The sequence below is a fragment of the Peromyscus eremicus genome, chromosome 5 (genome assembly GCF_949786415.1).
Source record: "Peromyscus eremicus chromosome 5, PerEre_H2_v1, whole genome shotgun sequence".
In the NCBI taxonomy this organism is placed as follows: Eukaryota; Metazoa; Chordata; class Mammalia; order Rodentia; family Cricetidae; genus Peromyscus; species Peromyscus eremicus.
In genome coordinates, this window is record NC_081420.1 from 134,481,589 (window position 1) to 134,625,767 (window position 144,179).

General features: G+C 42.3%; 3 protein-coding genes and 1 pseudogene across 6 annotated transcripts; 1 reads left to right on the forward strand and 3 right to left on the reverse strand.

The window, feature by feature from the left end:
• Window positions 1–539: 539 nt before the first annotated feature.
• Window positions 540–37,311, reverse strand: LOC131910810 (liver carboxylesterase 1-like). 2 transcript variants are annotated; one of them, XM_059262688.1, is made up of 14 exons: window positions 37,260–37,311; window positions 33,702–33,906; window positions 29,334–29,478; window positions 24,350–24,480; window positions 22,436–22,589; window positions 21,771–21,875; window positions 21,002–21,106; window positions 18,376–18,414; window positions 16,516–16,656; window positions 14,874–14,954; window positions 14,206–14,353; window positions 4,807–4,938; window positions 3,703–3,775; window positions 540–808 (listed from the first exon to the last, which is right to left on the reverse strand). In XM_059262688.1, exons 1-14 carry the CDS (start codon window positions 37,309–37,311, stop codon window positions 625–627), a joined length of 1,695 nt encoding a protein of 564 aa, XP_059118671.1. In that variant the 3' UTR covers window positions 540–624. The 2 variants fall into 2 exon arrangements, with proteins under 2 accessions (XP_059118671.1, XP_059118672.1); XM_059262689.1 differs by lacking the exon at window positions 18,376–18,414 and having other exon boundaries at window positions 20,996–21,102; window positions 21,767–21,875.
• A 5,203-nt stretch (window positions 37,312–42,514) lies between these two features.
• LOC131912050 (liver carboxylesterase 1-like) lies at window positions 42,515–70,786 on the reverse strand. The gene is made up of 14 exons (XM_059264555.1): window positions 70,589–70,786; window positions 67,781–67,988; window positions 66,014–66,158; window positions 63,666–63,799; window positions 62,859–63,012; window positions 61,375–61,479; window positions 60,574–60,678; window positions 57,905–57,943; window positions 54,075–54,215; window positions 52,601–52,681; window positions 51,513–51,660; window positions 46,562–46,693; window positions 45,483–45,555; window positions 42,515–43,136 (listed from the first exon to the last, which is right to left on the reverse strand). Exons 1-14 carry the CDS (start codon window positions 70,641–70,643, stop codon window positions 42,953–42,955), a joined length of 1,704 nt encoding a protein of 567 aa, XP_059120538.1. The 5' UTR covers window positions 70,644–70,786; the 3' UTR covers window positions 42,515–42,952.
• A 4,655-nt stretch (window positions 70,787–75,441) lies between these two features.
• LOC131910811 (carboxylesterase 1E-like) lies at window positions 75,442–107,974 on the reverse strand. Of its 3 annotated transcripts, none has more exons than XM_059262692.1 (14): window positions 107,923–107,974; window positions 104,316–104,520; window positions 99,681–99,825; window positions 97,425–97,558; window positions 93,649–93,802; window positions 91,821–91,925; window positions 91,084–91,188; window positions 89,832–89,870; window positions 87,175–87,315; window positions 85,877–85,957; window positions 85,081–85,228; window positions 80,118–80,249; window positions 76,039–76,111; window positions 75,442–75,794 (listed from the first exon to the last, which is right to left on the reverse strand). In XM_059262692.1, exons 1-14 carry the CDS (start codon window positions 107,972–107,974, stop codon window positions 75,623–75,625), a joined length of 1,686 nt encoding a protein of 561 aa, XP_059118675.1. In that variant the 3' UTR covers window positions 75,442–75,622. The 3 variants fall into 3 exon arrangements, with proteins under 3 accessions (XP_059118675.1, XP_059118676.1, XP_059118673.1); XM_059262693.1 differs by having other exon boundaries at window positions 91,084–91,184; window positions 91,817–91,925; XM_059262690.1 differs by having other exon boundaries at window positions 104,316–104,523.
• LOC131910812 (transcription factor BTF3-like) lies at window positions 94,138–94,808 on the forward strand (annotated as a pseudogene).
• Window positions 107,975–144,179: the final 36,205 nt, after the last annotated feature.

Genomic DNA, 144,179 nt, shown 5'->3' on the forward strand with positions numbered 1-144,179 from the left:
GTGTGTACCCAGGAAAAGTGGCACAACAAAAATCTCATCCATCCCACAGTGTTCTTGTTTCATTTAGACAGCAGGACAATCTTCCATCCACCCCCTGTGGAGATGGCATCTCATGAAGTTGGATCTCTCTCCATACTTCCCTCTCTAAAGCACATAGAGTCATCTTGAGCCAAAGACACAGACTCTAATTTGATTTTCCAGGAGAATAGTTTTGTGATGTTAAAATTTGAGAGTACAAAATCAAATGTTTCAGGCTGGAAAGATGGCTCAGGGGTTAAGAACACTGGCTGTTTTTCCAGAGGTCCTGAGTTCAATTCCTAGCAACCACATGGTGGCTCACAACCATCTGTAATGACATCTGGTGCCCTCTTCTGGCCTGCAGGGACACATGCAGACAGAACACTGTATATGTAATAAATAAATACATCTTTAAAAAAAAATCAAATGTTTCTCCTTGTTGTGTTTATAAAGTATGTGACACAATTCTGTCTTTCCTTATTGTGCTTATACAGTATGCCACACGATTCTATGTCCTCAACAATAAGATGCTTTATTTTGGAAACATCTTTTGTGGAATATCCATTCTCTTGGCTCCAGCCTCTCAAACCTAACTGGGCCTCCTCATCAGAGCTCAACATGTTCCCTCTGGGTTGGCCTCTTTGCTGCCTCCTTGGTCCTGAGCTCAGTCCAAAAGGCTACTTCCTTGTCTTTCAGCCTATGAGCTGCCTGTGTTGGGACTCCAATCTGCAGGTATCCTTCCTTCTGGTCATATTCTGGCCAATGGGGCAGCCCTTCTCCATTGGGGTTCCTGTGAACAGAATAAAAAGAGAAAGTCACCACATCAGCTGTGCTGTCCCCATGGTGCTCAGAGATGTGCAAGGATGCCTGGCTTATCTCTGCCGAGAAACCAGTAATCTACAGATGGACAGATCTCTATCTCCTGGGATAGTTCTCTCTCTCTCTCTCTCTCTCTCTCTCTCTCTCTCTCTCTCTCTCTCTCTCACTCAAATCGTGTTATGATTTAAATCTTACATTTTCTGCAAATCCTCATGTGGTATAGGCTGGTACTAATCTGAGAGTTAGTGGAATCGAGGGGGAGCACAGTTGGAGAAAGCAGATCACCAGAGGCCTTGAACAGTATAGAGGTTCCACTCTTCACATCAAGACTTTTTGACTGATAAGAGACCAGAAGCCATTTCCTCCCGAGTGCTCCTACCATGATGCTCTGCCTCATTACAAATGAAAAATCCAAGTGAAACTCAGAGCTCAATAAAGCTTTCATTCTTTAAGTTGATGGACGTTGGGCACTTTGCCTAAGTATTTGAGAGCTAACACCTAAAACCGTGAGCCACTGAGGAGTGGCTCACTCTGTGACTAAGTGGGTATTGTGGTTCACAATACTTTTAAATTGGTTTGTGAAGGAATTTGGAAGTTTGAATGAAGAGTGTGCTCTATAAAACTCAAAACAGAGTTAGCAATGGATTCTAGTAGGTTCTTAAAGGAAAAAAGGGCAATGAAGCCAAGCTTTTAATATTTCAAAGGGAATGAGGCATCTGTGAGAAACTTGACTGGAGATAACTAGTGTTCATTCTGCATACATTTGTCCATGCCCCAAGTTTTCTTGATAGGCTGCTTTCAAAGATGGGTGGACCATGTAACTGGATGGGCTTGTTCAAAAGTATCACAGCTTCCGGGGCAATGTTAGGGTATTTTTCTTGATTTTGACTAGATTTACAGGGAGAGTAAAGGAAAAAAAATCACAGCATCAAGATTTGAAAGATTCAGCTTTTCATAATAAACATCAGTGCCATATAAAGATGCAAGTTTTGTAAACATAAAAAGAGGAAGTTATCCTGAGGACATCTCAGGAATCGGGAGGATGGCCCATCACAAAGTTATCACTTGCTTCAAAGACATTGCTTGAGATATTAGCATTAAGTATCTCTTCATCTACTGTGTGGTATAAAAAGTTGATTCTGTTGGGCTTGTTTCCTTGTGCTCATATGCTCAGAGGCTTTACAGCCAATGGTCTATGGAGCCTAACTACATCTCAAGATACAGTTATCTGTTGGTGTCATCATGTGGCACTGGTTTTGCAGGCATGCAAAATGCAAGGCTTATGGGGTCATCAAGGTTGCTACCTGGATTTCAAATGAAAGCATGTGAAGCCATCAAGTGCATGATTTGATATCCCAGGTAGCAACCCTAAAAGCACGATGCATGTAAAGTAAAAGCAAAAAGGAAAGTGACATTTTGATGGAGACCTAGTAAGTTAGAGATGCCATGACTTAGAACAGCTGCCCAGGAAACATCCAGGCTCTGAGTAGAACAAGTCTGTCTGAGTCATCGTTCTATTGCTGTGAAGAGACACCATGGCCAAGGCAACACTTAAAAAATAAAGCATTTAATTGGGGCCTTGCTTACAGTTTCAGAGGTTTAGTCCCTTATCATTGTGGCAGTAGCATGACAGCATGCATAACACCAGAGTGGTAGCTGAAAGCCACATCCTGATCCACAGACAGAGAGAGAGACTGGGTCTGACATGGGCTTTTGAAACCACAAAGACCTTGCTGGAGGAGTAACACACTTCCTCCAACAAGGCCACACCTCCAAATCTTCTAATCCAAGCAAAGAGTTCCATTCCTTGGTGACTAAGCATCCAACTATAGGAACCTATGGACTCCATTTTATACCCATATATTAATGTGGGTATTATTTTATTCGTTTATACACAAAGCCCAAGAAAGGCCACAGAGGCTACAGGCAGCAAGACCTTAGGAGAATGCATTTTCAAGCTTTTCAGAGCCCATGTCTGTCAACAGATTCCTGGATGTTCCAAAGGAGATTTAGGATTTAAATTCTTCTCTCTTGGATTCTGGACTTGCTTTGGTTTGATTTCTCAGTGCTCTTTTCCTGTGCCTCCCTCTAGAATAGGAATGTTTGGTCACTGTCCTTGCATCTTGGAAATCTGTTACTTTTTTGTTTGAGTGGGTTCTCATAGCAAAGGTTTACCTGAGTTTTTTGGACTTGGATATCAAAGCGATATTGAAAGTGATAAGAAGTTAGGAATTTGTGGGGATGAGTTTTTTGTGATGGACATGAGCTTCTGGGGGTCATGGGTAGGCTATAATTTAGAACTTAATACGACCCCAAAAGCTCATGGATTGAAGCCTCGATTCCCACCTGACAGTGCCACTGGGACATGGCAGAAAAATAATAAAGAAGGACTTGTTGGAGGAGGATGATCACGGGAGACTCACCTCTGAGGATTGTTAGGATCCTGGTCCTTTTCTCCCCTTCACAAGCAACAGGAGGTAAGGAGCTTTGACTACCATATCCTCCCCACATGATGCTCTGTTCTGACACAACAGCTAATAGGCAAAATGATCAAGACTTGAAACCTCTCAGTCTGAGCTAAAATTCACAATCTCTCCTCATGTTTAAGAATCACCTAAATCTCATTACAACTACATGCCAGATTAACCTAGCTCTCATTGTTGGAATGCTATGATCACAAGGACAGAAGGATGATCACTCAGACATTAGAAAACTACTGCTTTCTAGTAGGTATGACCCATAGTAACAGATTTCCAAGATGCAAGGACAGTGGCCAAACATTCCTATTCTAGAGGAATATGGGTATGGGTCATACCTACTAGAGCACCACACCTTTGGGACTGGCATCTTTGCCCCCAGCCTCACCCACTCCGAGCAAAGTTGGCCCAGAATTTCATCACCATCTTGCTGAGGTTGGTCTCCTCTTCTGAAGCACCATCTGTGTTAAAAAAGAATAAAAATTTATCCACTTAACTTAAGATGTGGTTAATGAACAGCCACAGCACAATCTGAGCACCTTTAATAAATGTGGTCTTGTTTACTAACACATCAGGCTGAACGGGTCCAATCTACCCTGATCTCTGAATATAAATGAGGTCAGGCCTGGTTAATATTTGAGGGGAGAAATGCACTCTTGGCCTTTATTACATACTCACTGAGCCCAAAACCTGCCTTTTAAGAAGATCTCAGTGAGTGTGCCTTCGATTTAAAGTCAAGAGGAATATTTCAGATGCTCTATGCCTTTCTCTCTCATGCTGACCTACCTGGCATCCCTCTCAGGGTCCAGTAGCAACAAGACTCAGTTTCCTCAGCTTTAACACCAGGGTTGCTGGCCCTTAGGTCTGTTCTCAACCTCCTATACATACACCTCTGCATAGACTCTGGAAACAATCAGAACTGGGAGGTGACCAGAGACACTGATGTGCCACGAGGCACACACTATTAGAAGGTGTGGCCTTGTTGGAGGAAATGTGTCACTGTGGGGGTGGGCTTCGAGGTTTCTTTTGCTCAAGCTTCCCTCAGTGTGACAGTCCGTCGACTTCCTATTACCTGCAAGATGTAGCACTCTCAGCTCCAGCACCACATCTGCCTGCATGCCGCCATGCTCCCTGTAATGATGATAAGGGACTGAACCTCTGAACTGTAAGTGAGCCACCCCAATTAAATGTTTTCTTTTTAAGAGTTATGGTCATGGTGTCTCTTCACAGCAACTAAGACAGTGACCTTCCAGTTCTCTTATTGGTGTCACAGGTCAGGATTCTGAGAATGACTATGGCTGGGGACACATTAACACAATCCCATCGTGTGTTTTAAAGGAGAAAGTCTGGAGACTGTCCTATAGCTGAGTCCTGTTACAGAGCATGACAAAAGCCATCTTAAAAGGAGAAACTTGCTCAAGACGGTCAAGCCAAAACCTAAACCCAGGCCTCATATCACCAAGGAAGGCCACAGCCAGCAAACAGACATTACCTTTTAAAAATGGGGCTCCCCATACAGAGAAGAGATCATCACCGTGGTCTCCTATCACTGTCTTGGGTCTCTTGTCTGATACAAAGCTTGGCTGATACTGAAACTCATACATGTAGGTGGGGGCTCCAGCATCTGAGGAGACATGGATTCATTCATAGTTCACATTTACATACACACACCTGGATGGGGTCGAGGCCTTAGGCCCTGCAGGTGAAACCACTCCTCAGCTTCATAGGAAATAGTTTCAGGAAGGCCCAGTGACTCGCTTAGGGCTGCACAGCTGGCCGATGTGGAACTAGGATTTGAAGAAGATTCTGCTTACTAACTGAACGAGAATGGATCCACACGTGCGGTGATGGCACGGGATGAGTGTCAGTCATCACATCCGTGTATCGATTCCAGAAAGATCTAGAACCTCCCAGTTGTCTTTCATCCAGCCTAGCTCTGGACATTCCCAGCGTTTTTCTCAGCTCTTCAGAGAAGAGTAAAGGAGATGATGGCACACAAACAGGATTCTATGCTGAAATAGAATGATTGGTCTCTTGCATTTCATGACACCATAAAACTGAAGGTTCTTATTTCATCTCCAACTTGTTAGCTTGTTACCCCAAGTGTAAGGCCTTTTTTTAAGATTTTTTTTTCAGACAATATATTCTGATCACAGTTTCCCCTCCTCCAACTCCTCCTGGATCCTCCCCACCAAGCTGAGTCCACAACATCTCTATCTCTCTCTCATTAGAAGACAAACAAATGGACAAACAAACCAGAATAGGACAGAACAAACACATGAGCAGGAAAAAGAAGAGCCAAAGAGAAAGCACAGGAAACACATACGGGCACATACAGGCAGAGACACACTCACACACACAGAAATTCCATAAAACACACAAAATTGGAAACAATAATACATAAGCAAAATTGCCCAGACAAAGCATTATGAGAAAAGGAAAAAACCCTCTAAAAACACCACTCAGTTAGTTTGTGTTTGTCGTCTACAGCTGGGCATGGGGCCTGTCCTTAAGAGTGAGACTCTGTCAGAGAAAACTCATTTTCCTGTGTGAGTGGCTGTGAACTGGAGATAGCTTCTGGGCTAGAGAAGCGTGATTGTGTCCACATCTTCTCTCGGCACTGGAACTCCATCTGGCTTAGCCCTGTGCAGACCCTGTGCTGCCACAGACTCCGTGAGTTCACATGGGCAGCCCATCTGCTGTGTCTAGAAGGTCTTGTGTCCTTGGTGTCCTTCGTCACTCTGGCTCTTAGGATCTTTCTGCCTTCTCTTGAACAGTTTTCTTTCTCTGATGCCTGAGAGGAGGGATTCAATGGAGATGTCCCATTTAGGGCTCTATGTTCCAAGGGCTCTCACTCTGCACATTGTGTAACTGTGGTCTCTGTATTTGTTCCCATCTGCTGTAGGAGGAAGCTTCTCTGATGATGGCTAGGCAAGACACTTATCTATGAGTACAGCAGAATGTCATTAACAGTCATTTTACTGCTGTGTAGCATTTGGTTTTCCCCCATATTTATGGCCTATAAATGGTGAAATCAAAGTGCCAGGGCAAGGTAAACTTGTGTCTCCTCCAACCTCTCTCCTCCTCTCCATTGACTCTTCTCTCACCCACAAAGATGACCTGTTAAGTGTCAAGATATCACTATTTTGCTTATAGGGTCAAGGGAGGTACCAATCTTTGCTCCTTATGTACTAGTCCATAAAACTCCAGTCTAGGACCCTCAAAACAATGGTCATAACAATGGAATAGATATCCACATATAAGATATAGTAGGAAAATGATTCAAAATGCTGAAAATGTGTAATTTTACCAGAAAAGCTTCCTACTCTATGTACATTTATATATTCTTATTTTTATAAATACATATACACCTTTATCCACTTGTAATTCTGTTTTATCATCCATATACTTCATACATGTATTTGAGGTAATTCTGTGTCTATTATATTAAATACACCATCATTACTTTATACCATGAGCTATCCATCCACAGAAGTGGATGAGGACAACACATGTCATCACAATACAGGATAAGGACTAATTTAATTAACTCACAATTCTATCACCACAGCTTTAGGCAATCCTGTGACTCTGCAATCCACCTATGAAACAGTGCTGCAAAGTCAGGGAGAACTTCCTGGAAAGACAGTTTCACCTTGTTTTTCTTGCACAGTCATTTTAGAAAGAGAACCCAGACTGGAACTCTGCAGAGAACTTTGTGGATGAGAACACGTTTTAGAAGGCATACAGCAGAAGATATGTTTGTAACTTTTTTGTTCAAAACAAATGCTTTTGTCTTTATATTTATTAATTCTCCCCCCCCAAAAAAATTTGTGCAATGTATTTTGATCATATTCACTTCCTTGTCTAAGTCCTCCCATACCCACCCTTCCTATCCACCCAACTTCCTCATTTTTTTTAAACCAGTCAAATTCAATCTGTGCTTCCTTCCCAAATATCCTTGGATATGTGGCCTTCCCATGGAGCATGGCTGACTGCCAGTGTGCTAAAGGAAATGAACTGCCAGCCCAGAGCTCTGCATCTGGGAAAGGAGCCTTTAAAATGAAGGGAGAAATAACAACTTTCCATGACTAGCAAAAGCTATGGGCCTTGTCATCCCTGGTCCTGCCTTACACAAATGGCTAAGGAGAGTTCTTTAAATTGAAGCTTCAAGACAGCAGGCATATCACAAGACATATGAAAGTCAGTGCTGTAAAATGAGCCAGATAGTGATGATATGGACACAGTTTTATCCTATGTAGTACAAGGAGTCAACAGAAAATTATGCTAATGATTATAGCTGAGACAACTCCTCAAGTAGAGTTAAAATAGACTGTCATCCAATCATACAAATTTTACATAAAAGACAGAAAGTGTGTGTTCATTAAAGGGTAGAGTCATAAAGTAATCATGTTATCAGAGGAGATAGGAAGCTCAGGATCATACAGCCATAAACCATTGTATGTTATCAAAGTTACACTTTTACCAGCTCACTATAGGCTGTCAGAATTACACTAGGGGTCAGTGAGATAGCGCAGGCTGAAGCCCTGAGTTCAATTCCTAGAGTTCCTATGACAGAACAGGAGAACTGACTCCCACTCTGACCTTCACCATGACATGATGGCGTGGGTACACGGCAGACACACAAGCACACTGAAACAAAATATCTATAAAAGCACAGTGGTAGATGTAGGACTTATGGTAGACACAAAGCAAAAGTCTTCAGTAGAACTATAACCCAAAATTAGAAAAAACTTAAAGGCATACTCCTTCAGAACAGCAGAAAAACCACAAAGAAAGGCACCAAAAGAGGAAGAAAAAATTATAAAATCATAATGGAACCACCAAAGTATCAGTAGTAAGTCTTTGAGGATCAAAATTATCTTTAATGTAAATTCTGAAATAAAGGAAATGAATTGAATGGATTTTTAAACATGCCGTACCCACAGGCTTACCTTAATGGAAGTGAAGGTTGGAAGAGAAAGCATGGGAATGGATATATTTTCAAAGGAAAACTAACAAGAGGAATGATAGCAACTGTTCTATTAGATCATAGGGTCTGAGTTTAAAAACATAATGAGCTGGACCTGGCGGCTCACACCTTTACTCATAGAACTCTGGAAGCTGAGAGAGAATTACTATGAATTTGAGACCTGTCAGATACACAGCGATTTCTAGGCCACTCCGAACTGCAGTGTGAGACCTTATCTCAGAAGAAACAAATAAAGACATCATGTTAAGGACAGGGTCAAATCAACCATAGCACACAACAATGGCAAATACAGACCCAACATCAGGGCTCCCAGAAATATAGAACAAATAGTGGAGGTTATGAAGAGAAAGACAGGACTCAATGAATACCACAGCAATAAGGAGTCTACAATACACACATTTACAATAAGAAACAGATCATTCAGGAAGAAAATTTACAAGCAATATTAGACTTGATAATGTATTGGGACAAAGAGACTAAGCAGAAATATGCAGAATTGTGCAGGCTAAGATTATGTTCGCTTGACACCAACTGTAGTTACTTGGGCTGGTGGTCCTGGGCTATGTGAGAAAGAGAGCTGAACAAGCTATTGAGAGCAACCCAGTAAGCAGTACTCCTCCATGGTCCCTGCTTCAGTTTCTGCTTGTGCTCCCACCCTGATTTCCCTTAATAATGAACTATGATGTGGAAATGAAAGATGAAATAAACCCTTCCCTTCCAAGGGCTTTTGGTTGTGGTATTTATCATGGCAATAGAAAGCAAACCATGGCAAGAATACTCTATCCAATGTTGACAGACACCCACCGAACATTTTCTAGTATAGACTGAGTGTGTCACACACACACACACACACACACACACACACACAAATCAACAAAAAAGTCACTTAATTTGAGAAGACTAAAATTGTACCAAATACCTACTTTTACAACACTAAAAATAAATTTTAAAAAATCAACTACAAGAATCATTTTGGAAAATTCAAATTCAAGGGCTAAGAAACATGATCCTGAGCAACAGATATCCCAAAGAAGAAATTAAAATTGAGAATACGTTTGAAACAAATGAGAATAAAGTACCTTTTCCTCTAGGGTTCAGGGAACGTAGTATAAGAGGTGGTAGAAAGAATTCAAGAGCCAGAATACAGGGAGAACGGCCGTGAAGCCCTGTCTTCTGGGCATGACACAACCACTGTAGTCGTGAATTCACAGCAGCTGTACTGCCTGTCCTAGGATTTTGAAGCATTGGTCCTATCAGTAGCCAATCTTGGAAGTGAAGGGTTTCTTTCATGAGGTCTTACTCCTCGCTGATGGACCACTGGCTACTGATGAATTATTGGGGAAAAGGAGATACTATCCATCTGATGTTTACCCTCAGGTGAGCCCACCAGGCTCCACCGATAGTTCCATACCCACAGCCACACAGGTGGCCCCCCCACCCCCCGTTAAACTCAGTGGCTCACAAAGAAAAGCAAAAAGAAATGAATATAGCAAAGAGGGAGTGACGGGGGGCAGAGGGAGTAAAAGGTCAGGGACTGAGAGTGATCAGAAGGCATTATCTACATGCATGAAATTGTCTTTGCACAATTTAACTAGGAAAACAGTGCAGCATGCCAGCACATGTGGGTGATAGTGAGGGATTAGGGATAGTGCTGCAAGGGAATCTTCTAGTAATAAACACCGACATTAAGAGAGGAAAAGTTTCAAACAACCCGAGATTACACACCAAAATTCAAAGAAGGAACAAAATCATAAAGTCAGAAGCTTGAGAGTTTAAAAAATAAGAAAGATGAACAAAACTGAGATTTTTTTTCAGAAAGAAAGAAAAAACACCCTAAATTGATAAATCTACTAACCACAAAAGAAGAGGGAAGATCTAAATCCATTTAAAGACTTACAACCAGAAATGAAAGAGGAAACCCCACAACAGGGAACCCAGAGGCAGAGCCTGACATAAGAAACTACTACAAACAAGGACATGCACAAGAACAGGATAACCCAGAAGGAACAGAGACAGTTAAGGGGACCCAGTACTCCCTGGACCACTGGGCAAGTGATAGTTAAAATCCTTAAGACACTGCTCCTGCTAAGGATACATTCTGTTTAGTTCTTTTGTGCTCATTATTCCCGATGTTAATTTTCTGTAACTTAGCAAAAAATGAGGACCATTTTACCTCATCATTAGTGGCTGTTGGACTTTCTCTTACTGCTCTGGCTGCCTTGACCCGAAGGACTGTCAGTCAGCCAGCTGGACTACCTCTATGCCAGCAACAGACATCTTGAACACTCCACAGAAGCCTTTGGAAACCTACACAATGATGGCAGTCGGAATATAAAACTAAATTTAATCCAGATGGTACTACTGCTGAATGCTGCAAACTACGGCCCATAGGTTAAAGAAAATGAACACACAAATGAATACAAAGACATCTCCTGATCGTGGAGTGTAAGGATCCATTTTAAAATGTCCATGGTACTCACAGTGGTCTATCGGTTTAATAAAATATCTGCTCCAATTCCAATGCCATTTGTCCTCATAGAAAGAGAAAAAAAATCTAAAGATTTTGCTGCCAAGAGGATCATGATTAGTAAGAACAAAACTGGAACTATCCCACTGCCTTATTTTAAACTCTATTCTGTATCTACAGTTACTGAACAGTATGGTAGTTGCTTTACCCATGTGTATACACTGAACCATGGGATATAACAAAGATCAGAACACAGGCAGGGACTGACTGCTATTTTACAAAGGTGCCAAGAATCTAAGATAAGATAAAACAGCCAATGTTGTTGAGAAAACCAGATTTCCACATTCATAAATGAAACTATACTGGAGAGAAGACAAATTTAAGCTCAGACACCCTCAATCACAAGTAGAATCATAAAGGAAAAACAGTAATTCTGGAAATTCACGGAAAACAATTACTTAGATTTAACACCAACACCATGAACAAGAAGTGAAAAGTTCTTATTATCTTATCATTGGATATATGTAAATATCTAAATTAAAATGGTAATGAAAGTTTTCTCTCATGATCCAAATAGATTTTTATTGAGAAGTGAAAATAGAAAGTGGGGGTAGTGAAGGGCGAGGGTCGAGGGAAAGAGAGCTTGGGGGAGCGGGAGATCCCAGCTGGATCAACAACAGAGAGGGAGAACAAGGAATAGGAGACCATGGTAAATGAAGACCACATGAGAATAGGAAGAAGCAAAGTGCTAGAGAGGCCCACAGAAATCCACAAAGATACCCACACAACAGACTGCTGGCAATGGTCGAGAGACAGCCCGAACTGACCTACTCTGGTGATGGGATGGCCAAACACCCTAATTGTCGTGCTAGAAACCTCATCCAACTACTGAGAGATCTGGATGCAGAGATCCATGACTAGGCCCCGGGTGGATCTCTGGGAGTCCAATTAGTGAGAATGAGGAGGGTTTATATGAGCGAGAATTGTTGAGATCAAGGTTGGATAAAGCACAGGGACAAATAGCCAAACGAACGGAAACACATGAAATATGAACCAATGGCTGAGGGGTCACCAACTGGATCAGGCCCTCTGAATGGGTGAGACAGTTGATTGGCCTGATCTGTTTGGGAGGCATCTAGGCAGTGAGACCGGGTCCTGTGCTCATTGCATGAGTTGGCTGTTTGAAACCTGGGGCCTATGCAGGGTTGCTTGGCTCGGCCTGGGAGGAGGGGACTGGACCTACCTGGACTGAGTCTACCAGGTTGATCTCAGTCTACGGGGAGGGCTTTGCCCTGGAGGAGATGGGAATGGGGGGCGGGCTGGGGGGAAAGTGAGGGGGGCGGGAACGGGGAGAACAAGGGAATCCGTGGCTGAAATGTAGAACTGAATTGTATTGCAAAATAAAAATTTAAAAAAAAAAAGAAAATTGTAGTAAATATGTATAGAAAAGGCAATCCTCTAAATACTGTTGAAGTGAATGAACAGTGATGTGGGGTTCCTCAGAGATGGAGAGCAGAGCCACAAATGGCCCAGCAGTGTCACTACTGGGTGTTTACTTCAAATATTTGGGAAGAGTTTTCTGAGATGTCTGCATCCTACATTCACTGCAGCAGAACATACTACAATCAAGCTACAGAATCAATTGTGTCCATCAGCATTAGAGGAGAAGGAAAACGCAGATGTGTAAACAGCGGAGTTCTCTTTAGCCTCAAGAAGGAAACGGTGACTTTTACAATGTGGGGTGAATCCGAGAGCATGTTAAATAGTTGAGCATAGAAAGATAAATGTCACTTGTTGCTACTCATTGTGGAATCTAGATTTACTCACAAGCATACAGATAAAACTTGGGGTTAAGAAATTGGAGGTCAAGGAATGAGGAAGATGAAGGAAAAGAGGAATAAAAATATCCAGCAGGAAGGAATTCTTTCTCTTTTTAATCATCCAACCCACAGTATAGTATATATTAATGATGAAATTACTGAGAGGAAGCTGGGTGGTGGTGGTGCACGCCTTTAATCCCAGCATTTGGGAGGCAGAGGCAGAAGCATCTCTGTGAGTTCAAGGCCAGCCTGGTCTACAAAGTGAGTCCCAGGACAGGACAGTCAGAACTGTTACACAGAGAAACCCTGTCTCCAACCCTGAACCCCACCCCACCCCGAAAAAAAATACCTGAGAGGAAATTTCAAGTCTTCTCACTGTAGAAAATGTTAATTATTTGAAGAAATGTGTATGTTAATCAGCTGATATAATTAGTAGGCATTGTATAATCAAGCAAAAAATGTGTACACCATAAGTTGGCAAGCATAACTTATCAATTTGCAATTTAAGAAATGATAGAAAGTTTCTCTCTTTCAAAATATTTCATTGTGCTGTATTCTCCATTCTTTCTTCACTACTGTAGTTTTTCACAGGTAACTGCGAAAGTAATGCTAGAAAATCATCTTAACCTCACAGAAGGAGCAGTTTTGGCAGATGCAATTGGTACCTTTGATGGTAAGTCATAGTGACTTGGTTACATTAAGAATGCTTAAAAAAAACTAGTAAATTGTACTTTTGTGTTTATGGGAGTGTTTCCAGAGACAATTAGATCGTTATGACTAATATTTTATCTGTTGATGCATTCAAAGTTCTAACATATTATTGAGTGGAAGTCGAACTGGGGAAGGTGTGGCCTTGTTTATAAAAAGTAGGTCATTGGGTCATACTCATATGACCCAGTCAGGACCATGTCTGTTGTTGCTCCACACAGCTTCAATACTTACTTGTACTCATGATGTTAGCTGCTCAAACTCCCCAAATCACAGGCTGAAAATTCTGAGCTGAAGTAAAGCCTCCTTCCCTTAAGTTTTGACATGTCATATTTTTGTTATGGAGTGGGAGAAGGAACAATTACACCTTCTTACTAACTGCCCATGTTTCTGGGCAGGCCAGCCTGATGTTCACAAAAAACATCAACAGGACTTGCCTGAGCCTTTTCCTGGTCATTAGAAACAACTGTGCTCATGTTTGCAACAGATAAAGACGTCATAAACCTAACAATCCATGTGGAAGAGCTCTTAGCCAATGAGAGGTGAGTATAGACAGCTCTTTTGCTGCAGAGAGAGAAAAGCCCTAAGAAAAACCCTAAGTTGAAACTATCTAAGGTGGACACATGCTAGGAAGCTCACTAGTTTGGCCTCAATCTTTTCTAAGTGTTACTTCACTCTTCCATAGTGTTTGGTGGTACTATCTCCTAGAGTAAATTGCTTTTGAACACTTTTCTCATAGACTCCTACTGGCAGAAGTGAAACAAAAGATTGCAGGCCATAGGGAACCAGCTTTTGAGGCCTGACCCTCAGCAGATTTCCTGTCTAATTCAAGAGGTGGGTGTGTCATAGGCCTAGCTGGTGAGTCTATATCTTTCTCCCATGCAACACCTCCCATGCACTCACCTCTGTGGCCACGAGACACAATCACAGACGGAGCACCAAACATCACATCTCCCATTAAGTCCAGGAGAAGGTCTTTCTTTCTGGCAGGGTCATCTGTCCCTGATAAATACTTCTCAATGGCAGCTGGAATCAGACTCTCAGAGATGTTCTAAAATGGGTCAGAAAGTGATCATAAAAAGTATTTCTAGGAAAAGCGATGAGAAAGACATGGTTCATGAGATTTGCTTATCAATAGCTTTCTTTAGCTTATCAGAGCCCAGAACATCCAGTGACCTACAGACAGTAGCAGCCCATGTGTCAGAAGTTCAAAGCCCTCAAAATTTGTAAATATTGTGGTGCCCACCTGTCTTCTTTGCCTCCCAACAATTACCTACAGATGTCTTGGGTCTCCAACCCCTAGATATGCTGGTCTTTGCTGATGATAGCCTCCATCTTATGCTAGCTTTCCAAAATAATCTTTTTTTTTTCCAATAATATGTCCTGGAAATACTGGAATTTTTAAGCAACAAGTGACAAATGTTTTTTTTACATTGTACTAAAGCATACAAGCCAGAACACGGGCTGAGACACAGACATAAGTACTTTTAGCTACTGCATTGTGTGTTTGGAGGCAAGCACCCATACTTCTTCGTTTCTTAGCTGAGTCCCATGATTCTCTAAATTCTTACAAGGATTGGGTAAGACTGCCAAAGAAGGGAAGTGGTCCTCTTCTGGTCTAGTTTGTCTTCAGAAAGTGGGAAGCCTATCATCTGTTAAACACAATGATTGTCATTTGTGAATCATGTGGAATTAACAGGAAGAACCAAAAATGTCAAACAACCAAACCAATACAGAAGGAAACTCCTTTACCAGGCCTTGTTAGATGTGAAATTTCATGTTTGAAGAAATAACCTATGAGAAAATGAGATTGTATCTAGAAATATATGTAGTATAAGAGGATACACATATCACATATATGACATATATTAGATATTATATAAAAAGCACATCTATACTATATATAATTCATATAACACAAACACACACTAATTCTTCAGAGAAGGAGTGGTATTAAGTCTAGGATAGTGTTGAGTGTACAGGGAGGACACAAGCCCTGACCTATATCTTAGGTGTCTGTGGAAGCCAGAGTCAAGTCAACCCAATGGCTGAGTTTCATTGATGACCTCTGCAATTCCTTTGCAGGCAGAGCTGGGGAACCTTCTGCGTGTCTAGACCCTATCCAAATGTCTGTACTGAGAAACTTGACCCTATTCCAGTACAGCCTCCGGGAGCTAAAGGCCAGCCCAGAGCCCTAGCATGACACTGGTCTCTCTTCAGTGCCTGGGAAAGCTCAAGAAACTCAACTGGACTTACTCTGTCTCTGGCCTGAACTTAGTGATAGATGGATTGGCCCCTGAGCCTTCTCTTGTGATCACCAATCCTTTCTCTGTCCTTTGAGATACAGTTTCCTCAGCAACATTATTTTCTCAAGGGCTTGAGGAAAAAATTGCTTGCGACTCTTTAATCTTTTGAAAATGTGACCATTTGGGGAGGTAACTCCTGATCTCCTTTTGGGTCACCATGGAGAATGAAGACTTCACTTTGCTGAGGCCCATACTTAACTTGCATCTTTGCGTCCTATTGTAATGAAAAGGGAATTTGTTCCTGGTAAGTGAGCATAAATTAAATTCAGTAACTAGAGACACTGACTCCCTGCTTACCACAACATCTCTTGGAGCTTATCTAAGCCTGGAAATCTCCATACACATTAGGACTCTGAACTCACTGCAAAATTCTATGAAATAAGACACATCTTACTGGTTTAGACAGTGTCTGAATTTATCTTTGATGGAGGAAAGACCTCTATACTCCTTACCTTCCAGAAGCAATTTTAATTCATTCTGAAGTGATTTTATGGATCTCAACAATGAAGTGCCGAGAACACTCATGGAAATCTATATGACCCAATAGTTCAGGTCCAAGGTGGAAGCTACTGTGCTACAGCCTGCTTCTCCTGAACTCCAGTTCCTTCTGTTCTCAAGATGTCCCTTATTACTCCATCTGCATCACCATCTTCTCTACAGACCCTCCCAGCCTGGGAATTTTAGGATTCCTTAAGGAAAGATAGTGTCTATGGAGAGGGTTTTCTAGGTCTGTAGTTCCCAGAGGACAGTTGCACCATTCTGGAGAATGTTTCCATGGAAGTATGGCAGTGTTGACAGTTTCTCTGGGCTGGTTGGAGACTGTGACTAGAAAGAACACATAGGAACAAAGGTGTGTTGTATGAGTTGAGGCTGTATGGGTACTGCTAAGAGGTCTGTGTGTTCTCACCATTGGCATGCTCCAGCCAAACTCTTTTTTGGTGATGCCCACCATGTAGGGCACAGTGTTGAAGCTCTTCTCAGCCAGGATCTCTTCTGGTGTCTTTGGCAGGAACACTCCATCAAGCACAGTGGGAAGGAAAGGGTAGCTCTAGGGAAGAGAAAAATGCCATGTCTGTAATTACTCTTCCCCATGTAACATCAGACTCCACTTTCTACCTGTCTCAAAGCTTGGCCAGCACACAGACTCACGTGGCTCCCAGATGGGGCTAATGAATTGCTAAAACAGAAATGTGCCCGGGGAACCAGAAACAATACTGGCAGAGAATGGGTATTGATCTTAAGCAAAGTATACAATATATACAACATATGTATATTATATATATGTGTGTATGTAACAAATTATATGCAATTTTACATATATACTTAAAATTGTACATGATTTTTAACTATAAATATATTATAATTTATAAATGATGCACAATTTTGTGTGTGTATGTGTGTGGTTTAAGTGTTCCCTGTTGGAACACTTTGTCCCCAGTTGGTGGCACTGTTTAGGAAGCTTTAAAAGGTGTGGCCTTGCTGAAGGGAGTTATGTCAGTCACTGGGAGATGTGAAAGCTTAAAGCTCATCACTTCTGGTTGGCACTGTCTACTTCATGCTTGCAGTTCAAGGTGTGAACTCTCCGCTTCAGGATCCTGCTGCCACACCTATTGCTTGATGCTTCCACCCCGCCATGACTTGGCATAGACACCAGAATCTCTTGCCTATGCTGTAGTTATACAGTGGCCACTACCAGGTCTCTGCCCCTCCCCTGCCCTTCCTCTGTTACCTATTTCCACATTGCAGTCAAAGAAATGTTTGTAAGCTCAACACATCTCACTGCTCCATTCGGACCCTTCTGGATACCCGCCCCACCTCAACCCTCGTCATGCTGAATCACAACCCAAGTTTCTCAATAGCCAACCCCGTCTCACTCCTCTTCCACCTCCCCAGACTCAAGTCTGTTTCTGTCCTGACCGCCTCTACTTCACACACACTATCCTGCAGCAGACCTTTGCAGCTACAGGGGAATGTTTCTAGCTTCAGATAGCTGACCTCATTTCCCCTCAGCATGGCTTAACTCTTCAAGCCATAACCCAAATCTGCCCTTCACACAAACTTCTCGCCAACTCTCTCTCCTCTTCCACTTCCAAATACATAACACAATTTATCAATTTATTTTCCCCACTAGAAGAGAAGTTTCTAAGAGAGTAGAAAATCTTGTCTTTTTCACTGTCCTATCCCAGCTCCTAAACCTTCCTCCTACATAGTAAGAACAAGGATTCCCCTGGGGGGGGGGACAGAAAGGCCAAGACTGGAGATGCTACACACCTAATGTCACCAGATCCTGGTCAGTGCTAGGAAGTAGGACAGGGGGAGAGGAGAGGTACCATGGGTGTATTCTGGATGCTGGGAAGGGGCAGTATCCTTATCACTGAGATTTTGGTCAGTCTCCCCTCTCATACACCAGCCTTTTGTCGTCCCATGAGACTTGTGCTCCTCGGTGAGGGCTCCTGGACTCTTACTGAGTCATCTCAGCTCTTTGAAAGGTCTACTTCATCCTTTTCCTACAGATCATTTTAGAAGCAGAAAACGTCCACTGGAAGGGAACAGGTGACTCTAGGGGATCCAGTTGCTGAGTAGAAGCACTGAACCTGGAATCAGGCTACCTGGCTGCCAGGACTGTATTACCAAACAAGTGACTTTCCCTCTCTGGACCTGAGCAGAATACACATAAGAAACAGAAGAACTCTACAAAGGAGAGTTCTTTTCTTTCCTTTAATGGGTAGGACTCAACACTTGTAATACAGAAAGCAAAAGCCCTTACCTCTCTGGGGTCTCCAAGAAAATCAAGAACACCAAACTTCTGTGGAGAGAACGTCAGAGAAAGAGGGTGAAGAACTTCCCTTAGACATAAATGGATCCTTTGAGTTTCACCCTAAGATATTAAGTTCTTTCTCCTGATTCTTCCTTGGCAGGACTCAGAATTAGAAGACCCTATGCTGGAACCTCAGGGTCTGGGCATATGGTGAAACAGGATGGGGGCAGTCGCAGTAAAAAGACAGGACCTGGGGCCCACTCAGGCTCTCCAGAGCATAGAGAGGATGTCTGGGGCCTCTGCCTGTGCTCGCCATCTCTTCGCCTCTCTCCTTCATCTGTTTTCTCCAGCACGACACCCTGATGTCTCCCGTGAAGAGTAGAGTTATTAGGTCAAGGCAGTGGTAGGGGGCACACAGTGCCTATAACGAAGACAAGGCTGCAGCTGGGATGCACATCAGAGCAGCATTTCCCCTTCAACATCACCCCTACCTTTCTCCTTCCTCACCCCTGCCTCGGGAACGCAGGCAACTGTATATGACCCAGAACATTGTGTCTAGGAAATGCCTTGCCTGGATTAACGCAGTGGTGGAACTTCTCAGTTGGTTTTTCTGTCTCCTCTCTACACTCTGCCTCACAGAAATCAGAGATCTTGGTAAAAGATCAGGAAAACTGAGTATACCCTTAACATTACTGCTGAATTGTTTAGTACAGTTACCCCCCAAGCGTATAGAGTATTAGTCTAGAATTCTAAAACCTTTAACCTGCTAAGAAAGCAAACTAGTTTAGAGAGAACCTTCCCCATTTTCCCTCAAATAAGAATGGGGAGCTAAGGAATGGAGATAGGTACATCTCCAACAGTATACTCAGAGTGTCTGGATCCAGCCACATCCTAAGCCATTTGTTCCAGGACATTTTTATTATTTGAAAATTCTGTACAACATATTTCTTTTTCTGTTCAAGGAACCTTAAAGACTGTTCTCATCTGAGATGAGAAAACCCCAAATCCTGCATGCTCATTGCAATGCATTGCATCCTGGACATTTCTTTGTTGCGATCAGAAAAGCATTCAGTTTATATCCTCATTGTCTCCCTTTTAGCTCTTTTCTGTATGGACCAAAAATAGATGGAGACACAGACATCAGATGGATGTACAGATATAGCTGATCAATACAAGTACTGTTTCTTTAGGTGGATTCACTAAAAATACAGATGAAAAGTAATAGGTAGATATAGAACAGACCATTGTTTTGGAGGTCTGGGTGAAGGCATGTAGGTAGAGATTGACTGAATGATTCATGGATAATGAATAGATTGGAAAGGGATTAATTCAAAGTTTTCGATGGATCTCTACTAGATTGATGAAAAAAGTGATGAACAGGACTCGGTTATAAAGATGAATAGACTGTTGGCAGATGAATTGGTAGGTAGATTGATGGCAATCCTAGAACTTTAATTAAGTAAATATCTTGGAAAAATCTAGAAAACTGAGCTACCAGTATGCTGTGAGTTTATTTTCTACACCAATTGTGACACTTTCCTTTAAATGCCTTCTGTTGCATGTCTCATCCCCAAAACTCAGGTTGATAGTTATATGTGAATATAGGGAATGCTTTGTGTCTTAAAAAATCTGAAAATGATGATGTTAAGATAGTATAGTTTTTTATGAGTACGTATTTTAACGCATCACCAGACACAGCAATGTATACCAGAAGAACTATGATGGCATTAACAAGAAAACCACAGTGACAGTAAACATGATCTGCACCACTTGTAAGGTGTCCGCAGCAATCCGACTACCCAGAAATAAGTACACACCCCAACGGCCTCCACATACTACATGAAGGTTCTGTGAGCAGGAAGTTATGAAATGCACTGAGAGAATAAACATATCACACGCACGCAAGTTCTCCTCATTTTCCTCAGATCAAATTCTTGATCTATAACTACTTCAGGCCTAACACTTTACACAGGAAGATCCTAAACCAAACCATTGCAGGGTTTTCTAAGTGTAAAACCCACACACAAACAAATCATTATGGTGTTTTCCATTTAACTGCAGCAAATTCTCAGCTCTACCGACTTCCATTTATACTCGTGGTGAATGAGGATTATAAGGTGACAGGTGCTTCCAGCGTCTTCCTGTCTTACTTATGGGAGACTTGAAGACCACGTATAGAGCATAAGGAGTCAGTTATTCCCAGTGAAAAAGTGCTCTTGACTCAAGACAAGTCCCCATGGACAGCCTCATCATTTGACTACTGCCACCTTCCAGGACCCTGACAGACATCTCACTGGTTTCATTGTAAACTGCACCCCTCTCAGAACTCGGCTCCAGGGTCAGTCAGCTTGGGATTCCTCACTGCCGAGCTCCTCACACAGTATGCCGTTTCTCAAAATATTATGTTTTGATAAAGTGGGGGGGGTTGTCATGTAATTTCTCATCATGTTATTATCAGACCTTTTGATATTTGAAGTATTTCATAACAATAACGGAGTGAAAAAAATCTCAATTTAGATAGACAATTCTGAGAGGCAAGAAACTGTTTAAGGGGATATAAAGCCAGAGCATAGCTGAACAAATGAACCCTTGAGCTAGATATACAGGGTGGGGCTCCTAGGATGGAGACACCTACCATTTTCAGTGTGATTTCCAAGAGCTCATCCTCTGTTTTCTGCCGAAGGCAGTGAACCATGGCAGCTGAGGTGGTGGTTTTACAGCCAGCAAGAGCAGCCACTTTCTGTAAGAGATCAGGGGTCAAGAGCGAATCTTTTCCCTCCCTCCATGTAGACTGTGGCTTCTTCCATTTCCCAATTTCTAAGGCAACAGATGGCTGCTGACAGTATTCTAGACTAGCAAATACAGAAGTTGAGTCCCAGAGTGTAACTCCTGTTACTGAGCAGAACGGGAACAGGACCTCATTATACAATCTCTATGCCTCTGGTGCCTGATAAAATGGATACAATTTCTATTCCCAGAAACCCAAGGAGGACTTAATGTTCTCAAAGTCAAGTGTAGCTGCAGAGGATGTTTGAATTTCACTATTTGGTTTCAGATCCCACATCTGACACATTGTTGTCTTAGATAAGTCATTCAGCCTCTTCATGTCTTGCTTTCTCCACCTACAAATGAGGGTGTTCATATATGCACAGGAGATGACCATGTCTCCTATGTACTAAAATGTGGGCAGAATGGCTGGAGGCCTAGACAACACGTTACACATGAAGTGTAATGTTGTCTACACTATATATGTAGTGTGTCCCTTAAAGCAGTAGCCCTTCCTGCACAGCCATTCTCCTTAAGAGATCACTTGAGCACCTCAGCTGAATCCCACAGCAAGAAAGACTTTGAGGACCCAGGAGAACAGAGTAAGGGGCACAGGAGCTGTCCAAGGTGATACATACCTTAGCTACGGGTCTGGCATCTCTCCCAAACAGGCAAGGATTAAGGACCACACTGCTCTGGGAAATGGCCCTGTGGAAGAGGCTCTTGGCCAGGGGAGACAACACCTGGGAGGAAGAGAGTTTATGCTCACAGGGGAAGTCAGTAACTCACTTGCCCTTAGGGCTCTGTTCACGTGCTCTTTTTTTTTTTTTTAATTAACTTTTTTTTCATTTATTTACACACTGGCCACAGTTTCCCTTCCCTCCTCTCCTCCTGTTCACACCCTCCCAACTCCAATCCAACCCCTCCCTACCCTCTCCTCCTCCATCTCCATTCAGAAAGGGACAGGCCTCCCATGGACTTGACCACAAAGCATGGCACATCAAGTTGAGGTTAGGACCGAGCTCCTCACCCTGCTTCAGGGCTGGGTGAGGTAATTCAGCAGGGAACAGGTTCCCAAAAGTCATCTAAGCACCAGGGGACAGGTCATGATCTTACTGCTAGGAACCTTACAAGTAGACCAAGCTACACAACTGTCACACACATGCAGATGGCCTAGGTTGGTCCCATTGAGGCTCCCATGTGCTCAGGTCAGCTGTCTCTATGTGTTCCCCAATCACGTGCTTCTTTTAACCCAACCATTCACCTGGATTACCTGTTGTTCCATGGAGTTAGAAACACTTACAAGAGCAGAGACACTGAAACCTCCTGCTGACTCTCCAAAGATGGTCACAGAGCCTGGGTTGCCCCCAAAGCTGGCAATATTGTCCTGGATCCAGTGCAGTGCAGCCACCTGGTCCAAGTGACCCCAGTTCCCCCGGCTGTGTTCATCCCCTGTGCTGTAAGACAATGGTGAGTTGGAGCAGAGATTCCATGACTGTGCTCTAAACACCAGAGATAAACTAGGGCTTTTAGTAAGTTCTCTGAAATAATACTGGGCTCCCCATTACCTACATGAGCACTCACCTGCCACTCATCCCTACAACAATGCTCTGTGGTGGTCCCTACACTCATCATACAGGTACTTTATACTCAGGAGCCACCCACCATGCACACAACTTGGGTCTAAATGCTAGGGCTCATCTGAAAACAAACAGATGAAATCTCTAACTACAGTTGGCTCCTGCTGAATTCCATAGACCAACAGAAGAAATGAACATAGGAAAAGCTAGTGAAAAAAAAAATAAAATTAGATCTGAAGGGAAATGGGGTGGCAGGGTGGGACTGTAGCATGGTATTTCAGATTGCACAGCCAGAGAAGACCTCATTAGGCAGTGGCATTTAGTAGAGATCTGAATAAAATGAGCGTGCGGGTCTTGCAAGTATCGGAAGAGGGAGCTGCAGTAGGAGAAGCATAGTTACAAAGGCCCCAGGGCCACAGGAACAGAAGTGAGTGTAGCTGGTGTGAGATGCAGGTGGAACGGGCACTATGGGCATTGACAAAGACTTGTGTATCATTCTAAGTAACAGGAAAATGTGGTGATATTGTGTTCCCCAATATATTGTACACCCTAATAATTTTATCTGGGGTCATAGAACAGAACAGCTACTAGATAGACATAGAGGCCAGAAAATGTGGCACACACACCTTTAATCCTAGCCTTCTGGAGGCAGAGATCCATCTGGACCTCTGTGAGTTCAAAGCCACACTGGAAACAGCCAGGCATGGTGACTCATGCCTTTAATCCCAGGAAGTAATGGCAGAAAGCAGTACATAAGGCATGAAAACCAGGAACTAGAGCTGGTTAAGCTTTTAGGCTTTTGAGCATAGTTCAGCTGAGAGGCTTCCAGTCTGAGGAAACAGGATCAGCTGAGGAATTGGCATGGTGAGGTGGCTGTGGCTTGTTCTACTTCTCTGATCTTCCAGCATTCACCCCAATACCCAGCTCCAGGTTTGTTTTTATTAACAAGACCTTCTAAGATTCGTACTACAGGAAAACATTGTGTAGAGCAATGACAGGACTTAATATGTCTTACAGAGCATGCTGGGCCCTGTGCAGAACAGCTATAGTATTCAAATAGTAGATCTATAACAGTAAATGGTTATAACAATAACAGTCTAGACACATGGGACTTTGACTAGGGTTGGAGCAAGGACTTGTGTATTGGTCATTTGGGTTTGCAAATGGTTTGCCCACCAAAGGTTCAGTTCCCATGTCCTGGTCTATGTTGTGGCATTAGTAGGCAGTGAAGGGACCTATGGAAGTTGAGATTCAGTGAAAGGTTATTTGGTCACTGCAGATGCAGCCCTGGAAAGGAATTAATACAGTTCTCTTGTGACCCTGATTGTTCCCCAGAGAATGAGTTAATTTTTAAAGGAACCTCACTCCCCTCTTTGTGACACTTGTCCCACCATGTGCTCTGTGTGCATGCTTAGCTTCCATTGTTATTTATGTACCATGCTGTGACTCAGCCAAAGTCTCCCGACAATGGCTCATTTGTTGAAATCGCACAATCTTGGACTTTCAGCATCTCAGATTGAAAGCTAAGTGAATTAGAATTCTATGTAATCACACATCTCATGCTTTTATTTTTTTACAGTAACAGGAAAGAGACTGATATAGGGACTGATGTGTAAGTAAGAATGTCGGTAGCTCACCTGAAGAAGCCCCAGATGCCCAGGCGATACTGAATGGTCACTACAACCACATTTTCATGAGCTGAGAGGGGCAGTCCATCATAGGTGGATGCCCCATCCACCAGTCCACCTCCATGGATCCACACCATCACCTGGACAAGGAGAATATAACTACATAAGTCATGGGGAACAAAATGGGGAGGACCATAGAATTCATTCAGTGTTGATACTGATGGATGTTGAAGCTGTGACTGAGGAGGGCATCAACCAAACCACATCAGTACCCATCACACAGCCACAGGAACTTTTCTCTCCATTCTAGTTTAGGCCCAGTTCAACTCTTTGGCCTACAAAAGGCAGCTTGCCCCATCATTATACATACATAGTGAGGTGGGAGCAAGAAGTGGAAGAGGATCCCAGAGGATTTCAAGGGGTGAGTGGGTATGAATACAATCAAAATACATTGTATCATGCACGAAATTCCCAAACAATAAATCAATAGACATTTTAAAAGGGATCACATGAAAGGTGTTTTGAGACTTAAGAAAAATGCATGATCTGCATTACATTACACATCGTACAAAGAGCTCATGTTTCTGTATCAGAAAGCATGGGACTTTGTGATGTACACAGTTCCTTACGTTATACAAACTACAGGAAAGAAGCCTCATGACTCATGTTGTAGAAGTTACTCAAATATCTCTATGCATTTTATGCTTTAGCCAAAATTTTACTTTTTTCACCTGAATATCAACACTCCTTTTGAGTAAAAACATCTTAATTTTCTCACTCACACCATGCTGTGAAGAGAATCTTCACTATTAGACTGCTGTTTCTAGCTGTGCAATTATTTGGAACATACTATTTTTGTTTATAGGCTCATTTTATTCCAAAGTTTGTATATGTGTAAAGAGTGGTGTTGTGTGGGTAAGCATGGGTGCCTAGAGAGGGAATTAGAGGCCTTTGTGAGCCTCCTGACATGGGTGCTGGGCACTGGATTCATATCTTCTGGAAGAACAGTACATACTCTGAACTGCTCAGCCATCTCTCTTGCCTCAGTTGGGTGATTCTTACAAGGCAATGAAATAGCCTGGAATTTTTTTTGAGGCTTTCTTTTTTTTTTTTTTAATTTTGCAATACAATTCAGTTCTACATATCAGCCACAGATTCCCTTGTTCTTCCCCCTTTGCCCCCCCTCACCTTTCCCCCAACCCACCCCCTATTCCCACCTCCTCCAGGGCAAAGCCTCCCCCGAGGATTGAGATCAACCTAGTAGCCTCAGTCCAGGAAGGTCCAGTCCCCTCCTCCCAGGCCGAGCCAAACGATCCTGCATAGGCCCCAGATTTCAAACAGCCAACTCATGCAATGAGCACAGGACCCGGTCCTACTGCCTGGATGCCTCCCAAACAGATCAGGCCAATCAACTGTCTCACCCATTCAGAGGGCCTGATCCAGTTGGTGACCCCTCAGCCATTGGTTCATATTTCATGTGTTTCCGTTCGTTTGACTATTTGTCCCTGTGCTTTATCCAACCTTGGTCTCAACAATTCTTGCTCATATAAACCCTCCTCATTCTCGCTAATTGGACTCCCAGAGATACACCCGGGGCCTAGCCATGGATCTCTGCATCCAGAACCCTCAGTAGTTGGATGGGATTTCTAGCACGACAATTAGGGTGTTTGGCCATCCCATCACCAGAGTAGGTCAGTTCGGGCTGTCTCTCGACCATTGCCAGCAGTCTGTTGTGTGGGTATCTTTGTGGATTTCTGTGGGCCTCTCTAGCACTTTGCTTCTTCCTATTCTCATGTGGTCTTCATTTACCATGGTCTTCTATTCCTTGTTCTCCCTCTCTGTTGTTGATCCAGCTGGAATCTCCTGCTCCTCCAAGCTCTCTTTCCCTCGATCCTCGCCCTTCATTACCCCCACCCATGTCCAGGCTGTTCATGTAGATCTCTTCCATTTCTCCATCATTGGGCGATCCCCGTGTCTTTCTTGGGGTCCTGTTTTCCAGGTAGCCTCCCTGGTGATATGAGCAGCAGTCCAGTCATCCTTGTTCCACATCTACTATCCTTCTATGAGTGAGTACATACCATGTTTGTCTTTCTGAGTCTGGGTTACCTCACTCAGGATGATTTTTTCTAGATCCATCCATTTGTCTGCAAACCTCATGATGTTATTGTTTTTCTCTGCTGAGTAGTATTCCATTGTGTATATGTACCACATTTTGTTTATCCATTCTTCAGTTGAAGGGCATCTAGGTTGTTTCCAGGTTCTGGCTATTACAAACAATGCTGATATGAACATAGCTGAACAAGTGCTCTTGTGGTGTGGTTGAGCATTCCTTGGGTATATACCCAAGAGTGGTATAGCTGGATCTTGGGGGAGATGGATTCCCAATTTTCTAAGAAAGCGCCATATTGATTTCCAAAGTGGTTGTACAAGCTTGCATTCCCACCAGCAATGGAGGAGAGTTCCCCTAGCTCCACATCCTCTCCAGCATAAGGTGTCTTCAGTGTTTTTGATCTTAGCCATTCTCACAGGCGTAAGGTGGTATCTCAAGAGTTGTTTTGATTTGCATTTCCCTGATGATTAGGGATGTTGAGCAATTCCTTAAATGTCTTTCAGCCATTTGAGTTTCCTCTGTTGAGAATTCTCTGTTTAGTTCTATAGCCCATTTCTTAATTGGACTGTTGGGCATTTTGATGTCTAATTTCTTGAGTTCCTTATATATTCTGGATATCAGTCCTCAGTCAGATGTGGGGTTGGTGAAGATCTTTTCCCATTCTGTAGGCTGTCGCTTTGCCTTGTTGACCGTATCCTTTGCTCTACAAAAGCTTCTCAGTTTCAAGAGGTCCCATTGATTGATTGTTTCTCTCAGTGTCTGTGCTACTGGTGTTCTATTTAGGAAGTGGTCTCCTATGCCAATGCGTTCAAGACTACTTCCTACCTTCTCTTCTAGCAGGTTCAGAGTAGCTGGATTTATGTTGAGGTCCTTGATCCACTTGGACTTAAGTTTTGTGCACGGTGATAGATATGGATCTATTTGCAGCCTTCTACATGTTGATATCCAGTTTTGCCAGCACCATTTGTTGAAGATGCTTTCTTTTTTCCATTGTGCACTTTTGGCTTCTTTGTCAAAAATTATATGTTCATAGGTGTGCGGATTAATGTCAGGGTCTTCAATTTGATTTCATTGGTCCACATGTCGGTTTTTATGCCAGTACCAAGCTGTTTTTATTACTGTAGCTCTATAGTACAGCTTTAAGTCAGGGATTGTGATGCCTCCAGAGGTTGTGTTATTGTACAGGATTCTTTTATAGCCTGAAATTTTAGTCATGCACCATGAAGGAACAGGGAGCTAGAATATGACAGTTCATGGAAAGGAAAGTCTCACCTCAGATACACACTGTTGAAAGTCTGTGGTGCCACAGAAGTCTTAGTGAACTGTTCTTGCTTATTCATAGAATCCTATAGTTAAAAACTATTGAAGGTCACAGACATTGTCACCAGGTCATCAGTACCAGGAATGAAAGTTAGAGAGCTGAAAACAGCTTCCCCAAGGCTACCCAGCCAACTGGAGACAGAGGAAAATGAAATCACCCTCCAATCACAAACACCTATTACCTATTCAGTGTTTGTGTCTTTGTTCAGTTATCTAATGTAGTCTGTCCTTTCTTCAAACACCAGAATTTGATAGCAGGGTCTAAGGAGATTCAAATGTTAAATACAGTGACTGTTGGTCTTCCAATTATGAATAACAGAGAACAAAATTTCACCATGCATAGAGATCATGTGGAGAGCTTGTAAACTGCAGTTCCAATTTCAGGAGTTCTGGGGAAGAGTGGCACTCTTCATTTCTACAATGCCTCCAGGAATGGACACTGGTGTGACACATCTATAAATCTTCTGATTATCAAAGAACAATATGGTGTTTCTGGAACATCTCTAGACCAAGGGGTTGTGTGTTGTTGGCAAGACAGGACCAGATGGGATGGTCCAGCTTATCTTGGTATTCTCCAACAGGGGTATGTGTCTATATTCAAATGTATAGACATTGGAGTGTATGTCTATGTCAAATGTATACAATGGAGGTCAGTGGTCAGCCTTAGGCACCGTCTCTAGGCACCCTCTTCATCGTTGTTTGAAGCAGGGTCTCTTCAGTGGGACTTTGGACTTAGCACTTCTGCTGGGCTGATGACCTCTGGGATCTAGGGACCCTTCCATCTCCTTTCCCTGCCCAGACATTACAAGTATGCACAACCATGTCTTCTTTCTGCTGGGTGCTGGGAATCAAACTCAGGTCCTCAAGTACTTCTCGGACTGCACTAGCTTCCTGTCCCCTCAAATTCCAAAATATCTCATTCCCACAGTCCTCTTAGAAATCATTTGTGCATATTAAAATGCATGTTATTTTATAACCCAACTAAATAACCTTTCTTCTATGAAAACTACTTCAAAACTAATGAAAAAATTGCATTTTGTTTCTAATATAGCATTCATGTTAGTCTGACTGTCATTATGGTCATTATGAATCATTTCTTAATTGTCATATTTATCAAATTGCAAATTCTAGAAAATCAAAGAAATTTCTCTTGTTTGCATACTAGCAGTATCTACCGAAGTCCCCTGTGTATTGGGACTATACTGAATACATTAAATGAAATCTGTTTATATTTTTAAAAGGTATCATTCAATTTTCTCTTTACATTCAGCTTTGAGTCTCATGAAAATTAGTCTATACCTACTCTGGGGATCAAATTCTTACCATAATAATTCAGAGTAGTCATTTTACTAGTCATATTACTTTTAGTGTGAGAGAGCTTGGAAGATTAAGATAAGCATCTCAGATGCAAGGCAGCCTCCACCAAAGTCTGACATCCTTGGGCCTGCGACTCTGGCCTTGTCTGTGGTACTCCTGCCTGCATCTTCTCTCATCCCCTCCCAGTGTCACAGAAGAGCCCGATCCTGGAACCTGCAAGTCTGGACCAGTGGTCCCCACGCTTACCGGCAGCCTGCTGCTCTTTGTTAGATCAGCAGGAGTGTAAATATTCAGGTAGAGACAGTCTTCAGAAAACTGGAGAGGAATGCTCTCCTTTCTGTTGGTGAAGAGCTCTGAGAGCATCTGCCCCGCCACTGGGTCTTGGGAGCACCTGGGAAGGAGAGACAACACCCAAGTTATAGCAGATCGAAGCTGGATATGTTATCTGATGCCCAAAATTGCTTGCTTTGGGAATTTGAGCTTTCTAGTGGAGAATCAGTGCCTAAGACAGTCTCTGTGGCTCCTAAAGGTAACCCCATGGTTCTATAAATGCCTCCTAACTTTGAACAGGGAGAATGAGTTGGCACTTCTTCCTATCTCAGAGCTTGGAGATGTTCTGGACCCAGAAATGATGTGCTTATGTGCCTGACTTCCCTAAGAGAAGAGAGTTCCTGCAGCGTCTAGACAGAATTCTTCCCTTATCTAGGCTTTGTAGAATGACCTGCAGGGTGTCCATGCTCTTCAATCAGGTAAACACTCTCTAGGCTTTAATACACTTTCATCAAGCAGAAGAACAGGGTGACCCAGGTGTCCCCTGACACAGTGGGAAGAGTGTAGCCAGCACAGATAACTTCCACATCTCCATCCTGGGAAAGTTTCCCAAGACCACCAAGAACAATATTCATCAGAACAGAAAGAGAAATTCAGAGTTGAAAATGGGTACAGAGATCAACTTCACTGGTATTTAGAGACATGCAAAGTCACAATTTTTATTGTTGTGATTGTTACTGTGTTTGTTCAATAGACAAAAATCATTCTTTCAGAAAATTTAATATTTGATAATGGTCTACTGGATGGCTTTTTTCATATTTATATGGAAAGAAATACACACACACATATATGGGAATTTCTAGAAGTAAATGTAATGAAAATTACATAAATGTTATTTCTTAGAACTTGTCCTAGGACATTCATGATTGTGTGTAATGATTTATCTATTATATATATATAATAGATAAATATACACATATATATATATAGGTTTTTTGAAACAGGGTTTCTTTGTGTAGCTTTGTGCCTTTCCTGGATCTCCCTCTGTAGACCAGGCTGGCCTCGAACTCACAAAGATCCACCCGCCTCTGCCTCCCGAGTGCTAGGATTAAAGGCGTGCACCCCCACTGCTTGGCTTATCTATTATATTTTTATTACAGCACCCTTTATGATGTTGAGATTAAAAAAATAACTCAATGTCCCCAAATAAGACACTGGATCAGTAAGTTACAGTTATATGCCCAATTAAATACAACTATTAATAAACTTTAGGTTCATAGTCAATTGTATATATGATCCATTTTAAAGTGAAAGGTATGCAACAGATAAAAACTGGACATGAGTCAAAGTGAACAGCTAGTCTAACTATTTAAATGTACATGATTTCAATTTTTGCCTTTGTTTCCCTGGGCTTTTCTGAAATATGTACATATTTTTTACATTTGCAATAAGAATATAAAAAGAGCAAATATTTTAAAAAGAGAAGCAAGGGAAGGCAGGAAGACATCTAGAGATAGGATCCTAGCTCCTCGGAAGCATTGTTAAGGTGGCGATAGCTGAATTGACACTTGTAGGTACCTTGGGTGCCCTGAAGGTGGCTTTGGGACCATCTGCATCCTTTAGGCTTCTATGCTATACTGACTGGGCTGACAGGGTCAATCCAGACATTGCTCAGGTTGTGTCCTAGAAACTAGACACTTATTCGTTATACCCTTATGCACTCTACTCCCAAGCAATGCCATGGTTCAAGATGGGAGAATTAATAACATGAGGAAGTATTTCCCCTGCCTGATACAGTGGGCATTTATAAAATATTTAGCACACTTTATAATGATCTACAATTGTAGTGGGTAGCCATTCCAGCTTTGTTCTGGAAGTTCCAACCCCCATTGAGACTTCGGCAACTGTCACTCCTACAAGGCGGGGCCAAGGGAGGCGCCTGGGGACCCGAGATCGGGATCGGCGAACGCTCTCTTGGTTCCAGGACGCTGGATGGTGGAGGTGGACAGAGGAGAGCTCCAGAGAACACCGCTGGACTGTGATACACCTTCCCCAGACCCCGCGACCTACCTATCCCTTAATTTGTAAGTTACGCCATTAAATAAATCTCCTTTTAACTACGTGGAGTGGCCTAAATAATTTCACCAATATACAATTGTTTTGTTAATTTATATTCAATGCCCACTAAAGTAGGAATCTTTTTTTTTTAACCTGTAATGGGGTTTTAGAACCTAGACTATATCTCGCTCACTAAGAATCTGCCAAATAAAGGGATCTAGGAGACTGACAGCATCAGAAAGCTAAGCTTAGAGGTACTAGTGTTCTTAAGGATGCCATGAGAAAGTACAGCCAAAGAACCTCCAAAGAAGTTGAGTTCATATAGGAAACAAAGAACCTCCAAAGATGCCATTGATTGAGGTCTTATATACATACAGGTCCTGTAAGGTAAATAGATAGATAGATAGATAGATAGATAGATAGATAGATAGATAGATAGATAGATAGACAAATAAAGCTCTGACAAAACATTATGACACAGAGAACCTCCAAAGATGCCATTGAGTCCATTTGCTGTTGACCATCTACTCCTGGGCCTGGGGCCTACCCTTAAGACTGGTTTGTTTCCCCAATGAGACTCTTTTGGAGAAAACTAAATTTTCATTTGTAAATAGTTATTAATTGGAGATAATTTCTGGGTTAGGGATGGGGGTGTGTGTCCACCTCTCCTCTCAGCTCTAGGACCCCATCCGGTGCAGACCTGTGTGGGCCCTGTTCATGCTGCCACAATCTAGGTGACTTCATAGGTGTGTCAGTTGTTCTGTGGTGAAAGCCTTGTTTCCTTGGTGTCCTCCATCTCCTCTAGCTCTTACATTCTTTCCACCTTTCCTTCCGCAAATACCCTTAGCCCTGAGGGGAGGGTTTTTATGGAGACCTCCCATTTAGGGCTGAGTGTTCCATGGTCTCTCACTCTCTGAATGTCTGGCTGTGGGTCTCTATATTTGTTCTCATCTGCTGCAGTGGGAAGCTTCTCTGATGATGGCTGAGCAAGGCACTGAACTATGAATCTAGCAGAATGTCATTAGGAGTCATTTTGTTGCTACATTCCTTTCGCAGACCAGTAGTATTTGGTTTTATCCTAAATCCCTGGGATGTCTAGTCTTTGGTTCTTGGACACCCAAGCAGTGTAGGTTATGGGTTCCATCTTATGGAATGGGCCTTAAATCAAATCAGATCTGGTTAGCCACTCCCACAAGCTTCCTGCCACTTTAACACCAAAATGTCCTATAGGCCAATCACCACTGTAGATGGAAGGGTGTGTAGCTTGGTTGGTGTTTACTTTTCTCCTTTGAGAGTGTGCAAAGTATCTTCCAGTACCAGGAACATTAGTCAGAAGGGATGAGGGCTCTATGTAGGCACCAGCTCAACTTTTCCATGTCCTGTGAGTTATGTGGGCATTGTCTTCAGCAATAGCGCTGGGCTGTCCATTTGTGGAGAACAACAAATAGCCTGGGTTGCTTTGCAGTTCACATGGGACCCCTCTAGACAACAACTCACATAGATGTAACCTTCCTGGAACTGAAGTCTTCATTGGGTTATGAGAGATGTCTAGGTAGGGCTCTGTCTTCCCTGTTATTTGGCCTTTATATTTGTATCTATTTTAAGAAGCTTCTGCTCTATTATGCTTACATACTGCTCCTCAAATGGAGTCATATTATGGTTTCCAGTTTTGTTTTTGTGGATTTCCTGCATGTGTGAACATGTGTCTCTCTTTATCTAAAGGTGTTACTCAGACTTTTTCTTTGCTTTTTTTTCTTCTGTTTGTTTGTTTTATCCTGTTCCAGTTTGTTTCTATTTTATCTCGCTGTACTTTATTCCTTAGATGTCAGTTTGTTTTCTTTTTTTTTTTTTTTTCTTTTTTTTTGGTTTTTCGAGACAGGGTTTCTCTGTGTAGCTTTGCGCCTTTCCTGGAACTCACTTGGTAGCCCAGGCTGGCCTCAAACTCACAGAGATCCACCTGGCTCTGCCTCCCGAGTGCTGGGATTAAAAGCGTGTGCCACCACCGCCCAGCTCAGTTTGTTTTCTAACAAGAGACAGAAAGGGTATACAGCCAGTAGAAAGAGGAGATAAGGGGGAACTGGGAGGAATAGGGGAAATAAATAGAATAGGGGAAACCATAATCAGAATATAGTGTATAAAAATCTATTTTCAGTAATAGGAAAAATGATTAAATTAAAATTTAAAAAGAAAGTTTAGCCAATCAGAAGATCCCTTTGACTCATTCCTGTACCACACTGAGACAGACATCTTCACTTAAAGAGACCCAGGCCCACCCCAGCGGCTTACATAGGAGGGTAGAAGGTGGCATTCTTCACAAAGCTCCAGGGTTCTGCAGGCTGTGGAGGAGCAAACCTCAGGGATCCAAGAGGAGGCTTGGCAAAGGGGACTCCCAGGAAGACAGCCACAGGCTGTGTGGATCCTTCTAAGCTGACATACTTCCCCAGGACTTTGCCATGAACAGTGTCCACCACGGGTGGTGAGGATGGGTGCCCTGGTGTACATGGAGAAGAAAAAGAACACATCAGAGACACAAGACAAGACCTGCATTCCAGGTAAGCTTTGTCACTTTATAGGCATGTGACCTTAAGTTACTTCACTCCTATAAAATTCCACTTAACCTCATGTAAAATAAGGATACAGACAATTTTTTCCTAACAGGGAAAGGATAGTCAGGAGAGACTGGATTTGTTGTATAAAAGCATCCAGCCAAAATTCATTGGAAATACTGGAAATGAACTGGAACTTTGTTTTCTGTCTGAGAAACCTGTGGAAACATTCACTTATGAGGATCTCAGTGCTGAGCTGCTTGCTGGGTGAGAGGATGAATAGAGATTAGCCATCAGTTTTGGGGAGTGGGGAGGTCAGAGAGATAGGAACAACAGACATACTTCACCTAATTCTGGTAAAAAAAAAAAAAAAAAAAAAAAAAGGTTGTGACCTGGCACTCAGCTGCAGCTGTATTCAGATCAACCTTGGTGAGTGGCAGTCCATGTTGTTGAGCCCATGTATAACCCCCATCTCAGCCACCAGGGCCACTTTGATCATGAGCTCATTGGTCAGTGACAGGAATGGCCGAGGAAAGAAGCTGACTGTCCACAGAATGTGTCATCGAGTCTACTTGATTTCTGAACTCCACCTCAGCAGAAGTCACCTTTTGCTGAGTATTTACATGGGACACAAGTATCTTCACATCTTTTGCCCATTTGGAGAGATCTATCCACGTACTGGATACCCATTTTTGTACTGACAGCAGTTAATGGGACCTAGTGGAACTATTTTTTTAAAATCTTTTTCCCAGATGAGACTGGGAAGAAAAATGTTTAGGGTAATAGGAGAGAAATTGGAAGAGAAGGGATAGGAAATGGAGTCTACCTAAGTGCATTATATGCATGTATGAAATTCTCAATAAAATATAAGGGCCAGGAGGCCTCAACCCTACACAAAGAACTACAGAAAACTAAAGAATGTTAAGGGGGTGGGAATAGTTTTCCCAAGAGACAGGCACATCGATTGGTTATCAAATATCAAATGGTCAGCTCTAAAAACATACACACAAGTAATATTATACAGACTGATCCGGTTGTGCTTATATATGTAGGAGTGTGTGTATGTATGTGTGTAACAACAATTAACAAAAAAAGAGACTATGAATTTGAAAAAGAACAAGGACAGTTATATAGGTTATATAGTGTGGTTTCAGGGAGGAAAGGGAAGGGAGAAATTTTGTAATAATTATAATCTCAAGCAATACAAGAAATATTTTTAAATGAAAAAAAATGGAACATGTCCATGCCTTGGTTTACTAATAACAAACCTCATGCTTTTTCCCTTTGCTTTTAGGTCACCAGTCCTACTGAGATGTCTTTCCTGCCAAGTATGTGTGTTAAAATGTCTATAGGAAGTAGCATTACTATTTTGTGTGGATCCAAAACATCTATACTAGAATGCTATTGTATAATTAGGGGAAAGAATTATGAAGAAATCTGGAGGCATTTTAATACTGGAAGGTGGTCAGTGACAGGCATGTAGTTATTCATCTGAAAATGAGAGAACACATCATGAATGTATGTACACTAGGGGACCAGTGTGGAAAAAAGAGAGAGATTAAAAACAGGAAAAAGCTAATGTGAGATTGAGAACCATAGCAGGAGAAGAAAGGACACGGCATTAGAGAAGCCAGGGAGAAGGGGAGAGAGGGTGCCCAGAGTTCTGATAAGGAGGGTAAAGTCTGAGAGGAAATCACTAGGTGTGACCTATGTTAACTCAAGATCATTTGGCATGCAATTGAGGTGTGTAGAAACTAGATTGTCCCGAGTAGAAAAACAGACATATGAGACAGGAGGCATGAGCGGGGCTACAGAAGCTGCCAATTATGTAATGTGAGTATGTACGTATTGACCACCTAGTATATGACATATGCATTCCAAATCTTTTACAGTCTTACTCCCCAAAGCCTTGATAGGTAGGGTCTATCAAGGCCATGCTCTAGATGAGGAATCAGGAATTGCAAGCAGCCTGGATGAACTTCCTGAAGATGGAAATGAGGTGGTCATTGCCAGGGAAAACAGCAGCACAGGAATATTCGACTCCAAATTTGAATCCTTTCTCATTCTACTTCACACTCTGCTCCCAGCCTTTCAAAATGTCACACAGCCAGAGAGAAGAGAAAGTCTAGGCATGTCAGTACTGCCACTGCCCTTAATGGGGAAGCACCATGGTAGATTCTGCAGCTAGAGACAGAGCTGGGTATGACTCCAGAAGACCTTGGGCTGGTGCATTCCCCCTGGAAAACTCAGTCCCCCTCCATGGAATGGCACAGATGGATGCCAAAGCCCCATATTGGACCCCTGAACTGACTGTGAATGTGATTTCTATACCTGTTGCTTTGACATTTGAAGCTCTGATTATTGGGGTGAACAACACACTCTTGGAGTCCAACCACTCCAGAGCTCACTCTAGACACATGCTCATCTCAGTCTCCTACCCTGGGCTACCACTGACCTGTCTTGATCACTTGAAACTATGTACCAGAAAACCCGACACAGCCTTTACATCCTAAAACCCTCTTAAAACACCCTAATTAGCCAAGCCAGTTCCACTGTTCTCTGCTTCCTTTCTTTCTAGGGTAAAGCATGACAAAGACCTTTGCCTCCAGTTTCCACTCCGCTTCAACCTTCTAACTGACCCCAGTGCTTTCCTCCCATTCCACCACATTGGTGTACCCCTTCTCTCAGTGATAAAGCATCTTTTCAATGGCCAGCTGCTGTTGCTATGATTTTCCATGTCAAATTATCTATTAACACACTGCATTTTAAACCAGCCCTTTTCTACATCTCCTCTAGAGCAGGCTACATCCTGGGCTGCTATGGGCACAAGCACTCATTTCACTTTCATGCATCTAGGAGGAAGATGCTGTTGGCATCTCTATTTTAGAAACAGGGGGGGTCTGGGCGCTACAAAATGCAATACCTTACCCAAGAACTCACAGCTCCAGACACAGAGCTAAGATGCACCCCTGCATTTTGCTACTACTGTTTATGTTTTCAATGTTTTGGTTAGCCATTTCTCCATGCCACAATGAGACCTAGACTAAGAGTAGCAGGCAAATTACTAACTCCTCCTGCAGAGGCAGGAGGTTATCTATGTCCTCCTCTGGCTCTGATCTGGAGTTGAGGGTCTTAGAATGTTTGTGCCCCTCTGTCTGTAGGAGACTTAAACAGAACAGATGAACACCTTAGAGAAGCTGGGCCTGTTTTGTCATTCTCCACAGGCATCTTCATAAACCTGTACCCAAGACGAAGAATTTCAAATATGCACCTCGTACCTTCATCCAAGAGTACTCACCCTGAGTCACGCAAGCAGTAAGAGAGATCAGGACCAAAGCACAGAGCCACATCATGGAAGGGCAGTGAATCTGGGGTACAGTGAGGTGTCTGGTGCTTGGAGGGAATGCCCTGATCCTGCCCCACAGCTATACACCAATCACTGAAATCCTGCCCACTCAGCCAATTTGCATAAGACAACTAGATGAAAATTCCTGACCAAGAGTTCTGGGTGTCTAGTGGGAGCTCTAAGCCACGCCCACCTAGAGTTTACTCTCTCTTGTTTGCACAGTCATTGCCCAACTCTCAGATAACAGAGGCCCAAAGACTTCTTTCATAAGGTTTCTCTCTGTGACATTCAAACCTCAGTGTTCTGTGAGCCTCCTAGAGGCAGAGACTAGCATAGCAGGCAGATACCTTCAGGCAGTGGGGAGCTTTGATCTGGCATCCCCAGAAAAGGATGGAAGATTTTAGAACAACTCAAGGCCTCCAAAAATCTCAGCTCCAAGATAAATGGTTCACCTTCCAGAGCCTGTGTTTCCTAGAGTTCTAACGTCTTGTACTTGGAAGCAATCTCAAACACGATCTCATCTCCTTTATTGTCTGAATTGCCTTTATCATTCCTGCCAAGAGCTCCTGTGTAGCACACCACCTTGTGAGAGAATGCACTACCTTGTAGAGCAGGCATTTGGGGATGGACTGCTTCTACAGTGAACTAACTCCATCCCTACATATTCTAATCACTGTCCATCCAATTGTCTGTTTATAATTAAGCATATGCTAAAATGTCTGGCATTTCCTTCCACAGGCATTTCCTTCCACAGGAAAGACACTGGGAAAGCAAAAACTACACCTTGCTACTGATGTATGTTTATGATGATGTAGGTTTATGATGCTCATAATCATAAACCTGTGAGTGTAGTCTTCTTGGGTGGAAGATTGAACCTTTTCCCCTTCCCACAGGTAGCAATGAAAACAAATCAAGAAACACAGCATTGTTTCTAATGTTCTGACTGATAAGCACAAGCTTCTTGCTAAGAGTTCTACAATGTCTTCTGAAGGATTGTTTTCAAGTGATGGCTTTCATTAAGGCATTTTCTTAGGTGTGTCATTAGAGTTTTTTCTTATTCCCCTGCACACTCTGTACCTCTTGCCCCACCCCATCATTCTTGTTTTTCCCAGCTAGTTCCCTCTTCTGCTTTCATACCACATGTATTGAATCATCCTGCCTCCCTGAAGGTCTCTTCATTAGTCAGTGTGACATTTCCCCAAAAATTAGCAACAAATCTACCATATGATTTGGATATATAAATTCCTGTATAGCCAAAATATTCTATTTTCTACTATAGAGACACATCTTCATTCATGTTCATAGTTGCTTTATTCACAATAGCTGGGATGTGGAAACAGCTTATATGCCCATTAGTTGATGAGTAGATCATGAAAATATAGTACTTATATACAATGGAATTTTATTCAGCTATAGAAAATGAAATTACAAAATTTTCAGGTAAATGAATGGAGCAGGAAATAATCATTCTGAGTGAGGTAACCCAGATTCAGAAAGATAAATGTCACATGTTGTCACTCATATGTATATCTTAGTGTCAACATTTTAGATTTCTGTGTTTAACTTGAACTACTTACAGAATTCAGAAAACTAGAAAAGTACCATTGGTGGGAGAGAGAAGGAAGATCTTAATGGGAGAAGAGATATTAAAACACAGGTAATATGGATTGGGGAAGAGGGACAATGGGGGGGATTAAGTGGGGAGAAGGATGAGAGGATAGGGTAGAGGAAGGATTAAGAGTAGGGCCAATTAATACCAAAGATTTTTGAAAAAGTAGAATAAATATTTTATGAGCATATATTCATATAAAATATATTAATTGGAGTTACCCTACATAGAGATTAGTACTCCTCCCAGAAACAATAAGTTACCAAATAAAAACCCAGTACCCAGTAGGAGATTCCTCCACTCAAGTTGTTAGTCAAGAGTGTCTGGGAGAACCCCCAAAACAGTAAAGGCTCTTGCCACTGCTCTGATAGCCCAATATAAATTTACAGTGAGACCCTGAAGCTGAAGACACCAAATCCTTTGGTCACAAGGCATAGAGAAATCAAGTTGGTACTAAGCAGGAAGCTTCCCCTTTACTGGCTTGTGTTCATGGTACTAGAAAGGTGGTGGGTAGGCTGCTGGGATGGGGGGATTCATGAACAGTCTTAACCAGTTGTGAACCTTGTGAACTATAATAATGACGCATAGATTCAATAGTGGCACAAATGTTATAGGCGTTACCAACTGCTTTCTAATTGGATTTAATGTCTGCTTCACAGGAGGAAACTTATACCTGATCCTCCAAATATGACCAAGAACCCATGATTGGGGAGCTCATAAGCTCCAAGGGTGAACCTATTTGTGGTGGTTTGAAAGAAAATGCCCCCCAAAGGGAGAGGCACTGTTAGGACATGCGGCCTTGTTGGAGGAAATGTGTCACTGTGGGGGCAGGCTTTAAGGTCTCTTTTTCTCAAGCTTCCCTCAGTGTGACAGGCAGTCAACTTCCTGTTGCTTGCAATCTTTAGCACTCTCAGCTCCAGCACCACATATGCCTACATGCTATCATGTTCCCCTTCGTGGTCATAATGGACTGAACCTCTGAAACTGTAAGCGAGCTACCCTCAATTAATTGTTTTCTTTGTAAGAGTTGCCATGGCCATGGTGTCTCCTCACAGCAATAGTAAACCCTAACTAAGACACAATTACTGCTGGAGGGTTGGCACATGACTTTAATCCTAGCACTGAGGAGGTAGAGGCAGATGGATCTCTGAGTTCTAGGCCAGCCTGGTCTACACAGAGAGAGAGTTCCAGGAGAGCCAGGGCTACACAGAGAAACCCTGTCTCAAAAAACAAAACAAAACAAAAAAAAAAACGGACACAATTACAAGTATCTGATAAATGGAAGTAATATCAAACTATCTTCTAAATTTGTATCATTTCTTTGAGGGTTGTTCATTTTTATTTTGTGTGTATAAGTTTTTTTGCCTGAATGAATTTCTGTACATCACAGGTCTGCAGTGCTTGTGGAGGCCAAAAGAGGACCTGAACTCTCTGGAACTAAAGTAACAGTGTTTTGTCACTATGTGGTTGCTGGGAACTGAACATGGGTTCCTTTCAAGAGCAACAAGTACAATGTACACAGAGCATGTGACAGGTGGGGTGCTCAGGCACAAATGGGGCATCTGTATCACCCTGCTCTCCCACATCTCAGAGAACACTGTGGAAGAAGGAGAGGAAGGATTGTAGAGCTAGAGTTCAGGGAGAACTGGAGCAAAACCAAGTCTTCTTGTCATGACGGGACCAAGGCACTCAAGATCTCACAGTAGCTGTACTTGCCTGTACAACACCAAAGCCAGTCAACGTTCTAGCATGGGGGAAGTAGTCATGAGCCCCCACCACTAGCTTAGACCCTTTTTACAGTGTTAGATTGCTAGAGTAGGAAGAGTCAGTTTCTTTAAGGGTGTGGCCACTGGTAGGTCGACTCTACTCCAGTGGATGACCCCACAACCAGTATGGAACCCAAACCTGTAATAGCCTCCTTGATGGCAGGTACTCCTGTGCTCTATGCTTTGCTTATAGGTTCCTCCAAGGAGTTCTGGGAAGTTTTTAACACCTTTGAGTGGTGGTGGCTTCATCCTGCTATGAACATCCAAAGAATATTCTGGGAAAGACGGCTGTCAGTCACAGATGATGTCCCATGCCTCCCTTGCAGTTATGCCTGGTAACATATGGAAGAAATTACTGTTGTAAGCTCCATAACCATGCCAGAGAAGATAGCGTTTTCTGGGATGTTTTATTTACTTCTGTTTGGTATAGGAAGAAACTGGAAAAAGGTTTTAAATTAGGTCTTACAAGGAATCCTTTGTGACCTTAGTCACTATCTCCACTAGACTTCTGAAAGTAAACTAGATCTGACCCTGAGAACAGACTGTTCCAAATGGGCAATAAAACCCACATACCAAATTGAAAACAAATAGATTTTTCTAGATGTAAAAGGGCCCATATTTCACTTTTGAAGTGTGGAGAATTGATCAGAATCTGAACTGTGGACATTTTTAATATAATAATGAATGTGAATAGAGTACAGTGCAGAGGACCCAGGCTTCCAAAATAGATCCACCCTCCCTTTCTTTCCTTTTCTTTAATTAAAAATAGGTTATTTTTGCCGGGCGGTGGTGGCACACGCCTTTAATCCCAGCACTCGGGAGGCAGAGGCAGGAGGATCTTTGTGAGTTTGAGGCCAGCCTGTTCTAAAGAGAGGGATCCAGGAAAGGCACAAAGCTACACAGAGAAACCCTGTCTCGAAAAACCAAAAAAAAAAAAAAAATAGGTTATTTTCATACAATGTACTCAGATTATGGTTTCCTCCTCATACCTCCCAGTACTCCCAGTTCCTCCCTAACTATGGGAGGGTAGAATTTTCAAGCTCTTCTCAATTGCAACATTTTTTGAACAAAGCTATAATGAAAAATATGCTCCCCCCTTTTTTCGCTTTCTCCAGTGGGTACAGAATTCTGTTTATTCATGAATATGAACCTGTGAGGTGCCTTGTGTCTGAACTCCAGAAACACTCTGTATCACAGTCTTGCTACAGGTCCACAAACTTAACTGTGATCACCTGACAGACATCCACAGAGAAAAGCCTACAATGGGTATAAACACTTCCTTGAGTTTGTGGTTCTCAGGGGTTTTATACTCTTGTTAAGGCTGCACATGGTGCGCATCACTTTAAAATCTTTAGCCCTCCTCACATTCATTAAAACATTTTGCACCTAAAGGTAGGAACTGAGCCAGTATTCAGAGATCTCCTTAAGTGTAACATTGTAATCAGAACAGCTGTGATTCCCTACCAAAGTCTCACAAATCCAGCTGTTGATGTTTCCTCCTGGGTGGTCCTCACCAGAGTCTAGTCACTCCCTTTGCCATCCCATCCCTGTTGTATATTATTCTGCCTGAGCTATATGTCATCTCACGGTGTGCTGGAGTAAATACAGGGTGGACAGGTTAGCTAAGGGTGGGATTCCATCTCAGCAACTACTGGTAGTTGTCACCCATGCTCAGGTAGGACTTTGTCATGATGCAGCTACTTTCTCAGTAAACTGGTAAGAAACTCCCACTCACGTAAGGCCAATAAATCCACTAGTTCAGCAAGCCAGACTCAGGCAGGATTATTCTTTTACTCTGTCATTCCTGCCCTTTCTGGAGTGAGTGGGCCTTCGTTCCTATGTCCCCAGGAAAAAGTAGCACAACATCGTCTCATCTGTCTCTCCCCAATATATGCTAGTTTCCTTTATGATTTAGGAAAGTCAATCATCTATCCACCCACTGTGGAGGTGGCATCCCATGATGTTGGATCTCTCTCCATACTTCCCTCTCAGAGACACAGACATTCATCTTGATTCAAGGACACAGTCTCTTGTTTGATTTACAAAGTTATGATTTGCACTGTTGTAAAAAAAAAAAAAAAAAAAAAAAGACTGAGAGCACAAAGACCAAGATTTTCCTCTTATCGTTTGTACAATATATCAAGAAGTTTATACAATCAACAGAAAGATGCCTTGTTTTGTAGAGCAAACAAACAAGCCAACAAGCAAAAAGTCTTTGTGGAACACCTCTTTCTTGGCTCCAGGCTCTCAAATCTGGCTGGGCCTCCTGATTAGAGCTCAACATGTTCCCTCTGGGTTGGACTCTCTGCTGCATCCTTGGCCCTGAGCTCAGTCCAAAAGGCCACTTCCTTGTCTTTCAGCTTATAGGCTACCTCTGTTGGGACTCCAATCTGCAGGTACCCTTCCTTCTGGTCATATTCCGGCCAATGGGGCAGCCCTTCCCCATTAGGATTCCTGTGAGCAGAATAAAAAGAGAAATTTGTCAAATCAACTATGCTGTCCCAATGGTGCTTGGAGATGTTTAAGGATGCCCTGGCTTACTTCTGTGCAGAAACCAGTAACCTTCCATAGATGGACAGGCTGTTCATTTTAAGAGCATTCATGATTTGGTTTGGTTATTAAATTTTCCTCATGTGATGCAGACTGATACTAAGCTCAGCATATGTGGAAACTTTAGGAAGTGGGGTGTGATTGGAGGAAGCAGGTCCCTGAAGGCCTGGACTTGAATAGTGCTCAGACTACCTTGATGTTCTGCCTCATCTCAGGCCCCAAATAAAAAGTCCAAGTGTAACTCAGACCCTCAAATAATCTTTCATCCTTTGAGTTGATTGAAAGCTAATACATGAAATCACTACTGAGCTGCTGGACATTATCTAACTAATCCAGTGATATAGTTCAGAAGACTTTTTAATTGCTTTGTGAGAGAGTTTGGAAACGTTTGGTGAGTGTGCTGCAGACTAGCCAGAATGCAGTTAGTAAGGCTTACAGGAGAGTCCAGTGGGAGCTAATGGGGAAAAGGACAGAGAAGTCAATCTTCTGCTTACTCACACGGGATGTAGCCTGTATAAGGAACTATATTGGAAGCAATCTGATAGAATTTATCTATATTTTGAAATGAAATTATCTATATTTTGTCCATTCCCTGAAATTTTATGAGAAGCTGAGTTCAAAGTTGATGTACTATTTAACTAGTGGGAGAAATTTTAGAAAGCATGGTATTCAGGCAGTAGGAATGGTATTTTCTGCTGATTGTAATCTCTTTACACTACGACTTAGGAGAAAAAAATCACAGGATAAAGGCTTAAAATTCAGAGTTTTACAAAACAAGGAGCATGCTTCAAGTTGTGTACAAGGACAGTTCTGTTGCTTGAGGGGTTAGTGCTCTGGGATCAAGTCTGTTGTGTATAAGAGTTACTCTAAGGATGACTTGGGAAGCCGCAAATCACCCCATCCCAGGCTTTCAGTATAAAATTATTTTGAAGAATTTGCTTTGAGAAGCCAGCACTAGGGACTTCTGCCCCCCACAAAGTGGCCTAAGGAAGTGATTCTCTTGAATGTATTTTCCCATATTCAGAGAGCTGCTACAGCTCAGATTTTACAGAGCCCTGACAAATCTCAGGCCGTTGTTGTATCTCGGCATTGTCTATGTGGTACTGGTTTTATAAGCATGCAGATAGAGTACGAGAGTTACAGAGTCTTCAAGGCTTCTACCTGATTTGAAATGAAGGTTTGGGAGGCCAGCAAGAGGGGGGGAAGGTTTGAAGTCCTTGCTAGCAAGACTGAGAGCATGATGCATGACACTGTGAGAGTAAAGCTCATGTTGCTATGGAGACGCTAATAAACTAGAACTGGCAGGGCCAGCAACATTTGCCTAGGAAAGGTTCAGACCATAAGAACATCCAGCTCCAGAGAGGTCCTGGAAGTACAGACAGCAAGACCATAGAGTAGAAGTTTCCCAAGTTGTTCAGGGCTCATGTCTACAACAGACTCCTGGATGCTGGACACACAGCTTCAGCAATTAAGATTTTTCTCTTGTACTTTGGACTTGCTTTGGTACAATTCCTTGATGCCACTTTCCTGTTTTACCATTCGTGATAGGAATGTGTGGAATTTGTCATTGTGTCTTGGAAATGTTACTATTTTGTTACAATGGAGACTCAAAATTAAGAGTTTCTGTAAGACTGAGGAAGTCATTGACTTGAACTTCTAAGTAGTATTGGAAATACTGAGGTTGTGTGATACACATGAGCCTCTGGAGGTCATAGGTTATAATTTAGAGCTTAAATATTCCTCCAAAAAATGTATGTGCTGGTCATAATTCCCATCTGATGGTGATATTGGGAGTTGATGGAAAATTTATGAATGTCCACTAGTTAGAGGAAGTTGGTCATAGGGAACATGCCCATGAGGAGTATATTGGAATCTTGGCTTTATCCCTTATATGTATTTTCTTATCACCCTTATGTCTACTTTCTGATTAACAGGGCTATGGAGCTTTGATCTACCCTATTTCCCACCACAATGTTCTGTATCGACATAAAGTCAGAGTGAATAGCCAAGTGCCCAAGAATTGAAACCTCTGATCTGTGAGCCAAATTTCACAATTAATTCTTCCAGTTAAACTGTCTCATAGATATCGTCACACCTACAAAACTGACTAACTCTGGCCTCATTATAAGAGTGCTGTGGTCATAGGGAAAAGAGGTAGACCACTCAAGCTTTAGAAAGCACTCATTCTCAAAAGCTATGAGCCTTCACACCATAGCTTCAGGCCTAGCCCAACACTGAAACCAGCCTCACCCATTACGAGCAAAGTTGGCCCAGAGTTTCATCACCATCTTGCTGAAGTTGATCTCCTCTTCTGAGGCACCCCCTGTGGAGGAAAAAGGAAGATGCTTTAACTATGTGAGACTTGGTTTACAAGGCAGAGCAACAGCAGCACAGGAAGCCTGTAAGAAATACAGTCTTTTGTCTGGCCATACTGCCTTCAGTGCATCTGATCTCTTCTGATCTCAGAAGCAAAGTGTGTTTGGGCCTGGTAAATACCTGGATGGGAGAAATGAAGAGTCTTGGCCCTTATCACATACTTATTGAGTCCAAATCTAACTTTTATGAAGATCCTGCTTGAGGAAGCCCATACTTTTAAAGTTCAAATGACTTTATTCCATAAGCTGTCTGCCTTTATCTTCCGAGTTCAGCTGCCTGGTGCTTTCCCCTTAGGTATAATGACAATAGTTGGTTACCTCTGACTTAGCAGGGTTGGAGGCTTTTTGATCTGTTATCACTCTCTTATGCTCACACCTTTGCACAGATTCTGAAAATGATCAGAACTGTAAGAGGCTGAGGAGATGTACAGCTTAGACACCCCCAGACACAGTGGTGCATTGTAAGAGATCACCAGCTATATGCAGCTGCTGAGAAATAAGGTATTGAAAACCTCTGCAAAAGCTTTCCTTAAATAGCTTATAACTAAAGATATGTAAGTCTATGATATATTTTAGATATATAGGTAGATGGAGAGAAATTCAATAGGCTTTGTTAAGGTTAGCAAAAAGTTTAAATTTCCTCTTCTGTTCCAATAGGTACTCACAGGAGAAAATCAAACCATAGCATTCTTGCCCTAAGCAGGGCCTATATGAGACCCATCAGATCTTTTCCAATGTTACAAGTCAGGATCTGAGGATGACTATGACTAGGGATGTACAAACACAATCATATGTGTTGAAGGAGAACATGGCCGGGAACTGTCCTATAACTAAGCCCTGTTACAGAGCATGGGGAAAGTCAGTTTAAAAGGACAAACTTGTTCAAGGTCAGCAAGCCAAGACCCAAACCCAGCCTTCATATCACCAAGGCCACAGGCAGCAAACAGACATCACCTTTTAAAAATGGTGCTCCCCATACTGAGAAGAGATCATCACCGTGGTCTCCTTTCAAGGTCTTGGGTCTCTTGTCTGATACACAGCTCGGCCGATACTGAAACTCATACATGTAGGTGGGGGCTCCAGCATCTGAGGAGACATGGATTCATGCACAGTTCACATTACCAGACACACATCCTAGGCCCTACAGTTGAATATACTCCTCATCTGTAGAGGAGATAAAGATAGTTTTAAGAAAGGTGTGACTTGCTTAGGGCTGCACAGCTGGTTGATGTGGAATTAGGATTTGAACCAGGTTTTTATTGAATGAACAATTAATGTATCCCCAAATGCAATAAATACATGGGATGTGTGTTAATGATGACATGGTTGTATCTTGGTTCCAAGATAGTCTAGAACCTCATGGTTGTCTTTCATCCAGCCTGGCTTTGAGTGTTCCTAGGGATTTTCTCAGCTCTACAAAGCAGACTGAAGATAACCCAGGCTGCCTCTCTGAAAATTATGGTAATTAGATTTTTTTTTAAAAATCCATGCAGAAACTAGAGGTTTCATAGTTCATACCCAGCTGTGTGCTTGGCCCAAGTATAAGATCATAATGGGAGAAAGTAATGATAAAACAGAAGTGCCGAGGCAAGATGGACTGGAGTCTCTGTCAACCTCTCTCCCCATCTCCTCTGTCTTCCATACTTACCGACAAGCCTTCCACACTCACCGACAAAGCCCACACTTTTAAAGTTCAAATGACTTTATTGAACTGTGATCTGTGAGCCAAATTTCACAATCAAGTCTTCCAGTTGAACTGTCCTTACAGCATCAGCAGAGCCACCGATCCTTGCCCCTCATGGACCAGCCCATGAAGCCCCAGCACAGCCTCATAACTGTGCACTAGTCACAGTGTGCTTGGGTGGCCACAGAGGAGTGACTTTAAGAAGGCAAGGGTGAGCATGTCAGCCTGGGGGAGAAATTTTACAACTTTGCCCCCAGGGATATAAAAGAGGATTGAAATTTGCAGAAAAAGTAAAAATCAAAACAAAAATAAAATGTATAATTATATCCCACTATTTTATAGGCTATGTGTTTTATACATACATACACATTTATATATACATATGTGTGTACAAACCTTTATACACTCATAATTTGGTTTTACCATATACATCGTAATATACACATTTGAAATAATTTTGTGGTATATTTAATACACTGTTGTTATTACTTCACATCATGATATATCTACTAACAAAACTTTTTAATGACATATGTCCTTCCAGTATAGGATGAGGAATAATCACCTTTGACATCTTCCCTTATTGTAACCTTGGCAACCTTGTGATTCTGAAAGCCATTTATGGAATAAATGCTTCAGGGTAAGTAGAACTTGCTGGAAGGAGAGTTTGCTCTTGTCTCCACCACTTGGTAATTTTAGAAGGGAACTCAGACCCCAGCTATTCAGCAAAGATCTTTTGTGAATGAAAAAATACCTTTTACACAGTACACTCCCCAAGATATTTTTATTACTTTTTGTTCAACCTCTGATATTTCTAAACTTCTTATAATCACAATATGATATTTGGAAGGAAGTTAAGACATACATTTTAGTAGTTACAAGTTGTAACAATAAGAAAAGCAAAGACAACAGGGTGCTGTCTCCAGGCTACACATTTGAATAAGACGACTTGCAGAGGGAAGAAAACGGAAGGAGGATAGAGGGTTTATTTCCAGAGATTGCAGCTGAAAATGCTCCCCTTCTGGAATAGGTTCCCAGCATTAGGTCAGGAAGCGCAGCAGTCTTCAGTTGATTTTAGCCAAGACACAAAACAATCACAGCATTAACAGTGAAAGAAGGGAAACCCCAGGAACATCAGAGATGAGAGCTTCACAATCAAGGAGGTGCCAAACCTACATCCAATGTCTAAGAGGAAATCCAGGGTCTGGGAGAACAGGTGATACAGGCAGTGTGCTGGAGGAAAAAGGCCTTTGAGAGGTGAGGGAGACACAGCAGCTTTCCCCAACAGGAGCTGTGGAACTCATTGCCTCTGGACCTGCCTCACAGGAATTGCTAAAGCAGGTCTTTTAAACTGAAGCTCCAAGAAAGCTCCTAAGACATCAAAATCACCGGTGTGAAGCAAGCCACAGGCAGGACACTAGAATCATAGTTGAAATGTGGACACAATTTTATCCTGTGTGGTAAATGTCAATAGAAATTAATTATACCAGTATTTATAGATGAGACAAATTTATCAACTAGAGTTACAATAAATTATGATGTCTGTCCAAATGATGTAAATTCTGATATCAGAAACATGAAGAAAGTATGTGTTGAGGAACAGAGATGTAGAATTCTTATACTTAATCAAAGTTACACTGTTATTGGCTAAATATAGATGATGTCTCAGGAAATAAAGAGCTTGTTACCAAGGCTGAAGACCTGAGTTCAGTTCCTAAAACCCATATGTTTATCATCTGTAGAGTTTTCTAATGGAGTCTTTAAGGTCTTTTATACACAGAATCGTATCACCATAAGGACACTGCCTTCCTCCTCTCCTATTTGTCTCCATCACTTGTCTATTGCTTTAGCTAAGACTTCAACTACTGTGTTGAACAAGGGAGAGGGGACATACTTGACTTGCTCCCTTTAATTTTTCCTTTGAATTTCTCTCTAGTTAGAATAATATTGCCTGTGGGTTTTCTAAATACCACCTTTATCATTTTGATATATGTCCCCTGTATCCCTATTTTCTCCAGGACTTTTATCATGAATGGATGGTGGATTTTGTCAAAGGCCTTTTCTGCATCTAACGAGATGATCATGTGGTTTCTGTCCTTTAGTCTATTTATGTGATGGATTATGTTGGTTGATTTCTATATGCTGAACAATCCCAGCTTTATAAGAGACTACTACAGATTAATACATGCACAAGTATTAGATAACTGAAAGAAATGTGTCATTTAAGGGGATTACATGTACCTAGTGCACTGGGAAAGTGTTTAAGATGGTTAAAACCATCATCAATGTCAATGATAAGTTCCATTGGCTATTGTAAGGCCCCCTTTCTGTCAGTTTTCCTGTAAATAAGCAAATATGGTGAAGGAGGAGCATCTTGAGTCTCTAATGTACAGTTGTTGGGGGTCTCCTTGGCTGTCCCGGTTCCCTTGGACTAAAGGACTGTCAGTCAACCAGCTGAAGAGCCATTATGCCATCACCAACCAACTTGAAAACTCCACAGACTCTTTGAGACAATCATACAGTGAAGACGGCTGAGAACCCTGGCTACTGAGGGTACAGCATCACCAAGACAGTTTGAAATAGCATGCACCAGACATTTTGCTGTCACAAACCTTAGATGATCCTATAGCCATTTGCACCTAGGTCAGAGGAGCAGCAGTTCACTTGTTCATCTAGCAGATGGCCACCGTGACTAGAGGTAAAGACACAAGACCTCTTGTTGCAAATACCCCTTCTCTGGGTATAAGCACACTGTTCAGGCTTACTTGGTGATATGCCTGAGAGATGCTGGTCTGTGCTCCCTCCTCTGGTACTAAAACATCAGGCCTAACCTGAGGCTCTGGAGGGCTCTTCTCTTGCCTAATTCAGTCATGAAGGCAGTGCTGTAGCCCAAAGGAAGTAACAATGGATAGCGGCAGCAACAGCAGAGGCAGCAGAGCTGCTGAGAGGCCGAGCTGCTGAGGCAGAAGCAGCTGAACAGCTTGAGAACAGCCAAGCCAGGAAGATAGTCAGTGGAAGGAGAGACAGCAGGAGATGGTGGGGAACCTGGACTGAGGAAGGATAGAGGCAAGAATGTGCTAGCAAAGGAAGACCGCAGACCCTGGGTGTCAGAAGATTTCTGCAAAGGATGTGGAGTCCTTTCGGCCCAGGGTTCCAGACTCTGGGTCCAGAACTAGAGCTGTGACACTGACCAGTATTAAGGACTAAGGAACTTCACACTCACGGGGCTACACAAGAGCTGCAACACTGGTTGCTGTTAAAAACTGAGGAATTTGGATGCCTATACCCACTGGCTTACTGCTTACTGCTTTTGCAGAAGCTTCAGTGACAGCAGCAAAAGACTGGGGAATCCTGGCTTCCTGGGCCTACACAGGACTGAACCATTTGCAGGACTAAGTACTGTACGTGTTTCATGTTTTCCAGTAGTGCATGGCTGTAAGATGAGAGGGTGCCCGCTGCTGTTGACCCCACCTGTCTACGTCCACAGTCAAGGCCACCAAACTCAGCTGCCAGAGACCAGTGCTTGGAGAGTTTATCCTTGATTAATATCTGGACAGAGCAAAGCACCCCTGACCAGATAAGTAACTGCCCGAACAAACCAAACTGAGATAGAAACAAGAAGAAATAGTCAATCTGAACAGATCATAGTAGAATAAAGAGACTGTAACAGTAATTAGAAGTCCTCCATCAACGAAAAAAAATCAGATTATTACGATTTCACTGATAAACAGAACCACAAATTATAGGGAAGAGCTTGTACTAATCCTTAGACTCTTCCCTAATATCTGTAAAATTCTTTTACTGAGATCATCATTAACCTGATGCTAAAATAGGACAGGGACCCTACAAGCAAATAAAATTACAGTCCAATATCCTTCATGATCATAGACATAAAAATCTTCAACAACATTTTACCAAATATGATTCAACAACATATTAAAAGTGCAATTCTTGGGGCTATAAAGATCGCTCGGTGGTCTGGTCATCAGGCTGGCCTCCAAGTCACTTCCTCATCTCTCTAGAGAGTTTGCTGGCATCGCCTCCTAGATTACATTGCATGTGAACCTTTTCGTCAAAGATACTTACTGGCAGAAGCAATACTAAACATTGCAAGCCATAGGGAACCAGCCTTCGAGACCCGACCCTCAGCAGATTTCTTATCTGTTTATGCTAGAGATCTGTCTGGCGAATTCATGTTCCCACCCCGTTCTGAACACTCACCTCTGTGATTACGGGCCACAATTACAGATGGGACACCAAACATGACATCTCCCATCAAGTCCAGGAACAGGTCCTTCTTTTTGACAAGGTCGTCTGTCCCTCCTAAATACTTCTCAGTAGCCACAGGAATCAGATTCTCAGAGACGTTCTGAAATGGATCAGAAAGTGACCACCTAACCTGTTACAATGGGGTCTCTTGAGGTGGTTACCATGGATTCACTGATTCTGAGCCACTTGAGTTCTGTGCCAAATTCTCCTAGGTTTGGGGGTGAGTGGACAAGAGAGCAACTTTTGGAGGAGAGTATGTCCCAGGAAAGCCTAATGTAAACTCTCTAGGTTCATTCATTTTTAATAGATTTTAAGTTTAATTTTGGAGGTTAGGCATCTTAGTAATATATCATTTTTTTGTCCCACTGGCTTCAGTGGCAAAAGTCCATATGACTAAAGCCACCTAATGGCTTAGGAAATGCTTTCCAGTGGGTGATTCTCCAGCTCTATGCTGAAAGCAAGGTGCTTTTCTCTACGCACACATATACACACCCTGGGTTCTCAAGGGAAAAGCAATTTTTGCTATCTTCCCTTGTTCTCTGGGAAAAGGCACCTTTGGCATCCAATAAATTAGCTTCAAAAAAAAAAAGTAATCCTGGGAAATGGAATAAAAAAGTTGTAAGATTTGCAGTTACATAACTTCTCATTAGCTTTACAGGGATCTGCAGATCACAGCAACCTATGTGCCCAAAGAGCAGAGAACCCAAGATCTGTAATCACCAATGGTGCCCCCTTCTGCTCTGTCTCCTCATAGCAGCTTACATAAGTCTTATGCCACCAGTCCCTGCCTCCATCCTATTTGGTTTACTAACTTAAAAACAATTTTCTTTTTCCCCAAGAACTTGCCTGCAGTCACCAGCAGGGAGATGTTGGGTTACAAATCACAAATGTGAGTTTCTTATAAGGATTTTAAACTGGGAAACACAGAAATCTGGAGCTGAGTCCCACATCTAAGGACATTTCAGCCACTGAATAAGTGTGGAAAAACATACAGACTTATTTGTTTCTCAGCCAATTTCCATGACTCCCTCAACTCTTACAAAAATGGGGTAGGCCTGCCACAGGAGGAAGGCAGCTGTCTTCTGGTCCAGTGTGTCTTCAGAGAGTGGAAAGCCCTGAAACTGTTAAAGAAACATTTATGAATAGTCATGAATTATGGGGAAATGACAAGAATCAAAACAGCCGAACAATCAAATCAGTACAGAAGGAAATTTATTTACTGGGTCTTCCTAGGTGTGAGATTTCATGTTTGAAAAAATAACCAATGAAATAAATGAGCAGTACTAAGATGTGTGTGTGTGTGTGTGGGTGTGTGTTGTGTGTGTGCATATGTGTATGTGGCTGTGTGTATGTAATGTGTAAAATATAATATACATCATATACAATATGAGTATATATATGAATGTATATTATATATAACATATTTTATTTATGTTTATATTAATTATATTGTAGATTTGCATAGTGTGTATATTATATATTATATATAATACAGTATATATTGTATCAAATTTATTAGATACTGTGTATATTAATATAGCATATATTTTATATACATACATATTAAAATATCTTCTTTGTAATGCCTATATATTTTTAATAATTTTTTTCATTTATTTTACATGCCAAGCACAGTTTCCCCTCCCTCCTCTCTTCTCATTCCCTCCCCCCACCTCCCATCTACCCCTGCTCCATCCACTCCTCTTTCATTCAGAAAGGGGTAGGCCTCCCATGGAAGTCAACAAAGCATGTAAGGCCTATATTTTATATATGTAGTTTATAAATACTTCAATATAGTGTATATATGTGTGTGTGTGTGTGTGTGTGTGTGTGTGAGTGTGTTTACATATATTTGTATATAACACATAAAACAGTTATCCAAATAGTGAAGTAGCATCTAGGTCAGAATAATATAAAAGTCAGAGTTCAAAGTAGATGAACTCAAGCCCTTGCCCACAGTCTCAGATGACCAAGGAAGTCAAAGTCAGCTGTACACTTTCTGACCCCTTTTATGACCCACTTTTATGTAGAAGTTCTTCTGTAAAGCAGCTATAGAATCATCTGTATGCCCATACCTTGTTCAAATTTCTGCAATCAGAGACTTGACCCTACTCTAGCAGCTAACAGCCATGCCCTGGCACGGCACCAGCTTAGGATACTCAGTGGAAGATACTCTATTTTTCAGTCTGAACTTGCCTCTGCACTCCATTTCCTTCTCCTTAGATGTCCTTGCTTGCTCCATCTGCACAGGTATTATCTCTGGCCCTTACAACCTATAAATGTCAGGACTCCTTAAGGGAAGGTAATGTTTTGGGAGAGGAGTTTCCAGGACTAAGATTCCCAGAGGATAGTTTGGCTTTCTGGATAATGTTGCCATGGAAATACCCACTCATGACAATGGGGACATCTGTTCTGGTCTCAAAGAAAGCTGAAGAAGGAAGGCAGCAGGGGGTTCGTGATGGTTGGGACTGTGAGTACACTTGTGTAAGAGGCATGTGTGTACAACATTCTCACCATTGGAATGATCCAGCCAAATTCTTGCTTGTTGATGCCCACCATGTAGGGCACAGTGTTGAAGCTCTTCTCAGCCAGGATCTCTTCCGGTGCCTTTGGCAGCAGCACTCCATCAATCACGGTGGGCAGAAAGGGATAGCTCTGGGAAGATGGAAATGCAATGTTCGTGACTGTCCTGCCCAGGCCTGATTGAGATATGTATACCACCCTTGCCAAGGCTCAGGGAACATTGTGGAAGATGTGGCAGGAAGTATGTAATTATTGGAAGACACAGAAGGCTTGTGAAACCACCTTCTTCAGACAAAATTTCTGTTAATAATTTATAACCCTCACTGGACCCACACAAGGCAGGCTCTATCAATACTAAGTTAAGGAAGTGAGATGGACTAACAGGGTCCTGCCCTTTAACTCTGCACTATTGACTGTTAATAGACTCTAGTGAGGAGGAGCCAGTGTCTTGTTGTATACAAACTGATGAACCCACCGGTATCCAAGAGTTAACTCTAAACCCATGATTGCATGGAGAGCCCTGGATAATCTAAGTGGGTTGCAAAATAAAACAAATAGTTATAAATATAAGAGAGAGATTTGTGGGAAGAAAAGGAGCTGGTAGGTTGTAAAGAGTTTGGAGATAAAAGTGGTTGGTATGTATCATGTGCATGTACAGAATTCAAAATTGTTTAAAAACAAATTTAATTCATATTAATCATTTTTGTTGGAAAATACAATAACAAAACTTAATACTTTGTATGCTAATTTAAGAAAATTATAACTGCCTCACCACACCATCCTTATCCCTACATACCCCACATGCCTGGATCCAGCTTGAGGAACCATACTTAGTGTTCTAAACCTAGCCAACTACCCATGGCTATAGAGGTCACAGACCTTAGGGGAGAACCTGCTGCTGATGTTTTTCTAAATCAACATGGTGTCTAACTGTATTCTAAACAGTTATCCATTTACACAGAGGTGAGTGTTGTTCTCACCCCTTATCAGAGAAGCTTCCTTTTACAGTAAACAGAGGTCACTGCAGAGTATAATTGCTTGTCCCCATTCAGTATATCTACAATGCAACACCTATCCCAAGAGTCAGAGAAAAAGAAGCAGAAAGATTGTAAGAGCTGGAGGATCAGTGTGTGTGTGTGTGTGTGTGTGTGTGTGTGTGTGTGTGTGTGTGTGTGTGCGCGCGCTGTACACAATATGCAATAATGATTCTAGAAGATGAGTTCATGAACTGAAGAAGAATTGGAGAGAGAGAAGACGTGGCATAGGAGAGGGGGTAGAAATGGTATAAATACAGTATATTCATGTACAAAAGTCTAAAAAAATTAATTCCATAAAAGGCTATTTTAAAAACCAGCAAATTACTGTTCTTAAAGGTATCACTAAATAGACCAAAAGGAAGAGATACTTGTGAGTTTGTGAGTGTGAGCAAGAAGACAAAGTATTTCTTCTTTGAGCTCAGATGGAACCTGGGCACCACCTGCTTTGCATACACTGTGAAGATAACCAGAATACTGTCAAGAGTGATGATTTAGGGTTCCAGAGATATTTTACTAAGTGAGTTCTCAAACACAGAATCCATGATTACAGACATAGATATGGTAGATAACATCCATCTATGCATATCTAAATTTGTACTGTTAAAAAATACAATTAGCCTTAAGAAGACACCAAACTTATCACTCAAGGTGACCAAACTGTGACTTGTTGGAGGTGAGGACCAAACCCTCCTTCAACAGGCTGACAATGGAGACCAGGACCTGTGGACAATTATTCCTGACATAGGAAAACTGTGCAGTGTGTGAGGCCATCGTGGGTGAGGACAACAGAAGCAGCTCCTCTGAAGGAAGATACGTGCTGGCCACACAGAGCAGTTGTGGATGCCCTCAGTAAATAAACCTTTCCCAACAATGAGCAAGGCACGAGTTCATGGACAAAGCATCACTGTGCAGGCCCATTTCCGAAACTTTCAAATAGTCCTGATTTGGAGGAATGCTTAAGGACAGGATCCAGGGAGTAAAGGGTGGAGCATATTGTCTGTACAATGTCTGGAACATCTCTGACACTCAGCAATGATTTTTAGAACCAACTCCATGAAGGAGTGTCCACTTAAAATAAAGTTCAGGATTTTAAGATTGCAGATCTCTTTTTTTTTTTCATAAGAGTAAGTCTGGTGACATCAGGGGACATGGGGATGAGAGGGGAAAATACTAAAGTGATGGACATGGACACAGAGGGAAAACCCAGGTGGAGCTGAGCTGCATCCAAGAGGCGGTCCCCCCATAGTAACTGTGACACCCTGAGCACTTGCCAGTGTCCCCTGGGATTCTGTGGGCTGCACTGTGGTGCTGTGTGTGTTGCCTGCTTGGGTGAGACAAGTGATGCGCTTCCTTCCTTTGCTTTTTTTCACACGCCAACAGTAAGTTCTGCTCAGATATTCCTTCACAGTTTGTAGATCCAAAACAATGTATTGCCACCCCACCGCCCATGCCCTGGCGTATTTAGATACTATAAAAATGCAGGGCCTAGTTGTCACACAATGGCCTCCCAGCTGGTTTTCCGGTCCCTTCCCAGCAGTCTAGGATGCTACAGTCAGAGACATTAGTAAACTCACCGTTACAGCTCTCTTCGTAGTTCTCCCAACAGCTCCCCTTTCAGGCTGAATCACAGTCCAAGCCTTCCATTGTCTGACTCAACTTCCTTCTTCTACTACCCACCTAGCCTCAGATCTGCTCATTCCTAATTGTTCCTCCTCAAGCATGCTAGCCTTCTTCAGCAGACCCCTTCTGAGGCTCTTCTCTCTGCCTGGAGCATTTCATCCTCTAGGTTTCTAAACTTCTTTCTCTTCTCTAGAGCTCCCCCCAGAGGCCACCAACTGTTCAAGTCCCCCCCCCACCCTGTTGTTCACATCAAACCACTATGCAGCTCTCCAGCCCCCACTGTCTTTACTTTGACTCTATCCATGAAAATATAAACCATATAGTTTACTATTTTTTTTCCTATTTTGATAATACTAGAAGTTTCTAAGAAAACAGATCCTGTCTGTTTCGTTCTCACGTCCCAATTCCTAAATCACAGTCTACTACAAGTAAGCGCTTCTTACAACTTTTCTGAATGTTGAAAGAATCCTATTTCTTTCTCATAGCACCTTTCAGAGGAGTGTTGGGAGACCCATGGAGGAAGCGGAGGGGGTTGGACTGCAGATGGTGCAGAACTAATCTCCTGGACGGTGCTGGGAAGTGGGAGAGTAGGAAGGATGAGATGGAGGGCACTGTTGGAGTTTCCTGGCTGATGGGAAGAGGACGGTGTCCTCAGCACTAAGATCAAAGTCTCCTTCTATAGATGTAACCGTCTTGTTAAATAAGAAACATAGAGCCCATGCAGAGATGAAAGCTCAAGAGGTCAGAGTAATAGCTAAGCGCTAAAATCCTTACCCTTCACTGCCGCTCCTGTCCTTCCCACAGCAAGAGACCTACTTCCTGTGTCTCTCTCTGTCTTTTTATAGACTTTCTGTCTATAGGCATCTCAGTCTCCTGAACATGGAAGGTTCTGGTGCATCCTACTCCTACCAAATCATTTTTTAAAGCGGGGAAATTTCACTTAGAAGGGGATAGGTGACTCTGGGGGACACCGAGTTGCTGAGTGGGAGCACTGGGCTAGGAATCAGGTCCTCCTGCCCAGTCCTCCTGGCTATGTTACCTTCACAAGGAACTTTCCCTCTCTGGACCCCAGCAGTGTACACACAGATACTAGTACTGCTCTACAAATGAGAATTATTCCTTTTAAGACTCAGTACCTGTAATTCAGAAAGCAAAGGAGTTTACCTCTCTGGGGTCTCCATGAAGGTCAACAGAGGCAAATTTCTGTGAAAATAAAGGCAGAGAAATTGGGTGAGAAAACTTCTTTGTCCAAAGCTGATCCTTTGAGCTTGGCCTTAGAGGTATTAAGTTCTTTCTCCTGATTCTTCCTTGGCTAGGCCCAAGGTGAAGGGAACCTTACACTAGGTCTGTAACGGTCAGCTTTAATTGTCAACTTGGTACTAAATAGAACCACCTTTGAGGAGAGTCTCAATGGGGTAGAGTCTACACTGAGTTGGGATGTGGGTTTGTCTATAAGAAAGTGTCCTAAGAAATTTAACTGGTGTAGAGATATCCAGACTACTGTAGAGGGCACCATTCCCTAGGCAGGTAGTCGTGCATAAGATTGTATAGCTGAGCACAAGCAAGCAAGAGAGCGTGTATCTATGCATTTATCTCTGCTCTCGACTAAAAATGTGATGGGACTAGCTGCTTCAATCACCTGCCGTTGTGACTTCCCCACAATGATGGACTATAACCAGGCATTGTAAGCTAAAATAAACTCTTTCTCCCTTAAGTTTATCAGGATATTTTATCATAGAACCACATATGAAACAGGGTCAGTGTCCTCTTGGCAGGGCACAGGAGGATCCAGATGATGTGGGGGTAGTGGCAGCCAAGGGACAGGCTTTGGGACTCACTCAAGGTCATAGGACCTCTGGAAAGATGTCTGCTGCCAATTCCTGTGCTCCTAATCTGAACTCTTCTTACTGGCGACAACACCCTAATGTCTCCTCTGCAGAGTGGTGGAATTAGGTCAAGGTAGTGTGGGAGGCACACAGAGGTCAAGTGGGGGATAAGGCTACAGTTGGGATAGACTAGCAGGAAGCCCCTCCACCACTTTCCCCCTTTCCTCATTCCTGCTTCATGAATTCAAGCAACTAGACATAATCTGGAACATCATGTCCCTCAGTATGAGGAACAGTTAAGGAAGATTCCAGATTCCAACTACATCATACCTCTTCACTTCTCAGGTACAACCCACAAGGTCCCTTGTGTGGTTTGATGCCACACCACGTCTTCCCAGGTGGTGTTTGGGCATCTAACCTGGCCCCCGACCACCACAGTTTACTTCTATGTAAGTCAGAAATCTTGGCTAAACCATGTCAGTCCACCTGAGTCTACACTAAGCCTACTGTTTAAATTAAGGGAAAATGCCTTGTATGCAGATAGGGTATGAATCTGGAGTGCTGGAAAAAGAGAAAAACAGAAAACTGAGTAACAGAGTTGGTTCATTCCCAACTATCTGAAGAACATCTGGATATAGCCATGGGCTAGACCATTTGTTCCAGAACACTTCAATTGCCGAAGGATTCCATTAACAATGCATTCCTTTTTCTGTTCAAGGGACACTGAAGAGCATTCTCATCTGGGATCAGAAAACTTATACCTCCAAGATCACTGAAACTCATTGTAACCCATGCTTTTCTTTGTTGTAAGGATGACAATGATAACATCACTATCCTCTAGCTAACTGGGCTCACTTGCAGAGGGAAGCCGCCACTACAGTGTCCCCATTGCACATTGTAGTCCCACCATGAAAGAGTGTGCTGTATGTATTTGCACACTCATGCAAATGAGTAAGTGTGCATGCATGCTCGGACCAATAGATAATCAAGTATTTATACAAGATCCTAAAACTTATAGCATGTTCTTGGATATTGGGTTCACTTGGTTTCTTCAAAGTCACCAGCTATTCTTATGAAAGCTGAGTCCTCCTGTGCCACATGGAGAGTGGCTGCAATAGTTGCCTTTTCTCTGAGTATCAGCAAATAGCCTTCTCTTAATTCTTATAACACCTAACCTAAGCCTGACAGTGAAAGCACTATGTCCACATTGGCTCAATCCCTGGACAAGCAGAAACAGCACAGTGCCAAAGGGCTTCTATGGCATCTAGAGGAATCCTACCGACCTTTTTTTTGACGGTCTGCATGAAGACACATAGATACAGGTTGGCTGGATGATTAATAGACATGAGACAGATTGAAGATAGAAGAATTAAGCATTTTAAATGGATATCTACAAGATTAATGAAAAATAATTAACAGAATTGGTTATAAGGATGAATGAATAGACAGTAGGATGCTGGGGAAACAGATGATGTGCTGGCTAGCTAGTTTTTGTCAACTTGACACAAACTAGAGTCATCTAAGATGGGGAATCTCAATTGTAGATTTGTGTCCATTAGTTTGGCCTGTGGGCACGTTTATGAGAAATTTTCTTGATTAATGATTGATATGAGAGGGTCTAGCTCACTGTGGGTGATATCTTCTCTAGACAGGTAGTCCTAGATTGTATGAGACACTTTCCTTAGAGGCATTATATTGCATGCCCTCAGTCCCACCCAATTCCTTTTGGTGATTATGTGTAGAAATATAACTTAAAATATACCTGTAAACAAGAATACCATGATATTAAGCTTGATAAAGCTGGAGGATTGTCATGTAATTTCATATAATGTTCTTACTGGACAGTTTTACATTTATTTATGGTTTACAGTTATTTCATGTTAAGGAAATTTACATCACAAGATTGACACTGTCCCGAGAGGGGATAAGCTATTTCAGAAGACAGCTGAATGAGTCAAGCCTTGGGCCAAGTACACAGGGTGGGGACAGGAGGATGGGCACACCTACCATTTTCAGAGAGACCTCCAAGAGCTCTTCCTCTGTTTTCTGGCGAAGGCAGTGAACCATGGCAGCTGAGGTGGTGGTTTTACAGCCAGCAAGAGTAGCCACTTTCTGTAAGAGATCAGGGGTCAAGAGCATATCCTTTCCCTCCCTCCATTCAGACTGTGGCTTCTAGCCCATGCCTGAATTCTGAAGAAGGTAGAGGGTTGCTGAAAGGAGTCTAAAGAAACAAGCCTTGGGGTTGGGTACCAGAAAGTACTTCTATTACTGACTAGAGCATAGATTAGAACTGGTTACACGATGTCTATGTCTCTGTTATCTTGTCCTGATAGAAATGGACACAATGTCCTGATAAAAATGTCCATTCCCAGGACCACTAAAAGGATGAGGGAAATTCTCAAAGTAAAACGCCTCTTAAGAAGCTGTTGGATGTTGAAGGGTTAAATCAAGAATTTCACCATCTGCTTTTAAGCCTCCCCTCTACCATTTGGCATGCCATTCAGTCTCTGTGTTTCCCTTCCCATCACCCACAGAAGGGGGTGGTGATTAGATGTGACATGCACAGGAAGCAACCATGTCTCCCATACACTAAAATGTGTGCAGAATTGCCAGAGGCCTGGATAATATACTCAACATGAAACCTTTAGTAAATTAAAATGTGGGTAAGAAATCAGCTCTTCCTATTCATTCATTCTTATAATGCAGCCCTTGAGCACCTCAGCTGGATCTTGCAGAAAGAAACACCCAAGAATGACGACCCAAGGAGGCAGACTAAAGGGTGTAGTAGCTGTCCTGGGTGACACTCACCTTAGCTATGGGCCTGGCATCTATCCCATATAGGCAAGGATTGAGGATGACACTGCTCTGAGAGATGGCCCTGTGGAAGAGGTTCTTGGCCAGTGGGGTCAACACCTGGCAGGGGAGAGAGAAGAAGAGAGTTTGAACAGAAATGGAGTGATCTGAACTCACTTGTCTTTAAGGCTCCGCCCATCTGCTTTACTGTCATGGCCATTCTCCTGGGGACCCGGTGCTCTGTGGACATAAATGTATCCTGATCCTAAGGTCACCCTGGAACCACCTCCTCCAAAAGATCCTCAGCCCAGTAAAGACAGAACTCCAAATAAGAACTGAACAACAGCAACAACAACAACAATATGGCAAGAACCTTTCACTATAATCAAACCCCTGGAAAGACAATTTGACAATTCTTAGTCACAAATTCTGCTTCAGAATTATATTACTCAGACTTTATCCCAAGTAAGGTGATCGTGGAGTCTCATAAAAGAAAGTGTGCTCCTGATATTCATAATATTAAAATCATAAATTAGGATTCCAATGTGATTGTGCAAATGATGTTTTATTTTCACTGTGGAATACTATGTAATTATTTAAAAAAGGTAATAATACAGAAGACTGCTTTCCAATTAAGGAAATATTTGTTGCCAAATAGCTTAGAATGGACAAAAATTGTTTTTTTAGTCAAGGTTGTCCTTTATCATGTGGCCTTTAAACCTCAGCTTTCGGAGTGACAGAACTAGAGACACGCACCATAACCCAGCTTCTTGAGGTTTATTTACCCTTTTCCTTTATCTCTAAAGTATGAACATTTCATTTGACAATAAAAATATGAAACTAATGTGTTTGAAAAATGCAGTAATGGGGCTGATTCTCTGTTCAGCTTTGAGGGAGCTAGAGTGGTCCTAGGAGTCACCAATAATGCTTTTCATAGCTCCCCTCAGTGCCCTCCAGTTCAATGTCACATCATATAACTAAGTCCCAGAGACTGCTACCTTCCCTCTTGGGCATGGAAAAACCACCTATAGACACCCCTGCTTCTTCTGGGTGCCTGAGTCCCTTCACTGTGTAGACTCAGGTTGCTGGGTACCTGAGTCGCTTCACTGTGTAGACCAAGGCTGAAACCAAACAATTACACTCATGCCCTTCCCTTTTCCTATTTGGAGTTTACACCCAACACTTCTTGAGAGAAATCAACCCCAAGGTTAGTCTTACTAACAAAGAAAACTCAAATAAGGCAGAAGTGGAGAAGTGGCATGGTGCAGTATACAACTGGTGTTTGTTATGGCCCATGACATAAACTGAGCTCTGAGCTCCCTAGGAGCTGAGGAAAGTTTAGTCCTTAGCCATCCACCAGCTAACATTTATCAATAAGTAGAGTGAACCTGAATCTGGGTTAGAAGAGGAGAAGTGCCAAGGCTGGACCGGCTAGTCTGTAAGAGGTCTCAGCACAGACAGCAAGTCTGGACATGAGGTCTAGTATCAGGAACACTTACAAGAACAGAGACACTTTCACCTCCTGCTGACTCTCCAAAGATGGTCACAGAGCCTGGGTTGCCCCCAAAGTTGACAATGTTGTCCTGGATCCAGCGCAGTGCAGCCACCTGGTCCAAGTGACCCCAGTTCCCCCGGCTGTGTTCATCCCCTGTGCTGTAGGACAATAGTGGGTAGAGTTAGACATGGCATGACCGTGTTCTAAGGGCTAGAGAGAGACTGGGACTCTCTCTGAGTTTTCTGAAATAAAGCCAGCTCTACATCACTGACAAGAGTGTTCCCCTGCCACTCATCTCCACAGCAATGTTCTGAGGGGACTCTAAGTTCAGGGAGGCAGGAGCCACCATGCATACAACCAAGGTTTAAAATGTACAGCTCATCTGAGAAGAAAACACATGAAATCTCTGTCTACACGTGGCTCTTACTGTACACCACAGGCCAACAGATGCAAACAATATAATGACAGATAGTGGAAAAACATAGTTGTGTAAAGAGGACACAGCAGTGGAGCATGATTTCTTATGAAAAGAAGAAGACTATCCCCTTCCCTCTTCCAGTCATCCTGCCTCACCATGTGATCTACCTGTATGTTCAGATCCCCTTCTTGTGTCATGTTGTAACACAGCCAAGGGCTCCCACCAATGGCTCGTTGATACAACCACACAGTCTTGGACTTTTAATATCTCAAATCTAAGCTAAATAAATAAGTTTGAACTCTATATAATGTCATAGTCTTATTCTTCTTACTATCAAAACAGAAACAGGTCTATTTCAGGACTAATATGTAGAAAGGAATATTTATATATCACCTGAAGAAGCCCCAGATACCCAGACGATACTGAATGACCACTACAACCACATTTTCGTGGACGGCAAGGGGCAGGCCATCATAGGTTGATGCTCCATCTATCACCAGTCCACCTCCATGGATCCACACCATCACCTGGACAAGAACATAATCACACAGGTCATAGGTAGCAGAACCGCAGAGACTGCCGAAGTCATCAGGTCTGGCCACCTTCATCTAGGCTGTGACTTAAGGACATCACCCCAAGCACACCAATGTCCAGAAAGGCTGCAATAGGCAGTCACCCTCCTTTCCAACTCTCTCAGATCAGCCTAAAATGCTGGAATACTCAATGTTCCTCATTTCCATCCTTCAGAGATTTCAAATTGAGAAAACCATCATGAGAACAGCAAGGACCAAGGATGTTGTGTCCTTCCCACAATCCCATGACCTCATGCCTCGACTATTCAGCCAACTGAACACAAGCCAGAGGCAGCCCTGGGACTGCCACTTCATTTCATCCCTTTCAGGAGTAAGTTCAACTTCTCTCCTGGGAAGTGATTATCTGATGAGGAACACACCAGCCTGATGGTACTGATTCCAAAGTGCCTCCTCAGCACATCTGGATGCTCCCACCCTGCTAAACCCAGCTCACCGCTACTTCCTTTGGGATATCTCCAGTCTTTGGGTGACATTATTTAAGAAACTACTTTGTACAAAAGACTGATAAAACTGGAAGTTAAAAGTGTGCAAAAATTTTCACTTTATGTGTGTGTGTATGTGTGTGTGTGTGTGTGTGTGTGTGTGTTTTAACCTATAGAGCAGAGAAGAAAGGAGAGTTTATGAAATCCTATTTGTTTAAAAGAAATCATAATGTGTAATATGAACCAAGAATTGCCCTAAGCAGAAGAAATAACTTCTACATGGAGTAGACAATAATGCCCCATGTCTCAGCTAAGAAACAAAAGTGATTTGACTGCTGGAATTCCATAGCTAATATGTGGTAGTGGGGCTTGGCCAGGCCACGTGGCCCAACACTGTGCACTGAGCTCCCAATCCCCACTGCCCATGGCCACAGCACCGTGAGTCAGCAGTTGGAGAAGGGGACAAAGGCAGGTCCTGCATTTAACCCCAGACCCTGTGGTTCTTGGACTTCTGTCATAAGTAGACGGTGTCCTACCTCTAGGTTCTCAGAGTCCCTGTCCCCTTACCCATACAACCAGGTTCTTTGACAGCTCCAGTAGCAACTAAGTCAAGTCCATCTCATAATGAAAGCAGGAGGCCAGGGCTGGTGAGCAATGGCGCACTGAGCAGATTGTAAGACTATGGTGAGACTGCAAGGTCCTTCATGACAGGCTGTGTGAGAACGGCTCATTCCTTGATTTCCCTGACTGCAAGTAAGGCTGTGTGAGGGGCACTGAGTACACAAGAAATGGGTGGAGAATTCAGAGTTTGAGTGAAAGAACATTTATCCCCACCTTCCCGTACATTGAAAAGCACAGTAGGTCTTAATATTAGTCCCAATTTCAAAATCTCTTCTCCCTGCTGCTGTCAATGGAACCTAGTGGGAGTTGGCATTTGACTTGTTACAACTCAGGAATTGCCTCATTCCCAAAGCCCCTTTCCCAACCACCAGCTGAAAAATGGCAGCCTGCCCCTTCTCAGGTCCTTCATTCATGTGGGAAATGCTGACTCACTGTGTCATCAGCCTGTGCCAAAGGCAGTTACTGATAACAGCAACCTACAATAAAACCCAGGATTACTGAGGCAAAAGAGGGTGCTTCTAATTGCCCCCGGCTCCTCCCCTCACACCCTTATCACAGGTCAATGTGAGTTATCACAGGTACTATGGGTAGAAAGGTGACATTCCAGCTACCTTTGCTACTCCTTATGAAACAGCAGTTTTTTGTTTGTTTTGTTTTAAAGGTAGAAGACCCATGCTATTGCCCTGCCTACCCACTGTGGACCCTAGCTTCTCCACCAGAATATCAGTTTCTCCTATTCTTATGTAAACTACCACATATAATTTTTTTTTAAAATGTGTTTTTTCAGCTTAAGTTTATTGAAATTATGTCTTAGCGGCTCTGAGATCACATTATGACTCTAGTAACTTGACATCATTGTCCTTGTTAGTGTGAGAGAGTTTGGAAGCATAAGATGTACATCTCAGATGCAGGGCAACCTCCAGCAGAGTCTGATGCACTCATACGGACAGGAAAGAAACCTTTGCTTTTCTGGTGGTTAACAGAAGGTTTGGATTGAGTCCTGGACTGTGATGTCCTTACCCCCAGATTCCTCATGCCCTTCCAGTACTACAGAAGAGCCCGATGCTGGAACCCACAAGTCTGGACCAGTGGTCCCCATGCTTACCGGCAGCCTGCTGCTCTTTGTCAAGTCAGCCGGAGTATAAATATTTAGGTAGAGGCAGTCTTCTGAAAACGTGTGAGGAATCGTCTCCTTTCTGTTGGTGAAGTGCTTTGCGATTGTCTGTGCTGCCTCTGGGTCTTGGGAGCACCTGGGAAGGAGAAAGAACATCTGAGTTTCCACCAGATGGAAGCTGGGCATGTTGTCTGAGGCTCAACCTTGTACCAGGAGGTTTGAGCTTGTAAATGAAGCTGGCATCAGTGTGTAAGAAGGTCTACATGTTTCCTGGAGGAACCTCTGAATTCTCTAGTGCCTTCTAACTCTGCAGAGTGAGAAGGACTTGACTCCTTTCTTCTTCCCAGAGCCTTTGGATATCCTAGGCCCAGGAGAGAAGAGATCACATGCTGGCCTAGCCTGTCTTTGAACATGACATCTCCTGCATGGCCAGGACTGATGTCATGTTCAAGCCTCTAGTAGCCTTTATACAGTGGGTAACAGGGTGACATGGTACTCCATCAGGTAAATATCTTCTAATCCTCAGAAACTTTCATCACCCAATGGTATTACTTCTAATGACAAGCACATACATTGTACAGGTCAGGAACTGTGTTTTATGAGTAAGCTTAGGAAAACAACATCTTTGCTCTGCTTCAAGCACTGATATGCTGGGTGATTTAGTGTTGGGGTCCACAGAGTTTTCCTAGCGAGATCTGAGCTTGCTTTACACAGCAGGGCTGCATTAGTGGATGGCTTGACCATGTGCATGGTCATCAGGTGTCTGGAATGGTCTGCACTGACTGTGCTGGGGCAGGACAGGGAATGTTTTGCTCCGCCCCTTGGTATTCTTTTAAAAGCCCTTTGGCAGAGTCAGTCAGGGCCCAATGGATTAGGATCCAGGCCCTCCTGAGGCTATCCTGTGATTTCTATCTGTTTCTCTCCCCTCTAAATTTCTATCTAATATTTCCTGCTGCTCCTGCTCAAGAGTACCCTGGGGGGAAGTGGGGGTGGGATGTCCACCCACACCTTAGGTAAATTATTTCCTCCACTGTGACTCAAAATGCCAGGTCCAGGGTAAAGTATTGACCCTAAGGGTCCTGCTGCCCTGGCCTGCTAAGATTCTACCTTTTTTGTAGCCCAGCAATCACTGCCGGCTGCCCTGATAAGAGAGCTCAAAAGTCCAACACAGGGTTGAACTGATGGCAATTATGAAGTCCTTCAAGCATGCAAGCACTGACTCTTTATGAATAAAAGTCATCTAAGGCCCACATCAACACAACATCTATTCATAGAATAAAATCTGAGGCACAGATGTTAGACAACTGCCCCAAGGACACTTAGTCAGTGTGCTGGTTTAAATGAGAATGGCCTGCATAGGTTCACATATTTGAATGCTTGGTACCCAGCTGGCAAAACTGTTTGGGAAGGATTAGGAGGTGTAGCCTTGTTGGAGGAGGTGTCTCTAGGGGTAGGCTTGAGGTTTCAAAAGCCCACACCATTCCTAGTTAGGTCCCCCAACTCTGGCCTGTGGTTGATGTTTTAAGATTTGAGCTCAGTTACTGCTCCCGCACCATTTCTGCCAGAATGTTAACATGCTCCCTGTCATGATGGTTATGGACTCATCCTCTGAAACTGTAAGCCCTCAATAAAGTTTTTCTTCTATAGTTGCTTTGATCATGGTGTCTACACATCAAATAGAGAAGCAGCTACTACAGTTGGGGAGCTTTGCTCATATTTATAAGGACAATGTCCCCAAATAGGGCCCCAGTGGCTTACAAAGGAGGGTAGGAGGTGGCATTCTTCACGAAGCTCCAGGGCTCTGCAGGCTGTGGAGGAGCAAACCTCAGGGATCCAAGAGGAGGCTTGGCAAAGGGGACTCCCAGGAAGATGGCCACAGGCTGTGTGAATCCTTCTAAGCTGACATACTTCCCCAGGACTTTGCCATGAACAGTGTTCACCACAGGTGGTGAGGACGGGTGCCCTGCTGGACATGGAGAAAATGAGGACAGATCAGAAGAGAAAGCTCAGACCTGGATTCCAGGCAGGCTTTTTCACTTTATAGGTATATGTATACCCATTGACTCCATTCTTACTCAGCACAGTCTTTCCTTATCTCCCCCTCAAATTCTCATTTGTCCTGTTTCTACCTACTGAGAGTCTCCAACTTAGGATGTTTTGTTTTGTGATACTTTCTGTCAAGATTAATAAAATAAGCCCATCATGATTTTGGGAGCATCTGTTATCAAGAATAGCCAATAATGTTGAACCTCTATAGCAAACCATATTATAAAATCATGTCCATGAATTGGTTTACTAAGAGAAAATTCCCTTTGCTTTCATGTCACCAGTCCCACTGAGATACCTTTCCTGAGAAGCACGCTTGTTAAAATGTCCATGGGTAGCAGAATTGCTATTCTATGTGAATTCCAAGGGTCTATACTAGAATAAACTCTTCTATAATTAGGGAAAATAGTTATACAGGTCTGCAGATGTATATGGGGACATTTAAGAGGCAGACTTGATCCCTGACTAGATATGGGGCCAAAGGGAAAGAAGAAGAAGTAAGTGTTACTGGCTCCCTTTAAGACACGTACAGTTGGAGGATCTCTGGGCAGGAAGATGCCCCTAGACATGGGAATTTCAATGCTGGAAGGAGGTCAGTGAGGGGTAGGCAGAGTTCACTACCTGAACATGAGGTTACACATTACAAATTTATATACTGTAGGAAGCGAGTGTGAAGCTCAGGGATAGTTGGAGTCGAGTGAGAACACCCACCAGGGTGGTGGCAGATGGAAGGCCAAGGGTAAGGAGGTAGGGACTGGCAAGAGTCCTGAGGAGAAGGTGAAGCCAGACAGAAACCTCTAGCTGTGGCCTATGTTAACTCAATGAGTATTTTCTACCCAAATGAAGTGGGAAGAATCTAGATTGCTCTGGGTAGAAAATGGGATGTATGGGATGAATAAAAAAACAAAAATACAGCTTTGCTTAAATAATATGGAATGTGCTGTGGGATTTCTTTCTATGGACTATGAATATGTGTTGCCCTGATTGGTTGATAAATAAAGCTGTTTAACCAATGGTGAGGCAGAATAAGATTAGGTGGTACATTCGAATGGAAGAGAGAGAAGAAGGGACGGTGAGAGAGATGCCAGCCACAGCCCAAGGAGCAACAAGATGTCAGCAGACCAGTAATGACACGGCCACAAGGAAACATATAGATTAATAAGAATGAGTTAATTTAAGTTGTAAGAGCTAGCTATGGGGAAGCCTGAGCCAATAGGCCACAGAATTGGTAATTAATATAAGCCTCTGTGTAATTATTTTACAAGCAGCTGCAGGACCAGGTGGGACACAGGAAAACTTTCGACTACAGGAATGTGCACATATTGATCATATACTGTGTGCTACAAGTACATACCAGTGCTCCTTTAAAAGAAGCCTTGCTAAGTAGGAGTTATCAAGGCCATACTAAAGATGAAGAAAGAGGTGTGGCAAGCAGACTGGATGAACTTCTTGAAGACAGACTGTAGGTGGTCATTGTGAGGGGCAAGGGCAATTAGCAGCACAGACATGTTCCACTCCAACTTTGAACCCTTTCTCACTCTTCCTCATACCCTGTCCCAGCCTCTCACAGTGTCACATAGCTAAACAGAAGGGAAGTCTAGAAATTTCAACAAGGCCATGACCCTTAATGGGGAAGCGCTACTGTAGATTCTGGAGCTAGAGATAGAGTGAAGTATGATTTCAGGAGACCTTGAGTGAATACTTTCCCCTGGACACCTCAGTCTCCCTCCATAGCACAGATGGGTGCTAAGGTCCCATGTTGTACCCCTGCACTGACCATAGATCTGTTTTCTATACCTGTTGCTTTGACCACTGAGGCCCTGTTCATCTGGGATAAACTGTCACCCCTAGGGTTCAACTACCCCAGAGCCCTACCCCCAGACTCCTACTTATCTGGGTCCCCTAGCCTGTGCCTCCACTGACCCATCTTGATTATACAGAATTGGGTACAATTAAAATAGACACAGCCTCCAAATCCTCAAATCCTCAGAAATTGCCCCAACTATCCAAGGTTACACCACTTTCCCCTGCCTCTTTACCAATAGCTTCTATTCTCATCCTTTTGACTGACCACAGCACTACCCCCTCTGCCCTACTTCATTGATGTATCCCCTTTTCAAGTAAGTCTCAGTGATAAAAAAAATCATCTTTTCAAATGCAACTCTTGTATGATTTTACATGTCAGACTTTCTATGGATAGACTCTATTTTAAATCCCCCTTTCCTACATCTCCTCTAGACCAATTGCCACTCGGAGTGTTACAGACACAATTACTCATTTCATTCCCACTGCTGCCCCATGGGGAAGGAGCTGGCACTGCAAAGTTAAGTTTCTCACTCAAGGACACAAAGCTCCAGGGCATTGAGCTTAGATTCACTCATGCTATCTGTCTGTGTCCAGAGGGCAATCACCTCTAAGACACAGAACTTGTTTTTCATTTCCCTGCATGAGTCCGCACTCGCCGCCTTGGCCCAGGACAAAGAATTTCAAATGTGCACCCTGAATTTCAAAAGTACTCACCCTGAGTCATGCAAGCCGTGAGGGAGATCAGGACCAAAGCACAGAGCCACATCATGGAAGGGCAGTGGCTCTGGGGTCCAGTGAGGTGTCTGGTGCTTGGAGGGAATGCCCTGATCCTGCCCCACAGCTATACACCAATCACTGAAATCCTGCCCACGCAGCCAATTTGCATAAGACAACCAGATGAAAATCCCTGACTGAGAGTTCTGGGTGTCTAGTGGGAGCTCTAAGCCACGCCCACCTAGAGTTTACTCTCTGTTTGCACAGTCATTGCCCAACTCTCAGATAACAGAGGCCCATAAACTAACCCAAGGACTTCTTTTTTTTTTTTTTTCCTTTTGGCAATGAGATAACAAAATATGTTTAATTTATTAGGGATAAACTGTCAAGGGGTCAAAGCACATGTCCCAAACTAATCTATGAGTATTTCACATATTCCTTTCTTCAGTAGACAGCAGATTTCAGGTATATACCATATAATCTATAAATATACAGATCACATAAATTACTTCAGCATGGCTTCTGTATAAATTATGGTTTATTTACTTTTTTATGCATATTATACTATTTTTTTAAGTTTTTTTTTCACTTTACAAACCAACCACAGTTCTTCCTCCTTCTCCTTCTCCATGCCCCCCCCTCCACCTTCCCCCACCCCACCCCCATCCAGTCCTTAGAGAAGATAAGGCCTCCGGTGGGAGTCAACAAAGCCTGGCATATTAAGTTGAGGCAGGACCAAGCCCCGCCCCCCCCCTCATTGCATCAAGTCTGAGCAAGGTATCCCACCATAGGGAATGGGCTCCAAAAAGCCAGTTCATAAATAAATCCTAGTCCCACTGCCAGAGACCCCACAAACAGACCAAGCCACACAACTGTCACCCACATTCAGAGGGCCTAGTTCAGTCCCATGCAGGCTCCCCAGCTGTCAGTCCAGAGTCTGTGAGCTCCCACTAGCTCAGGTCAGCTGTTACTGTGGGTTTACCCGTCATGATCTTGATCCCCCTTGCTCATATAATCTCTCCTCCCTCTCTTGGACTGAACTCCAGGAGCTCGGCCCAGCGCTTGGCTGTGGATCTCTACTGTGACATTCAAACCTCAGTGTTCTGTGAGCCTCCCAAAGGCAGAGACTAAGCACAGCAGGCAGGTGCCATCAAGCAGGGTGGAGCTTTTTTTTCTGGCATCCTCAGAAAAAGATGGGAGATTTTAGTACAAATCAAAGCCTCCATGCATCTCAGCTCCAAGATTTGGACCCATCTCTGGGCTTGTGCTTCCTAGAGTTCTAGGCCAGTATTTGGAAACATCCTTACTTACTCTTTATCCAGTGCCCCCAATGACTAAATACTGCCTTTGCAGTATTGCTGTCAAGTGCCCAGCCTTCTTCTGCTCACCTCTAAGGTCAGAGAGATCACTGCTTTGAAGAAGGGGAATCTGAGGACATTCTCTTCTACAGTAAATATCCCTCCGTAGTCTAATCCTGCCTACCCATTATGCATCCATTCTTTGAACATTTACCAAAATGTCTGGCATTTCCTTCTATAGGAAAGAAAACCTGCAGGTCTAGCTCTCAGGTGCCTGTGAGCTTAGTCTTCTCTGGTGAGAGGCTGCACTCTTCCCCACTGTGGACACGTAACAAAGGTAACACGTGGCAGTGCCTCCAAACTGAGCTGTTTGTTAAGGCTTCTGTTTTGCCTAAGGGTCTATAACATGTTTTCAAAATAATTTGTGAAAAGTAGATTTCATCTGACATTTTCATAAATACATCATTATATACTTTTCGTTTGCATCCTTCCCCCACTCTGTTCTCACATTCCTCTCTTACCCTCCCAAGTAGTTAAACTCTGGGCTTTCACGTCACATGGGTTCCTGAGCTGGACTATCAGCTCATTCATGAGTGACAGGGTCCTGAGAAGGAAGGTCCAGGGGGTCAGAGCTAAGGACATAAAAAGTATGGGCTCAGGAGGTCTTACATAAGCGATATTGTATGGCAAGCCAGTTTATTAAGAAATAAAGCATCTTATGTACTATTTCCGGGGGAGAAATGGAACAGAGCCAGCAGAAACTATCATAAAATGGGATGAAGTTCACTAAAAGTTAATCAAGCAATGTCGCATAAGAGGAACACAGGGTATCTCAAGAGCTTTATAGGCCAAGCACACATCAGCCTTGGGACTGATAACTATAGTCCTGTGTAGGGAGAAGAGCTGGGTTCCCAGGACCCAAATCCACAGCTCCCCTGAGGGCCTGGCTCCAGAACGTTACTGCCTCTGCTCAGCATGTTCCTGGCTTTAGATAAGTAACTGTGTTCATTCTCCTGCATGGCAACCTCAGAGAAAAGCTCCCAAGGCCCTGGAATCAGGTTATCACTGGCTCTGCCAGACATGCCCCTGGCTTAGATAGAGGAAGAGTTCTTAGCTAGGGTTTCTACTGCTGTAACAAAACACCATGACCAAAAAGCAAGTTGGGGAAGAAAGGGTTTATTTGGCTTATACTTCCAGACCATAGTCCAACATTGGAGGTCAGGAACTCAAGCAGGGCTGAAACCTGAAGGCAGGAGCTGAGGTAGAGACCATGGGGGGAGCTACTTACTGGCTTGCTTTCCCTGGCTTGCTCAGCCTGCTTTCTTATAGAACCCAGGACCACCTGCCCAGGGATGGCACCTGACCTACCATGGCTGAGCCCTTTGCCATTGATCACTAACTGAGAAATGCCTTACAGCTGGACCTCATGGAGGCCTTTTCTCAGCTGAGGCTCCTTCCTCTCTGATGACTCTAGATTATATTAGTTGACACACAAAGCAGCCAGTACAAAGAGCTATGTTTCTTCTCCATACATCAGGGCCCTAGAGAAAGTCTTGGGTCAGTCCAGCCCTCAGAATGTTATATTATCTCATATCTCTAAGGATCTCTTCCTTATTTATCATGGTCCGATCTCTATTGTTACTGTCATATCTCTCTCTCTCTATCTCTCTCTCTCTCTCTCTCCCTCCCTCTCTCTCTCTCTCTCTCTCTCTCTCTCTCTCTCTCTCACACACACACACACACACACACACACACACACACACACGCACACACACACACACACACACTCATGCACGCATACTCATGCACATACACATACACGCACACACAGGCATGCACAAACACATGAATCTAAATTCCACACATGAAAGAATATAACATGTCAGGTTCTACAGTGTCTTAGGACCAGCAGCCCTGGAACTGTGGAAGACAAAAATCAATTTTTCTGTTAGGATGATGTTCTCTGCTGGAGTCAGGTGAAGCCTGGTGTAGTTTGTTTCTAAAAGTTTTCATTCCATTTGTGTAATAGAACCAGACTGTTTTAAAACAAAGAGGCAACTAAGGAATGATGAGAGCAGAGAAAGAGTCTTCCCCAGGGAAGCACACAGCAACTGGCTGCCCAGGACCAAATAGTCAGCCCTGAAAACATACAAGTAACATTACACAGACTGAGCAGGTTGTGTTTATGCATTTAGGTATATGTATATGAATACATGTATATAACAAAAATTAATGCAAACAGAGGCCATGGATTTGAGAGATAGAAAGAAAGGGTATACTGGAGGATTTGGAGGGAGGAATGGAAAGGGGGAAATATAATTACATTATAATCTCAATTTTTTAAAAACTACAGGAAATAGACAAAACATTAAAAACTTACAAAAGGAAAGTGTCCACTTACTTACAAAGTAAAACTTACCAGAATCACACCATCCCTCTTAACAGACACTCTGGAAGCAAAAATAAATAAATAAAATAAAAATAAGTAAATAAGTAAAAAGCATAGAATGGTATAATCTAAGCCCTGAAGCAAATAATTGCTACCCATGTTTGCCAAGTTATCTTCAAAAATTGAGGGAGACCCGAAGCCCTTTCATGACAAACACAAACTTAAGTCATGACAACAATGACAGCATTGAAGATACTGAGAGCAATTAATTCTACACACAGAAGAAGGAAAAGGCAGCCACAAACAGGGCTTTGAGGCATCGCCTCTAAATCTGCCAGTGATGACCCTCGGTTGTCACCGTTCTAGCATGTTTGTGTGAGGCTGGCTTCTGAAGAGTTGCCTTGATGTCTTTTCCAGCCCTCAGCTTCAAACCTTCTCTGCACAGGTCTCCTGGCTTGATGCTTAATTACTGATCACTTAAAAGTGACACCCAGGAGTGGTCAATATAGTGTTAGTCTGGCTTCAAACACAGGAGGGGAGATGTTCGTAAATATTAAACACATGGATTTCTCAGTGACTTTGTCCTTCCTTAACAATGGAGATTGCTCATGATCTCTACTAGGGCAGTTTCTTACCACTGTCCTGTGGGTACAGATGGTTTTTTCTTGCTATGTCAAACCCCAGTAGCTCTTCACCAGGGCCCTGAAGTAGAAAATGATGTGTTTTTTCCAGTGGTTGAAGGACTGCATTCATCAGAGTACACATCTGAGCAGGGCTGCATGCCTATACAGCTGGAGAGGAGCTTTCTAAGGTCTTAAAATCTGCCTCCAAGCTTCCCTTGAGCACCTGACAGAGATCCACAGAGAAGTTAGTGGTGGGAGTAAGCTCCTCCTTAAGTATGTGGTCCCTAGGGATTTTACACTCTTATGCTAGCCACAAATCACCTCTGACACTTTGGTAAACTCTCACATGTCCTCCTCCTGTGTTTGATGATGTCTGCCAGCTGGAGGTGGAAGATGAGCCAAAGCTCACATTGTATTCTTCTTGAAAAACATTTCCTCCCAAATTTGGGCATAAGCATTTGTCAAGTCATACCCCTACATGGAGGCATCTTCCTACAATAGCATCTTTCTCAAACTAAGGTAGTTGGAGACACAGACAATGAGTTGATCTTAAGATGAATGTTTATTCTCCAAATTGAGGCCTCAGGTACAACCATTCTGCCCCTGTCCCCCGCCCATCCCCATAACAAAATTCTCCAATCTTCTCAAAGATTCATCATTGGCCAAGAAACATCTTCTACGGAATAGCTTTATCTTGACTTTTCTGGTCTCCTGAGCTTTCTGTTCATAGCTCAGTATGTACTTTCTGTGATGGCTTCTTGGACCTGAGCTCAGTCCAGAAAGCCACTTCCTTATCTTTCAGTCTCCAGGCTTGCTGGGTGGTGGCTCCAATCTGCAGGTAGCCTTCCTTCTGGTCATACTCTGGCCAATAGGGCAGCCCCTTCCCATTGGGGTTCCTGGGAACAGAACCAAACAGACAGAATGTCTTAGTTACTGTGTGGTCCCACATTCTTATGACATTTGTAGGTATTCCTGGCTTATCTCTGCCAAAGGCTTGTGCATAACAAGAAATTGGGGAGCAACATTGTCAGAGCACTGTGGTCACAGGCTGGGATTTGATCACTTATATCTTAAAATGCAACCCTTCCCAACAGTCCCATCTTGCCCAATATCTTGGCAATGTCTTTGCTCTATTCTCACCCACTCCGAGCAAAGTTGGCCCAGAATTTCATCACCATCTTGCTGAGGTTAGTCTCCTCTTCTGAGGCGCCTTCTGTGGGAAATAAGATTGTATTATTGCAGCTCAACATGCATTTCATGAACCAGAAATAGCTTTTTAGAAATGCAGAATATGGGTTCTAACTCAAAAATTATTGTGTCTAATTATTCATTGCAAGAAGGTCATAGTTAGCTGGTGTGTACTTTCAGTTTGAGAATGAATGATTCAGGACTCAGCAATAGTGATGTAGTTTATTCCTAGCTGTCTGACTTCATTTTCCATACCCACCATCCAGTTCTTCCTTACTTAGTAAGATGCAGATGCTGAAGTTCAGTGATGTCCTTGTATGAAAGTATTTCTGGCACTTGTGTCTTTTCTCAAGCTCACCTTCAAACCCACATATTCACAGCTTGAAAAAAAATATTAGAATAGTGAACATTCTAAAACCTACCTAATTGGGAGATGCCCAGAGTGTGTTATCAGCAGCCACTGAAATGGCCCAAATCACATGAACTGCTGAGAATTAAGATATTAAAGATGGTCGTGAAATGGTTTTTTGAAATAATGTATTATTAGTTATAAGTAAAAGACAATATTTGGATAAATAGGTATGCATATAGACAGACAGATAGATGAACATGACATCTGATTCACGGTCAGCAACAGCTTGACCTCTTTTTTTTTGTTTGTTTGTTTGTTTTTCGAGACAGGGTTTCTCTGTGTAGCTTTGCGCCTTTCCTGGAACTCACACTGTAGACCAGGCTGGCCTCGAACTCACAGAGATCCGCGTGGCTCTGCCTCTCGAGTGCTGGGATTAAAGGCGTGTGCCACCACTGCCAGGTGCTTGACCGCTTTTTAACTCACATTCTGATAGACCCCATTCCCCCTCCCTCCATTGCCCCAACCTATATAAGTCCACTCCTGATGTAATAAAGTAAGTTCCTGCTTTGACGAGGCTCCCGGCTCAGTGTGCTTCACTCTGGTGGATTGGGGAGGTCTTGGCTGTTGACACTCACTATCCCACTCAGCCCCAGGGAAAGACCAGATGAACTGGTCCTGCCTCCACCCTACCTGTCAGTCAGACTGATACATTAGATGCTGAAAAAGCCTTTAACAAAATCCAAGGTCCTAGATAAAGTTCCTAGAGAGATCAGGAATACAAGGAACATACCTAAACATAATAAAAGCAATTTACAGCAAACCAACAGCCAACATCAAATTAAATGGAGAGAAACTCAAAGTGATTCCACTAAAATCAGGAATAAGACAAGGCTGTCCACTCTCCCCATATTTATTCAATATAGTACTTGAACTTCTAGCTAGAGCAATAAGACAACAAATGGAGATCAAAGGGACAGAAATTGTAAAGGAAGAAGTCAAACTTTGACTATTTGCAGACAATATGATAGTATACATAAGTGAACCCAAAAATTCTACCAAGGAACTCCTACAGCTGATAAACTCCTTCAGCAATGTGTCAAAATACAAGACTAATTCAAAAATATCAGTAGACCTCCTATATGCAAATGATAAAAGAGCTGAGAAAGAAATCAGAGAAACATCACCCTTTACAATAGCCACAAATAATATAAAATACCTTGGGTTAACTCTAACGAAGCAAGTGAAGGACCTGTATGATAAGAACTATAAGTCTCTGAAGAAAGAAACTGAAGAAGATATCAGAAAATGGAAAGATCTCCCATGTTCATGGATAGGCAAGACTAACATAGTAAAAATGGCAATCTTACCAAAAGCAATCTACAGATTCAATGCAATCCCCATCAAAATCCCAACACAATTTTTCACAGACTTGGAAAGAACAATACTCAACTTCATGTGGAATAACAAAAAACCCAGGATAGCTAAAAGAATCCTGTACAATAAAGCAACCTCTGGAGGCATCACGATCCTTGAATTCAAACTCTACTATAGAGCTGTAGTAATAAAAACAGCTTGGTACTGGCATAAAAGCCAACATGTGGACCAATGGAATTGAATTGAAGACGCTTACATTAATCTGCACACCTATGAACATATGATTTTTGACAAAGAAGCCAAAACTGTACAATGGAAAAAAGAAAACATCTTCAACAAATGGTGCTGGCATTACTGGATGTCAACATGTAAAAGGTTGCAAATAGATCCATATCTGTCACCATGCACAAAACTCAAGTTCAAGTGGATCAAACACCATAATATAAATCCAGTTACACTGAACTTGATAGAAGAGAAAGTAGGAAGTAGTCTTGAATGCATTGGCACAGAAGATTACTTCCTAAATATTGCACCAGTAGCAGAGACACTAAGAGCAACAATTAATAAATGGGACCTCTTGAAACTCAGAAGCTTTTTTAGGTCAAAGGACATGGTCAATAAGACAAAATGACAGCCTACAGAATGGGAAAAGATCTTCACCAACCCCACATGTGACAGAGGGCTGATCTCTAAAATATATAAAGAACTCAGGAAACTAGACATCAAAATACCTATCAATTCACTTGAAAAAAATGGGCTACCAAGCTAAACAGAGAATCATCAATGGAAGAATCTCAAATGGCCAAAAGACATTTAAGGAATTGCTCAACATCTTTAGTCATCAGGGAAATGCAAATCAAAACAACTCTGAGATACCATCTTATACCTGTCAGAATGGCTAAGATCAAAAACACTGAAGACAGCTCATGTTGGAGAGGATGTGGAGCAGGGGAACACTCCTACACTGTTGGTGGGAGTGCAAACTTGTACAGCTACTTTGGAAAGCAGTGTGGTGGTTTCTCAGAAAATTGGGAATCAATCTACCTCAAGACCCAGCTATACCCAAGGAATGCTCAATCTTACCACAAGGACACATGCTCAACTATGTTCATAGCAGCATTATTCATAATAGCCAGAACCTGTAAACAACCTATGTTGTTGAGGATGCCCCTCAACTGAAGAATGGATTAAGAAAATGTGTGTACATATACACAATGGAGTACTGCTCAGCAGACAAAAACAATGACAGTGAGGTAACCCAGACTCAGGACACACATGGTATGTACTCACTCATGAGTAGATGCTAGATGTAAAACAAAGGATAAGCAGACTGCAACCACAGCTCCAGGGAGGCTAGCTAGCAGGGAGGACCCTAGGAAGGATGCCTGGATCACCCAGCAAGGAGAAATAGATGAGATTTACATGAGCAAACTGGGGGTGGGGAGGTAATGATGGCAAGGGATGAGAACATAGGGGAATGGGAGGTTCAAGCTGGAAGAGAGAAAGAGTGAGACAGCAAGGAAAGAGATACCATTATGGGAATAGGAAGAAACAGAGTGCTAGGGAAGTTTCCAGGAATCCACAAGGATGACCCCACCTTAGACTACTGGCAATAGTCGAGAGAGTGCCTGAACTGACCTATTCTGGTGATCAGATGGCTGAATACCCTAACTGTCATCATAGAGCCCTCATCCAGTGACTGATGGAAGCAGATGCGGAGATCCATAGCTGGGCACCAGGCTGAGCTCCAGGAGTCCAATTGATGAGAGAGAGAAGAGATTCTATGAGCAAGGGACATTGAGATCATGATGGAAAATGTACAGAGATGGCCAGTCAAACTAGTGGAAATGCATGAACTGTGGACCAATATCTGAGGAGCCCCCATGGTATTGGACTAGGCCCTCTGGATAGGTGAGACAGTTATTTAGTTTGAACTGGTTAAGGGGCCCCCAGTCAGTGGGATTGGGACAGTCCCTGGTGCATGAGCCATCTTTTTGGAGCCCAGTGCCTATGGTGGGACACTTTGCACAGCCTTGGTACAGGGAAGCCTTGTACCGGGCTCTGCTGACTTCCCATGGGAGACCTTGCCTTGGAGGAGGTGGGAATGGGGAATAGTTTGGGGAGGTGTGGGGGATGGGAGGAGGGAGGAAAGGTGAATCTGTGGTTGGTATGTAAAATGAATAGAAAATCTCTTAATAATAATAAATAAAAAGAGAGGGTAAATGTGCTCAAGGCCACAGAAGGAAAACTGGAATCCAGACCTCCTAAGCACAAGCACACAGGGAGCAATCTTAAGCAATCTTACCTCTTAAGATTGGGGCACCGAAGACTGAGTAGACTTCATCTCCATGGTCTCCAATCACGGTCTTGGGTTTCAATTCTGATGAGAAGCTTGGATGATATTGAAATTCGTACATGTAGGTGGGGGCTCCAGCATCTGGGAAGACATGGATTCATGTACACTTCATGTTATCAGGCATGTACTTGGATGGTATAAAGGCTTCTACATGTGAAGGAACCCCTGGTCTTCAGCAAAACAGAAGAACTCTTGTAGTGAATCACTTGGATGTGCTTGGGTTGTTTAGGAAGGGAAAATGGAGGTAGTACTTGAGTCAGACATTCATGGACTTAAAAATTGATGGATAAAATGCACCACCCCCAAAACCAAATAGGTGTTCATGGTAATGCTCTGGTGCACATTCATTCCAAGAAGATCTACAGCCTACTAAGCATCTTCTATTCAGACTGGTGTTGAGCATTTCCCCATGTTTTGCTCACTTATTTCCAGGAATGTGAAGCAAATTCAAGTGCTAGCCTGAAAGTGTTATTAATGTTTTTAATTAATGTTTTAAATGAGCATAAAAAATAATGGGTTTCATTGTAATATTTCCATACATATTTTGTTTCATTCATTTCTTTACCCCACTATACTCCTTCATGCCCATTCCACCCTCTTGCATGTGCCTTTCCTACTAACAATAGCTTTTATTCTACTTTTAGGACACATGTATAACACTGTCCTCTTTCCTCTATCCTCTCCCTGAGGATCTCCTCTTTTCTCATTGTTTTTTTCTAGTTTCTCTCCTCCATGCACATATACACACAAATTTAAATCTAGGCCCCACATATGAGGGGATACACATATTTATCTTCCTAAGTCAAGTTTACTTAAACATGATGATTTCCAGTTTCATGCATTTTCTTGCAAATATCATAACTGTTTTCTTTATAAAATTCCACTTTGTGTATACAATGTTTTATTTACCCCATTTATCCATTTGTGACCATCTAGGCTAGTTCTACTTCTTCATTATTGTGAATAACATGGTAATGAACATGGATATGCAAGTATCCCTGTGGAAGAACTTATTAAAATCTAAGTATATACAGACAGGGAATAATCAGTCTTTCATGTCTCAGGAATACAGCAGTGTATAAAGCTGCCATTCAGAAATAAGAGAAATGAACAAACAAAAACATATGGAATTGAGCACATGTAGACATGTCTTATAGAAATTAGTAGAGTTTTTTTTAAGGTTGAAGTAAAGAGATACTAATGAACAACATGAAACCCATTAGCATAAATGTCAAAGATATAAATAGAATTTAGGACACTCTAGAGCTGCAATGGTCATGCATGTGGCAAGTAGATTCCAAGTCCTAAAGTTCTAAGACAAAAATAACACTAACAACTCTAACTGAAGCAAATATTCAATGACTAAAATAAATTGTCCTTACAAAATGATATGATTTAAAAGACATACAGTGTGTGGAGTAGGGGCAGGAACTAGAAGAACAAACCAAGCCTAAAGCTAAAGAAGGGAGCAAATGAAAATCAGACAGAGATGACCTGTGAGGACTGGGAAGGTAGCCCAATAGCTGAGTTCTCGCTGAGAATGTTTGAGGAACTGAGTTAAACAGTCAGAGAGAAAGGAGGGGTGGGGGGAGAGACAGAGAGATTTGTGAGAGTATAAAGGTTTAAAGGATAAAAAATATCAACAAAATTTATTAAGACCCACCAGGCAAAAAATTAGTAGAGAATCAGATAGATCAAATCGTTGATGAGAGATCTTACAGTAGATGACACTGGAATTCAAAAGCTCATGAGAGATTATTACAAACAACTGTGTGAACACAGATGGGCTCACCTGGAAAAGGAGATGAACTATTAGTCCAATAGATCTTACCAAAGCTGAACTAGGAAGAAACAGACAACCTGGAGGTCAAACATGAATGAACTTGAGCTGGTGATTAAAGTTTTTCATCAAAGAAAAGTGACAATTTTCCTGAAGAATCACAACTAATATTTAAAGAACTGGGAACCATATATCTCAAATTCTTGCCAAATTTCTTCAAAAGTCAATGGAACATTTCCAGATTCTTTCCCATGAGGACAGAATCACACAAATATGAAAATAAGATAAGGCACTACAAGAAAAGAAAACTACAGCAAGGTCCTTAATGAACATAAATGGAAAACTACTCAACAGACCACCAGCAAACCAATTCAATGACATATTGTAAAGCTAATTTACCATGGTTAAACAGGACTTAGACTTGTGATTCATACCAGTTTAACACACATGGGGACTATGCTACCTCATGTTATAGGTAGAGGGACAAAAAAGTCACCTCAATATATGCAGAAAATATTTGATAAAATTCAACTTTCATGATAAAATGTTGACCAAATAAGAAAGAGATGAAGAGCACACACACACACACACACACACACACACAGAGAGAGAGAGAGAGAGAGAGAGAGAGAGAGAGAGAGAGAGAGAGAGAGAGAGGTTGGTTTTTCAAGACAGGGTTTCTCTATGTAGCTCTGGCTGTTCTGGGACTCACTCTGTAGACCAGGTTGGCCTTGAACTCATGGATATCGACCTGCCTTTGCCTCCCTGAGTGTTGGGATTAAAGGCTTGTACCACCACCACCTGATGTGAGGTGGAGTATATTTTGATACAATAACGGTCATGTATAAGAGGTCCAGATACCTTAAAATTTATGAGCCTGAATGTAGCCATTATAAGACTATTAGTTATGCTCCTTGCGAGCTGCCTGTTTTTTCTTTGTGGTTCTCAGTTGTTCTTTTACAGAGCTGCCAGCTTAAGTAATGCTGGGATCAAGAAAAAAGGGCCTTGGCAGTTCATGTTCCTGGAGTTGTATCCATGCCAGTGGATGCCCACATGCTCCAGAAGAGAATTTGACATTGCTGCTGCCATTGTTGCTGTTATAGCAGTGGCAGCCACTGCTGCCACTGTTTCTGGGATTACCATTTCATAATTGCTTACTACAGCTAGCACAGTGGAGACCCTGGGAGCAAAAGTAGCTACCACAGTTAGTTAATCTTTCATTCTATTGAGCATGATAAATTTAATTCAATAGTTATATGCATTTTGATTGGCTTGAAAATTATAAATTTATAAACTCAAGTTCCATTTGCTTTTGGGATACCATCTTACAAGGACTCCAATTTGTAGTAAGGCTCATTAAGGAAGGGAATGGCTCAGTTGCCTTTAGCCTACTGGCTATGGGTGAGTTAGGACTTCTGTTGGCCTTTTCTGTGTCAAACACACAGATTGCAAGCCCAGTGCCACTTTGAAATCTTTGGCAGCAGTTAACTCTGCAGCTCCCACACTATTGAGCCTATATGATAATGAGTATTCAGAGATGAGTAATGCCTGGGGGGGGGGGCGCTCACCAACCTAAGACAGAGCACCTGTGTGGCCTGGGCAGGCGTCTCCATGACAGGTAAGGTGACCTGCTAATGTCCCATACAACCTAAGTCAGAAGCTCAATTTTTAGTAAAAGGGGGACCTGTAGGGCCCTGGCCCCCATTTTGGGTAACTGTTGCCTTGCTTGCTGACCTTGACCTTGATATCCTCCCTATGCTAATTCCCTGCCAGGTTCCACCCTCCTGAATGCTTAAGGGAAGTTCCTTGTCTGTGTATCCTGCATAATAGGCATCAACAGCTTAGATGCAAGATTGTAAAACATCAGTAGCGAACTTCTGCCCTCTGGGGTTTTCCCATTGTGCTGTAAGCCTGTATTTAAGACCTCCTCCCTCCTTCAATAACGGCATTTGGCATTAAAAAATAAATAAATAAATAAATAAATAAATAGATAGATAGATAAATAGATAAATAAATAAATAAATAAATAAATAAATAAATAAATAAATAAGACAAAGAAGGAAAAAAAAAAAGAGGTCCAGTGTCAACATTGTCCCCAACAGGGAAAATATTTTCCTCTAGAACTTGGAACAAGACAAAAATTACCTTGCACACTGCTTTGATTTAGCATAGTGTTAGAAGTATTTGCCTGAACCATTTGGCAAAAGTTTAAAAAGTAGGCATCCAAATAGGAAAGTCAGACCTGCAACAATATTCATGGCCAGCATGTTCCCACAGATAGAAACCCTATAAACTCCCAAAGTACTTACAAATAATAAGTAAACAGAATAAAATTACAGCAGAGGAAATCAACAAATGAAAATCAAATAGTGCTTCCACGTACTAAAAATAAATCATGTCACTTAGGGGGAGTCCTTGGAGATACCTTTCCTGTCCTCTTCCTGCACTTTTCTCCTTGTGTGCCATGAAGTGAGCATGTTTGCTCCACCATGCTCCCCAAAATGATGAATCTTACCCCAGGGACACAACGGTAGAGTCTCCTCACCCCATACTGAATCAACGACCCAAATAAGTCTCTCTTCCTTCATGATGCTTATGGCAGCCATCTTGTCTGGGCAAAGAAGCCTGACTTCTACCTCCAGTACTGATAACACAAGGAGCCCTTTTGCCTCCAGGTTTTCTCTGGTCACTATTAACTGTTTTGCCCATGTGCAGCAGATCAAAGCACACCAGTGACAAATGAGCGGTGGTGGATACAAATCCTCACCTCTTGCTCAGATATAACAACCCTAAGACCACTCATCTGATTATTCTCAGAGTTTCAGAGCCCACTGTCCACAGTGGGTATGTGCTTAGCTGTGCATCATTGGCCGGCCTCCATCTCCTTCCGTTGTCATTCCTCATCTCCCTCAATGATGTTTCCTGGCATCAACTAAAAATTAACTGCTTACATTTGCATCCTGCCTGTAGAGCCTGCTACCGGGAACTAAACAGAACAAGCTCTCTTCCTGCACCAAACTTTGAGGTCTCACCACAAGGAGCTTCCACATCTGTCTGTCCTAGGATTGACGTGAGCAGGTTAGAGACCAAAGCTGGTCTGTCTGTTGCCCCCATCCAACATGTTGGACTCACCTCTGTGGCCACGAGACACAATCACAGATGGTACACCAAACATCACATCCCCAATCAACTCTTGGAGCAGGGCTCTATTTCTGACTGGGTCATCTGTGTCTATTGAATACTTCTCAATGGCAGCTGGAATCCCATCCTCTGGTATGTTCTGTAATTGATGAACAAAGTGACCGTCTCCAACTGAGCAGTGTGGCTTATCCAGCCAATTGAGAATGCTTCATTGATTGTGAGCTTTCTGTGCCCTGGATAAATCCCTCCTGGGGTGATAAAATCAGAAAGTTGGAAACATGGGTACAGAGTCCAAGTGAGTCTCAATCTTTTCCTGGTGAGACTGAAGTGACAATTATGGACACTGTATGGGAAGCTAGGTCCTCTGCATATGTTATGGTTGTTAAGCTTGAATTTCTTGTGGGACTCCTAACAGTGGGAGTGTGGATGTCTCTGACTCTTTTGCCTGCTCTTGTGACCCTTTTCCTCCTACTGGGTTGCCTTGTCCAGCCTTAATATGAGGGTTTGTGCCTAGTCTTATTGTAACTTGTTATGCCATGCTTGCTTGAAATCCTTGTGAAGGATGAGGCCTGATCTTGTCTTGAAGGGGAATGGAGGAAGAGTAGATCTGGTGTGTGGGGGCATGATGGGAAGAGTTGGAGGAGCTGTGCTGGGAAGAGTGGAGGGAGGGGAAACTACATTCAGGCTGTAATGTGTGAGAGAAGAATAAAAACAGAAAAAGAAAAAGAAATGGTTGGTAATTCGGGCCAGTCCCTCAGCCAGTTACCACAGATGGTAAGATGCTTACGAAGAAATAAGCAGACTTCATCAGGAGTGATGTGACCATCTTCTTGTCCAGTTTTACGTCAGTTGGTGGAAATTCCATTAGCTGTTTAAAAAAAATAGTTAAGTATTTGTGAATCCTCAGGAATAAACAGGAAGAAACAACCATCCTGCCCACTGTGGGATGAAGACTCTAGCTCTTCATCCCTGGATATGGGTCTCCCATGAGTTTAAGAAAAATCGATAAAATAAGTGGATTTGTATATAGAAACTGGAGGAATGAGGTGAAGGTGCTTACATACTTACTATCAGGGGAGGGGAATTACATTCCCCTAGGTAGTGGGGGACATTTAGACAAGGGTAAAGTAGAAGCAGAAGCCCAAGGATAGAGGAACAGGTTGGGTCCCCACAGACCCTGCTGACTGAGGAAGTCACCATTAAACCATTATGACTGGGTTCTTCGATGACATCTGAAATCCCCCTGCAAGAGCTGCAAAACTCTCAGCATGTACTGACCTCATCAAGAACTCTACTCTTAGAGCCCTAACTCCAACATTGTTTCAGCAACTTAAGGCACTGAGCCCCTCCTATGCCTGCCTGAGAAAGCCCAACGCTTTCAAGCAAAAATTATACTTTCTCCAGGGACAGCCCACTGATGGGAAGACTGGCCCCTGCCACCTCTCTTGTATAAGTCACTATAAAGTGGCAATTCTATTCCATCATACTGACAACATCCCTGGCCTTGGTGTCAGGGATCTGAGTCCAGGTCATGTTTAATCTTTCCCTCCCTGTTACTGTATTACTAGGTAAAACCTACCCTGCTTTAACCACTGTTGGGGAGTTCTGTAATCGCTAAAGAAGAAAACCTCTTCTTACCTATTAGAAACAAATGTGAACTCAGTCAGATCACCTTTCTGAACACTGTCCCTGAGGCACCGAGAGCACCCGTGGGGATCCATGAGACTTGAGGAGCTAAGCACAAGCAGATCTTTCTGTGCCCCAGCCTGACACTCCTGGACTCTCCACTCCTTTCTTGATTTATTTGGTTATTTCATCTGCACAAGTGTTGTCTCTACAGGCCCAAGAAGCCTGGGAATTCCAGAATTTATTAAAGAAAAGCAATGACAACGTGTTCCCAGGCCAGCATTTCTCAGGTGACAGGTGATGCCCCAGAATGTTTCCATGGAAGAATCCACTCATAACAACAGGGACAGCTGCCTGAGACACCAAGCAAGGCTTGAACAAAGAACTCACGGATGCACAGACTGGATGAATAATTGGTAGGGGGAGGAGCGTCTGTCAAGCAGTTCTGTTTATGCTCACATTTGGCAGGGTCCAGCCGAACTCTTGCTTGTTGATTCCCACTAAGAAGGGGACTGTGTTGACACTCTTCTCAGCCAGAATCTCTTCTGGGGCCTTGGGCAGCAGCACTCCGTCAAGCACAGTTGGCGTAAAGGGGTAGTGCTGGGGAAGAGAGAAGAACTGTGTTAGAGATCACCCGCATCTCCTGCTCTGCCTGACCAAGGGGGCGGCTGGAACACAGACCCCCATGGCTGCAGACAGTGGCCACAGAACTCAGGGTCCGTAGAAGGGAGCGAACGGTCTAGAGTCACAAAGGCCTGATTAGGGGCATCTGTCTATGGCAAGGTAATGGTGGTAAAGAAGGGGTAGGGGCATCCTTAACTCAATTTAAACATGTGCCATGTATATTTCAATTGTAGCACATTACCTAGAATTAATCCTCACTATTCCTTACACTATTTTGTTTGTTTGTTTGTTTGTTTTTCGAGACAGGGTTTCTCTGTGTAGCTTTGGCACCTTTCCTGGATCTCACCTCAAACTCACAGAGATCCACCTGCCTCTGCCTCCCAAGTGCTGCGATTAAAGGCATGCGCCACCACCGCCTGGCTTCCTTACACTATTATAGTGAGGTATTCCTTACTATATATACCTTAGGTCTGTAAGGTTGTCATGAATGTTGAATGTAGACGAATTTCTAAACAGTCTTATTAAATAAGAAACACAGAGCCAAATACAGAGTTAAAAGCCCAAGAGATCAGAGCACTAGCGAAGAGCCAAGACCACCTTATCTTACCACTCACTGCCATCACTTCCCCTGAGAGAGCGTTTCTTCCTGTCTGACTTGTCTTTTTATTGCCTTTCTGTTCTGCCTTCTCATTGGCTCTAAACCCAACCACATGACTTCTTCATCACTGCCTGTCTATACAGACCTCCAGGTCTCTATGGTTGGTACTGGGATTAAAGGTTAGTGTCACCACGCTTGGCTATGTCCTTGACCACACAAAGACTCTGCCGGCCATGTGATTGGATTAAGGGTGTGGACTACTACTACCTAACTTCTTTTCCTGGCTCGCTAATGACCTCTGATCTCTAGGCAAACTTTATTTATTAACATACAAATAAAATCACATTTCAGTACAATTAAAATATCACCACAGTTTAATTAGTGACTCCTAAGCCATTGCTTCAGGGGAAATGCAGAACGCATTTCCTCTGAGCCTCTTACCACTATGCTAGCACCCACACCCTTCTATTATGTGTGAAGTCCTAATTAAAGACACACCATGTCACATACATGTTTTGAAAAGAATTAGCTGGCATAGGATTTAATAAAACATCAAATGGGCAGGACTTATTATTTCTCCCACCCTGGGTAACATGACACCACATCTTTTCAGCTTCACAATCATGCTCTACACAATGAATTTTTCAAAGTCGTCATCCTTGTGTGAAGTTTGAACACAAACATCCACAAGTTTAGATGGTTCCTTCCCTTTTCCAAAGTTTGATCACATACTATAGGTACCACATGACCACTCCCCAGAATGGCCTCATCCTCAGATAGGTAAATATCCTTCCCCTCTTTTGGATGCTGTTTCATCAGTACTGACTTCACGCAGGTCTAATCCCGGGACTGTATGAGCCATGGGGTAGAACACCACAGAATGGGAATTCTGTCCCCATCTTCCACTTTTGTCATAAGCATGACCAAGACCCAGAACATAGTTGAATATTTTTTCTATGGTACCCTCATCCTCCTTTCTATGGTACCCTCATCCTCTAGGATGGAATTCCTTAAGAGGGACAGACATCTTGTCTGTTTCACTGCTGTATCCCAACTCAAAATCATATCCTACCACAGAGTAAGTATTTCTTTAAATTTTGTTAAATGGCTAAAAGAGTCTCATTCTAGCCTTAGAGACATTTAAAGGAGATAACGGGATCCTCAGGGCGGGAGTGAAAAGGACAGGTGTGCCGGGCGGTGGTGGCGCATGCCTTTAATCCCAGCACTCGGGAGGCAGACCCAGGCAGATCTCTGTGAGTTCGAGGCCAGCCTGGGCTACCAAGTGAGTCTCAGGAAAGACACAAAGCTACACAGAGAAACCCTGTCTCGAAAAACCAAAAAAAAAAAAGAAAAGAAAAAAGAAAAGGACATGTGTGTAGGATGCTGCAAGACTGATTTTGACAGACTGTGGTCACTGCTGGGAGGTGCAAGGGCAGGAGGAATGGGACGCAGGGCCCTGGTGGAGTTTCCATGGTGTAAGATACAGTGTGATAGCCCCGGGATTGACATCTCAGGCTCCTCCCTACATACCTCCTGGGCCCTATGTCATCTTGAGAGGTTTGTGCTCAACAACGGCTCCCAAGACTAGTAATCTCATTCTTCTGATAGTGGAAAGTTCTAGTGTCATTTCTTTTCCTAGGACCACTTTTTAAGCAAGAAATGCAAACAAGAAAAGGATAAAATATTAAAGATTTGGAGCTCTGAACTGGCAGTCGGGGAGCAGGGCCAGCCACGCCTCTGGTTTCCTTGGCTGTGCTAACTATCGAGTGACTTCGCTGCGCTAGGCCTCAACAGCACAGACAAGAAATGGGTATGATTCCACCAAGGGGAATTCCACCAACTGTAGTTAATTGAAGACTAACACTGTAAGGCTGCAAACTTTAAACATCCTTACCTTTTTGATATTTCTTTGCACATCAAGCTTAAAGAAGTTCTGTGGAAACAAAGGCACATTATGGTGGTCAACCTTCCTGGTACACAATCTGATCATTTGGGCTGTGCTCCTAGTCCCCCCGCCCCGCCTTGGCTGATGTACGAACCCTACATGGGGTTCTCTCTGCAGGGTACAGGTGGAGCATGATGAGGGAGGGGCAGCAGCAGGAAGTCAACAGGTCCTAGGACCTAGAGTCAGGGTCACTGGAGCTCTGGGGAGAATGTCTGCTTGCTTGCACCTGTATCCTCCCACAACCATCCCCCTACCAGTTCCTTCTTGGCTAGAGCACCCCAATTTCCCTGTAGAACAGAAGTGGAGAGGATGTGGCAGCATCAAGAGGAGGTTGAACTGGGTAGGTGAAGCAGGACGGGATGAGCCTTCTATTCCCTCCCACTCCCCTACTTTAAGCTCAGACATCTGGATATGAGATGGGGTCACCATATTCCCGAACACAGCTAATACTTAGAAACGAATACATAACAGTTTCAGTTCAACAAAGTTTAAACTAAAACTATTGCTGAAATGTTGTTGCTAGACAGTTGCTTAGCAAATAGGGTGTAAGTGTAGGGTGCTGCTAACTTTTATCTTCCCAGGAGACAAGCAAGCTTCAGAGGGAAACCATAGAATGGAAAGCTTAGGTACAGATTCTCAGTAATATATTCTCAGAGCACTCAGACCCAGCCACATACTAAGACATTAGTTACTTAAAGATTCTGTTTCAACCAATACTTTTTCCTGGTCAAGGCTTCAAAACAAAGTGTGCACTAACAACAAAACACTGTGACTCCTAGAAGCTCACTGACAGTCATTTCTAGCGCGCGCGTGTGCACACACACACACACACACACACACACTCATACCACACACACAGAACACACTCACACCACACACACACAGCACATACAGGAATCAACAAGTAAAGAAAGAGAGGTCAAGAATTTGAGAAAAAGCAAGAGGAGGGGCATGAGGGAGGAAAGGAAAGGGAGAAATTATGTAATTGTATTTTAATTGCAAAAACTAAAAAACTATTTTAAAAAGGAAAGCACAAAATTTGCAGTTGGCATCATTGACTGATACTGCTCCCAATAGATAAAAACAAACAAATAAAAAATGTAAAAAATCCTGTATCTGGCACTTTAGAGTCATATGACAGAAGACTGAAGGAAACCTGGGTCCAAGCCTACAGAGGGCGTCCACTAGACTACACACCCACCATTTTCTGCATGACCTCCAAGAGCTCGTCCTCCGTCTTCTGGCGCAGGCAGTGAACAATGACAGCAGACGTGGTGGTTTTGCACCCAGCAATAGCAGCAACTTTCTGCATGAGTTAACAGGCAACCACAGACGTCAAGCGCAACATCAGTACCCACCATTGGTGTAGACAGTGGGTTCTATCCTAAGCCCCATCTCTAAAGACAGAAAAGTGATCCTGAAACCACTCTACAGCAGCCAGTGTGTTTTCTGAGGCCCATGGATTTTTTTTTCTGTTTCAATTATAATTGTGACATCAGATATCGATGTTTCACGTATATGATTCTGTGTCCTTACAACTTTAAAAATGAACAAAATGTCAAAGTATCTCAAAAGAAGCCTGGTACAGATAAGTAAGGAGAAAGAATCCATGATTCCACTGTTTAGTTCTGATCCATTCACTCGCTTATCGATCATTTGGCCTCTGCTTCCAGTACTCAATGTATGAGAACTAATATAGGTGGCATGTACCCTATCTCAACACTCAAGCTGTGCAGAACAGCAAGGCATCTGGATAACATGATTCAGGTCAGGCACCAGCAGAGTGTGGCTTAGATGAGGCCCTGAAAGCCCTTCCTGTTCGTCCATTCTTACTTCAGAAATCTCTTGAGTTGAATCTTATAAGCAGAAAGATGCCCCCACCCAGAATCCCAGGAGATCAGAGGAAAGGACACAGGAGTTGTCCAGGGTGGTACTTACTTCAGTCAGTGAAGTGGTATTCTCCATAAATAAACCAGAAGTGAAGACCACACCACTCTCAGAAATGGCTCTGTGGAAGAGGTTCTTGGCCAGAGGAGACAACACCTGTTGGGAATGAGGAGAGGAGGAAAGAATTTATACACACAAAAGGGCCAGCTTACCCTTTTTATAATAATTTTTGAGATCATAGTTACATAACTTCCCCCTTCCCTTTCCTCCCTCCAACTTCTCCTGCATACCCACTCCCTTGCTGAACTCTCAAATTCATAGCTTCTGTTTCTTTCCTTATTGCCAATTAAGTCTCCTTCTATACTCTCCCCTACACCACCCATTCACCTAGGGACTGTGTGGTAATCTGTGGAAATGAGGAGTCTCATCTTTCCTGGCCTTTTTCTGAGACCTTGGATCTGAGATCTCCCATAAAACCTCAGTGTAGTGGAACCAGAGTACACACTAAGAAACAAAACAGGAAGTGTATGGTAAGTGCCATCATGAGGATCAAAACTAACTGAAAGATAGTTCTGGAAATTCTTTGCCACAAATTCTGCAATAGAATGTTTATTACTCAGAACTTACCCTAATAAAGGGGGTCATCATAAAAAGGGTTGAGGATATAGCTTATAGGACAACTAACAGGAAAGTGAAAGAGAGAGAGGTAGGGAAGAGGAAAGGGGAAGGGGAAGTGTGAAATGATCAGAAGTACAGAAGATATTTAATTATAATGGAAACAATTGGAATATTTCAATATCCATATATTAGGATATTGGGTAAATAAGCAATTTCTCAGTTTTGATGTGAAATGGTATGCACTTACAAATCATAGTGTTATGTAAGAATGTTTAAAGTTTAGGGAAATATTTGTATCACCCTACATTATTAAGGAAAGTTTCACTGTAAAAAAGGAATATAATTAGATTATATGGAGTCAGAGAATGGATAGAGACATAAAGAGATGATGAGTGATGGATTGATAGATTATAGATAGATGCATAGATCAATGGACATATGATAAATATATATCTATCTAACATATATACGTTGGTTTTAAGATGATCAATAGATGCAGATAGATCATAGATTGGTAGATTTATCCATTGAGAGAGGGAGTATGGAGAGAGAATGGCGATAGATACGTTTCCTCAACTGTGAGTTAGCACTTAGTAGTGTTTTTATGGTCCACAGAAATTTTCTATTTCTAAGCTTCTCTTTGGGTTTCCCTAAGTTCCATCCCCAACACTAGCAAAATATTTACATCTCCATGCATTTGTGTCCCAAATCCCCTGCTAGGGTTTGCCCATCTCACTTCTACCCATTCCACTTCTCACCTACCCTCCAAGAAAAATCCATCCCTCTGCTCCAGAGTCAGCTGCCCTCCCTCTTGGTTATTGACAAGTCACAAGAACACCTCAGAGTTCCCTCATGGTGATCAGCACTCAAGGCCATAGCATGTAGATCTGCCTTGGAGCCTAGAAACTACTTCTTCCTGTTTGTGGTTCATACTCAACTCTATTTCCAATGAGAAGTGGTGAGTCTTGATGCTAAATGATTAACAAAAGGGGAAATTAACCAAGCGAGAAGACTGGGGTTGTCCATGTCCCAAGCTGTAACTGGACATGCTTATGATTCTAGAAAACAAAGTTGGACACTGAACTTTCTAGAAGCCAGAGTTAGTTTGTTCCTTAGCTCCTCCCCATCTAGTATTCTGCAAGCATTCCTGAACTCCTGTATTGAAAATAAAGATGTCTGTGACCCTTGAAGATGGCTGGTCTCCAAGAGGTCCCATCAGCAAATTCACCAAAACTAGGCAAGGATTGCCAGGGACACTTACAAGAACAGAGACACTTTCACTTCCTGCTGACTCTCCAAAGATGGTCACAGAGCCTGGGTCGCCTCCAAAGTTGGCAATGTTGTTCTGGATCCAGCGCAGTGCAGCCACCTGGTCCAAGTGACCCCAGTTTCCCCGGCTGTGTTCATCCCCTGTGCTGCAAGAAAATATTAGGGGGCATAAATAGAATAGCAAGGCTCCCGGGTCCTCGGGTGGACTTAGGGGACCTTCCAGAACTAGGCTATGTTTTAATGACCCAGAGGACTTCACCTGCCTCTCATCCCTACATTGATCTTTGTGGGGCTCTCACTATTTCTTTTAGCAACTATGTACTAAGTACCCATCATCCATCCAACTGTACTTCTAGGATACAAAAAGACAAAATCTGACTACATTAATTTTACACTGCAGACCACAAACCAACAGATTCAAAGGGCGTGTCATGCCACTAGAAAAAGAAAGTCACAAAGAAAGAGGCAAAGAGGTGTGTGTGCGCCTTATCTCAGCTGGTCTGCCCGAGACCCCCTGAGCGCAAACCCTAGTCCCCTGCGCGGCCCCATTTCCTCTCCGACAAGATGAAAGAAACGATCATGAACCAGGAGAAACTGGCCAAACTTCAGGCGCAAGTGCGCATTGGTGGAAAAGACACTGCTCGCAGAAAGAAGAAGGTGGTTCACAGAACAGCCACAGCAGATGATAAAAAACTGCAGTTCTCCTTAAAGAAGTTAGGAGTGAACAATATCTCTGGTATTGAAGAGGTAAACATGTTTACAAACCAAGGAACAGTGATCCATTTTAACAACCCTAAAGTTCAGGCGTCTCTGGCAGCAAACACCTTCACCATTACAGGCCACGCTGAGACAAAGCAGCTGACAGAAATGCTTCCCAGCATCCTAAAACAGCTCGGGGCGGACAGTCTGACTAGTCTAAGGAGACTGGCTGAAGCTCTGCCCAAACAATCTGTGGATGGAAAGCGCCACTTGCTACTGGAGAGGAGGATAATGATGAAGTCCCAGATCTGGTGGAGAATTTTGATGAGGCGTCTAAGAACGAGGCAAACTAAACTGAGGCGACTTCTGAAGAAGGTGACACCTGCAGAAGTTACAGGAGCTGCTATTTTATATCATGACTGCTTTTTAAAATTCTTTTCTTTATGGATCTGATAAAATCTAGATCGCTAATATTTTTAAGCCCCTTGGACACCGCAGCTCTTTCAGTTTTTGCTTAAACACAATTCATTCTTTGCAGCAAATTTAGCTGAAGAAGCCTGGGAATAAAGTTTGGAAAAGGGTTAATAAAATTCTTTGCCTAGTTTAAAAAAAAAAAAAAGAAAGAGGCAAAGATAAAATCATGAGGCAGTACTGAGGTCAGGGAAGGCCTCATTGAGATAATGGTATTTGGTATAGACCTAAATAAAATTAATCTGGGTCTTATTAGCGTCTAGAACAGCTGTTCTCAACCTGTGGGTCATAACCCCTTTGGTGGTCTGACATTAGACATTTACATTATGATTCATAGCAGTAGCAAAACTACAGTTAAGAAGTAGCAATGAAATAATTGTACAGTTGGGGGAGTCACCACAACATGGGGAACAGTATTAAAGGGTCGCAGCATTAGGAAGGTTGAGAACCACTGATCTAGAGGATGAAATTTAGGTTAGGAGAAGCATCAGGTACAAAGGCCCTAGGACTAACAGTGTGCAGGTGGCTGCTATGAATTGTAGGTAGAACAGGGACTGGGAGACTTGGCAAGAGTCTCTGTGCTGTTGTAAATAATGGTGAACATTGTGCAGAGGCCTGACTTGACTCAGGCATCTCCCAGAGCATTCTGGACACTCCGTAGAGCACTCTCCTAGTGAATTAACAGCTTTATAAAAACTAAGGTGTAATAACAGGCTAAAGACTTAGAGCTTTGACTAGTAAATGGAGAGAACGGATGTTGGATGTGGGCTAGGAGAAAAAGAGGAGACCAAAAGCCTATGAGGCCTTTGTCCAGAGCACTCAGGAAGTTGGAAGCTGCCAGCAGGTACGCAGAGGATCTTATGGGAAACAGACAAGGTCTTTGTTGTAGGGAACAATTAGTTGGTGACAAAGGCCTTGGGAAGTGAGATGTGCCCTGCACACAGCCAGAGGAGGGATGAGGTGTTAGCTAAATAGGAGCGCCTGGGGTTCAAATGTGAAGACTACAAACAGGGAACTGTGTTAGCATTTCTGGGGTCACTAGGGCATTAGTAGAGAGGAAGACACATGTAGCCTGAAGACAGAGAGTGGAAAGACTAAGAAGGAGCCACTGAGGAGGAGGGAAGTAGCCAAAGCCAGGAATGGGAGCATCTCAAAAAGGCCAGAATAGATTGTCTATGGCTGGTGTAGTGAGCCACATGAGCTTGGGATGAGCACTGGTGGAGGTCATGGTTGGCCTTGAGAACAGCCTGGCAGTGCAGTTCGTTAAAAACTTGCCTGTAGCACCACTAACTGAGCTCCCTACATGAGCCCACTCCTTCCCTGTTTTCCTAGGAGGAGATGTCAACTATCCAAGGGCAATGCTGATGCTGATCCTGTCATAGAGGTGACCTAGAGCTCAAGGCAGTGAGCTGAGGAGCACAGGGGAAAGTGGATGATTCCTTAAGTGGCAGCAATGTGAAGAGTGGCTCTCACAAGGCAAGCGTAAGTTTGGTGGGTGGAGTGAACGTCCTGAAAGGACGCTCAGAAGGAAGTGGGCAGGTGTGGCTGCGGAACGAAGAGGGGTATGGTCCAAGAAAGACGGAACTGGGAACACCATGAAGAAACAGTGAATATCCTCATGAAGGATGACATCACTAATGCCTGTTGGACTTTGCAGATTCCATGGTTTGGATACGATTGATGTGACAAGGGTTCATGTGCTGCCTGGGTCCCTAAGGAGACCCAGCATTATGCGGTGATAGAATCTGTGGAAGGTGAGGCCCGCTGAAAAGTAATTAGGTCATTGGGCACTCTGTATTCTTTTAGGATCTGTGTGCTCAGGGAAATCGGGTTACATCCTGAGACAGTGAGCTTGTACCTGTGTGAGTATACCTGTGCTTACAGTTTTTTTTTCCAACTTGAAACAAGCTAGAACCACCTGGAAAAAGAGAAGGACAATTGAGAAAATGCCTCCATCGGATTAACCTGTAGGCAAGCCTGTGGAGACATTGTCTTGATTAATGATGATGAAAGAGTGGTCCCAGTGGGTGGTCCTCTGATATACGGAAAGTAAAAATGAGTGAGCCTTAAGAGCAAACCAGTAAAGAACACTCCTCCATGGTCTCTGTTTTAGTTCCTTTCTCAAATTCCTATCCTATCAGCTATGATTGGGATGTATAAGCCAAATAAGCCCCTTCTTTCTCAAGTGCCTCTTGGTTATGATATTTTATCGCAGCAATAAAAAGAAAACTAGGACATTAACCTTTCCCCCTCTCCTCCCCAGCTTATCATCCTCCAATGTGCTTTGCTTTTTATCCTACAGACTAAATTTTTGCTCTTTATCCTACAGACTAAATTTCTTTTCCTCCACTAATGCATTATAAGGTAGAGCCTTTCATCACCCAACTCTGCTGAAATAGCCCAGTCTATTTGGTGGCTTTGGGCCACCCAGACTCTGAGCTAAATAAATATGTCTTTATCATCAATCAGTTTCAGGTAAATTTTGATTTTAAAAGAGAGAGAGGGGGAAGAGAGAGAGAGAAAGAAAAAGAGAAGGAAAGAGAGAGATAGAGACCAATGTAGGTCTAATAGGGCAGATAGGAAGGTCCAAAACCCTACCTGAGGAATCCCCAGATGCCCAGGCGGTACTGAATGGCCACCACCACCAGATTTTCATGTGCAGAGAGGGCCAGTCCATCATAGGTGGATGCTCCACCCACTATCAGTCCTCCTCCATGGATCCACACCATCACCTGGACAACAAGAAAAGAACCATTCTAGTCATAGGAATAGAATTGAGAAGGAGCTCATACATTTTCTGGTTTGGTTTTCTTGGCCAGATCCTGGCTCAGAGGGGCCACTACTCAAATTCAAGGAGTGCCAGCTGGTTGTGAAAGGTAGTCTCTGTCCTCATCTTGCCTAGCTAGGCCAGGAGGCCATCACAGTCATCATCTCTACCTTTCCCTACAGACCCCTCCCTGTTCTGTGTCTATTCAGGTCTTTTCAAAGTAAGAAACATTATCATGGGAAACAAAGGGGCCAGGGAGGTCATGTGCTCTTGACCACTGCACCATTCCAATGCCTGAAAATTATTAAGGAGCAGTATTCAAATTTTACTTTCAGCTCTATTAATACTAATGTACCTGAGTGATTGTCTCAGGATCCACACACATCCTCAATGACACCCCTTCCCAATGTTCCCACTCTGTTGCCTCTGCACACTCAAGTTCTCCCGAATCCTGCCAAACCCAGGTAAATACACATCCTCTGTGAAGTCTTCAGTCATTTAACTACCTAGAACACACCAAGGAATATGAGTAGACCTGAGGCCGAGGGAGCACACAATAGATCTAATTTCATGACTCCTGGATTTAAAAAGCTCACCTGTCATAGAACTAAGAGACAATAAAGTTATAATGTTACATAACATTATATATGTTATATATTTGTATAACATTACTAATAAAGTAACAACATATTCAGCAATAGTATTTTGAGCAATTTAAAATGGTTGTTCACAATGTAGACACTAATATTGTCCAACTTGACAGATAGGAAAATAGGTAAGCATGAGATGTCACCCTAATGAAAGCTGGAGATATGACCTAACTTAGCCATCTGGCCCCAGCGGCTTCACACTGAGCTCCCATCTCCTGCCATGGCTTATGACCACAATTCAGTAACCTGCTGCTGGACAGGAATTGGAACCCCTGCAACTCTAGGGCTTTAGCCAAGAGTAAGATTATAATTCCTTCTCTCTGGTACATTGCTGCTGCTGTCCTGCCAACTAAACCAGGACTGGCTAGACAATCACCATCCAGTGTTCACATGGATAACTCCTGTTTTAGAAGAAGCTGAGAAGGTAAGACATGGCTTGGTCTTTCAGCAAGTAAAATGTAGACCAAAGATTCAAATGGCTTGTGTGCATTGCTAGGAGGTATCCTACCCCTGGGCTCCAGGAGATCCTACTTCTCTTACTAATAGGACTGATTATGTCCAAGGAAGGACTGAGTCAAACTCATCTTGAGTGAAGATTGAGCTCAATGGCTGGTGGGCAATGACATGCTCAAGACATTATGAGTTCTATCCTAGAGGATTCTGGGAGAATGAGTGGATGCTCACACCCTGCCTTATTCCACTTCAAGGACCATCTCTTTTACAGTCATCCTCTCCAAGTGACTCTGACCTATAACAGGCAGGCTGCTCTACCCTTGCCTCTTCATTACTATAGGAAATGCTGACTCACTTGATCTGCACATGCCAAAGGCAACTAGGGAGGAGAAGGAGCTATAATAAAATCACAGGTGGTTGGCAAAGGGCATGGAAAGTGCTTATGAGATTGCCCCAGACTCCTCCCTCCACACTGCCATTATGGTAGTGAAAGTTGTCACAGGTAATGTGGAGACAATGGCAGCACACATCTCCCTTGCCAGCCCCTGCCTAGGAGCACAGGTGTGAAGATGGAAGACCCAAGCTCTTGTTCTCTCATCCCTTCTGTGTGCCTTTACTTCCCTACCTGAGCCTCAGTTTCTCTATCTGTAAAGAAAGGCTTGGGCTATTCTTTTTTCTCTAAGATTCCTTCTGGTGCCAACATCATTGTAAGTTGTGTCTTAGCTGCTCTGGGGCCAGATTCTGATTTAATAACTGAAAGTAGCCTTTTTCCTTTCAGAGAGTATGCAAAAATCAAAATGTAATTCCAGGCGGGCAGCAGATCTGATGTCTTTTGGCAATGGTGAAATAAGGAAAACTGGTGAGAGAACTCTTGAATCAGTCTGCCCATGGTGCTCTGTGCCCAGTTGCCATTGTTACTTTCCAGATGCACAGAAATCTGGATGCTGGAACTCATGAGTCTGAGTCAGTGGTCCCCATGCTTACCGGCAGCCTGCTGCTCCTTGTCAAGTCGGCAGGGGTGTAAATATTCATGTAGAGACAGTCTTCAGAAAACTGAAGAGGAATGCGCTCCTTTCTGTTGGTTAGGAGGTCATTGACCATCTGCCCTCTCACTGCATCTTGGGAGCACCTAGGGGGGGAGAAAAAATACCAGATGCTCCTCCAGAACAAAGCTGAAAATGCCACCTTAGGGCCAGCACTGTACTTGAAGGCTTGATGCTGTGGATGGAGCTATTTTCACTGGACCAGACTTACGTGTAATTGGTAAGAGGGTATCTAAAATTACTAGTGGGAACCCTGGGACTCTAAGAGTCTCCCAACCCTGAAGATGGAGATAAACTTGATGCTTTCCCCTTTCTAGAGTCTTTGGGATGCTTTGGGTCAAGGACAGACAGGCTCATATAGTGCCCTGCTCTGGGAGATGATATCCCCACACTACCAGTACAGGGCTGTACCTTCAATGAGCTTTGTACAATGGGCTTCAGGGTATCTGTGCTCCTCCATACTCTACTTCTTAGGAGACATCTATTAACCAGAAAGGCTACCTCCAACGACAGCCTGCTGCAGGTCAGGAGTAATAGCTTTGTGTGATGACCTCATAAAAACTGCCTTCTAGCCTGCCTCAGCCATTGATGAGCTGGATGGCCTTCATACTTTGCTCTGGGTCCCAAACTTCCAGGTCCATGTGAGGTGAGTGCTTTTTATCATCTTCTTTATCCACCTTTTTACATCAGGCTTTTTATCATCTTCTTATTCCAGCTATCACTCCTGTATTCTCTGATAACCTAGTTCAAAAATGAAATGGTAGCAATTGTGTCTGGCACTGATTTAAATTCTCGTAATGTATAAACTCACATGGCAAATCATCCCTACACTTGGATTCTACTTTTACTCCAAGATTGTAGATGAGAAAACAAAGACAGGGAAGTTTGACAGTCTGCCCAAGATCACAGAGCTAAGATGATTCAGGCTTTGCAGTGTTTTAATTCAAGTAAATTATAAGTAACATTATCCAGTCTTACATGACACAGATAGAAGTTGCACTGGCCTCAGTATGTATAAATAACAGTGAGGCTCTCAGTGCCAGGGTGATGAAGTTGCCACATGGCTAAAGTGAAGCCAGAAAATGTGTATCTGGATCCCTATTACCTGGAGGCTTTCTTTTTTTTTTTTAATTAAGAAATTTTCTACTCACTCTACATACCACCCACAGATCCCATCTCCTCCCTCCTCCCACTCCCCAGCCTCCCCTCCCAAGCCACCCCACATCCCCACATCCCCCAAATTGAGGTCTCCCATGGGGAGTCAGCAGAGCCCAGCACACTGAGCCTAGGCAGGTCCAAGTCCCTTCCCACTGCACCAAGGCTGCGCAAGACATCACACCACTGGCACTGGGCTCCTAAAAGCCTGCCCATGCACCAGGGATGGATCCCAATCACCCTGTCTGGGTGCCCCCCAAACAGTTCGAGCCAAACAACCGTCTTCCATATCCAGAGGGCCTTGTCCAGTCCCATAGGGGCTCCACAGCCACTGGTCTACAGTTCATGGGCTTCCACCAGTGTGGCCAGTCATCTCTGCACATCTTTACATCATGATCTCAACGTCTCCCACCTGCAGAATCCCTCCTCTCTCTCATCGATTGGATTCCTGGAGCTCAGTCTGGTGCCTGGCTGTGGATCTCTGCATCTGCTTCCATCAGTCACTGGCAAAAAGCTCTATGATGGCAGTTAGGGTATTCACTAGTCCTGTCACCAGAGTAGACCAATCCAGGCACCCTCTAGACCACTGCCAGCAGACCAAGGTGGGGTCATCCTTGTGGATTCCTGAGAGCCTCTCCGGCACCCTGCCTCTTCCTATTCCCATAATGTCCTCATCTATCATGGTATCTCCCTCACTGCCCTCCCACTCTGTCCCTGTTCCAGCTCAACCCTCCCATTTCCCTATGTTCTCATCCCCCACTCCTCACCCTCTGCCCCTCCCCACTCCCAGTCCACTCATGTAGATCTCATCCACTTCTCCTTCACTGGGCCATGCATGTGTCCCTTCTAGGGTCTTGCCCTGTTAGATAGCCTCTCTGGAGCTGTGGGTTGCAGTCTGGCCATCCCTCCCATCACATCTATCCATTTATGAGTGAGTACATACTATGTTTGTCCTTCTGAGTCTGGGCTACCTTACTCAGGATGATATTTTCTAGTTCCATACATTTGCCTGCAAATTTCATGATATCATTGTTTTTTTACTGCTGAGAAGTGCTCCATTGTGTATATGTGCCACATTTATCCATTCTTCAGTTGAGGGGCATCTAGGTTGTTTCCACGTTCTTGCTATTATGAATAATGCTGATATGAACATAGTTGAGCATGTGTCCTTGTGGTAAGATTGAGCATTCTTTGGGTATATGCCCAAGAGTGGTATAGCTTGGTCTTGAGGAAGACTTATTCTCAATTTTCTGAGAAACCGCCATACTGATTTCCAGAGTGGCTGTACAAGTTTGCATTCCCACCAGCAGTGGAGGAATGTTCCCCTTGCTTCACATCCTCTCCAACATAAGCTGTCTTCAGTGTTTTTGATCTTAGCCATTCTGACAGGTGTAAGATGGTATCTCAGAGTTATTTTGATTTGCATTTCCATGATGACTAAGGATGTTGAGCAATTCCTTAAATGTCTTTCAGCCATGTGAAATTCTTCTGTTGAAAATTCTCTATTAAGCTCTGTAGCCCATTTTTTAATTGGATTGTTCAGTATTTTGATGCCTAGCTTTTTGAGTTCTTTATATATTTTGGAGATCAGCTCTCTGTTAGATGTAGGGTTGGTGAAGAACTTTTCCCATTCTGTAGGCTGTCATTATGTCTTATTGACCATATCCTTTGCTCTACAAAAGCTTCTCAGTTTAGGGAGGTCCCATTTATTAATTGTTGCTCTCAGTGTCTATGCTACTGGTGTTATATTTAGGAAATGGTATCTGAAGGCTTTCTTAAGTCAACAAAAGCAAGGGGTATAGTGCTCATAAAAGCAACAATTCAAATTATCAAAATGAGGGAAATTCAACTTCACTAGTATTCAAATAAATTCCACAGTATATTTATTGTTGTTATATTATCTTATTATTATTGTTGTTGTTATATCATTATCTTGTTTACCCAAGAGTCACAAATTATTCATTTTTTATTTATTTTTATTTATACATATGTATATGTTTATGTGAGGGTATACATATTGTGTAAGGGTGCCCACAGAGGTCAGAAGAGTGCATTGGGTGGCCTGGAGCTAGATATACAGGCAGTTGTGAGCCACCCAATGTTGGTGATGGGAACTAAACTCTGGTCCTTTGCAAGTTCAGCAACTACTGTTAATTGTTGAGTCATCTTTCCAGTGCCCACAAATTATTCTTTTAATAAGCCCAAGCACTGACAGGTGTCTATGAATGAATGTTCTCATACGTCCATGGAAGAAGCTGACCTACTTAGATATTCCTGGAGGGAAAGTAACAAAATGCTCTTACTCATTCCTCAGAAATGTTATTTCTTGGAAGTGACCATAAAACAGTCAATATGTGCAATTATTAGCCATAAGATCATAATGTTATTTATACCATCAAGAACACCAAAGACAATTTAATGACACTAAATTAGAGACTGACTAGATACATTTCAGCTCAGTGTTGGAATTTGTGCTGCTATTAAACATCAGGCTGTGATACTTAGGGACAGAGTAGCATTGACAGCACCAGTAAGCCAGGCGGCCACCTAAGCTGTCCAAATGTATGAAGCATTTTTGGGGAAGTAGACAACAGGCAAATGACTGAAAAGTAAGGTCAATGCTACAAGAACAGTTCTCTTGTGATAGGACATTGCACGTGCTTTCTGTTTTCTTCCATTGGCTTCTCTGTGTTTCTTAACTTGTCTGCAGTACTCATGCATTACATTTGGATCAGAGCATTAAAGACAACAGACATGATTTCATAAAAGAAAAGAAGGCAGGCAGAGGTGGAATCTTAGATATCCTCAGACATCCCTTACTTAGGAGAGAAATAACATCTGAACTGATGTTTGTGAGTGTCTGGGGTTCTCTGGGGGTGGCTATGAGGCCACACAGAACTGCTGGTCTTTTTACCATCTGATCAGGATAACTGGGGCACACAAACCATTGTTCAGGTTGTTAATGGGTGGCTAGATAGGTCTAGGAGAGGCATCCCCTCCTCCATTTCCCCACTAATTTTCAGCAAAGAAGAGACAACACTAGGGTAGATAACCCCAGGATATCTCTCTTCCTTACTTATCATATTCTAACATATTATATTATTTATTTGTTAACTTCTGTGCTTTCTCTTGTCTTTCCCTCCTACTGAAACACAGCTCAATGATTCTAGGAATTTGAATTTGGTTCATTAATGGATCTTCCCACTAGAGCATACCTGGCTCACAACAGGAGGGGCTCAATGCATGTGTGCTGAACAGAGGACTCTAGAAAGCTATTATGGTTCTGAAATGGTTCTAGGGTATTCCAGATGGATTCCAAAACAATATACAGTAGATCAGAGAATTGTTTTGGTTCCTTCCTGTATCACTCAGAGAAATATTTCCTAACTGAAGGAGGCCCCAAACCACCCCAGCGGCTTACATAGGAGGGTAGGAGGTGGCATTCTTCACAAAGCTCCAGGGCTCTGCAGGCTGTGGAGGAGCAAACCTCAGGGATCCAAGAGGAGGCTTGGCAAAGGGGACTCCCAGGAAGACGGCCACAGGCTGTGGGAATCCTTCTAAATGGACATACTTCCCCAGGACTTTCCCATGAATGGTGTTCACCACGGGTGGTGAGGATGGGTGTCCTGCTAAACAAAGAGAGAACACATAAATTCATTGGAAGGAAAAGACCTGGGTTCTATGTGGGTTTGGGCACTTTTGCAATGTGGCATTGGATAATAAGTCACTTGAACTGTTAGAAGTCTCATTTGCTTCTGACATAAAAGCACTAAGAAAAAAACCGCCCTTATATCAGAGCACCAAGTGGAAAAGAAAGCTGAGGTTGGAATTAGAAAAAGTGGCCACCAGAAGGTCACTTCAAAAAGAGGCTAGACTAAAATAACCAGGACCCTGGTTTGCCTCTTAGAAACCTCTGTTGAATGAGGGAACAAACAAGAGGTTACCCCTTATCTCAGAATGGCTGAGCAAATGCTGAGATGTGAGAGTTTGTATCCTGTGAGAAGAACCAGGTAGATGCCATAGGAGTTAGAGGAAAGAAGGTGGCCTTCTGATTGGTGCCACCACATTGGAACTGGTGCTTGAGATAAGTAAAGAAAGATGAAAGGCTAAGGGATAAATAAGCAAGAAGAAATAAGAGTAAGACAGAATAACCCAGGGCATGGCTAAGAAGGGAGGGCGGCATATGACTACAGGCAGAATTCTATAGGAAGGGTAAGATAAGCTAGGATGAACAGATACAAGCTAGGGATGGGAATGACACTAGGTTTAATGCCACAGAGTAGGATGCAGCAGTAACAGTTTTGGTCCCAAGAACACAATGATCTTTTAAGCTATTCTGCTGACTCTATGTAGGGCCATCAAAATGTAAAGGAGACTGGATGTCAGGCCCTGTCTGAACTGTTGGCTCCATTCTTGCAAAGCAGGCAATCTTTGCTCATGTCCTTGAAGTTTTCCTTCTGTCTACCTGCTGTGGGATCTGAGGGGACCAGCCTGGTCCTTCTTCAAGAGGCAGAAGGACATTCTCGCACTTCACCATCAACAATCTTGATGTTTCATCGTTTGGTTAATAGTCAGAGTATTACTCATAAGACATGAGTCCTCTTGTCTTCATTGTTCTCCATTGCATAGAGATGGTACAGGTGAAAAATACACATCCTTAAAATGTGCCCCCACAAGAAAATTCCAGACTTTATCAAACAGAAAAATAGTGTGTGGCACTGAGGTGTCTTCATGGAAAAGTAGCTTATAAAATGATATCCATGACACATGGTTTCGATACCCAACCCCATAGTGTGTACATTTGGGTTATTTTTCATTGTTTCTGTTTCTAATTACTGTAAATAAAACAAATGAAATTGGAGTAGAGATGTACATTTGATACCCAATTTATGATGTTTTGATTTAATGGCATTTAACTAATGATGTATGTTTTTACTTTAAGATCATTAGATTATCAGAACATAACCCTGTCAAAAGTCTAAGATGAGCTTTATAGAGATAGGAGCCATTAACACTGTAAACTCTTTGAGGAAATCCAAGCTATAAGCTTGGGGCCATGTCTAATGTCATTAGAAGTCAATTCTACATTTTTTCTCTTTTTGTCATTGGTGTTAATTGTTACCATGCCACTAGAACCAGACTTCCTGGAAAATCTGGACGTAGGGAGATCTACAGATGGCAACACTGCATGTTGAGGTTTTTTCATGAACTTTAAGAGTTTTCTTTTTTCTGAGCATAGGGTCCATTTATAATTAAGAGGAAACTGCTCTGAAGAAGTATGGAGAAATATATGAGGAATGAGGACTTGTTAACTGCCCTGATGTGGGGCCAAATTAAAGAAAGTGTACTAACGTGGGAGTAAGTGGTGCTGGCTCCTAAGGAGATGCAGTGAAATATCTTGGTGAAAGATGCCACTAACCGGGTGTGATGGGGCATGCTTGTGACCGTGGAAGCCTAGGCAGTAGAAGAGGAGGGATGGCAAAACTGTTGAGTGTCAGATTACAAATCACTGAGGTTCAGTGATGAACTTTCCCCCATAGCAGCCAGCGTAAAGTGTGTAATGAGTAGGGGTGACAAGAGTGTTGACAACAGTTGATACACTTACACTGTATGGAATGGTCACATATGGACATCTCCTATACGCCAAATTCACATTTCACTTCCTTTAATATTCCCCAAAGTCTTGCCAGGTACTGTTAATATTCCCACTTAACAGTTTTTGGAAGTATGAACCCTCCAAAAGATGGAGCTGTGGTAGCATTGCCAGGGTAACCAGCTGCACAGAAGCATTCTTCTCCATATTCCTTTCTTACTGTTACCCAGTTCTAGGACTTTCTTGGTATCTATGTCCACAGGAAATAAAACTCAAGAAAGGATGAGGCTGTCGGGTCCCTGATGGCTGAGCATTTGCTCTGGATTCATGAGCCAGAGGTAGACCAGAGTATGAATTTCTAGGTAACTCTGGGAAGAGTATATGTTCTTATGAGCCTAAATTTCTCAGCTGATGAAATTGAAGGAATATATGTTGAGACTTGGGGTTGGGGATTTAGCTCAGTGGTAGAGCACTTGCCTAGCAAGCGCAAGGCCCTGGGTTCGGTCCTCAGCTCCAAAAAAAAAAAAAGAGAGAGAGAGAGAGACTCAATGCTATACCTTATATTGACCGTGACTGTAATCTGTGTGGCTGATGATTTCACTTGTAGGACCACATTACCCTGTAGGAACTGCCACTCTTAGGATCTATCCAATCTAGTGTCAGCATCCTAACCATTTCCTTTATCCAGACCTCATAGCATGGACCATTTACTTTGCCCTCATCACCTAGAACCTTACACCACACAATCAAAGCAGGCAGTGTTCCCTAGTTTCCCTTGCAATTCAAACAAATCCTACACCTACTTATGCTGTTTTACCTCTCTGTTCAGAAGACATCCTAAAGAGCAGCTTGCCAAGACTTCCTACTCTTGTGTTTCCTGACTGAATCTGGTTCTTCCTCTTTGCCCCTCACCCAGTTCGGTGTCTTTTCCCTTAAGAACCCCTAATAACAAATGCCTTCCCAGCAGTAATGAGATCCTGATGAGTTGACCTGACCATATCTTTTCTTTTAATCCACTCCATTTGAAATCTGTCCTTATTTATCCATGTGTTTCTTACACTTTCTCTCAACAACCACCACGCTACACACTTTAGAAACAAACAAACAAACAAACAAACAAACAAACTATCTAATCCTCCCTACTGTCCAGTAAAGTAGGAAAACTGAGCAGTCACTGTCCCTCTTTATGAGATACAGGGTTGACTCTTGGCCTTTCTGCACCAACCTGTGCTCCTGGGTCTCAGAGTTATTATCCTTTCTTAATCACAGTGTGTCCAGGCCCAGGGCAACCCTGGTCTGGGCCACTCTACAAGCAAACCTAGGTCAAGAGAATGAAAACCCTGCAGAATTAGTTCTATCTTGCCTTTGTTATACACACATCTCTGTCTACCTCTGTCCAGAGCAAGCATTTTGACTTTTATTTAAAAGGACTCACCCAGTGTCATGCAGGCTGATAGAGACACCAGAACCAGAGCATAAAGGCACATCATGGAAAGCAGGCTTGCAATTGAGTGAAGTATTCACCTCTAATCTGCAATGAAAGAGAATGCACTAACTCCACCCCTGTGCTGGAGACCCACCCAGAAATCTTGGCCATTATACACAATTATAAAATCCATGATGACAGAAAACCCTTCCCTTGTCTAAGAGGCTCCCAGGGCTTTCCGTGAGATCTCTAAGCTACACCTCCTGTTTACTCTGCTTAGCTTTTATGTTCACACGCCCACAGTTTGCCCTCTTTTATTCGAACAGTCACAACCCAAGTCTCAGATTACAGATGACTGGAAACTCATCCAACCATTTTTTTTTATTCACGAATTTCCCCCTGCAACACTCTCACCTCAGTGCTCTGTGAGCTTCCCGAAGCCTGGCAGATGCCTTCAGACTGAAGCTTTGGTTGGGGGTCCTCACAATAGGTTAGGAATCATTAAGAGCCCATCACAACCCCACAGGGGCTCGTCACAGAGTTTAGAACACAACTCTTAGCTTCTAGGCTGACACTTTCAGGGTTTCTCAGGTGTAATAGTGATCTTAAATTAGATCCAGCCTCCTTAGTGAAGTCTAAATTAGCTTTGCGATATGATATTCCTGACAAGTGGCCCTGCCTGGTGTCACACACAACCAAGGTCAGAGAACTCACCAGCTTTTAGAGCAGGCATTTAGGATAGAACTCCCTTACAGTAAATGAACTGCATTTCTCCAAATCCTTGGCTCTAATTATCTGTCTATCCATAGTTTCATATACACTACAAACAGTTACCAAAATGAATGTTCCTTGAGAGCTGTTGTAGATGCGAAGGTGATTCAAGACACGGACCCATTTCTCAAGCAACCCTCTGAACAGGCAACAAAACGGATGTGGGAATGGGGAGATACTGCAGTGCATGTGAAAGCTCCAACATAGAGTGGTACAGTGTGAGGGTGCACATGAGAGGGTCTTTACAGGTGCTGATGATCAAGGGAGGTGGCTCAGGTCCTCTTTCCTGATGTTTCTAAATGCCCTACAGGAGGGATTTATTTCAAACAGTCTGGTACACCTGACTTTTCACTCAAGGTGGAGATGAGAGTCTCTAGATACTGGCATGGGAATACAGACTTGCTGTTTTGTGAAGGGAAAAACACAAGTCATAGATTATTGTGGTTGCCTTGGGACATAGTCTGTTAGTTCTCTAAAAACTCAATGTAGAGTTTTCCCACAGGGTGCAAAAACTCCAGGCCTATACATATACTCAAGATAATTAAAAATGCCAGCCATACAAACACTTCTACATAAATAACACTGTTATTTATAAGAGCCAAGAAGTAGAACTATCCAAAATGAATGACTAAACAGAAGGTAGTCTATTCAGGATGTTGAATGCTGTTGGTAAGAACATCATCCTGGGTGCTGGGGGCTGAGGATAAGAAACAATGAGAAGCAGGTGCTAATGGAAGGAACTGCTGTTTGCTTTTAAGCCTTTTCTTTGGAGTGAGGAAAACACGCTGGGGTAAGATGGCGATGCATATAAAGCACACTATGCATCTTTAAAATATATTATTAGTTTTTTTAGAACTTCATACAATGTGTTTTGATCATAATCATCCCCACCTCTTCCTATAGTTCTTCCCAAATCCACTCCCACCTTCTTACTCCCTCAATTTCATGTCCTCTTCGTTTATTTTAAAAATAACCCATTAAGTCCAATTGTGCTGCCCATATACTCCTGAGTATGACACTACCCACTGGAGTCATACCCTTAAAGAAAACTGATTCTCCCTCCCCCAGAAGCCATCAGCCTGCCAGAGATGTTCAGTTAGGGGTGGAACCCCATTGGCCCCTCCCCCTTCATGGTAGAGTGTTGACATGTTCAGCTTGTACATGTCTTGTGCAGGCATGCTTTAGTTCATGAGTGTGACGATGCTGTCATCTCCAGAATAAAGTGTTTCACTTTGATTCTCCTCAATCTTTGACTCTTATAACCCCTCCCCCCATGCAATGGTTCCTGAACCTTGAATTATATAATTTAAAAGGCATATTCTAAGCAAATTATAGTGCCACAAAGTAGATTTAGACACAATATGTATAATCTGACCACGTTTTAATAGTCGCAAACATCTAAAATTGCACAGCAAACATTCTGGATGCTTTGCATCTGATTGTTTCTAATGGTTGTATTCAAACAACCATGCTTTGACTCTAGCATTGGGTTCTTATTTTTTTACATTTTCTATTTTTACCCATCCTTACATTCTTTTGCCAAATATTTCTTGAGAGCCTGCAGTGTAGAAACCCTGTGCTCACTGTTCTGTGTGCGAGACAGCGGTGTTCAGAATATCGCTGTGATTCACCCCAGAGGATCCTGAGGCTAAGCGAGGCTGAGGACCTGGCCCAAGACAATATATGATGTAAGAGGAAAAGGTAAGATTAAATCAAACCTGTGCCACTGTAGATCTATACACTTAACCATTGTCACATGATCTCAAATATCTTGGAGGAACCAACTTTGTGAATGTTCTAGGCACACATGTAACTATAGAAGAGCTGGGATAGTCTCACTTTCCCCTGGGGTCTCCCCCCCAACTCTCTGTCAAAGTACCCACACAAGCCTTTCTGATGCCCTCTCCTGTGTTTTATGGGTCTCCAAGAAGGATGGAAATGGGTTCTGTATGGAACCAGGGGGCAGCTGTAAGAGGAGACAGACATTTGGAAACAGAAGCCATGGGATTCTAGGGAGAAGCAATGGCTGGATGACAGAGAAGCAGTCAACCCTCCTGTTTTCTTTCTGCCAGTGTTCTTTATGGGAAGGCCCTGTGCAGCCAGGAGTGACAGGGCTTATTTGTCCTGGTGTGAGATCATCCCCTATTGCCAATGGAGTAGGAGTGAGAAGGGGATTTACCTGTGCAGTAGGGAGGCAAGTGACCGTCTCCATGGCGGCTTTCCCTATAATCAGCTAGAGGCAATAGCTGTTAGGGATAAGGGATGAGGGAGAAACAAGACAGCAGGAGTCTGTGTCCTTAAGAAGTACCTGGATAACAGCTGCCCTGTGATATACAATGATTTAGGCATCTGAAGAGCAAGAATTAAACAGCTTTGTTTGAGCTGTTACACATTTTTTGGATAGCCAATCTGAAAAACACAGGCAGAATGCAAGCAATTTGCACTCAGTACTGTGGGGGCTTTTGTCACTCTGGTCTTTAGCCCCTCACCTAAGCAGATGGACAAATATTCCAACAGCCTCTGTTGTAGAACTCAGAGCTAGAATGCTAAAGCAGATGCTGTCAGTGGCTGCCCTCTTGGAACCATGCAATCCAGTGCTCTTGGGTGACTTCCACCTTCCAGGAACCCATATTCACTTTAGAGAATCCCTGAGTGGAACAAAACCACAGTATTCATGAGGGGTTTTAGTTTTAGGAGATCCTCGCCCCTCTGATGCCTGAAATAAGGCTCAGGTGGTGACTGATTGGAGTCAATGTATCCATGTTTCTTGTTCTTCATCTCTACACTTAGTTTACATTGAAAAACTAATTCTTTCCAAGTGCTTTCGCTCATTCACCCCCAGTAAAGGCCAATGGCACAATTAACTCTACATTGGCCATGTTCCTTCTTCTGCCTCAAATTCTTATTCTTACCACTGTTCTGGTCATAAACCCCTTCCACTTGAATGTCCATCTCAAGTCTGTTTTGGAGGAAAGCCAAAAGTTGATGTGTGTATATCTGACAATTCACATGTTGAAGCTCTACCAGCCCCTGCCCCCAAACCTTTGTGACTATGTTTAGACACAGGCCCACTAAAGATTAGAGCAGTAAAATGAGAACATGAATGTAAGTACCAATCTAATCTGCTCGATGTCATCACGGGAGGAATTTAGCAAATGCAAAGTGACACCACTGGCAAATGGGCAGAGGGCCACCACATTGAAAAGCACGAAGGAGACACCCTGCTGCAAACCAAAGAAGATGGCCTGAAAGAACACCAACCTGCTGGCACTGAAGTTCAATTCTCAGCCTCAAGAGAGAAAGAAAAGAAAGAAAGAAAGGAAGGAAGGAAGGGAGGGAGGGAGGAAGGAAGGAAGGAAGACAGGCTACCCCAACACTTAGTTTGTGATAATTTGTGAAGGTAGCCTAAGAGCAATGACATATAAACCGACCCAGTGCTTTCCTTGTTGTCCAATGGACATAAAGCCCTGATATGAGTAGAGGACGCCTAACATAACAAACAACTCAGTGTCAAAACCAGTAGCAGAACCTGTGACATCTGGCTTTCAGCCTGTGGTTCCTGGCTGCCATTCATCTTGATTAAGGCAGTAGGAAGATGAACTGAACTAACTGCAGCTATTTCATAAGGAAAAATGCTTTGATCTTGTGCACAATCACATTGACTGTTCTGTAGCCAAAGAAAAAGATAGAAGGGCTGAGGGCTAGGAAAGGCACGGGAGAAAGCAGGAACCAGCAGAGGTGTGTTTTCTTCATCAAATTAAACCAATGTTGAAGAGTTAGAATCAGTTCCCAGAGATGATCTGCTCTGCAAACACTGGCCTGGGCTGGGTTTTCTCTTTTGCTTTTATCTACAAAGGAAATTGTGGGAGTCCTCTTTCCCTCTGGGCCTGTTGGCCACCAGCTGGAGAGGGGAAAGAGGCAGAGGGGTGACAGAAAGCTTTGTACATGTCCCATGAGCACGAGTGGAGACAGCCCTCTGGGAGACAGATTTCGGTGAGTCAGCTCAACTTAATTTCAGAGTATGAGGAATATATAGGACTGGAGAGCCTGGGGACAAACTCTGATTTGCATTAAGTGGCACACTCCTATCACAAAGCTTAGTATGTGGCAGTAGGGTCCTATAGCAGAGCTCCCTGTGCAAGTCTTCTTAGCAGGGATCTGTGCCAAAGGTCAAGCTAAAGATGAATCAGGCATCTGGTTTAAAGGCACCTTTTAGATAAAGTCAGTCCTCCAGGCCCAGGAACATTCTCCAGATGAGGGCAGGTAGAGAGCAGGAAGCTTTGCTGGGGAGAGAGGGAGTTTCATATTGCTGGTCTTAGCGAAAAAGCTGCTAGACTTATGGTGGACTGCAACCTCAACCAGCCAGCAATGTATTTACAGAAAACTAATAGTACAGACAGTATGTTGGTTGGGGTCAACCTTTAAATTGTAACACACACACACACACACACACACACACACACACACACACACGAGAGAGAGAGAGAGAGAGAGAGAGAGAGAGAGAGAGAGAGAGAGAGAGAGAGAGAGAGAGACTGATCCTTAAAGAAGTGCTAAGTTTTATTTGGGAGTAAGCAGGGGACATTGTAATACATCAAAATGATGCTGTAGAAATCAGGTATTCATTTGAAGGCTGGCTGAGGAAACATTTAAGGCAAAACAGTAGAGCTGTATAAGCTGTTTTAAAACATTTATTGGCTACAAGGGTTAATAGTGGGGACTCCAAAGGTGGCACTGGTCCAAGTTTAACTGGATGATTGGAAGACTAGTATCCTCTTGATAGTGCTATTTGCTTGATACAATGGCATTTGTACAAGACTATGGTTTTGATAAACCCTATTTAAAATCCAAAGTTTCTTTGAGATTCATGAAACCTCTTAACTGAAATCCCCTGTATAATCAAAATCAAAAAGTAGATCAAATATTTCCAACATATAATGTCACAGGATATACATAACATTTCCAAAAGGTAGAAAAGGGAGCATAGTGAGGAAATACTGGACCATAGCAAGACCAAAAACCAACTGGGCAAATTCCAAACTCTGCATCTCCATGTCTGATGTCAAAATGCTCTTTATATCTCCAACTCCTGTTAGCTTTGTTGACTTCAACATATTTCTTTCTCTTGGGCTGTTTTCACTCTCTGTTAGCAGCTTTCCTCAGCAGGTATCCCATTGCTTTGACATCTACAACATTTTGGAGTCTCCAAGGCTATCTAGGCTTCATCTCCATGTTTCACACAATGGCCTTCCTAGGCCTCCTTGGAGGGACACCCATGACACACACCCAGCCTCAGCAGCTTGCTTGCTGTCTCTCTCTCATACACACACACACACACACACACACACACACACACACACACACAAATCATGTTTGATCTGTCAAAGTTCAAAGACAATCAATGCGTAAGATCCAAGAAGGTAAGTAGGTAAGTCGATCCTACCTAATAGTTCAATGGCTCAAATTTCTCTCTCCATTATTTTTTTTTATGGCTCTAATAGCTCTGACCCCCAGGCAACTTTATTTATTAACATACAATTAAAATCACATTTCAGTACAAGGAAAATGCCACCACATTTCCCCTTTTCTATTTTAATAAAAAGGAAAAAAAGAAAAACGTTATAACTAACAAAAGAAAAACTATATACAAAAGTACAATAACTATATACATTATATACAAATAATAAATGTCTAAACAATGTCTAGTTCATATGTATTTGACAAATTCAGAGATAATAATTTCATTATCCTATTTTGCTAAGTCCAAAATGTATCTAATTCACTTTCTATCTTAATTAATCTTCAACTATAACTAACTAACTTTCAACTATAACTAACTAATCTTCAACTATAACTAACTAATCTTCAACTGGCTTTATCAAAAGGCATTTTCTGAGGCCAGGACAATATGGCACCATCCCTGACGTGGCCTTCACAACTCGGAAAAAGTACAGTGCCCTTTTCTTCTAAGGCAGCTGAACAGGCAGTGGGCTGATGGCTTCTGATGTGCAATGGAACAGCAGCTGAAACAGTTATTCTTGAAGAGTAACTAAGCTCACGCCACTCAATAGTAAACTGGCATTTGATAGAGGGATGTGGAGAAGAACGGGATGCTGAGATGAAGCCATATGTACACAGCCAAGAAGAATGGAGAGCTGAATTAAAAAACCATCAACAGCCGGGCGGTGGTGGCGCACGCCTTTAATCCCAGCACTCGGGAGGCAGAGCCAGGCGGATCTCTGTGAGTTCGAGGCCATCCTGGGCTACCAAGTGAGTTCCAGGAAAGGCGCAAAGCTACACAGAGAAACCCTGTCTCGAAAAACCAAAAAAAAAAAAAAAAAAAAAAAAAAAAAAACCCATCAACAATTTCCAGAATTTAAAATCCTGAATCATGACATGACAGTAGTGGAATTCAGGTGTTTCTGGTACATGGACTGCTCTCACCCAATGTGAGGTTGAACTGTTGACCTTGTGTATATCCTACTTCACAAATGAGTCTGTCAGATATGCTAAGCCTATAGACTGAAGATGATGCCCCAGCATTGCGGAGAAACCTCAGGTGACTGTCCAGGCAGACTGTTTCTGTCAACTCACAAATTTTTTGGAAGTTGCTTGCATGCACTTTCTATTCTTATTTTTGTTAGCTAATATTATTTCTCTCTCCATTATTTAAATTGAAATGTTTACCAGAGGTAAGCAGGATTGGGTCACTGCTGAAACTGACTACAATTCATGTTATTAGGAATGGGATTATAGCTTAGAGATATAGAACCCACTTACTCTACATGAGGCTCTGAGGACTGCAGTAAGTAAATTTTTAAAATAAAAATAAAATTCATAACTGCAACAAAACTAGCAACAGAAAAGAAAACAATATGGAAAAAATAAAAAGGAAACAACACCTTTTGAAAGTTAAGAAAGCAATGCTCCCAATGTAAATATTGAATAAGCAATAGAAAGGAATGAACATAGCCCATGCTGCGTAAAGCTTCTCTCCAGATTTTCTAAGCCACAGGGGCAGAGGATTAGCCAGAAGTTTTCACCCCTCATTCTATCACGGTGCCCAACAGGTTTTGAGTGGCAGTGAGTTATAGTTAAAGCTCATTCATTGAAGTCAACTCTGCTGAGTTGTGTGCTGGGATGAGTTAACATAGGATGGTGCTATCTCCAGGCATGGATTCACTCTGAATCTTACTAGATTGTGTGCCATAGAGATGGAGAAAACTGTGGAGCCATGGCAGGTCCAAAGCACTGCTAAGTAAGGGGGAATGGGGTGCAATGGAACCACAAAGCGCTACGCTGGCGTAGAAGCGGTGGAAACGTGTGATCTTCTGCCGAAAGTCATAATGGCATTCTTCATCCTGACACAGGTTCAAACTACATCCAATTTGCCATGCCTCTGGTCTAGACTGCAAGGTCCAGGACCTATTGATTCTAGAGAGTATTGCCTTTTCCTTCCCGTTATGTCAGTTAGATTCTCCATACTATCAAATTCTCAGCAGGTAAATCTGAGTCATTCCTCCATGCCAAGGCTGTTTTGTGAGGCAGTCACCCACTGAGATAAGACAATACAATGTTTCAGAAATCCCAAGACTTGAGTATGTGGGGATTTCTGGTACTCAGAGCAGTACAAACTTAAACAATGGCTGTTTCTTAAGGTGGCCTCTGGTGGGGCTTGGAGATGCTCAGTATACTAGAACAGTTGTTCTGTGTGCAAGAGGACCTGAGTTTTAATTCCTAGCACCTATATGAAATCTGGGTGTGAATGTGCATGCCTCTGACCCCAGCACTGGGGAGTTGAGACACCGAAACAGCGGGATACCAATTCATTAAGACACCCTGCCTCAAGGCAATAGCATGGATAGTGATAGAGGCAGATGCTTGATGTTGTGACCTCCACATGTACATGCACAGTACTCACACACCCATGTTTGTACACACACACACACACACACACACACAAATAAATGTATATTTTAATGTTTTAAAAAATAAGTAAGTAATCGCCGGGCGGTGGTGGCGCACGCCTTTAATCCCAGCACTCGGGAGGCAGAGCCAGGCGGATCTCTGTGAGTTCGAGGCCAGCCTGGGCTACCAAGTGAGTTCCAGGAAAGGCTCAAAGCTACACAGAGAAACCCTGTCTCGAAAAACAAACAAACAAACAAACAAAAAAAGTAAGTAAATAAATAAATGGTGGTTCCTGGGTACATCACTCTGAAAGTCCACTGAGAGACAGAGGACTCCACTGTTGCTAGGGTACTGTACCACCTCACCTCTCCTGTCTATTTAGGATATATATTTGCAAGGTGCCAGTCTCTACAACAACAGAGTTGTCTGAGACCCCCCACTCTTGAATCTGTACACCCCTGGGGAGAGACACCGTCCCCTCCCCTGAATATGGTCCTGAGTAATAGGAGCTGTGACAGCCTGTTTCTCTCTCTTTCCACACTGACATATCAGGTCTTTGCATTTTACTAGCCTCCATCTCTTTGTTTTCTACTTCCAAGACTCTTCCTTGGTCATTCATCTTACCATATAGCTATGTACCCATTTCTTTATGTCCCTGGAGGAACAGGTAAATGCTGGTTATCTACACTGAGATAGCTTGTCCCACCCCACATACTATTCCTTGAACCAGATGCTGATTATACAAGTGTGAATAGTTGTGAGACTCCATCAAGACATAGGATATATACCCTCTTTATGAATGTATATTTTATTTAGAAACTTAAAAGTTTCTGGCAAGCATTAAGAACTTATGGGCCGCCGGGCGGTGGTGGCGCACGCCTTTAATCCCAGCACTCGGGAGGCAGAGCCAGGCGGATCTCTGTGAGTTCGAGGCCAGCCTGGGCTACCAAGTGAGTCCCAGGAAAGGCGCAAAGCTACACAGAGAAACCCTGTCTCGAAAAACTAAAAAAAAAAAAAAAAAAAAAAAAGAACTTATGGACCAATAAAGGTAATAATATTGAAAAAGTTATTGTGGGCCTTATAGATTAGAATTATAGGGTAAAATATAAATGGTCAAATGTGGAAATTATTTAAATCTAGGCATATGCACTGACAGAAATACAACTTGAATTTGCCTAAAAGCATCTGTTGGATAAACTGCCTCTTACACATGAAGAGTCCAGGGGGTAAAGAGAGCTTCAAGTACAATTACAAAAAGGGACATGGACTGATATATATGAGAGCTAGATATATGCACTTGTCTTTTTATCACATCATACCTGCTATGTTCTTGCTGGAGGCTCAAACCCAGGATGGTTTTCTTGAGAGACAGAATCAATGTGAGGTAATTAGGTCACTGGGGATAACATCCTTGGAAGAGATTAATGTAATTCTCACAAGACTTGACTAGTTTAAGTCTAACTACTCCTATGTCTTTTACTTCCTATTCTACTATTCAGTCTCTTCTGAACATGCCTCCAACATTATGACACTATATGCTATGAGGTATTCAGCAGATACAACCAGATGATATCAATATTCTCTTGAATCTTGAGGACTGTGAGTCCAATACCTCTTTTCTTTATGAAGAATCCTACCTAAAATACATTATTATAGTAACAGGAACAAAAGGCTACAAAAACAATATTATGGTTTTGTATTGTCAATGACAATTATATTGTCATTGCCTCTCAGAATTTGACAGTAAAACTCTATTACTAAAGACATCACATGCTTCAGACAAAGAAGTTGAAAAATTGATCTGGAACTAACCCAGAAGCCTTCCCCAGCCCTCGTAGAATTGGAAGGCACTATGGAAATTAAGGGGGAAAAGCAATCAGTATTCTTGCCTACTTGTAAAGCTTGAGAAACATGACAATGGCTGGCCTAGCAAGATATCCCCAGTGGTGCTATAGGAACACTTACATGTTAGAGACAACCAACAACTGTCTTATTTTTATAAGACCTGCTCAGGATATGGTAATTCATGCCTGCTACTGTAAACATAGCCAACTACCCATAGATGAAGAGGTCATAGGCCCTAGGAAAGAACCTACTACTGTCATTTTCCTAAATTAATATAGTTTCTAACTGTGTTCTAAATCCTTATCCTTATACCCACAGATACATGTAGCTCTTAACCCCCACCAAAGAAGCTTATTTCTTTGCAACTGCTCAAAGTACAGAGAACAAATGATTTGAGAACCCAACCCTCAGTACATCTACATCCACAGTACAACTCCCAATGTAAAACTCAGGGAACATCACAGAAGAAGACAGAAAGATTCTAAAGTGCCAGAAGGCAAGGCTGCCAACTATAAGATCATATCTTCTAGACATGACAGGAATGCTCCACCCATGAAATCTCAACAATATGGTTGCATAAACAAGATCTGTATAATGAACATATCAATCAGCATGCCAGTTTGGATGGGAGAAATTCTACAAGGCCCCACCTCTAGATTAAGGACTACAGGTAACTAATGGCTGTTGAGAGAGGGAGAATCTGTTTTCTTCAGGAATGAACTCCACTGATGGTTGTCTAATCCAAAGTGGTCAGCCATTATCACATGTATAAATGAGTAACAGTAAATGGTGTAGTAGTAGTGTAGCAGGAATCTTAAAAGTTCTTATTAACAAAAACAAACATGGAGCCAGATATTGGGGTGAATGCTGGAAGATCAGAGAGACAGAACAGGCCACAGCTTCCTCACCTCGCCAGTTCCTCACCTGATCCTGTTTCCTCAGACTGGAAGCCTCTGAGTCCTCATATTCGAATGGATCTCAGCTGAACTGCTGCTCAAAAGCCTAAAAGCTTAACCAGCCAAATGCTTCTAGTTCCTGACCTTCACGCCTTATATACCTTTCTGCTATCTGCCATCACTTCCTGGGATTAAAGGATCACTTCTTGGGATTAAAGGCATGTGTCACCATGCCTGACTGTTTCCAATGTGGCCTTGAACTCACAGAGATCCAGAGGGATTTCTACCTCTGGAATGCTAGGATTAAAGGCGTGAGTGCCACCATTTTCTAGCCTTTGTATCTAATGGCTGTTCTGTCTCTGACCCCAGATAAGTTTATTAGGGTGCACAATATTTTGGGGAACACAATACCACCACATAGTAGAATTTGTGTAAGAGGAAGTGTGTGTGTGTGTGTGTGTGTGTGTATGTGTGTATGTACATGAGTGACAATAATAATTAAAGACAAGATCATGCATTTGAGAGGGAGTTGGGGAGAACAGTGGAGGAGCTGGAGGGTAGGGGATAGAAATGGTGTAAATACAGTACTTACAGATGAAATTCTCAAAAATTAAACTAATTAATTTTTAAAATTTTTTAAATGTATATGTATGGATGTTTTATCTGCATGTATTTTTGTACATTATTAGTATACCGGCTGCTTTCAGAAGTCAGAAAATGACATCAGATACCCTAGAACTTGAGTTACAGATGGCTGTGAACCACGATGTGGGTTTTGAGAATTGAACCTAGATCTTCTGGAAGAGTGGAGTAGGAGAGCAGGGTACAAGTGGCAGGACAGAGTAAAGGAGGGAATATGAAGAAGGGTAACTAATACTAAAGACATTTTGAAGGAGCTATATGAAAATGTACTACCATTGAAGCTTCCTAAAATGTGTACATTATAAAAGAACTTTAAGTGGAGTTACCATTCTCCATACTAGTCTCCCAACTAGACATCCTATGCTAACAAATAAAGCACCCAGTGCATGGATGGCTTACATTTCTTTGTGCTGTTGGCCAAAGAGGTCTCATAGACCCCACAAACTTTATAGACTATTATAGCCAATACCTATTAGTTATCTTTCACAACTTGATAGCAAAACCCTATTGCTGAACACATCACATACTCACATCATAGAAGATAAAGAAGTCTAGCTAAAATTCAGCTGGAAGCTTAACCCCACTGTCTAGAATTAATAATGCTGAAAAGTGCCCATATCCTACTAGAAAGATAATTATCAAGCTCATCCAGCTATAAACCTTGCAATCTACAGTAACAACTGACCAGCAAGATATGCCTAATAGTGCAATAATGGCACAAATGTTATGGTGCATCCAACCACTTTTATTGGACTTAAGGCCTGCTATTCAAAATGCAATCCATATATGATAGTAACAATGAGGCCAAGAACCTGAGGCTAGATAGTAGAGAGATATAGAAGAAAAGCATTCTGCTAACATGTAGCAATAAAACAACTCCTGATGACACCGCTGTACCCATAGACAAATACATCACTCAATTCTCATCAGAAAAGGTTCTTCTTATAGTAGATGGTAATTAACACAGAAACTCACAACTGGTCAATGTGCAGAGAATAAAAGATTTTGGAATAGTCAGCCCTAACTGGGATGTCTATGTAACTGGAAGTTTTCCTGTGTCCCACCCAGCCTTGAGGTTCTGCAGCCGCTTATAAAATAATCACTCAGAGGCTTATATTAATTACCAACTGTATGGTCTATGGCAGGCTTCTTGCTAGCTAGCTCTTTTATCTTAAATTAACCCACTTCTATTAATCTATGTATCGTCACATGTTCCGTAGCTTTAACTGCATCCCATTACATGTTGTTCCTTGGACAGTGGTTTAGCATCTCCTCCCACTCTCCTTTCTCCTCTGTTGAGAGATGGCTCAGTGGTTAAGGGCACTGACTGATGTTCCAGAAGACCCAGTTTTAATTCTCAGGCTGCCCAGTGTCTGATCACACCAGGATTAAAAAAAAAAAAAAAAAAAAAAAAAGGACCCACATGACTCCTCTCCCTTTCCTTTCTCCTGTTATTATCTCTCTTGGATTTTCCCTCCTGGCTCCATCCTGGCCTGCCATAGGCCAATGCAGTTTTTTTATCAGCCAATGGGAGCAACACATATTCACAGCATAGAGAAAGACATCCCACAGCATGTCTATATCACACCCCTCCTTTGAAAATTCAGGGATCATTGCAGAAGAGGGGAGAGATTATGAGAGCCAGATGTAGACAACTTCAAGGAAACAGTGTTTTACAGACACAACAGGGCAGGTGCATATATAAACTCAGAGAGACTGTGGCAGCATATGCAACACCTGTACAAACTCAAGCCAGACAAAAATCCCAGCACAGAGGAGAAGAAGTGGCCATTAAGTCCCATCCCTAGCCAAAAAACTAGTGTAGTATAGTTTGTGTAAGAGGGAGTGTGTGTGTGTGTGTGTGTGTACATGCATGTGTACATGAGTGTACACATACATATGTGTGTATGTGACAATAATAATTAAAGAAGAGGTCATGAATCTGAGAAGGAGTTGGGGAGAACAGTGGAGGAGTTGGAGGCCAGGGGATGGAAGTGGTATAAATACAGTATTTATAGATGAAATTCCCAAAAATTAAATTAATTAATTTTTAAGTTAATTAATCCTTCAAAAGGTCTGTAGTGTTAGTTACCTCTTCATAGTTCCTCCTTTAACCTGCCCTCCCACTCCACTCTTCTAGAGGATCTAGGTTCAATTATTAACACCCACATGGTGGTTCACAGCCATTTGTAACTCAATTGATCATTTCTAGGAGAGGGAAAATCAGATATCTTCAATGGAGTTTTTTGTGCTTTGAATGAGAAATATCCTCCATAGTGTAGGGTACCTGAACACTTCATACCCAGTTGGTGCTGTTGGAAGGTTTCGTAAGTGTAGCTTTGTTTCAGGACATATATCACTGAAAGGTTTTGAGAATTCAAAGGCTCACCCAATTTGCTGTCTCTGCTTTGTTCTTGTGATTGAGGGTGTGAGGTCTCAGCTCCCTGCTCCTGCTTCCATGCCTGCTGTCGCTGCCACATTTCACTGCCAGTATGGCTTCTAACCTTCCGGAACCATAACCTAAAATAAACCCCACTACAAGTTTCCTTGTTTGTGGTATTTTATTACAGCAACAGAAAAGTAACTAATACAGAATGACCCTGTGTATATCAACCATGCTGCAGGACAGACCCCATGGTCAAGAGCAGTGAGCCAAGAGAAATTAGAGTCCATGTTTTTCCTTTTTTTTATTAAGAAAAATTTTCCATTCATTTTACACACCAATCAAAGATCCCCCTCTTCCCTCCTTTTAACCCTCCCTCCAGCCTCCCCCTCCCAACCCATCCACAAGTAAGGCAAGGGCATCCCATGGGAAGGCACATTCAGTAGAGGCAAGTCCAAGCCCCTCCCCCTGCCTCAAGGCTGTGTGAGGTGTCCCATCATAGATAGTGGGCTCCAAAAAGCCCATGCACTAGGAATGGATTCTGATCCTACTACCAGGCAGGGGGTGGGGGTGTCCAAGCAGATCAGGCTACACAACTGTCTCACCTTGAAGAGAGCCTAACCCAGTCTCACACAGGCTCCACAGCCATTGATCCAACTTTCATGAGTTCCCACTAGTTTGGTTTGGTCGTCCCTGCAGGTTTCCTCATCATGATCCTGATGCACTTGCTCATAAAATCCCTCCTCTCTCTCTCTTTGACTGGACTCCTGGAGCTCTGCCTGGTGTTTGGCTGTGAATCTCTGAAAATAGGAAGTAGTCTTGAACCCGCATTTTTCTTTAAATGAGAAAAGGATCATGGAGTTGGGTGGGTAGTAAGATGGAGGGATATTCTGGGAGAAGTTGAAGGAAAGGAACCAATACTAAAAATTCATTGTAAGATATTCTCAAGGAATAAAGACGTTATTAATGTTTTTAATTTTAAAAGAAGGAATAGAAGGGAATAGGAGAGGTGTTTCCTGGTTGTTACTGTGTAAAAGCTGTCCTATCCCAAGTCCTTGAGTATGCTTCAGTAACGTAATCAACAGAAAGCAAGCTGAACTAACTCTCACTACCATGTATATTCACGGCTGTATTTCTTCTATACTGTCAGTGACCAGCATCCTTCCTGTTCATACCTTAAGCACAGTGTTGATGTCCAGCCCATCCATAAAGCCAAGTGAATGGTTAGCCTCTCCTGTTTTGAAGTTCTGGGAATTGGATCTAGGGCCTTGCATATGTCAGGCATGCTCTCTGTTGCTGGGCTGCATCCTCGGCCCTCTTCTGCATTTTGACATTATCAAGTAATAAGATATGGTTCTACTCCACCCTGGCCTTCCCATACTAGACACAGATTTATCAGGGCAGAGGGGCAGTGTCTGAATGGCTCTGTCTCAGCTGTGGGAAAAGGAGCTCATCATGAAGATGGGCTACCTGCATCAGCAGTACCAGGTGGGGCAGTCACAGGTGCAGGATCGAGTATGATCTTGCTCTTTCCACATCAGCCCAGGGACAAAGGAGGAAGTTGTGACTTTGGCTCAGACCAGTGACTAAGAGGATAGAATTAAGTCACAGAATTAGACAAAAGATCCACAGACCAAAGGTTATCGGGAAAAACAGTGGGAACTAGAAACCTTAGAAAGACAAACTCTCCTCTGTCTTTAATGAGGTTCTTCAAGAACTTCACCACAAAGTACAAAATAAAAAAACAAACAATCAAAAATTGCTCCCCCACCTCCTGCCCAGCTTCTATCCTATCTGTGAATTAATCCTCAGGTCATAGAATATACCTTTTCTCTTTCCAAATGCTACAGAGAAAAGACTGTATATGCGTGCATGCGTGCATGCGTGCATGTGCGTATGTGCGTGTGCATGCATGCGTGCATGTGTGTGTGTGTGTGTGTGTGTGTGTGTGTGTGTGTGTGTGTGTATTTCTAATTTAGATATTTACAAAAGTTTCTATTCTGTCAATGTTCAACAGTAAGTCATCCACAGCAGTCCAGGAGCAGTTTATAAAGTATATTTTCCCTGCTGCTGTGCTGCCCCCTGCTGGACAGTGAGAAGTTCACAGGTGTGGTGATTTACTAAATTTTGATCCAATGAAAAAGAGGAGGGTTCTATTTAAAATGAAATTATTCATTTCACAATGCTAACAAAGGGCTATGTATGCAAGAGGATCTGCATTCATACTCCAGCACTATCAATCCAAACATTGCTGTGGATGATTGATTGATAAATAAAGCGCTGATTGGCCAGTAGCCAGACAGAAAGTATAGGCAGAACAAAGAGAGAGGAGAGGTCTGGGAAGTGGAAGGCTGAGGCAGAGAGAGACGCTGTGAGAAGATGTTAAGATACCGGTAAGCCACGAGCCACGTGGCAACTTATAGATTAATAGAAATTGGTTAATTTACGATATAAGAACAGCTAGCTAGAAGCCTGAGCCATTTAGGCCAAACAGTTTAAATAATATAAACGTCTGTGTGTTTATTTTATAAGTAGGCTGTGGGACTTCAGGAGCTTGGCAGGAGCTGGAGAAAAACTCTTCAGCAACAAAGCAGGACTGGCAGGACCCAGAGAGAAACTCTCTAGCAACAAAACATACCAACATTATTCAATGCTTTGGTCTTCGCAATGGTGAAAAGGCAAAGGGAACTGACATAGGTTATTTACGGAGATTGATTGTGTACATAAAGTAATGCGACCCCTGCGGAAATCACCCAAGTGCTTGCCCACTTACACTTCAGACAGGAAAACCTGTTCAAGGATGAAAACAAAAGGCAGATACCAAGTGTCACTTAAACATAAACATTTACTTCACAAGACACCAGGTTGCATATGGATCAGGAGAGCCCTGTACCTGGAAAGCTTAGGAAGGTCCTCCATCTAGCAAGATACTTCCAGTATTAGAATCATAGTCAAGAATACTGATGCTGTGAGAAATATCTAATTGTCAGTAATATTCCTTAATATGACAGTACATTTTAAATGTGTTAACACGTGGCATTCATAGTCATTCAGTCTTCTAAATATCAATGTAAAAATGAGCCCTCTGTAGCTGCAGAGGCAATGACTGCCCACTTCCTCTGCAGCTACAGTGTCTTAGTCCTCTCCCTGGCCTTCCATCATGAGCCCTCAATCATGAGCAGATGGGAGCAGGTGCATATATAAGAGGTCTTCCTCCCTTCTGGGGAACTCTGACCACTTAATACCACCTTCAACTGGTCACCCACGAGCTGCCTCATTCTTCCACCAGAACCCTGCGCCCAAAACCTGCAATTGCTGACCCAAGTCTATCTGATCTCTCTTCTTTAAACTATCCCAGTGTCCTGTGACCTGACGGGGGGGGGGGGGGGCCAGGTCAAAACATCACACTAGGCCTCTGGGATTCTGTTACTATCTATGTATGTTGTGGATCTGGAGTCTTTCAGAGATTCACCAGTCTGACTCAAATTTTGGTCTTAGTAAATTAGAGGCTTTCCATTTAAAAAAAAAAAAAAGACTGGCCAGGTCCAAACCAGAGAAATTTCTCTGGGTAAGGCCCTGGCTATTGTTAACCAAAGGATTACAAAGGCAAAGACAACAAAGTTATAATTTGGGAGAGCCAAATTAACTCATATCATGTCTGGGTGCAGGCAAGGCTTCACTTTGTTACAGACATACAGCAGAGGTCTCAGCCATCCAAACAAGCAAGCGTTTCGTATGAAAGCAGAAATTAGCAGTTAGTCTGTTTAATCTTACAACCCATTACCTTGTAGGGATAGTTGAGACACTGAAATATTTTTGGAAAAATCAGCAATATTTTAGAACATGAGAGAAAAATCCATTTTCAATTTTAAAAGACAACAAAAAGAAAAAAAGAAAGAAAAGAAAAAAATGTATCCCTGACTATAATCCTCTGTTCAGCAGAGAGGGATAATATATCCCTAAGTCACACTCCAGTCCTAAATTTGGGCACATTCTTGAGAGTTAATGAGGCTAGACACTGAATATTACATTTGTATGTGATATACATACTACCACTGAATTACAACTTCAGCCTCAATAGAATTTGTTTTACGTATATGTGAAGTATTTCTTAATGTCACCTATTCAATATGGAATTGTACCAGCATAATTTATTAATTTTTAAAGACAGGTCTCTAGATTACAGAATCCAGAAAGAATGACATAGAAATGAATTGTTTCCAAAAGACTTCCAATGTCTCTGTGTCACCTAAGATTTCATACATTATACTTTTTCTCTGATTTGTCTCCATAAGACTATTTTGAAGGAAATCCTCCTGCCCCAGTCTTCTTAGTGCAGATTAAGGGCATAAGCACATCTGCTTTATGTTTTTAATAATGTCCTGCTTTTGAATTCTCCCCAGTGTTTTCTAGGGTTTAGATTCATGATTTGGAATTTTATGAGGATTGTCACAGAAATAGTTTGTGTCTTCCTCAACACTGCCTACAAGGTCCAACAGGACACAGATTTACCCCATTATGTTGTTAAAGTATATCCATTGTTGGTAAGTTGGTGTTCACAAGGTCTCACAATTGTAATTTTCTTAGTAATTATACTAAGACTATTGAGAGGAAATACATTGAAACTCTGTAAATCTCCTTTTCAGGTAAGTTTCATCTACTAATGCTAGAAACAATGGACTCCAAGTTATGGAAGAATATTCACATTTTGTTTTCTAAAATTAAGAACAATAGACAGAAAGGAAACTGTTCTCTAAAAGTCAAGGGTCACAGGATGAGCTAATTTATGATGAGAACAACCAACACATCTCAGTGGATCAATAAATCCAAAGCTTATCCTTTTAGCTTTCACTGATATTCATGAGGAGTTAATGATCACTCTGGGTATAGCTGATTGAGATTCACCTTGATCCAGACTCTATACCCTGAGGGCTAGGAAGAGGGAGTAGGGTGACTCTGCATTGGCTCTTAGATTCTGCTTAGATAAACATACACTGCCTGAGCCATACATTTGTCAAAATAAACCAAAGCTAGATCCATCTATAAGGGGGAAATGAACCTAATTCTCTGTGAAATAGAGGGGAAAGGAGATAATGTCTAAATGGTTCCAAAGATCTAACACTCTATCTCCCAGAATTTGCATTTCAGAAAAATGAAGTGTAGTGAATGTACTGTTCTTCCCAATAGTATCTCTCTTTCTGAAGATAAAAGCTACACTTCTGCCCCATGAAGTTCTGACTGACTTTGGGTTTACTTCAAAATTTTGAAGAAGCACAGTCCAAGAGTAATTTAAGGGATGGAAGTAAGCATTAAGACCATTAACCTGAACGATGATGGGTAGGGGCTCCACTCACAACAGAATGTTGTCATGAAGCACCAAACTGTCACAACTAGCTATAGAATGACTCATGGCCAGGACAACAGTGAGGCTAACACAGTCTTGCCTCCAATGTGTTGACTGTGCTGCCAGAAGATCATTGTGATTACCACAATTTCAGGGTCTCTAGAGGCCTATTGCCCTCTGGAGCCCCACTTCTCCCACAACACAGAGGCAGTGCCTGAATTCCATGCTGATTTCTAGAGTGGGACTGGTGAACTGCCTCCTAACAGACAAGAATTGACTGATGGATTCACACTGAGTTAGAAGTACACTATGATCCTGTCACCTCTATCTCGCTTCATTTTCCTCTTGACACCAACACCAAAGGTGACCTCCACTGCTAAAGAGGACTTCTGAGCCCTTTACCCTATGATTTCTGAACTTGGACCAATATATTGAGTGTCTATAAGACATCTCTTATTGGACTAAGTGATATTTCAGGCATCAATAGAACAATAACCCAAGAGGATCCACCAAGAGTCAGGCCACCATGCATTTCAACGTGAAAATTATAAGGCTGTAGCAAAGCAGATAGCCTGCTCCTGACCAAAGTAAGCCAAGAACTTCTTCTACATGGCAACCTCACCAGCAGCTTAGTACTACAGTTCTGAACATCCAGGGAAATGTAGAAAGAGAAAGGTCCAGGAGGAGGGAGGAACTGATGAGTAGTCTGAGGAGCCAGAGGAGCCTCCAAAAAGGGTGAAAAAAGAACAGGGTGAAATAGAGCTTGGTTGTGAAGAGCCTGGAAAGGGTCAGATATTGAATCCCCTGGAAGAGGATCCATTATAGCAAAAACACCAAGTGCCAGAAACATATGCAGCAGATGACAACTGATATTCATAAAGTCAAGAGGTGAATAAGTCTCTGATGGAGGAACCTTTTCAAGCAAGACTTACAAGCCTATGGGCTACTATGAATACTATTTGCTTCTGTCTGTAATTTTCTTGTGTGCTACCACAATTATCCCTTAAAACAGCTATGGGATTCTTTCCACAGCCATTTGGTAGTGTGTTTTCCACTGGATGTGCACATTTATCTGTGAATTGTGAGGAAGATGATTTATCCTTAAGCTGTATAATATTGAAAAATAGGAATAATATTAGGATATTTTTCATAGTTCAGGCTGACATAGGAAAAATAACAGTATTCTCAGCTCCAAAGACAGCTTTTTACACAATTAGCTGATTTAAGACCTCAGAGCAAATTCAAAGAGGACTAGCTGCCCTTGCAAATGAATACATGAGGATAGATTCCCAGGTGTCTTGTTGTTGAACCAAGGTCAGGCATAAAACAACTTTAGTGCCAGTTCTTCACTTGCAAAAGTCTAGTTGATAACACAGACCAACGATTAACTCCCTGCACAAATTCCTTAGCAATTAACTCGCTGCACGAACTCCTAATCTCAGTTTTATGATACAACGTTCAAGGTTTAGCAAGCTAACTGTTTATTGCTTAGGTCCTGAAATTTATGTGGGTAACAAAATAGCAATTAATCAATTAACAAAGTCCAGAGAGAAACAGCTTTACATCAAGATAAACCATGGGAAAAGTTTTCACAATTAGTCAGAGCTACAGAGTTACAAGTTTCCTTGCTTGTGACCTGGAGTTGCACACAGGATAGGAGAATATTTTTTTAGGTTTGGGACACTTTCAGTGTCGCTGCCCATCAGGAAATGCAGAGCATCATACCCCTGCCTTTCACTTTGCAGACTATGCAGCCATGCATTGCCATGGTTACTAACTCCCAGCTATGCTGGCTGCACTTCCTTGTCAGAGCTACCACCTGGCCCAAGAAAAACAGACCCTTTTACATTTTGTTAATCACAAAATGTCAGTTTATAAAGTTAGTTACACTTAAGAAATATAGAGTAGTACACCATCTCTCAATAGCTTAGCCTTTTGTAATCCTTTATAGGCTATCTCCTTAGGAGATAGCAAAACAGCTGAACACCCCTTCATAGTTGCAGCTATGCCACTAATCAGAAGGCTGGCACATTTACTTCATGTTATCAGAATGGCTCTGCTCCTTATCATTTACTCAAGGAATGTAATGTGACCCTCAGATGTAACTTTTTTTTGTTGCCTAAAGCTTTCCATTAAATGTATGTGAAGAGTTGTGTAGAAAGAAGCATGGGTGAAGAAGAGAGCTGGGGAGAAATAAAGCAAATAGTCCTCATCACCTGTGTGAGTCTTATTCCCTAAGATGGATAAGAATTATTCCTAAGTCCCACTACTCTGTTGACATTTCTTATTATTAACCTGGAGCAGTCCTGAGAGCTGATATCACAGGTTGGAATACCCAAGACTGGGCCAAAGGCCCTCAAGAAGAGGATGTGATTGAGGTGAATTTGCTGGTGGTAGGAAGGTTCACAAGCACACTTGTTGCAATATACAAGGTGTTCAGAAACACCACAATGAAAAGTACAGAAGGTTGTTGGAACATCTTCAACCCAGTGATTACATGGACTCTGGCCTTCCCAGCACTCATACAAGGCCCATGGACACCTAAAAAAAGATCAAAGGCTGCATGGAAGACCATATTCATGGATGTGAAACAACTCAGTTCCAGCCAAATCAATCTCCCTCTCCTCTCACAAGACTTCATTCATCAGTCTAAAATGAAAAAAGGTGCTGTAGGATGTCTTTATATATGCTATAGATATGTGTGGTTCCTATTGGATAATAAATAAAGCTGTTTTGGCCTATGGCAAGAAAGCTCACAGTCAGGTGGGAAATCCAAGCAGAGACAGAGAGAGAAGAGCAGAGCTGAAAGAGACATGGGCTCGCCACCAAAGAAGCAAAAAGATTTCAGCAGGCCAGTAGCACCACAGCCACACGGCAACATATAGATTTATAGAAATGGATTAATTTAAGACGAAAGAGCTGGCTAGCAAGAAGATAAAACTATAGGCCATACAATTTATAATTAATATTAACCTCTGAGTTATTATATTATAAGCAGCTGCAGGACTGCAGATGGGAGAGATTTGTTCCAAGTGTGGGGCCAGGATGGTCCAAAGAAACTTCTGGCTACAAAAAGGCATTGACCAGAGACACACTTTGAAACACAGGTGAGAGTTGGAATAAATATCAAAAATGAGAGAAGGGAACAATACCCCCAGCATGGCATTCTGGGAGGAGCTCAGGCCTAAATCTGTATAGATAGTGTCAGCAAAAACATCTTAATGCCTGAGGCCAAGGAGAAGGCTTTTGAAGACCAAGAGGAGGGCAGAGGCCAAGACCAGGGTCCTGAGTAACAGCTGAAATGGAGAAGGAAATCAGAAGTGCACTATGCCCAGGGCCATAAGATGAGATCTTAAGTTTTGCGTTCAAACTGAACATTACTCAGCAGACATGCAAACTCTACAGGACAGCCATTGGCTCAATGATGAAGTCATTAATTTTTACATGAATTTTCTCATGGAAAGAAATAAAACTCCAAATACTCAGAGCTTCGTGAGTTTAATACCTTCTTTTACAGTAAATTGAAGTTTGGGGACTAGAGATCATTGAGAAGATGGACCCAGACAGTAAATTTACAAAGCTACTTGTCCTGTGCCAGTACATCTGGATGTACACTGGAGCCTGGTGGTCATAAGCCTACAAAAGAACACCATTCTCTACTGGTATTCAATGGGACAGAAATGATCAAATAAGCTGGGGGTGATTTTCCAGTACCTGAAAGATGAGAGCAGAGCAAGAAGGAATATAGATCTGAATCCTTTGGAGTAGAAGTAATACAACATGACAGCAGAGAAGATTCCTCTGCAGCTGAATGGGAGTGATTGTGGAATGTTTACCTGTAAATATGCAGATTATATTTCGAGAGGCCAACCCATAACCTTCTCTCAGCACCATATGCCTCTGTTTAGGAAGAAGATGGTATGGGAAATCCTGCATAAGTGCTTACTGTAGCAGCACCCACTGGCTGCCCAGGCTGTTCTGTAGACTTTCATGGATGCTGCCAAGGACTTCAGGCAGGGTGGGTTGAAGAGCCTTGGAACAGGTTCTAGACTGTAAAAAGTGGGTGATGCCCCAACACTGTTCTATGTACTGCTAACTTGGAGCAAGGAAGAGCTGCATCTGAAGCAATCTATAAGATGTATGTGCCCACTACATATTAGAAACTGTTCCACCCACACAACATAACATGCTTGTAAGCATGCTGCTTTAAAGATTGTATTAGTGACTGATGTTACTGTAGAATTCTTCTTTCAATTGTTTGTTTCATTTGCTTTCAAGTTTCCTGTTTGTGTTCATAAGTTTTTGTTAATTGGATCCCACTGATTTCCAGTGCTATTTAATGTTTTATTATCAACTGCTTGTTTGAACTATTTATTTCTGGAACGAATGCCAATAAAAGTACCAATCTCTACTGTAAATCAGGCTAGTTGTCCTAATGTGGAGCATTATAAGGATAAAAAGATCTGTTTACTGTTTGAATTCAAGTGAAGTACTTGTAATGCGAAATATGTATTTAAAACTCAGGTCTTCTTGAATATCAGCCTCCAGTCTTTTGAGTTTTGTAATGAACTGTTTCTTCAAGAAATATTTGATTTAAAGTTATATATACATTTGGTTTTTGAGACAGGATTTCTCTGTGTAGCTTTGTGCCTTTCCTGGATCTTGCTCTGTAGACCAGGCTGACCTCAAACTCACAAAGATCCACCTGGCTCTGCCTCCTGAGTGCTGGGATTAAAGGCGTGCACCACCACCACCACCACCACCCGGCAAGTCATATTTTTAAAATATATTTTCTGTATATATATTAAGCTGATATTTAATATTTTCATTATTAATATTTATAATTCTCCAGCCCAATGCCCACAATTACTATGTATTTAATGATATTCATTGTTTATAATGCTAATTAAATAATGCACTATTTTACATAAGAAAGTTTGAATTTAATTTTTCTGTTAATTATACTTTGTGCATTTGTGTTTATGAAGTTTTACTTAATAAAGTTTAGTGTTATTTGAACATACTTTACAAGATCTTGTCCCTGATGTTGCTCACATGGTGTTATAGCATTTTGGAGATGGCATATTATAGCAGATGGCAATTAACATGCTAACCCACCAGATGAATAACTCTCTGATGGAGGAATCTGGTCAAGGAAGGCTTATAAGACCACAGACTCTGAATACTGGTTGCTTCTGTCTGTAATTTTTATATGTGCTACTACAACTCAGCCTGGATTGGTAGTGTGTTTTCTTTATGAATATACTGGGCATATTTATCTGTGGATTTTCAGGAAGATGACTTCTCCTTAAGTTGTATAATTTTGACAAAAAAAAAATACTAGGATATTTTTCATAGCTCAGGTTGATATAGCAAAATAACAGTATTCTCAGCAACAAATACAGCTTATTATACAATTAGCTGATTTAAGACTTCAGAGCAAATTTAAAATAGACTAGTTGTCCTTGCAAATGAATCACAAAAGAACAGATTCCCAGGTGTCTTGTTGTTGAACCAAGGTCAGGCATAAAGCAACTTTACTGCAAGTTCTTTGCTTGCAAAACTGTGGCTGATAACATTAAAGACATAACTCCCTGCACAAAATCCCTCAGTAATTGACTGCACAAATTTCTAATCTCAGTTTTATGACACAAGATTCAAGGTTCAGCCAACTAACTGTTTATGTTTAGGTCCTGGGACACTTTTAGGTCGCTGCCCTCAAAAAAGTGTGGAGCACTCAAGCACTACATGCCTCCTGTCTTTACTTTACAGATTGCACATCAGGGAATCTGGCTGACAGCCTGGCATTGCCATGTTTACTCACTTCTAGCCGTGCCAGATGCCCGGTCAGAGCGACATTCCAAGTCTGAGAAAACCATATGATTTCTTATGTGTTATCCAAATGACTCTGCTTTTTATTGTTTACTCAAGAAATGTAATGTGACCCTCAAAATGTAACTCTTTTTTTTGCCCAGAGCTTTTTTTTGGGAACATATACAACTATAAAAAGACAAATGAGAGAGAGAGAGAGAGAGAGAGAGAGAGAGAGAGAGAGAGAGAGAGAAATTTTTCAAGATGAAGTAAAAAAGAAAGTTACCAGCAGAATGTGTGTGTTAGTTTCCTAATACCCCTCAAATAGAAAAATTAGCCCTTGCCTACATTCATGAAATTTTTTTCTTTTGCAAATCCTGGGTGCAGTCTTAGAGCAGGCTCTCCAGACACTGCACTGAGAGAACTGGAAAGCACAGACCCAGGACATAATTTGTAAGTGTAGCTGGAAACTGTTCATATATCTGCATGTCAGTGACTGGTTTTGTTGTTGTTGTTGTTGTTTTGGACCTCTGATGTGAAAATAGAATACTTTAATGAGGTATCCCGCTCTATTATGGATTGTAAGAGAAGTTCAATTTTTCAGAACATATCAGCACCCTGTAGAGTTGCAGCCATATACAACCTCAATGAAATGTGAATAGAAACAGGAATCTCTGAACTCAGCATGTATGGGTAAGCACAGTCATGCTGGTACATCCTCCACCCACACCCATACAGAGAAAGCTCACAACTTCCAATGGACTCCACAGCTTATGTTATGACACAAAAGACTTTGCACACCAGGGCCATTATAATTACTAAAGTCTATCTTGTTCCTGTCTTGCTTCTTTAGTCTTATAATTTTTCTGCATAAGTTGTCCTGTTTCTAATCTGCTCCCACTCAATTCCAGCTTTTGGAAAGGAGAAACTGGAACACCTAAAGAGACTTCTCTCTATCTAGATATCCAACAGCATCACTATCAGAGTATTTCCAAGTGCTACACATAGGCATTTTTAAAAAGCATTGCTAATTCTGTAAACTTCTAAGGAATACAAATTCTAGAATCTGTAGCCAGCTGCCTATAATGAACCTGTAATTTACTATGGTAAAATCCAAAACCTACTATGTACTACCAACTGGAGCAAAACAAGAACATGTTGATGAGTATCTTTGTGGACTTTCAAAGTTGCATGAATGTCTCATAATCCTTTTTGTAACTTGCATGAGTTCTTTCCAGAAATAATTCAGGGCACAGCAAGAGGCTGAAGATTCCACTGAAACCTAGAGACTGAATGTGGTCATGACAATTTATTCAAGGACAGACTTGAAGCAAATAGGATTAACTTAATGTGATTAACCACCCTTTGTGAAGGGGGCCAGACACTTAGAGCTTTTGGTCGATTTGGGACAGAGGATCCCTAAACTGCTTTGTACTTGGGGCTATTCATTTCTTGTCTTTGACAGTTTACAGGGTATAGCTTTTTCTTTTTTATTTAAAGGTCAGGCTCATACTTCTATTCCTGGGTGGTTTGATTAAAAACACCATTTTTGGAAGTCACTGTACATTTGTAAAAGGTATGAGAGAATGCCTCAGGTAGCTTTTTAGGATTTCTACTTCTGTCATTTGAATATGTGATGTTTCCTGTAGGTTCTATCTGAATAGTGAATCTTAGTCCTCCAACAGTGACACTATTTTAGGAGCTTCTACAGGTTTTGCAATATAGGGGCTAGGTTAAGAAAGCATGACCCTGGGGCTATTTCTTGGAAGCACATTATCCATGCCTGCTTCCTATATGTATCTCTTCCTCCTGGACCACTTCAATATCAATAGTCAGGAATTGCACTCCCAGGCCAGGATTGGCTGAGCCCTTAAAAGCCTATGGGCCTGAATGATATTTCTTCCTTTAACTTGTAAGCTAATGACATTTGTTTTCTTGTGCAGTGTTAATTCAGGTTTGTCTTTTTCTCTCCTACCTAACACAATTAAAGTCATCTGTGAAGAGGGAACCACTTCCATTGAGGAGTCGCCTCCACCATATTAGCTGTGGTCAAGTCTGTGGGATCATTTCCTTGTGAGAAAGCTCAGCCCAATTTGCAAGACGAATCTATGGCAGTTTGGTCCTGGATTGTAGAAGAGGGCTAAATGAAAATCTCTTGGAATTAAGGACTGCTGAGAGAAGGAGAATTAGTTTTTCCTAGAAATAAACTTCTAAAATGGTTGTTCAATACCCAATGCATAGAGTTAGCTCTAAAAACATATACATACAAGCAACAGCAAATGGACACAGCTGGCTTTACTTGAATATATTTTCATATACATATATGTGCATGGGCAGCAATAATAAAAGAGGACTTTAATTTGGGGGTGGATTGGAAGGGTTACAGGGAAAAGGGGATCAAGGATGTTAATATATTCTAACTGAAAATAAAATTGATGTTAAAAGAGAGAGAAAACCCACTGAGCAAGCCATGGGGAGCAAGAGACCAAGCAGCACTCCTTCACAGACTTTGCTTCAGCTCCTGCCTCCAGGTTCCTGCCTTGGTTTCCCTGGATGAGGGACACTCACTAGGAACTAAACCAAAGCTCTCCTTCCCCTGTTGCCTTTGGTCAGTGTTTATCTCAGCAAGAGAAAAACAAAGTAATACAACTTTCTGTTGTATGAATCCAGTCACTGACACATGAAAGTAAGCAGTACATCACATGCAAAACATGAGTTCTATGATCCAGGGAAGGCCAAGGCACAGTTAACAGGCCCTTTTACCATCCATTATGCATATACATAGCATATCAAAACCATCAAGAGGAAAGCTAAGCTATGTTTCCTATGGGACAAACACTGCTTAGATAGCAGTTTCCTTTCTCACATACCTCTGAGCACTATGACAATATGAATCATTGCAATTGAGTCATAACAAAACTATAGTCTGTGGCTTACATGTCGTGATGCAGACATCAATTCCCAGCTCTCTCAGGTGGAGGTAAGAATGTCAATACTGTTGGGTCAGTCGGAGATACAAATGAACACCTTGTCTTAAACTAAGATTCTGAACCCTCCACATCCAAACCATGTTTTTCTCTGTTGTTCTGACTCCACAGGGGCTTCCAGTCACCAAGGAGGGAGTTCTCTTAGAATTGGTTACAACATTATCCATATGTCTCCTGCAGAAATCGACCTAGTATAGCTGGGAGCTCTATGTATGTATCTTTGGCTTACTGACTCAAAGTAACATAGCATTATCAATATTTTAGTTAGTTTTCAAGGAACAAATACAGTGACTAAATGTGAGTTGATGATGTATGTAAAACTAATTCTCATTGGATATTAAGTACATTATCCCATGTTGATGGAGGACTTAGATATTTATTGAAATACACTGATCTATACTAAGTATAATACATCTAGTATACAATATGCATCTATTATACTTAGATATTATTGATAGTGTGGTTGAAAAGCATTGAAATTTTAACCAATTTTCTAGATCAAATATTATATCTCAGAAAAAAGTACTTCTACACCATTACTTATGGTTTCTTGAATAAGGAATTAATTTTAGTTTATGTACTGTTTTCTATAGTAGTAATTTTTTATTGTCTGCAAAATATTGTTAACTGTTTTAAAAGCTGTCAAAGTACAATATTAATTTAAAAACAAGAATATATCTATGAATTAATGAATGCTAACCAAAAGCTAGGACAATTTTTAATTTCCTAGTTTTTCTATTAGGTAGAGTCAGAAGAAAGAATTATTGTGTTAACTTTTGTTTGTATTATTTCCTATTATTTAATCAAATTTATTTTAGCACAAAAGTATGGATTCATTATTTCATCCTAGTACAGAACAGAGGCTCAATATATGTGTTTAATTTACATATGCTCATTTATTGTGTGCCTTCTGTGTGTATGTATGTGTGTGTGTATGTGTATGTGTGTGAAAGTGTACACATACTAGCCCACAAGTGGAAGTCATATGAAGACTCACAAGAGTAGACTCTCTCCTGTACTTAGGTCTCCAGAGATGGAACTCAGGTCGTCAGGCTTAGCAGCAAGCACTAGACCTGAGTTAGGCTGAAGGACACGGTGTGGAGCCTGAGAAAGCCAGTGTGGGGTTAGAGCCTGGCCTAGAGAAGGAGTGTGGCAGATGGGGGGTTATGAGGCAGGCCCTGATAAAGCTGAAGGGGTCAGGGTGTGACCAGAGCGATGTTCTGTGCCTGGAAGCTGGCCAGCAGTGGAGCTGAAAGCTGAGGAATGACTCATGTCTAGCAGATCCCTGAGCTCAGGTTCCCAGGCTGGTTCTCACCATGTTGGGAAACCATAGGCTAGACCAAGTCACCAAAACTTGGGCAAAGCTGTCACTGGTAAGTTAGTGTAAAGAGGAAAAGCATGTAAAAGAAATGGAAAATGTATTTACTAGCATTAAGTTCACTATAGTATAGTTACAATTGTTTAATGAAGATATCATAATATACTTTTCATCTTTTGTTAGTATTTCAGTTTTCCTTTCCAATAGACAAACTCTTTACAAATACATACCCTCTTGTGTTGGTCCCATGATTCATTGGTAAATACTCATTATATGATTCAAACACATATGTCACCTGGCTTTTCTTCAGTCTGTGTAATGAGCACTTGGTGCTCATGTGCAATATGTGCCCTCTGTCCTTAATGGCCAGACAGGTTTGGGAAATGTTGAACACAGAAGTGTTAAGAAGGTTCTTCACTATAGCCTTTCTCACAGTTTTTACTATGCTAATGTCCACTGTGGGTTTACAATGAGAGGATACAGTATATGATTGATCAAATATGATTACAAGTTGGGGGTGTATTATAATGCTAGTGGGTTCAAAGCACTGGAATCAATCCTGGGATCTAAAAGAGAATGATATGATGTCCAAGGAAGCACTTTGCTTCATCATGAGGGTCTCATGTCCCAGAAGATGCTCATTTTGCTCAAGTACAGCATGGGGGTACTTTCAAGATCTTTAGGGATGAGTGAGTCCTGGGTTCATGATGTAGCTGGCAGAACACTTGCCTATTGTGTTCAAGGCCCTGGGTTCCATTAAGAGCACAGCAAACAGCAAGATAAACAAGAAGGAAAAAATAAAGTTGTTTAAAATGTGTAAATCTCCAGGTTCAGTGGAACATTTTACTAGTTCCCACACTCAGAAGGCAGAAGTAGAACTCTTTGATTTCTGGGCCAGCTAGACTGCACAGTAAGATCCTGCTTTTTAAAAAGCATATATATGCAAGTACCCACTCCCTAGAGATGAGTAAGTTAGAAGGTTAATCTGTCAATAACTCAGAGCACAGCTTCTGATGCTATGAAACAGTAGTAGGATTATCACAGCTGCTCAGGGTTACTTACTGAAACCTTTACTGTGTCTCAATTGAAAAAGATCTCAATTGAGCAGTGTGCTGCCTTGTGGAAGGAAGCAGAAACTGAAATTTGTAGTCAAGTGGCAAGTGGGCACCAGCATCCCATTAGGAGGATGATGATACAGATGGGTACCACTCAAAGGCCAGGGAACTGTTCTTTGTGCTGAGAGCTTGCACCACAGCGTGAGATCCCTCAGCTATGTTTGCTTTAGCCCATGCTCATTTGTAGCAAGACTTTGTGAATAAAGGACTTGGTGTCATGATTTAAATTCTCCTCCCACAGGCTGGGGACAAGTAGCCTGTTGGCCAGTTCTGGACTACTGACCATGTCTGAGTAGTGTCCATGATAAGTTATTGAGAAAACAACAAACAAGGAATATTGATGTTCAAAAACCTGCAAATGATCCCATCTAATCAATAAATATGTCTTAGTTACTGTTCAATACTGTGATGAAAGGCCATGACTAAGGTAATTTTAAATGAAGCACTTAATTGGGGGTTTGCTTACAGTTTTAGAGAACTAGTTCATCATGGTGGCAGGCAGGCAAGCAGGCAGGCGGGCATTGCACTGGACTAGTAACTGAGAGCTCACATTGATCCACTGGTGACAGGGAAAGAAGGAGTGGCAGAGAGAGACTGGGCCTGGCATGGGTTTTGGAATATCAAAGCCCCCAAACTTGCACATCTCAATCAACAAATCCAGGTAGTAAGAGCAAAGACATGAGGAAGTACTTTATCTATAAAACAAATAGCTTAAGAATATGTGAAAAAATTCTCTTATTAGCAATCAGAATCATACAAATTATGACAAAATACCATTTCACTAAGCAGATTGCTTCTCAAAAATGTGTCTTCATGTCAATTGCCAGTCACACACTTAAGTTGACTTTCTCTCTAAAGGTCACTGTGCTACCCCTAGCTTTGAGGGTATCTAGCTATAAGGGGTGACTACATTTAATATCTTCATTTGAAGAAAGGTGTGGCCTTGTGATTCATCAGTTTCTTACTAGTCACATCTGTGAAATTTATATGTCCTATGAGCACTTGGGTTTCAAGACTTTGTATCTGCTTTTCCCTTGTCAAAGACAAGAAGACAAACATAATCAAGACTCTGTTTTCAGACAGACAGACATGCTCACTCCTTTAGACTCTGGTAGCACTACAAAGTAGAAGAAGCCTGAATAATTTAATGGAGCAAAGAAATCCTAGCTGCCTTGACTATACAGGTATGTAGCTGGACTTTTTTTGGATCGCCAGCTCCCAAATAATGACATGGAGACTTTTTATTAATAATAAAAGCTTGGCCTTAGCTTAGGCTTGTTCCCAACTAGCTCGTAAGACTTAAAATTAACCCATTTTCATTAATCTACATTCTGCCACTTGGCTCATGACCTCTCCTCCATACTATGTATCTGAATTCTTCCACCTCTTGCTGGCAAATCTCTGCCTCTCATAATGTTCCACAGTGTTCCTCTCTCTCCCTGAAAGTCACACTTGTCCTCTCCTCCCTAGCTATTGGCCATTCAGCTCTTCATTAAACCAATCAGAAGGTGCCTTAGGCGGGTGAAGTAAAACCTAGACATCTTCACACAGTGTGACCAAATATCCCACAACACACCTACACAGTTAAATGAGCAAGAAACACTTCTATTGAGGCATGGCAATAGGACCTTTGTGATCTCAGCACTGTAGAGCCTGAGGGAGGAAGACCGTTGTTGAATCCAAGACCAGCCTGGGCTACTAACTCAGTTTTAAGCAACCCCAAGCCACAGTGAGACTGTCTCAAAACAATAATGTAAATGACACTGAAAATGTTAATAGTAATATAAACATCTATATTTTAGGTCTAACTTTATTATTATTATTACTATCACTACTATTACTGTCATTTATGTTTATGAAATTTTATTTTTTGGTTTTGGGGGAGGGTTTTCATTCATGTTTTTAATATAGGGTCTCTCTATGTACCCATGGCTGTCCTGGAACTTACTATGTAGACCAGGGTGGCCTCAAAGTCACAGAATTCTCTGCCTCTGCCTCCTCAGTGCTGATTTAAAGTTATTCACCATCACATCCAGCTTTTTTTCTCCTTATTATAACTTGTTCCTTAACTAATATATTGGTCAATTCTATGTGTTTTTCATAATGTGTGTTGTATCTCATTCTTCACTGGTCAGAACACAAATACCACAAGATAACAAACACTTGAAGCATTTGGTATGCTATTGTTATTCAGGACAGCAAAACTACAAACAGCCCAAATTTAATATGAAAACAGCAAGTACTCTTTGGCGTTTTAATACACTAGAATACTATATATCAGAGAATATTTGGTGTAGTAATAAAGCTATATTACTGATATAAATTTAGAATTAATACAATGTAACATTATTAAATGGAAAACAAAGTCATAAGCAACCATGGCCACCAGTCTCAGAAAAAAAATCACTTTTAGTGCTAGTACCTTGCTCTTGAATGAAAAAAAATGACCCAGAATAGGGTCTACCATATGAAGAGCTTAGAGGTGGGATAGAGAGATGCCTCTGTAGCTAAGAACACTCATAGTTCTTGCAGAGGACCTGGGTTAGTTTTCTAGCATCCACATGGCCCCTCCTGCAGCTTATGTTCCAAAAGATCCAATGCCATCTTTTGGCAATGGCAGGCACTGCAAACATGTGGTGCACAGACATACATGCAGCCCAAACATCAATATACATCAAAGAAAATACAGAAATCTATGGGTTTTTTTTAAAGAGTGTTTATTGCTCTTGCACAGGTCTCAGTTTAAGTTCTTAAAACCTACACTGGAAGGCCTGTGATTCCAGCTCCAGGTTATCTGACTCCCTCTTCTGGCCTCTGCTGGCACCTGCACACATGTGCTACACATAAACTCAATGCAAGCACACACAAACACATATAAAAATAAATTTTAATAAAGAGATTGGGATCTGACATTCATGTCCATAGAATTTCTATTTTTAACTCCACCAGGAAACACATTTCATTCTAAGGTCCATGTACTTTCTGAGGCTGATTCTAGATCCACACTGTATAAAATCCACTCAGATAGGAAGACTGGAGATTGGATATCTGGATTTCAAAAGAATCATCTAAATCTGAACATAACAAGAAGCCAGTGACACAAATTAAATAATTATCCAAAGAAAATGACTAACATTTATAGAGCATTTATTATGTGCCAATCCTGTGCTAAATGTTCACCACAAATACCATGGCAGCCTCACAAATACAAAGTAGTCCTATTACTATCCATGTCTTATAGATTAATACATTGCATCTTCAATGTCACAAGTGTTATGAGTAGCGAGGCCAGAGACCTAACACCAACGCCTGAGCTTAAACACCCCACGAGATGTCAACAGGGTAGCACAAGTAGATCATCAATACATTAGAAAGTAACTATGGATCCAGAAATAACAATATCTTCACATAATTCTCTGTTAAAAACCAACAGACAAGGAACACAATTTATCTTTTTAATATATCAACTAGGTATTATGAACCACAGGTATAGAGTCAGACATGATGCTGCACACCTGTATTCTCAGTCCTTGTGGGGTAAAGGTAAGGGGATCAGGAGTTGAAAGTCAATGTGAGCATAGGAAGTTCCAGGACATCCTGTCTCCAAGAGGAAGAAGGAGAGGAAGAATAGGAGGAGGAAGAGAGGGAATGGAGGAAAAAGAAAAGTGAGAAAGACAAGGGTCTGACAAAACCGCCTCTGAAACCAGCATCAGTTTGAAGCAGTGTGACTCCTCCTGGTCAACCCAGGAGAGAACAAACTCTCAATAGAGATGATTGGAGCTGGGGTTTCCCAGCCTGTAATGTCCCCTAATGTCACTATCTTTCAGAAGTCATGCTTTGCTCAAAACCATCTCGAGAACTCCCCCTCAATGTATTTTAGGCAGGGAAGTTAGTGGGGTAAATGGACTCATTGTGGTGGCTGCGATTATTTTCAGCAAAACAGCAAGTGAAGTGTGTGTGCACATTCACAACGCTGTTTCTCTTGATACTAAAAACCACCATGTGAAGCTACTCTCTAAGTAATGATCTTGACAAGGAGGGAAAAACCCCAGTTAGAGATGATTTAATAACTTGAGGTTTTTTGTTTATTTATTGGTTCAACGGTGAGTCATACATTGAATAAATTTTCACTGGGTGAGTATTCTGCCTACATCTACTGAAAACACCATCAATCAACAAAGGAGATTCTAGTCTTAAGGATGTTATAGTTAATTATACAATCATATATCTGTCATGAGGCCTCCTTACATCATATAATTGACTAGATTGGTTTTTAAAAAAAGTCCTTTCCAACCATAAACTTTTAGCTCCTAATAGAAACAGTTGTCATTCTCCATTCCAGGTTATTTGGGGACAGTGAATCCGATTCCATGTAAAGGACATGTTCAATTTTTAACTACCCTTGTAAAGCTCATAGCATGACATGGAGTCATATCATCTTAAATTGATGTTCCCTTACATTTCATCTGGTACTGAAATGTACCTTGTGTATCTCAGGTAGCCAAGTAGCCAAGGAAAAACAGATTTTCCGAGGTCCTTCCTGTACATGTCCCATAGAGAGAAAAGTGGGGTTAGGGTGAGGTTCCCTTCCTAGGAGATGCTGCAAAGAATAGCTGTCCATTCTGAACAATCAATATGTGTTATTTAAATCAATATGTCTCACTAATTTTACCACATAAAACACATATCTTTTTTTCTTTACTAAGAAATTTTTTATTCATTTTATATACCAACCACAGATCCCCCTCTCTTCCCTCCTCCTGCTCCCTGCCCAACCCACCCCCCATTCCCTTTGAAAAGGTAAGGCCTCCCATAGGGAGTCAGCAGAGCCTGGCACATTCAGTAGAGGGAGGTCCAATCCCCTTCCCCTGTATCAAGGCTGTGCAAGGTGTCCCACCATAGGGAATGGGCTCCAAAAAGCCAGCTCATGCACCAGGGATAGATCTTAATCCTACTGCCAGGAGCCCCTTAAGCAGACCAAGTTACACAACTGTCTTGCTTATGCAGAGGGCCTAGTCCAGTCCTGTGGAGGCTCCACAGCTGTTGCTCTAAACTTTATGAGTTCCCACTAGCTTGGTTCAGTTGTCTCTGTAGGTTTCCCCATCATCATCTTGATGCCCCTTGCTCTTAGAATCCCTCTTCCCTCTCTTCAACTAGACTCCTGGAGCTCAGCCTGATGATTGGCTGATAAAGTACATCTCTTACTGCTTCAGGTTTTCACTTATGTGGCTCCCAGATCCATTCTT

What these genes read in the sequence shown, in the direction of transcription:
- LOC131910811 (XM_059262690.1), bottom strand. Translation starts at nt 107,974, where the DNA reads ATGTGCCTTTATGCTCTGGTTCTGGTGTCTCTATCAGCCTGCATGACA. An exon ending in ATCAGCCTGCATGACACTGG is followed by an intron (nt 104,524 to 107,922) that starts GTGAGTCCTTTT and finishes CTCTTTGTTTAG; the next exon opens with CAGGACACCCATCCTCACCA. An exon ending in TGGAGGTCATGCAGAAAATG is followed by an intron (nt 89,871 to 91,083) that starts GTGGGTGTGTAG and finishes TTGTTTCCACAG; the next exon opens with AACTTCTTTAAGCTTGATGT.
- LOC131912050 (XM_059264555.1), bottom strand. Translation starts at nt 70,643, where the DNA reads ATGATGTGGCTCTGTGCTTTGGTCCTGATCTCCCTCACGGCTTGCATG. An exon ending in GGTATCTGGGGCTTCTTCAG is followed by an intron (nt 63,013 to 63,665) that starts GTGATATATAAA and finishes ATTGTCCTACAG; the next exon opens with CACAGGGGATGAACACAGCC. An exon ending in TGTGGCCCGTAATCACAGAG is followed by an intron (nt 46,694 to 51,512) that starts GTGAGTGTTCAG and finishes ATGTCTCCTCAG; the next exon opens with ATGCTGGAGCCCCCACCTAC.
- LOC131910810 (XM_059262688.1), bottom strand. Translation starts at nt 37,311, where the DNA reads ATGTGGCTCTGTGCTTTGGTCCTGATCTCTCTTACTGCTTGCGTGACT. An exon ending in TACTGCTTGCGTGACTCAGG is followed by an intron (nt 33,907 to 37,259) that starts GTGAGTACTCTT and finishes CATGTACACCAG; the next exon opens with GGCACCCATCCTCACCACCC. An exon ending in CAAAGAGCAGCAGGCTGCCG is followed by an intron (nt 24,481 to 29,333) that starts GTAAGCGTGGGG and finishes CTCCTTGTCCAG; the next exon opens with GTGATGGTGTGGATCCATGG.